We start from the raw sequence: 144,179 nt of genomic DNA, 5'->3' as shown, positions 1-144,179 counted from the left end.
GTAACTCTAACTTCTCTTGAATCTCTTTGCCTGCAACTTGCAAAAAGATCTCTGTCTTCTCTAGGTTTAGGGTAGCCTTCTTAGTCCTTGAAAGTTGATCATAGCGGCATTCAAATTCCCTTAGCAACTAGGTAGGCGAAAGTCCCTCTTTTGGCCGAACTACCCACTCTACAAAAGTCCTCTTTGTCACCCTTTCAGAGTCTTCCATGAAATAATCTTCTTTCAAGGCTAATTTGAATGCTTCACAAGTTGTCCCATGCTAATTTCTAATTCCCATTACATGCTCTCTGATCTCGGGAACCACAGCTAGTTCAAAACTTTGCACCATCTATGCTTCGGGCACTCAATGAAGCTCCATCTCCTTTTCATATCCACAAAGATACTTTGTTACATCTTTACCTTTAAATTGGTCCATTTTCTTCACCACATATTGAAGCACTTTAGTTGAGGAAATCTCCCTCCTTTCCGCAGCTTGCTGCTGCTGCATAAACACCGCAAAAGCTTGAAACATTTGCATTGTGTGACAGGATCAAACCGAACCCCCTGTTTCTCTTGTTGCTCCATAGATTTATATCTTTGTTTGGATACCTTCAATGAATCTTTTGAACCCTCACCCTAGCCTATTTCACTTTGGGTTCACCAAACATGTGTCAAGAAGTGCGGAGTGCGGCTAGGAAAGCGTCGGGCCTCTGACTGTAAGAGTTCGCAACAAAATCAAGCAAGGCATAAATGATTTGAAGCCAAAAACACACTAAAAAAGATCAAAAATACAGCCATGAAATATTCTCTTTGAAAAAGAATCAAGATCAACTCAAAACTCTTGTGTGTGTGATGATTTGGTGTAGCCTCACTGCCAATTACACAGTTGTAGTGCTCTTTCGCCCTAATGAAAACCCTACACAAACGCTTCAATTCTCCGTGTATCCATTTCATGGAAGCTTCAAGAACTTCATTATTCATTCCCAAATGGTTATTTGAAGAGGGGAAACCCTAATTGGTGGCCTCACAGCCTCGAATACAGGGTTGGAACACCACGGGACTGCACTTGCATACCTTAGGTGCAAACTTTGTATCCCTTCACAGAGGAGCTTATAGTGTTGATATTCCTCTTCTAAAATGCTCCCTTACTTCTCATAGTCATGGCACCGTGAGTGATGTGGCCTTTTGAGCCATTTTTGAGTCATTTTTTATCTTTTTTTGTCATTTTTAGCCCAAAAATGCCCTTTTTTACCCATAAAAATCCCAAACGAGCTAGAAAAAATCCCTAAAATTGTGGAAAAATCCCATTGGTCTTAAATTTCATCTTGAACCTCATTTTACCACTTGCCAAGCACTCTGAATGAATCTCTACTGCCTGCGCATGAAACCTGTTGTTTTTGGTCAAGATCGCCCGCCATGAACTTTCTAGGCAAAACGAGCGTGCCACTTCGATACACTTGAAATTTTCACATTTCTAAATCAAAATAGGCATATATTTATGTTAAAAAAAAAACATGCCATAGTGCCACGTCGAGGGCCTCACTGTCCCCGCAAGGTATATACAGAGCTGCAACCGTGGCATCTATTTTCGCATATATCACACTATGTACATCATAGCATTTGGTCCCACATAGCAAAATAATTGAGAGTGTGATAGATAATTTAGTTTCACATTATGCACGTGCCACGGCACGATACCATTGACGTTTCAAGATGAAATCTTATATCAGGTGGTAGGTCATGAGAGGTATTCTATCATGGATGGATTTTTAGGGTACTTTCAGGTAGGAATTGCTCTTGAAGACCAGTTTAATATGACTTTGTTAGCATGCAAACAACAAGGAAAACAAGCGCCTCTATAGCTATGCACGAGTCACACCGTTGGAAAGAAACCCTGTATGACGGCAGAAAACACCAAAGTCGAACACCTGCGAAGATGGGCGAGAAACCGCTCTAACTCAAGCCATGGCTAAAATTTTAGAAAAATGAGACCATGAAGATGAAGCTTGTGTTGTGAGGATATCCGTAGAGCATCCATACGCTTGATTCTGATAATCGACGAGAGAGTTACAAGCTTTTGAAGATGGAAGGTCTCTCAAAAGCACCAAAAAAAAAGTCTCTCTAAGCAAAAAAGGATGTGCAAAAAACGCGGGTAAAAAAATGGGGGCATTTTCCACTTTATTGAAGTGGATTCTTCTTCCTTTTCTCAGCCGTCATCTTTCTCTGTCATTTCCCCTTTTAATTGGGCTATTTTTGGCCTTTTTTGGGAAAGGAAAGCTCCATGTCGGTGATTTTGACCAAGGGGGAGGTGGGGAAAGTGTCCAAGGGACCAAAACTTAAGTCCAAGTGCCTGGCCAGGCTAGTGGGAACTCAACATGGCGCCCCTAGCTCCCCAAAATGCCCACGAGCCCTCCTTGCAAGGCCTTGAGTGCACTCCTTCACCATTTGGTACACCATAGACTAGTCCTCCTCTAGTATATATACCCTCCACTTTCCCCTCAACCCCCCACATGTGGGTTTAGTCCATTTCCACATGGCATGCTCTCCCCAACTTCCCCAACTTCCCCGTGTCCAAACCTGAAATTTATGTTTTGTCCCCAAACTGAGCCATTTTCTCGGAGGCGTAGCGAGTGACCCCGACCACCAAATATAGCATCGTAAAGCACGGCTTGGAGCTTATTACCCCGACTAACTCCAGAAATTTTTAAACATGCCATTGCTAAAAAAAACCATCAAGTTGTCCCACTTGCCGTCTTCCCACGTACATCCACCGCCACTTTTTAAGTGAAAAAAACGTCCACTTCGAGTGCGTGTAACTCATGATGTCGGAGTCCGATTTGCAAGCTATCAAGCATGGCTAGGAATGCTCATTAAAAACTATTTTTTGAAAGCTCAACCAACTCAAAACTCAACCAACAGATTGACCAAAACCAAGCCTTTGTATAGGGTCTTTTACACGAACACTTTCAAAGTTGAAAGCACTATGTACATATATATACATGAGGGTGGTCAGCAAGGTTTTTTGGCATCATTTATGTCCTTTGTACTCATCCAAAAAATGCCTAACATAACTTGTCAACCCCCCCTAGTCTGCTTAATCATTCATGACAAGCAGAGGTCCCCAGGGTGAACAATTGTTGCAGCTCATCCCCAGAAACCTCATCCACATTTTGTGGCGCATTCACACTCTTTATTTCCATTGCTAGCATCTCATCTGTCACAATAGTCATCAACCGTGCTAAATACTTGTTAAGTCTATAACCATTAACACGGTAGCTATGTAGTGTACCATCTAAATCAGCCAGCTGATATGTCCCATTATCAAACTTGTTTACAACGGTAAAAGGACCCTCCCACTTGATCTGAAACTTCTTTTGGAAAGTGTTGTCCAATTTACTATTGTATCGCAAAACAAGATCTCTTTTCTCAATTCCCTTATCTTTCATGCATTCATTAGCTCTTTTCTGGGCCTTTTTACATATTTCTTGATAGTAATCCAAGGCCAAAATCCTGTCTAGCTGCAGACATTGTAAATCCAACAACCTTTGTTGCCAAGCATCTTGTTGCTCTTCATCTTGCAATGACAAAAACTTGAGTGCAGGGATTTCCACTTCAATAGGCATCAAGGCTTCTTTGCCATAAACCAAGTGATATGGTGAGAATCCCATGCTAGTTTTTATTGTTGTTCTATATGCCCATAACGCACAAGGCAACTTTGAGTCCCAAGTTTTGGCATGTGTTAAAGTCATTTTTGTTAGAATCTTCACCAATTCTCCATTAAACCTCTCTAAGTCCATTGCACTGCGGATAATAAGGGGTTTTGTATTTATGCCAAGCTTCTTGCATAAGAAATCGAACATTTCACCTCTAAACCCTGGCCCTCTGTCAGACAGTAACTCCAATGGCACCCCGAACTTGCAGCATATGTTCTCATACACAAATTTTCCCATCTACTTGCTGGTAATTTGTTTGACAGCCTTGGCCTCTGCCCAACGTGATAAATAATCCACCGCTATCAAAATATACACATTCCTCTTTCTTGTAGTGGGTAATGGCCCAATAGCATCGAGGCCCCATTTTTCAAACACCTCATTAGCCAGGATTGCCTTTCGCAGCTCGGGTTTAAGAACCCTTTTTCCCATCTTTTGACAAGCCAAGCAAGATTTACACCAGTGATTGACATCCCATTGAATACTAGGCCAAACATAGCCTGCTTGCAAGATCTTGTGAAGAAAATCTTCATAGCAAAATGACCTCCGCAAGACCCTTCATGGTTTTCTTCTAAAATTTTGTAAATCTCCTCCTTCCAAGGCACATGACGCAACACCAGATCACTTCCTTTCATGTAAATCATATCACCGATCATTTTGTACTTCCTTGCTCTTCTCATAAAAGCATACTTTTTCGATGAAGGCAAATCTTCAGGCAAGAGACCGGTCAATAAGAAATCCACCTCTTTTGACAGTACCTCTCTTCCATGATACAAAGGGGCATCCGCTTTCAACACAAACACACAAGTAATCATTGCTTGCGCGGCCTCATGTGCTTCTTCATTTTGAGTCCTTTCAACATGCTACAAGCTCCATGCCTCGAACTTTTTGAGTAACGATTTCACTTTGAAGCATAGATTCTTCAATCTAGGATTCTTATTCTTCCATACTCCCAACACCTGCTTTACCACTTATAGCGCATCACCTTTGATTTGCAAACGTTTAATTCCCAATTGTAGACAAATGTGTAACCCGCCTTCAAGATCCATATACTCTGCTTCATTATTACTCTTTGCATTGAGTTTTAACCCTTGCTTCCTCACAAGATTTCCCTGCGCATCATAAATAACAACCCCACCAGAAGCACCATCATGACTTCTTTGATAAGAGCCATCAAAATGTAGCAGTGAAGCATTTGATATAGCAAGGGTTTCCATTTTTTTCCTTTGGACCACCTCCTCTTTAACCAAAACAGAAGTCTCTTTATAAGTGAGTAAGTCTGCCAAAGTAGCCAAAGTACTCTCTTCCACTAGAAAAGTGAATTGGAACTCTTGCAGCTCAATAACCCATTTCATCACTACCTTTGATATATTTGAGTTATTGAACAATTGAGGAAGCAATGAAAAACTGGTGAGAAAGGTGAACAATTTATGCAACAAGTAATGTCTAAACCGTCTACACGCATAGACCATGCTAATCATCACCAATTCAATCTCTGAGTACTCTCTTCCATGAGGGGTTTTCACCTTGCTAGCATAATAAACAAGCTTCATATACTGAGACTCTTTCCCTCTTTGCAACAACATAGCCCCACTAGAATCTTCTCCAACTGACGGTGTGAGCGGGATGAAAACACACATAGCGCCTCTATAACGACCCGACACACACTCTTGGAATGATACACACACATTATGGGGAACCACTCGGCTTACACAACCAGCCTGGCCGAGACAGGAAACACACAGACGGAGTGAGAAGAGAGAGATTTCCCACTTGCCCACTCAACACTGACACACACACACACACACACACAAAAAAAACTCGGCTCAAAAGAGGAGAATTTATGATGTTTAGATACAATAGAGCTTGGGCCAACACCAATGGGGCAAATAGCTCACACAATATGGATAAAATAAGCCAGATACAATCACAAACTAGAGCAGAAACTTCGCTCATAGGAGAAACTTACACAGAAAAACAACAGAAAAAGAGTGAGGAATTTGGCAAAATGGACAGTGCCATCGCGTCCGGAACGGCCCAAAACCCCAGTCTACAATGTCAAAGTGCTCAAATCCGACCTCGGATGAGCAGTTTATGGCCAAAACAGGCTCCAAAAACCCCAAAAACACACCTACGGCTGTTCCTCCTCTCTTCTCTATGTTTTTTCTGGTCTTCTCTCAGTTTTTTCAGTTCCCACACTTAGCTTTATTAGTTGGGCACCCATGGCCTTTTAGATGACCTCAAACGGACCCCGAACAGACCAAAAACTGACCTCGCAGTGCATAGTTGTCACCTTTTTGCATCATCCGCACACCTGGCACTCAGTTTTTCCAAATAATGCATCCCACAACCACGTGAAGTGGCCCAAAAAAGTGGTCCTCATGACAACCTTTCTGCATAAGTATCACAAGAAAACACCCACGCCGTGTCCATACTTCTCCGCGTGCAAGTATTGACCCCGTTCGACCTCCTGACGCCACTCGATGCTATCTGACGCACCTGCTTACCTCATGTCGTCGGCCCGCGGATAGCTTCCTCGAGAAGTTTTACGTGCTACCAACTCCTCCTTATTGTAGAAAAAACACACTGGTACTGATAATAGTGAAAATCGCTGCACTATGTACACCCTGTCCTACCTGTACACACGTGGGCCCCACGTAACCACCTGGCTATGGAAATTGGGCAATCCTTTATTTGATGCACCATGCATGTATATGTACATATGCGCAATCCCTTGCTCCAAAAAACTCCTGACATAATTTGCCCATCCCCTAGTCTGCTAGATCATTCATGATCAGCAGCAGGAAAGAGAGATATGAGACTCGCCGCATCACAGGTCTCCTCTTCTCTCACCAACACTTCTTGATCCACAGACAGCTCATCTTGCTCCACCATCATCAATCTAGCATGATACAATTTAAGACGCAATCCATTTACCCTTCACTTATGTAGAACACCATCCAGGTTAGCCAGCTGATATGTGCCATTTGGAAAACACTCCACTACCTTGAAAGGGCCTTCCCACTTAATTTGAAACTTCTTTTGGAAGGTGTTGTCCAGCTTACTGTTGTAGCGCAAAACCAAGTCATGTTTCTTGATACCCTTACTTTTGACCTTTTCATATATCTTTGCCAAAGCCTTATCCTGCATCTGCCCATAATGCTCCAATGCGCTCATCCTATCCAACTACACCTCTTGTAACTGCAAGAGCCTCTCTTTGAATGCATCACTAGGCGGCCCAAGCAACTTCTCTAACATCTTGACCGCAGGAAACTCTACCTCCACAGGCAATAGTGCTTCCTTTCCATACACCAAATGAAATGGAGTAAACCCTGTACCTGTCTTCACCGAAGTACGGTAAGCCCATAATGCACTAGGCAATTCCAAATCCCAATTCTTTCCTTGGTGCTCTGTCACTTTAGAAAGAATTTGTACCAACTCACCATTGAATCTTTCATTTAAGCAATTACAGTGCGGGTAATAAGGAGTGGTATGTTGGTGCCTAATCTTCATCTTTGCGCATAATAAGTCTAGTAGTTTAGCTCTAAATCCTGGCCCCTTATCTGAAAGTAGCTCTAATGGCACCCCAAACTTGCAACATATTTCATCATACACAAATTTTGCCACATCCTTTGCAGTGATCTGTTTTACTGTTATAGCCTCTGCCCATCTAGAGAGATAGTCCACTGCCGTCAAGATATAGCTTTTGCCCCTGCTTATGACAGGTAACGGGCCTATTGCATTAATCCCCCACTTTTCAAACACATCAAACGCCATAATGGTTTTTCGTAGCTCTGGCTTCAACACTCTCTTCCCAAATGCTTGACACCTATTGCAAGACCTACACCAATGGTGAACATCCTTGTGCAAACTAGGCCATACATACCCCTCTTGCAAAATCTTATGCAAGGTGATCTTTAGAGCAAAATGGCCACCACATGCGCCTTCATGATTCTCTTCCAACACTCTGTAAAGCTCCTCTCTCCAAGGTACACGTCTCAACACGAGATCAGCCCCTTTCATGTATAAGACATCACCAATCAATTTGTACCTGTATGCTCTACACACAAAACCATACTTCTTAGACTTCTGAATCTCCTTTGGAATGATTCCTGTTAGCAAAAACTCCTCTTCTTGAGCCAAACTTTCCCGGCCATGATAAAGAGGTAAAGTGGTCCTCAACACAAATAGCTCCCCAATCATGCCTTGAGCTGCTTCATGTGCCTCTCCATTTAGAGCACGTTCAATGTGTCTGATGATCCATGCTTCGAACTTTTTTAACAAGCCTTTAATTCCGAAGCACATTTCCTTCAATGAGGTGTTCTTGCTCTTCCACACACCCAGCACTTCCTTCACCACTAACAAGGCATCACCTTTTATGCTCAACCTTCGAACCCCATGCTTAATCCGGCTTCCAGAGTAGCATATTCAGCCTCATTGTTACTATGAGCATCCAATTTGAACCCTCTCTTGCATACTAGCCTCCCCTCTGGATCATTAAGTGCTATATCCCCTGAAGCTGCATCATGGCTCTTTCTGTATGAACCATCAAAGAACAACACATGTGCATTGCTGATCTGTGGTACTTCTTCAACTACCTTTCTCACCACCTCTTCCTTAACAATAAGGGGATTCTCCTTGTAGGTCAACAAATCAGCTAGGGTAGCCCTTGTACTATCCTCCACTAGAAAAGAGAACTCAAACTCTTGCAGCTCAATTACCCATTTCTTCACCACATTTGACATGTTAGTACCATTAATTAACTCTGGCAAAAAGGCATAACTCGTCAAGAAAACAAAAGGCCGTGGTAGCAAGTAGTGATGAAATCGTCGACAAGTAAATATTACACTGGCCATCACTAGCTCTACTTCCGAGAACTTTCTCTCCGCTACCAACTTCACTCAGCTTGCACAATACACTGGCCTCATATAATGGCTGCCCTTCCCCTTTTGCAATAGCATGGCTCCAATGGCATCATCCCCTACTGATGGATTTACATAAAACACTTTCTCCCAATCAGGAGCCTGCATGGCTGACAACCCCCCTAACACTTCTTTCACCTCTTGAAACACTTCTTCACACTTGTCATCCCATTGCAATGGATCATGCTTTGCCACTTGATGTAATGGATAAAGAAGCTGCGAAGACAATGGAATAAACCGTGCCATGTACTTCACTTTTTGTATAAAAGTTGCCAATTTCTTCGTACTTGTAGGTGATGGAAGAAGAATAATAGACTTAACCTTATCTGGATCAGCCTCAATGCCATTTTCTGACACTATATGGCCCAATAACTTCACCCTTGGTTGTGCTAGATGACATTTCTTTGGATTTAATTGTCCTCCACATTCATCATATCGAGCCAATACCATCTGCAGCTTCTCATGGTGTTCAGCCCTACTACTATAAACACTGAAGTCATCCATAAAAGCTTTAACACAACTACCAATGAATGGTTCCAACACCCAATTTGCTCTCTCTTGATAGAAGGAAGGCCCATTTGACAACCCAAATGGCAATATTGTGTAGCAATAGCAGCCCCATGGCGTAATAAAAGTGGTCTTTGTGCGGTCTTTAAGAGCAATCTTCAATTGAAAATAGCCTGAAAAACCATCACACACACTGTACCTCTCATAACCTGCCACTGAATCCAAGATCTGATCGATGAAGGGAAGAGGATATGGGTTCTTCTTAGTGGCTGCGTTTAAGGGTTTAAAATCTACACAAATTCTCCACTTCCCATCCTTCTTTGGACTGACTACAACTAGACTCACCCATTCTGTGGTCTCCACAGGGACTATGAACCCTGCCTTCAATAAGTTGTCCACCTCTTCTCCCAAGGCTTCCATTTGCTCTTGACCCATCCTTCTTAGCCTTTGCCGCACTGGCTTAACACCTTCTTTCAGCTCTATATGCATCTCTTCGCCCTTGAACCCTCTGATCTCTTCATATGAAGTAATGAACAAATCAGGAAACTTAGCCAGCATGTGCAAATATATATCCTTCTCCATAGCTGAGAGGTCTCCACTGATCATTTGTGTCATCAATTCCTGCTTCTTTGACAACTCAACCTTGGTTTGCATCAGCCCTTCAATCACTTCATAAGGCCCTTCACTTTCATCTTCAACCTCATTCGCAAATGCAACTAAACCAAACTCCTGGATTTCTTTGTCCATCAAAAGAAATGCAACATCAGCATCCTCATCACTGCTGGTAGTGCTATCACTATCCTCATCTGTCACCGTGGAAGAGTCTTCATCACTAGAATCATCCTCATCTTCATAAAGCTCCTCTAATCGTTTCCTTGTGTCCATATTATAAAGCTTCTTGGCACCTGTCTTTCCATAGAGGCTAATCGTACCATGTCGCCAATCTTGAACAGCTCCCACTGCACGTAACCATGGTCTGCCCAGTATAATAGGATATGCTCCCAACCCTGCTGGCATCACATGAAAATCAACCACTGCCTTTGTATCATATGCCTCCACTTCTAAGCTCTTTACAACACCCAAGCATTTTACTTTTTGATGGTTTGCCAATCTGATCCGAAAACTTGACACCCCAGCCACTGTGAGACCCATCTTCTCAACGCATGAGTGTGTTATGACGCATATTTGGGCTCCGCCATCCACATAACCTTGTCCCAAAGTTTTCCTTTTATGCCACACATCTACTATTGGACAAATGTCTGGTAGCTCATCCATTGCCAACACCTTTACTGAACCTCTCTCTGGCTCTTTCTCCATTGGGTTAACCATCCTCTTCCACTGTCGCTTTAGCTTAGGCACCATCTCTATGCTGCCCAAAAGTAACATCTGCCTTCCTGCTCGGCAGATCCTCCTTCAAGTCATAGCTTAATTGCCCATCCCCTAGTGGAAAATCTGAAACATGAAACTTTCAACGAGCTCTCCTTTTCCTCTTGGCCTTGACATCCTCGCCTTCATGGCTCTTTCCTTTCTTCTTACTAGGACATAGGGCACTTCTTCCTTCCTTATCCTCTGTGGTCCTCTTCCCAATAGGCATCACTAATGTATCCTCTAGCTTTGATGCCTTCTCCAAGGTGACTACACTTAGCACTTTTGTCTTTCCCTTTTCCTCCTGGGTCAGTCCACTATTTCCTTCGTCTCCCTTAATTTCGATGCCATAATCATTTGACCTAGTTAGCACCTGTCTTGGCAATGGATACATGTCTCCTCCCATCCTTGGTGGCTTATCACATTGCGGGCTGATGTGACCCAACTCTCCACAATTATAACATGTGGGCGTCTGCCTCCAAAACCTACCATTGCTTTGTCCAACACCATTCCTAGGCCTTTCTTCACCTCCTCGCTGATTTGCAAACCTCCCTCGACCTCGATTATTTCCCACTTGACCTTTCATGTTTAGGTTGAGATTCTTCATCAAATCTACCACTTGCCTCATGTCTTGCCTTAGCCCATCATCTCGCACCGATGTAGTGACCACTGCTTGCATAACCTGAGTAGTAACAGGAACCACTAGTTCATGATGAACCCCTGACATGCGACCTTGTAAAGACTCTATAGGCTGAAATTCAGACCTCATGGGCAAAGACTCCACCCCTAACTGGCTCATTTTCCTCAACTTCCACTCTTTGTTTCTTGCTACCTCTAGTGCATCTTCATATGTCCTAGGCTTCTTTAGCTCCACTCTCCAACGTATATTCTCCCAAAGACCAGCCAAGAACCTGTCCTTCTTCATCATGTCAGGCGAGGGTACCTCTGGTGCTAAGGCCTTGCACATCCGCTCCCATGCCAATGAGAACTTACGTATGTACGCATCTACTGGCTCACTCCTTTTGCACCAAACCTAGTACTTCTTGCCACACTTTGTCAGGATCTTCTATCTTCACAAACTCCACTTCCAACCCATGCCTTAGATTGTCCCAACTCAATCTTACAGGTGGATCCGTTGTACGCAACTCCTCTTCAAATGTTTTGGACTAGACTCGTGTATCACTCTTCAAACAAATTTGGAGAAGACGTAACATCTGCGCAGGGTCATGAATCTGGTTGCTAATGCAGGCAACCTCCATCTTTTCCAAAAAATCTTCCACATCTTCATCACTTCTTCCATGAAACTCCGGATAAGAGAAAGCCATGGCTACCCAAGTTATAATGCTTTGAGAACCCCTTCAAACACACGTGCAAGAACCCAAACCTTTTCACTACCCAATCCCCAGAAACTTCAATGGAGCTCAGCTTTCGATAAGGACAAACACATGCACATCAAATGAGTTTTCATAGTTAATCATCGGAATGACAACAGGCAAAGGACATTCCAGGATCTCTCTCAATCTTCTTGGCCCAAACATAAAGACTATGCGCTGCTGGAAAAAGATCTTCTTAGACACATGAACATTAATCTGGATTCTTTGAGTTAAATGAAAAGGAGTGAACTGAGGGCCATTTTGATCATCCATTAAAGCCAACCATGAAGCTCCCAAGAAGGCACACCTGACTTATCCTCTGATTTTTTGCCAAAATTTCAGCAGCATAACAGCATAAATGGCTCAAAAGACCAAAAAACCAGCCATCATAACTTGGAAAAATTTTGGCAGAGTTTCCCCAGAAATAGAGCAGTAGGAACCCAGAATATAGACTGTATATGTATGCATAAACTGTCAAAAATAGAACCCGAGCATCAAGTAGGACTCACTAGTACATAGCCTATGGCGAGGTCACAAAAAGGGTGCTCCAGCTACCTGTATCACCGAAAGGATCTCCACATTTGAGAATCCCCCAGCTCAATAAAAACCTCACGCTATCTACCCTCACACGAAGGCTAATGAAAATCGCGTATAGTCAAGTCTCACAAATGACTATCTTCTAGACCAAGTCTCAGAAATGGCTGGGACTGCCAAATACAACCAAGTATGGCTTCACAAATGCTTACAATGGCAGTTTCCACAAGTAACGTACAATCCAGCAGACAATGCGCTCAAATAGGCGCCAAGTGATGCATACCCACAACAACTGCAAGTGACATCACTGCTAGTATATCACTGTACTCCAGCTACTTGTACCTGTGTGAATCACCTGTACCTGTACCTGTCCCTGTAACCTGTAACCTGTAGCCCCGAATCTCGAATCTTGAAGCTCGAAGAAGAAGGTACTCGAAGAAGATCCTCCGTGGGGGCACCAAAAGAAATGTGAGCTAGATGAAAACACACACAGCGCCTCTATAACGACCCGATACACACTCTTGGAATGATACACACACACATTATGGGGCACCACTCGGCTTACACAACCAGCCTGGCCGAGACAGGAAACACACAGACGGAGTGAGAAGAGCGAGATTTCCCACTTGCCCACTCAACACTGACACACACACACACACACACACACACACACACACACACACACAAAAAACTCAGCTCAAAAGAGGAGATTTTCTGATGTTTAGATACAATAGAGCTTGGGCCAACACCAATGGGAAAAATAGCTCACACAATATGGGTAAAATAAGCCAGATACAATCACAAACTAGAGCAGAAACTTCGCTCATAGGAGAAACTTACACAGAAAAACAGCAGAAAAAGAGTGAGGAATTTGGAAAAATGTACAGCGCCATCATGTCCAGAACAGCCCAAAACCCCAGTCTACAATGTCAAAGTGCTCAAATCCGACCTCGGATGAGCAGTTTACGGCCAAAACAGGCTCCCAAAACCCCAAAAACACACATGCGTCTGTTCCTCCTCTCTTCTCCACGTTTTTTCTGGTCTTCTCTCAGTTTTTTCAGTTCCCACACTTAGCTTTATTAGTTGGGCACCCGTGGCCTTTTAGATGACCTCAAACGGACCCCGAACAGGCCAAAAACTGACCTCGCAGTGCATAGTTGTCACCTTTTTGCATCATCCGCACACCTGGCACTCAGTTTTTCCAAATAATGCATCCCGCAACCACGTGAAGTGGCCCAAAAAAGTGGTCCTCATGATGAACTTTCTGCATAAGTATCACAAGAAAACACCCACGCCGTGTCCATACTTCTCCGCGTGCAAGTATTGGCCCCGTTCGACCTCCTGACGCCACTCGATGCTATCTGACGCACCTGCTCACCTCATGTCGTCGGCCCGCGGATAGCCCGCGGATAGCTTCCTCGAGAAGTTTTACGTGCTACCAACTCCTCCTTATTGTAGAAAAAACACACTGGTACTGATAATAGTGAAAATCGTTGCACTATGTACACCCTGTCCTACCTGTAAACACGTGGGCCCCACGTAACCACCTGGCTATGGAAATTGGGCAATCCTTTATTTGATGCACCATGCATGTATATGTACATATGTGCAATCCCTTGCTCCAAAAAACTCCTGACAACGGGTTAACATAAAACTCCTTCTACAATCAGGGGCTTGCATAACAGGTAAGGTGCTCAACACTTCTTTAACTTTTTCAAAAACATCCTCACAGTCACGTGTCCACTCCAAAGGATCATTTTTGACCACTTGTTGCAAAGGATACAAGCTGTGATGCCAAAGGTATGAACGAGACAGATATTTGACCTTCTGAATGAAAGTAGTCAATTGTCTTGTATCCTTTGGGGATGATAGCAATAGCAAAGCTTCTACCTTCCCTGGATCTGCTTCAATTCCATTTTCAAAGATCATATTCCCAAGAAGCTTCACCCTTGGCTGTGCCAAATGACATTTTTTAGGGTTTAACTGACCCCCGCATTCATCATACCTTGCAAAAGTCATCTCAAGCTTTTGAGCATGCTCCTTGCGTGAGCTGTACACACAAAAATCATCTATGAACCCTTTGACAAACTTCCCAAGGAACGGGGTAAGAATCCAATCTACCTTTCTCCCAAAGGCCCCAGGCCCATTTTTCAACCCAAAGGGTAGGCAACAAAAGCAAAACAACCCCATGGCGTGATAAAAGTAGTCTTTTTCCTATCTTCAGGAGCAAGGATAAGCTGAAAGTATCCTGAATACCCATCACAGGCACTGTATCTCTCAAAACCAACCACTGTATCCAAGAGTTGATCAATGAAAGGCAACGGGTAAGGATCCTTCTTGGTCACTGCATTTAACGGCTTATAATCAACACAAACTCTCCAACGCCCATCCTTCTTGGGAGTGACCATTACAGGGCCTGACCCACTCAGCATTATCTACTAGAACAATAAAGCCTGCATTCAAAAGCTTATCCACTTCTTCTTTTAAAGCATTCGTTTGCTCCTTACCCATTCTTCTTAGTTTCTGTCTCACTGGCTTTGCTCCTTCTATCAACTCAATCTTCACTGGGTCCCCAACAAAAACCCCTTATTTCTTGATATGATGTAATGAAAACTTATCCAGCATCATCAGGTATTCTACCCTTTCTTTTTGTGACAAACCTGTACTTAGCATACTTTGAACAAGTCCTTTCTTCACTGATAGCTCCTGCTTGGGCTGCATTAACTCTTCAAGCTGCTCCAATCGACTTGACGCATTTATATCCTCTGAAATTTGCAGCACTTTACCATCTTCTTTTTCCTCTTCATTTAGTAATAAAAAAGACACCTCACCCTCATCACTGGAACTTGAAGTAGCGCTGCTATCTAAATCCTCTGAGCTTCCCTCACTGGTGATTTCAGATTCATCATCTTCAGACACCTCTTCTAATGCCAGAGGCTGTTTGGTAATCATATCAAACATCCTCTTCTCTCCCTTTTTGCTATGCACATCGATTGTTCCCTTGCCCCAATCTTGTACAGCACCAACAGCTCTTAACCAAGGTCATCCCAATATGAGAGGAAAAGCTCCCAAACCTGCCGGTATAACGTGAAAGTTCACCATAACTTTCACATTAAAAACTTCAATCTCCAAACCTTTGACTAGTCCCAAACACTTAAGTTTGGCATGATCTGCTTGTCAAATCCTGAACCCAGAGCTTTCAGACATGATCAAGCCAAGTCTCTCAACACATGACTATGTGATCACACAAACTTGCACACCTCCATCAATGTAGGCCTCTCCCATTCCCACACCTTTGTGCCAAGCGTTCACCACAGGACAGATGTCAGGTAACTCCTCCAGAGACAACACTCTGACATAACCACGCTTCGGCTCTTTTTCAATAGGATTCACTAACGACTTCCACTGCCTCTTAAATTTGGGTACCATGTTCATCAAGTGTCCAAAAGTACAATTTACTTTCCTCCCAATCAGATCCTCCTTGAGACTATAAGCTGTCTGACCTTCTCCCAATGGCAAATCCGCTACTTTAAACTTCCTATGAGGTCTCCTTTTCTTCTTGGTCTTTGCATCTTCACCCTCTTTCTCCTTCCCTTTCTTCTTGCTAGGGCCAGCACCATTTGGTGCCCTTTCCTGCTTCCCCAATGGCATCATATCTGCCTCTTTATACTCAACTTGCACAATACCCACGTGACCACCTGATGTTGAAGCTTGATTCTCTTATTCAGCACCACGATCCTCTCGTATATCCAAGGCATAATCATTAGACCTGTCACAAACCTGCTGGGGAAGTGGGTACATATCACCTCCCATCCTCTTTGGCTTTGTACAATGAGTGTTGATATGTCCCAGTTCACCACAATTATAACAAGTAGGGATAAACCTTTTTGCTGGCTGAGGAGCACCTTGTCCACGACCCGCATTAGCATTAGGTTGAGCTTCATATGGCTGGGCCACCCCTCTACCACCGCCACGACCACGACCACCTCCAAGGACATTGAGCGGTAACTCCTGCATCATGGTCATCATGTCCTGCATATTACATTACAATTGCTCAGTGTCTACAACCCTTCGCATAGGTTGAATTCCAGCCTCTACCTGGCTCTCCTCATTTTGGCCACCATTAACCTATCCATGGACCACTCTCCCATACTCGTTAAGTCTTTGAGCTTTCCATTCTTTCCCCCTGGCAATTACAATTGCTTCTTCAAAAGTGGTAGGCCGCTTCAACTCAACTTTAAACTTCAAACTTTCTTTCAAGGTTGCCACAAAACGATCCTTTTTTAACATGGTGGGAGGGGTTTCATTTCCCAATGCTCCGGCCCATTTATCCCAAAGGTGGGTAAAATGCATGACAAAATCATCCACACTCTGATTAGCCCTCTGAGTGTAGCCCAAAATCTCATGCCAAACTTCATTAGGTGCTTCGACATTCCTGTATTGTGCCAAAAACGCCAGCTTCACATGATTATAGTCCAACACAATCCCTAGTGTTTGTGCATGTGCCGCCTCTCCATAATTTTGTATCCAAGCTTTTGCTTCATCCTGTAAACTGTATTGCAGCAGGAGCCGTAACAGTATAGCCGGATCCTATATGCCCCGAAGCAAGCAAGTAACTTCCAATTTCTCAATAAAAGAGTGCGCATTTTCACTAGGCAATCCATGAAACTTAGGAAACTCGTCTGCCATGTTTGATTGCCACACAAACACTTACATGTGACGTGGAAACTGCAAGGGATGTCGATGGATCGCTCCAATACCTAATCCACCTCACACTGGGTAACCCAACCCCCAGTACTCGGCTTCACAAAACCTCACGACCCTCACAAAGGTTGCAATCCAAATTAAACAACCGCCTCACTTACTATCCAAAATAAGGACATACATAGGCGGTTGTCCAGGACCCACATCCCCTTTACACTCTCTGCCTGCATAAAGAACAAATTTTGCAAAAATTGGAGCACATGAGGATTTCTCCTTTGTGGGGGCACCAAAATGATGTTAGCATGCAAACAACAAGGAAAACAAGTGCCTCTATAGCTTTGCACGAGTCACATCGTTGGAAAGAAACCCTGTATGACGGCAGAAAACACCAAAGTTGAACACCTACAAAGATGGGCAAGAAACAGCTCTACCTCAAACCATGGCTAAAATTTTAGAAAATCCAGACCATGAAGACAAAGCTTGTGTTGTGAGGATCTCCGTAGAGCATCCATACACTTGACTCTGATAACCGAAGAGAGAGTTACAAGCTTTTGAAGATGGAAGGTCTCTCAAAAGCACCAAAAAACAAGTCTCTCTAAGCAAAAAAGGATGTGCAAGAAAATGAAGCTAAAACAATGAGGGCATTTTCAACTTTATTGAAGTGGAGTCTTCTTCCTTTTCTCAGCCGTCATCTTTCTCTCTCATTTCCCCTTTTAATTGGGCTATTTTTGGCCTTTTTTGGGAAAGGAAAGCTCCATGTCGGTGATTTTGACCAAGGGGGAGGTGGGGAAAGTGTCCAAGGGACCAAAACTTAAGTCCAAGTGCCTGGACAGGCTAGTGGGAACTCAACAGGGCGCCCCTAGCTCCCTAAAATGCCCACGAGCCCTCCTTGCAAGGCCTTGAGTGCACTCCTTCACCATTTGGTACACCATAGACTAGTCCTCCTCTAGTATATATACCCTCCACTTTCCCCTCAACCCCCCACATGTGGGTTTAGTCCATTTCCACATGGCATTGATGGGGGCTTTTCACAAGCCAAGCTCCCATATCCCTCTTCTCTCGTCCCCACCCAATGAAAACCCCCTCTTAGGGAGGGAGTGATAAAAGACATTGGAAAAAGTAAGAAAAAAATAAAGTATGATTATGTAAATATATGAGAAAGGTAAAATAGGCCACCTCATGCCTGCGGGGCAGCCCATCCCCACCTTGCCTCCTTTTTCTTCACTGTTGCCCCGCCGTGTGTCCCTTTTCCTCTCCTCCACTCAAAAGGTCAACCCCCTCTCTCTTCCCCTTGTCCTTTCTCCTTTCTCTCTCCCCTCAAGCTACCCCACCTCTCACCAATAATGCATTATAACTCACCAATAATGCACCCTAACTCACATGCAACTTACCCTATCTTCCAAAATAGTATACCCCACCCCCTCTTTCTCTCTCCTATCATATCCCATGACCCAAATACCCCCCTCTCTCTCTAAAGGGCGCCATGTCTCTTGTCTTGTAGCTACATAACCTCCCCCACACTCACACACACTCAGTTTCACTGAAAAAGGTGCCCACAGACCCATCCCCACCCGGTGGTTACTTGATTTTTCTTGTGTTCACACACATCTGCACACAGATTCACCTCTGAACACACCCCCCTCTCTCCCCTCTTGTAATTACTTTATTCTCCATGTCACCTCTCACTTTTTTTCATCAACCCATCTCTCTCTCTTAGTCTCTCTCTCATGAGACTGCTGTTCTAGCACATATACACACAGCCAGACAAGTGGGGCCCACAGTCACATGGCCTATGTAGATAATGATTTCTTCATTTTTAAATTCTAGAATTTCTGCCCCCCCTCCTCCCCTATATAAAGAGGGGTCACCATCACACAAAACACACACAACATCACCAAAGAACACACTATGCATTGTGTGTGCCTAGTGCACACACACACACCCACACCATCACCATCACCATCACCGCAATCACCATGCTTGTCTTGAGCATGACCTCTACACCCTTGGCTATGGAAGATGAAGGGCAACTAAATGAAGGATGATGGCCATAATCCTCGTGCCAGTCTTCGCCATCAACTCCCACCTATCCGCCATGTGCTCTACCACTCTCTCCCTTCTCATTCCCCCACCCTATGCTCCCCATTTCATCGCCTAATTCTCTAAATAAAGCTTGAGGTTTTGTGAGTATGTTTTCTTGCAATGTTTTTCCCATGTGAGGTGTGCGGAATCGCCACCTAGTCTTGTGTTTTGGAGTGAGCTTGTGTATGTGTGAAGGGTGTGCGGATTCGCCATCCTTTTGTGGTGCCTAAGTACTAAGCCGCTATACCCTCTCTCTCTCTCTCTCTCTCTCTCTCTCTCTCTCTCTCTCTCTCTCTCGATCTCATTCCCTTTCCTCTTCATCATTACTCCCAAGCATCCATCTCTCTTGGATGAAAACTTTGTTATGGTGGTGTGTTGTTTGCGTCCTAGCCGCTGAAGCTAGGTAGTGCCCCCTGTTTGCTTTACCATGACAGGCCCGAGGCGCGCCATTCGGTCCCCGGTGTTTTAGAGGCCGTCGGGGGTTCGGGGTTCGCTTTGCTCCCGTCATTTGGTGCCCCCACTGAGGATCTTTTCATGAAACCCTTCAGTTTACAAGACTGAAACCCTTCAACTATTGTGAATGGATGAATGGCTAGCAGGATTTGCTAATTGGACGACAGAAGAAGAAGAGCTCCAAGCACAACTAGACGAACTCCACATCTCCATCGAAGCTCGAGTGCCAGGCGTAACGGTAATCGATTTGCAGTGGGAGAGTCAACCAACACGCCAAACCCAGTGGATATACATAGGCCAAGTGCCAAGAAGAAGAAGGAGAAGGTCGAAACCATGTCCGCAACCTACAACCAACCCACAACAACAAAATGGAAGGAGCTCTACACAATAGAGAATCAACACTATTCTACTTTGAGAATCGGGTAACTCAAGTCACCGAGGTAATTATCACAGTCAGTTTTCAAGTCACACCTGATGCTGCAACACAGATAACGGAAGCATTGGCTCACACTCTCACTAGAGAAACTAGGGATATACTGAGTTTGTTTGAGGAAAGAACACCACCCTCTCCCACAAGCTTGGACAGTGACTAAGCACCTCTAAGCTTCACATGAATCAGTACAACCTACCTCAAGACAGATCACACATACCAACACGTGTATGCTCAATCAAGGTAATACTGGATTTGAAGGCTCACTACCAGCACATCATTGACACCATGCCGGGTGGGGAGCGGTTTTTGGAGGTTCTGGCATCAGATCAACCATTTGTCTTACCTTTGGTACAAGGCAATGTACCGTTTGAAGTTTTAATCTATGTCCTAGTATAAGAGGGTATACACGCCTCCTTGTAAAGAAGAAAAAAACTTTTGCAAGTTAAGCAGTGTGTCTTTCTAGCTCTCTCTCAGTAATCATGGCAAGTGTAGCATTTCCAACATTTAAAGGAAAGAAGGGGGAGGATTTGGTAATAGACTTCCTATATGACTTTGAAGTAGCATGTGTAGTGAGCAACAAAGATATGGATGAATCCCGGGTTAGAATCTTTAAGCATCTCATGAAGCTAGAAGCTAAATCATGGTACAATGCACTTCCACAAGCAACCAAGGATGACTGGGAACCCTTAAAAACCGCTTTTAAGAGGCGCTTTGGGGGAGGTACCACTTCAGAAAAGTTGTGGGACAAGTTGAGAGACTTGAAGCAGGAGGGTCTTTTAGAATATGCCACCTATGAGTCCAAATTTGTGGATTTATGGGAACGGTGGGTTGAGTCACTGGCTAGGGGGGAAGCTGCACCCGATTTCCTAAAAAAAGATCGGTTCACGCATGGCTTATGGCCGCTTCTCAAGGAGAAGGTGAAAGGTAGATTCTCGGCTACGTACGAGTTAGCCGTTGAGATTGCTCGCCTTAAAGACAAGAAGCTGCGAATGAAAGCCAAAGAAACCGAGTCAACAGAATCAGGAACATCGCGTCGACCAGCAACTACGACAACCACCATTCCACCACCACCACCGGCTCTTGGGGTAAGAGATGACCAACAAGATATGTTGGCCCATATTACTGACCAACTGCAGAATTTGTATGTCCACTTAATACAACAAGGGAGGAGTCAAGAAAGAGATCAAGACCCTGGAAGAGCACGACGACAAAACAAGGAGTATCATTGCTACGACTGCGGAGAAGACGGTCACGGTATGTACTACTGTCCCAAACCACGACAAAACTATAATAGAGGAGGTAGGAGGAACCAATTGTCACCCCCTAGAGAAAGAACACCCCCACCCCGAGCACCACCCCCACCAACACAAATTCTACGTCCACCCCAGACACCACTACAAGCATCCATCCCACCTCTTCCACCAGCCCCACCACCTGATCGCCCTGTAAACATCATAAGGCTAGAAGAGAAAGGAAAAGCCGTAGTAGTGGATCCACCCAGAGCAAACGAGAGGGACAAGGGTAAGGAGAAGGTAACCTTTTTAGAACCACTTGAAGCCATGACTGTGAAAAGAGCTAGGAGGGAGAAAGCTACACAATCAGATGATGAGAGAAGCATGAGAGGAGAAACTAGCAAGAGGCCATCCAGGCCACGACGGAAATTGGGCATCACCGACTTCCAGCTAGGGGAAAGTTCTAAGCCCTATGATCTAACATTGGATGTGGCAGAGCAAGGACCGAAGATTACATGGCCACAGCTGCTACATCTTGCACCTAAAGTAAGGCGACAATGGTCTAAAATGGTAAGTACAAGACGCTCCAAAACAAAGGTAGCCGGAGCAATTTCGGGATGCAACATGGATGACATCCTTCCAATTGTCGACGTAAACATAAAAGGAAAGAGGGTTGGAAACACCTACATTGATGGAGGTGCACAAATCTGTGTAATGAGCGAAGCTATGATGCTTCGATTAGGGCTCGAGGTTGACAGGCCTTCTCCATGCAAGGCAAAGATGGCAAACAACGCAAAAGTAAAGTGTGTGGGTGTGGTAAGTGCCGTGAAAATCAAAGCTTTCAACACTGAGGTAGAGGTAGATGTTTTTGTAATGCCTACTAAGGGGGAGGGCTATCCACTAATTTTGGGAAGGCCATGGTTGATGGCCATGAAGGCAAAACAAGACTGGGGTACTGGCCTTCTACGCATGACCGGTAAGAAAGAGGAGACAATCTACTACGACATGAGGATTGGCAAGCAGAAGCAAATGAATCTGGAAACATCGGCAGATGAAACCACTAGCGAATCTTCCAATTCTGAGGAGGATACCACATCCACCGACGAAAGTGACAGTTCCATTGATGTGATGGGTATCATTATGAAGAATCCACAAAGGGTAAGCACAACTGGTGATCCATCACCAAAAGGGCAACCCAATGAAGAGGAGAGCAAATCACCTGGCCTAGGAGGAAGTAGGTTGAAGGGTATATTGTCTACGGAATTAACACTTGAGAAGAAAGATAGTTTTTTGCAAATGTTGATGGGATTTCCTAACCTGTTCATTGACAACTAGGAAAGAATCACAGGCATTACAGTGGTGGAACATCATATTAAGCTGAAGGAAGTGGTAAAACCAGTTGTGCAAAAGCTACGACGACTGGGGGTCATACAAGAAAAGGCACTCTTGGCCGAGGTAAGGAAACTGTTGGAGGCGGGATTCATCTATCCTGTAGAAAACTCAGAATGGGTGTCACCCGTAGTGGTGACGCCTAAAAAGAATGGTAAGTGGAGGGTCTATGTTGACTACAAACCACTAAATCCAGCTACAAAGAGAGACCACTTTCCTCTCCCTTTCTTGGATGAAATTCTGAATGAAGTAGCGGGTTTTGAATGCTATACCGTCTGTGATGGTTATTCTGGATACTTTCAAATACGCATAGCCTTGGAAGATCAGCTAAAAACCACTTTTATCACGCCATGGGGTTGTTTTGCATACAGGGTTATGCCATTTGGTCTCACAAATGCACCTGCCACATTCCAAAGATATGTCACATATGTTTTTCAACCGTTCTTTGGAACATCCATAAGAGTGTTCATTGATGATTTTTGTATATATAGCTCCCGTATTTCACATTTAGAAAAGGTAACTGAAGGTTTGGCCAGGTTGCAAAGCCTAGGTGGGCAATTAAATGTGGATAAATGCCACATTGGGGAGAGTAAAGTCATTCTACTAGGCCATGAAATTTTAGCAAAAGGTATCAACGCAGACCCAAGTAAGGTGTCCGCACTCATAGCCCTACCTTCACCAACGACCGCACGTCAACTGGTCTCTTTTCTACAAAAGGTGAGGTACTTAAGTAGATTCATACATCTACTATCACAACTTGTTCTACCACTGCAACAACTCACTCAAAGATCAACTTTCACTTGGGACGAGGAAAGCGAACATCACTACAACAAGGTAAAGGAGGTCTTAGCCACTCTGCCAACTATCTCACCACCTAAGTGGGATGAAAAATTCTATGTCACCTCAAGTGTTGGTGATGACTCATTGAGGGCTGTGCTACTCCAAAAGGATACGACGACATCTTTCATGAGGCCAATCTACTTCTCTAGTCGAATGATGACAGCAGGAGAGAAAGCTTTCACCCATGTGGAACACTTAGTCCTAGCTCATAGATTTGCAACTACAAAGTTTAGGTCATATTTTCTGCCTAAGCAATTTGTGATTCTAACCACGGATGAAATATTTCCCTATGTTGTACAACACATGGATGTGTCTGCTAGAATTACTAAATGGCTAGTTCGTCTGCAAGAGTTTGACTACACGGTACAGGTAGAAAGCACGACAAGGGCAAGTTTGGGGGGACTCATGACCTACCAAGTCTTTGAAAGGAAGGAGAAGCAATCTAAGGAAGGAGAAGTCCGATTACCTCCAGTACCACTGATGGTAGAAGGAGCATACTCTCTCTACTTTGATGAAGCCTACAAGCGAGCGTCCGACAAAGCAGCTGCAGGCATAGTGGTCTTTGATGACAAAGGGACAAAGGTATTTTCATTGGGCCAATTGTTAGATTCACATTCTAACAATGAAGCTAAGTATGCAGCACTATCCAAGGGTCTACAATGGTGCGTCTCGCAAGGTGTACAACACCTTAATGTATTTGGGGATGCTCTACTTCTGGTAAGGCAAGTAAATGGAGCATGGACATGCAAGAATCCTAGTTTAAGGACTCACTTAAGTGGTGTAAAAACCTTGTTGGGTAAGTTTGAAGAAGTTCAAATACACCATATCCCAAGGGCTCAAAACCAAGAAGCAGATGCCCTAGCAAGTGAAAGACTACAGGAAGTGGTGGTTGGAGCAATAAAACTAAAGCTCCCTCTATTTCAAGGAAGTGATGCCTTGCCTGACATCATGCATTTTTTGAAAACAGGGGAATGCCCATCAAATTTAACAAAGGGACAGAAGCAATGGCTGACGCGGAAGGCCACAAGGTATCGACTCATCAATGACGGTTTGTACTGTAAGGGTAAGGACAAAATACTCAGGAAGGTCCCTCTCTCTCAGGAAATCACGGGAGTAATTGCTAGCTGTCACGACGGGGTTTGTGGTGGTCACTTTGCCCTAGACATAACAAGTAGGAAAATCTTGCAGGCAGGCTTCATATGGCCTAGCCTCAACCGTGATGTACACCACTGGTGCAAAACATGTAAGTTGTGTCAAAAGGCCGGCACTAGGTCACTTATGCCTGAACCACAGACACCTATTCTCTCATATGGCCCATTTGAAAAATGGGGTATCGATGCCATTGGGCCATTACCTAGGGCCAACTTAGGAAAATTCTACATTATCATGGGGGTCGACTACATGACTAGATGGGCAGAGGCTACAGCCACCACTAGAATCACAGCGGTAGAGGTAGCTAAATTTATCTACGAGCACATATGCTGTAGGTTTGGCACACCTTTAGAGATCATCTCTGATAGAGGGCCAGGTTTCAGAGCAGACTTGGTAGGAGAATTAATGCAAAAACTGGGCATTACAAGGAGGCACTCTTCACCATATTACCCTCAATGTAATGGCCTAGTTGAAAAGGTAAATGGAATGGTTTCTAAAATTATTACCAAGCAGGTAAACAATCATCTTGGAGACTGGGATAAGTATCTACTACCAGCTTTATGGGCCTACAGAACTTCATTTTGTACATCCTTAGGATTCACACCGTATCATCTAGTATTTGGTAAGGAAGCAATCTTGCCCATTGAAGTGCAACTACAAAGTCTCAGAGTAATGGCAAGCCAGCTTCAACAGCCCAACATGCATTTGAGAGATCACATCATCAACTTGGAAAGACTGCAGCTAGACAGAGAAGAAGAAATAAATTATTATGCAGCACAAGCAGAGCATAGACGGCTTAGCTTTAACGAGCATCTCCGGAAAAAAGAATTGAAGAAAGGAATGTTGGTGCTCCGCTACGACAATCGCTTCGACACGCGCAAGGATAAGAAACTCCTACTCCGATGGGAAGGTCCTTTCATCGTCAGGAAAAAGTATGCCAATGGAAGCTACCAGCTTATGGAGGCTGATGGAAAACTTCATAAAACCAGGGTAAATGGTTGGCGACTTAAACCTTATTTTCTTCGATTTGACCAGGCTCCACCTATTGACATTCCAGATGAGGACACACCATCAGCCGCCACCTCCGACGATAATGATCAAACAGATGAGCTAGAGACATGAATGCCTCTAGCCAAAAGGGGAGGGCTAATGATGGGGGCTTTTCACAAGCCAAGCTCCCATACCCCTCTTCTCTCATCCCCACCCCATGAAAACCCCCTCTTAGGGAGGGAGTGATAAAAGACATTGGAAAAAGTAAGAAAAAAATAAAGTATGATTATGTAAATATATGAGAAAGGTAAAATAGGCCACCTCATGCCTGCGGGGCAGCCCATCCCCACCTTGCCTCCTTTTTCTTCACTGTTGCCCCGCCGTGTGTCCCTTTTCCTCTCCTCCACTCAAAAGGTCAACCCCCTCTCTCTTCCCCTTGTCCTTTCTCCTTTCTCTCTCCCCTCAAGCTACCCCACCTCTCACCAATAATGCATTATAACTCACCAATAATGCACCCTAACTCACATGCAACTTACCCTATCTTCCAAAATAGTATACCCCACCCCCTCTTTCTCTCTCCTATCATATCCCATGACCCAAATACCCCCCCCTCTCTCTAAAGGGCGCCATGTCTCTTGTCTTGTAGCTAAATAACCTCCCCCACACTCACACACACTCAGTTTCACTGAAAAAGGTGCCCACAGACCCATCCCCACCCGGTGGTTACTTGATTTTTCTTGTGTTCACACACATCTGCACACAGATTCACCTCTGAACACACTCCCCTCTCTCCCCTCTTGTAATTACTTTATTCTCCATGTCACCTCTCACTTTTTTTCATCAACCCATCTCTCTCTCTTAGTCTCTCTCTCATGAGACTGCTGTTCTGGCACATATACACACAGCCAGACAAGTGGGGCCCACAGTCACATGGCCTATGTAGATAATGATTTCTTCATTTTTAAATTCTAGAATTTCTGCCCCCCCTCCTCCCCTATATAAAGAGGGGTCACCATCACACAAAACACACACAACATCACCAAAGAACACACTATGCATTGTGTGTGCCTAGTGCACACACACACACCCACACCATCACCATCACCATCACCGCAATCACCATGCTTGTCTTGAGCATGACCTCTACACCCTTGGCTATGAAAGATGAAGGGCAACTAAATGAAGGATGATGGCCATAATCCTCGTGCCAGTCTTCGCCATCAACTTCCACCTATCCGCCATGTGCTCTACCACTCTCTCCCTTCTCATTCCCCCACCCTATGCTCCCCATTTCATTGCCTAATTCTCTAAATAAAGCTTGAGGTTTTGTGAGTATGTTTTCTTGCAATGTTTTTCCCATGTGAGGTGTGCGGAATCGCCACCTAGTCTTGTGTTTTGGAGTGAGCTTGTGTATGTGTGAAGGGTGTGCGGATTCGCCATCCTTTTGTGGTGCCTAAGTACTAAGCCGCTATACCCTCTCTCTCTCTCTCTCTCTCTCACTTGATCTCATTCCCTTTCCTCTTCATCATTACTCCCAAGCATCCATCTCTCTTGGATGAAAACTTTGTTATGGTGGTGTGTTGTTTGCGTCCTAGCCGCTGAAGCTAGGTGGTGCCCCCTGTTTGCTTTACCATGACAGGCTCGAGGCGCGCCATTCGGTCCCCGGTGTTTTAGAGGCCGTCGGGGGTTCGGGGTTCGCTTTGCTCCCGTCAGCATGCTCTCCCCAACTTCCCCGTGTCCAAACCTGAAATTTATGTTTTGTCCCCAAACTGAGCCATTTTCTCGGAGGCGTAGCGAGTGACCCCGACCACCAAATATAGCGTCGTAAAGCATGGCTTGGAGCTTATTACCCCGGCTAACTCCAGAAATTTTTAAACATGCCATTTCTAAAAAAACCATCAAGTCGGTCCACTTGCCGTCTTCCCATGTGCATCCACCGCCACTTTTTAAGTGAAAAAAACATCCACTTCGAGTGTGTGTAACTCATGATGTCGGAGTCCGATTTGCAATCTATCAAGCACAGCTAGGAATGCTCATTAAAAACTATTCTTTAAAAGCTCGACCAACCCAAAACTCAACCAACAGCTTGACCAAAACCAAGGCTTTGTACAAGGTTTTTCATGTCAATTTGCAGGTTTACCAAGCGGGTTTTCTATCAAAGATTGAGTTGTTTCAATCATCTTTCTACACATTTCCAACCTCTGTTTTTCTATTTCAACATATGGATAAGTCATCCATCTTTGCTCTTGGGTTTGGTTCTTTTTTAGTCTGGCTTTGTAAGCTTTTAGTAGTGCATCTTACTGCTCATTTAACTTTTCTGTCAGTACTGATCCTCCTAATCCTGCACTTTTGGGTTCTGCTATTTCCTTGGGTGCTATGGTTGCCGCAATATGTGAGCTTAGGCTAGCTAGATCCTCTAACCGCTCTAATCTATCCTTTGTGTGTTTTAACTCCTCGGAAAGAGCCGTTTGCTCTCGTTCTTTCCTGGCTTTCATGCGCGCCTTTCTAGCTTTCCAAGTGCTTCTCTAATTTTTCATTTTTGAACTTGGGGCATCGGTTTTTGGCTCTTCAATTATGGGTTCATTCGTCATTCCTTGAGCCTAGGCTCGCGTCACTGCCTGAATAGGTATTCGTTTTCTGACCCTCCACTGGAAGGCACTACTTCCAGCATATTCAAGGTAGTTTTTGCTCCTTTGCTCGGGTTCTTAGGGCAATTAGGAATCAAATGAGTAACTCCACACTCGCTGCAATATGCGTTGACTCTAATGATTTCATCTCATGAGAACAGTCTCTTAGCCAATGGTCTCCACCACACTTGTAGCAGGGTCCTTTAGGCGGTTGAGGTGCTCCTTGAGCTTCGCTTTGTTGGTATGCATGTCTTTACCCGCCCATGCCTCCGTTGGCTATGAACAACAATGTTCGTTCATCCAAGCAATATCTTCCTTCTCCTGCTGCCTGCGCAGCTGTTGGTGGTCCTACACCTCCCATCATGCTCCAGGGTTCTGGTGTTGATGGTTCTTCCGGTGGTGGATAATAGGCAGGATTTGCAACATATCCATTGGGATCTTCATAATATGCATACATAGGCACCAAAGCCTTCTCCTCTGATTCTCGGGGGATTCACTATGGATTTTCGTATGGTATCACGTGAGTGTACAAGAGGGGAGTTTTTAGAGGTCAAACATAAGCGTATACAATAGGGGTAGCCCCCCATTATTTCATGCTCGTACCGTATGCATAAGGGAGGGGGAGTGTACCCCACGGGGAGGGGGGGGGGGGGGGGGGGGGATATTAAGTGCTTATGCCATAAGACATATGTCCTAACAAGCCAATTAAAGAATCTTTCACATGAGGGTGTTGTTCTTGGTATTTTAAAGGGTTAATTTACTCCACTAGCAAACTAAGATAGCTATACAAACGAGAAGATATGGTACCTCCATGTCCTCTCCCTTAGCTAACATCTTTAAGACTTGTTCAACAAGCTTCTAGATTTGTTGGGGTCGATGCTACCATAAACTTGACTAATCTTCTTTTATATAGCCACTAGACATCAATATCTTGGACATTCAGACCCTCATTAGCCTCTTCAACATCACCATCATCAAGACCACCTCCACATCTGCACCACGGGGAGGGGGGGGGGATATTAAGTGCTTATGCCATAATACATATGCCCTAACAAGCCAATTAAAGAATCTTTCACATGAGGGTGTTGTTCTTGGTATTTTAAAGGGTTAATTTACTCCACTAGCAAACTAAGATAGCTATACAAACGAGAAGATATGGTACCTCCATGTCCTCTCCCTTAGCTAACATCTTTAAGACTTGTTCAACAAGCTTCTAGATTTGTTGGGGTCGATGCTACCATAAACTTGACTAATCTTCTTTTATATAGCCACTAGACATCAATATCTTGGACATTCAGACCCTCATTAGTCTCTTCAACATCATCATCATCAATACCACCTCCACATCTGCACCACGGGGAGGGGGGGGCGTACCCCACGGGGAGGGGGGGGGGGGATATTAAGTGCTTATGCCATAAGACATATGCCCTAACAAGCCAATTAAAGAATCTTTCACATGAGGGTGTTGTTCTTGGTATTTTAAAGGGTTAATTTACTCCACTAGCAAACTAAGATAGCTATACAAATGAGAAGATATGGTACCTCCATGTCCTCTCCCTTAGCTAACATCTTTAAGACTTGTTCAACAAGCTTCTAGATTTTTTGGGGTCGATGCTACCATAAACTTGACTAATCTTCTTTTATATAGCCACTAGACATCAATATCTTGGACATTCAGACCCTCATTAGCCTCTTCAACATCATCATCATCAATACCACCATCTGCATAGCCTTTGTCTCCACATCTGCACCCTCATTTTATTTATTGTTGTCTTCTTGCACATCATCCAAGTCACTCTTCTCTTCTTCTTCTTCATATGCAAACTCAATAGCAACACCAATGGCATGATCAAGAGCTTCTCTTGCACCCACGATACCAGTCATTATAATCTATAATAAGTTTCCCAATCTTTGCATGTGCGTGCATTGTTTAGTATCTTTTCAAACTCTTTCTTCTCATCTAGATCCTTCTTTACACATATCATGTATTTACAATTGTACATTGATGTACATTACAACCTCAAGAGGCAACTGTGGGAACCACTGGTCCCAATAAAGGAAGAGAATACACCCAAGAGAACGCAACCCGTGAGCCTCGAACCCTCAACCTTGGGGTTACATCACAAAGGTTTCACAAAGTGAGGCCATTCTTTCAATATAGAGGGCTAGAGAGTCCCATCGATAGTTTTTGACGCCCTTCTGCCCTTCAAATGGCTGTCAACCTTGCGCAGGAAGGGTTGACTCGTGAAGAACCCTACATTTGAAGGGATCAAATTGACATTGCCCTTCAATTGCGAAGGAAGGAAATTTGTCTGATCCATCATTAGAAGGACCGGCCATCCAATTGTCCTTCAAAATGCGAATTCAAAGTTTACAAGACCTTTAGTTATGGTTTGTAGTTTCATGATAATTTTTAGAGAAAAATTACCAAAATACCCCTCTAATTTGTGAAAATTCCCAAAATACCCCTAATGCCCCTAGTATTTTGTCATAAATTCCTAAAATACCCTTCAAATTTCCCAAAATATCCTTGGTTGTGAGAGTAAATTTCTCCAAAGTTAAAATTTTCTTGAAGCTTTCCATAAGAAGACTAATTGTCTATCATACAAGATGCTAAAACTAGAATTTGAGTTGGTTATGTAGGCTTTGGAGATGAATTACTTCATTATTTTTAGACAATATAATTGCCTTTTTTGCGAGATAATTTGTGACAAATTACATTTCAAGCACTAAAAAACGGATCTCAATTGTAAAAAAGGAATAAAGATAAGATAATCTTGAACAATCCAACAAAATAGATACAAAGGTATTTTGGAATTTTTTGAAATTTGAGGAGTATTTTGGGAATTTCCACAAATTAGTGTCAAGTTTGAAGTTTGAGATTTGTCCAGACCCGATCGCCGTGTGAAAAGACACATCCCTAAAATTTGACTCCTTCGTTTTTGAAGTCTCAATGCTCACAGTGAGTCCACTTGCTGCCACTGCTATGACCTTGGACATGTCCATCGTCGAGTGCACTTGCGGCGTTGTCAACCTACTATGGTCCGAGTCTCCGGTGTCCAATTTCCTGCTTGCAGATCCTCTGATATGGTAAAAGACAGAGCCATATCACTCGAGAGCAAAGGTTTTCTCTCTCCCTCGGACTGTTGCCCTGACGCGTGCTCTAAGCTGCCCTCCAATTCTCATAGACAATCTACCCCTTCTACCACCATCCGCGCATACCTTGCAAAGTGGAGCAGGCTTTGGTGGGGCAGTATTCAATCTGGCTACAAGCATCATAGGTGCAGGAATCATGGCGCTTCCTGCAACCATGAAGTTGCTCGGCCTCCCTGTTGGTTTCTTTGCCATCGTGGTTATGGGCCTTATATCAGAAGCTAGCATTGAACCGCTCATCATTGAACAGGCAACTCCACTCTCTTAGCATCAGCCATGGTTTCAAGGCCCTTGCCCACGCCTTTGCCCATCTAGGGGACCCCGTCATTAGAGTATTTTCATCCTACGGAAGCCCGGAAGCTTGCCTCGTCTTTTCCAAAGTCGAAGAGCCCAGTGTCTACACATGGCAGCTATCATCGATGCCCATCTCCAGCAAGATGAGAATCATTTCTCTACCCATATCAAGGTTTGGACTTATGGGGACACGGTACAGGCTTACATTGAGGTGTTTCTATAGAAAAGGACCCCGGTGATGCGAGGGAACCATATGTTTTTGAGCACCGGCCTGGGGGAAAGCTCTCCATTTCGCACTTATATTGAAGATGCTACGCTGCAGTGGGATGTCAATGCGTTTTTCTTCTTCCTTTCCTTGCAGCAGATGTGGGCAGGGAAGAGGGGAGGCTGGCCCAAGTTTCTCACGATTTCCACAGATTTCTAAGGTATGATTAAGCCTCCCTCAGCCTCGTCTTTCCCATTAGATGTGAAAAAGTTTGTGGGGAGGTAATGTTGAATTCTTGTTAGCATTTTTAATCTCTTTTATAAAATTCAATGCATTTCTCAACTTCACAGAACCTTACTTGCTTTGAGAAATCTAGTTAATAAAACAAGCCTCGACTGGTATCTGTATATTACAGCTTTTAATATTGTGATATTTCTTTATGATCATGAGTTCACGCCTCGCGCCTCGCAATTTCTGGTGCCTGGACTTTGGAGCGGTCTACGCGTGTTGCTTCACGCTTGAGTCTTGACAGAGAGCAGTTCACGCAAGCCTTGGCCCTCAAATCATCGTGAGTGAGTCTTGCTCAATGCTCGATGCTCAGAATTTTTTACTTTTTTTTTTTAAAGCTTGTCTTGGGGAATCCAAGGGCCTAAAATTGACAAGCATATTAGATTGGTCTTTTTTACCAATTTTGTTGTCTTGATCACGACAATTTTGAATTATAAGATGTGCATGCCTTCATTAGACATTTGGGGTAGCCCTTCAAATCTTATCACTGCTAGAGATTGAGGGTGCCTTATATTGGCCCCTTTACCCTATGTCTTTAAGGGGCAAATATCCCGCACGCGGGCACTCTGGGCAGGCTAAAACAAAGAGCCTTAAACTTAAGGGCTATTCATACCACACGGTTGTCCTTGTTTGAGTTGTGCAGTTGCTGCGACTTCCTTGTCCCATCTTCACTGCTGCAGTGCTGTACTTGCAGCGTATTGCCATTCTGATGAGTGCAGCTTTGCGTCCAAGACACCTTGACTCCGACTCTGACTCCCTCAGCCTCTAGCTCTCTAGTATCTACATAGAAAGAATGGCTTTCCTATACCTGTGATTCTACTGTTTACCGTCGAGACTTCATCTCTTGCTGTACTTGCAGGGCATTGTCGTCGCCATTCTGAGTGTGTAGTTTTGCACCCAAGACACCCTACACCTCTAGCACTCTACATTGAAATAAAAGCTTATGATAACCACTAGTGTATCGGCGGTAAACCTCACATGCTGCAAGGAGCTCGAAGGCACCATAGTTGGTCGGGAAACGGGGTGTGGCTGACTTGAGCAAAGGGGATCAATGGCTGTTAGTGCCAACAAGCAAGAGTGGCGTACTATCTACCAAGCATTGCATTCTTTGGGAGGGTGATGAGCCATAGGCTATTGAATGGGCAGATGGGCATCTAGAGACTTTTAGGACGACGATGTAGAGAAGGTCCGCGTCCTACGACATTTTCTTTGCTTGGATCAGTGAGTTGGCTGACTTTCAGATCTCTTCTCCTCTACGAGCATCTTTCGCTCTTGGTTCTGACCCTATGAGCGTCTTCTACTTTTGAAAAGTAAGTGTTTATTTAGTGAAGGTAGGTATGCAGTTCTTAATGACTGTGTTTCTTTCATTTGGTGGTTCTGCAAAACTTATGCTGGCCCTTTGATGATGTGTAGCTTATGCACTCAAATCACAAGTGACGAGTAAATTTAATGAACAGATTCTCGTCACTCCTAGACTCTTTGAGATGTCGAAGAGTGGGTCTTGCTATCTCTTAACTCCATAAAGCTACCTGTTTAAAAATTCTCTTCTTCTTCTTCTCACCCCTTGTATATTAAGCCATGAGTGAGCGGTACTAGTTGTGTGATGCAGCTATGTGTGGTCACTTTTATCATCCAGATTGTGTGGCAGAGATGATTTTAAAAGACAAGGATACTAGTGACAAAGCTGTTTTGGCAGAGTTCATCAAGGAAGGGAAGGGGCTTACCTGTCCCGTGCAAAAATGTTGCAAATAAGGCAAAGGGGAAGTCAAAGAAAAATGGGATCTGCAGTTTGGTGTATGGCATGGATATCCGCGAGCCTGGCATTGTAAATGTTTGTCTTTGTAAGTCCTGTCAAAAATGTTGCTATCACAAAGAAAGAGGCTTGGTTACTTGTTTTTATTGGTGACATTAGTGCTACTTGTATTTGACAGTCCCCTTCCTCTGATGATGAGGAGGAAAATGATGAGCCTCAGAGAGCTTGGGACAATCTTCTACCCAATCATTGGTATTGCGATTCATTAGTTAGTGGTTCTTTTCATATGAAGTTGCTTTTGTTTCTCTTTTCTTGCTATTGGTCTTTAGACTCTGGTTCTTTTGTTAAACAAAAGTTATTTAGATCGTTTATTCAATTTTCTCTAGTTTTGGTTTTGGTCCTTTGAATTTTAATAACCCAACTTGAGTGCAAGCTTGCCTTAAAGTGAACCTAAAACTCTTTTAGCAAAAGCTCAAATTTTGACCTTAAAACCATGAGACTTTTAAGTTTGCCTTTATTTTATAGTTCTAATACTCTATTTCAGATTGTTTGCAAAAGTTAGAATGAATAGAAACTTTTGAGTTTGGTACATGATGTGTGTGTGTGTGTGTGTGTGTGTGTGAGAGAGAGAGAGAGAGAGAGAGAGAGAGAGATATTTTATTAAGAAAGAGATACATTTAGAAAAAAAAATAAGTTAATATCTTTTGTAATGTGTTTTGATTTAATAAGTGAAGTTTTCCATGGTTGTTTATGAGCATACCATTATTTGTTATTTAGAGAACAATCCATTTCATATGTATGCCTTAAATCCCATGTGGGAAGCCTACTGAGTAGGTGGCTAGTATTATTTGTTTTGAAATTGAGATTTGTATTAGTTTATAGGGGAAATGATGTCCGTCTTTTGATAAATTACATTGAATCGATTGGTTTATTTTAATTTAGTATTCATTACATTTGTTGCTTTTCATGGTTTGTTCTCTTAACATCTATTGCAAATGAAAACACACTAAAATATACACTTATGTTCATTTGCAGTTCAACATGTATTTTTGCAAAAGCATGTGCTTCTAAAATTGTTATGTTATTAGTATACATAAAATAGTAGGTCATTACATTGCGTACGAAATCCGTATGAGGGGGTATGGCTCATTGCGAGAACGTCCGTATCTTGTCCGTATGTAGGGGGGTAGGTTAGCATGTAAGATACCGTACATAGGGGGGTTTCTCTAATTTTGATGCACGCAGGTGGCATCCCCCCATTACTCATAGTGAATCCCCCGGTTTCTGATTCGGTTACGGTTGGTGTGTATCTTATGCCGACTGGTCGTAATCCTGGTAGGGGTGGTTGTTGTCCCAACACTGGTTGTGGTCTTTTTACACCTACAGGTCCTGGTAGGTTGCCTGCTTGATATATAGGCATCGGTGGAATTTGAGGAGATGCTACCTGAACTTGGGGAGCGTAAGGTCTCTCTCTTACATATCCCTTGTTATAATAACATTCCTCCGTCCCATGGTTTGTCCATTTTTATTCAATAGTACACCACTTGGGTTGTTTAGCTTGGGGTTTGGCGTACAAGTTAATCTTTTTTAGCACTTCCTCTACAAGATGCTCCTGGTTTACAACTACTTCTCCTTTCGGTGTTGTCTTAGAAGACTTGCTTCCACTTTGTTGTGAGGATGAATCATCGTCAAGATCCTTGAGCTCACCCTCTTTGTATACCGCACAATTGTCTACAAGGTAAAGAGCCTCCTTGGTTCACTCATTTAAAGTCGTGCTCCTCTTCATATGTAAGTCCTTCAGGAGATCTGCATTCCTTAGTCCTTGGATAAATATAAGCATAAGTTTGGACTGAGTTGGCAGTCCTTCCACAGGGCTTAACATATCTTTTTAGTCGTAAGGCTGCCTTTTGCATAGATTCTCCGTCTTTCTGTATGAATTTATGGACTTGTGAGACAGTATTATGAGCTATCCCCCTTTGGGAGAATTCCTCGATAAACTCGTCAAACACCTCCTCCATAGACTCAAAGTCTCTACGCTCCACAGAGTCAAACCAAGTAGCAGCGCCTTCTTCCAGGGTTAGTCCAAACCCTGCAAATTGGGTAGGGAAGTCTAACACCTCTTCCGCTCTAATTACACGCACAAAGGCTGCTACATGATCTCTCGGATCTCTATTTCTCGTGTATTTCTTGTTTACCCATTTTTGCACTTGAGAAGGTCTAATTCTACGATGGTTTACAAATCTCATCATTGGATCTCCTCGTCCCAATCTATATACCTCCTCTCGTCTTCTGTAGTAGGCTGGTTCCTCTCCCAATGGTGCTCCTAAGCCGTAATTTCTAACAGCTCTTGCAAGAGATGGTTCATCTCTTCGAACTCGTTCTATGGGTGGTCTTCCAGGCTCTGTTGACCCTTGAGTTTTTGGCTTACTCTCTCCTTGATACCGTGAATAGAGTGGTGGTTCTTGTAAATCCCTTATGTTGAGATGTCAAGCTCTACATCTTAATCTGGCATCCACTACGGGTCTTGGTCGCTTACGGAATTTACTCACTGGTGCGTTAGGTGACTGACACGGAGGATTTCTGCCACTGATTCTACAGCTAGACTACACTTATAGTACCAGCCTAGTACGCTTCTAGTGAGTTCACACTTAGTGACCGCATGTATATATGTGCTACTTTTCAGCTTTTGCACTTAGTCATTTTGTACTCTCTTTTCTTAGCGAAGAAGAAGAAGAAGCTTTCCATCTATGTGTTCTTTGTGCTTGTCTTGTGTAGCTCTTTTGCATCCTTATTCTTTACATGGTATCAGAGCTTGGTGCAGGCAAAAGAGGCTAAGAGAGCAAGAGCATCACAATCTCTTCGTTCGCAATCCATGACCAGATGTCAAAGGCGCTCCGCGCAGCGGAATTTTTTTTTGGGGTTTTTCATACAAGTTTCTAAACAGGTTTCCAAAGTGCAGTATACAAAGATTTACTATACAAGTACAGTGGTTGTATGTACGCTTGATTGTGGACACTCATTGAGTGTAGAAAGTGTTACACGTACCACGATAGCAGGTTCAGCAAATTTGCAGGTTTTTGCAGATTGCAGCTATTTTGTCTTAGTGCTTCAAGATGTCTGACGGTTTCAGTCAGATTGTCAATGAGAAGCTTGAGAAAAATAACTACCCTGCATGGAAGTTCAGAATAACTAATTTCCTAAAAGGATAAGGTTATTGGGACTATGTAGAAGGAGACAATGAAAAGGAACCAAAGATTCCTGAGGTAAATACTACGACAGAGCAAAGAAAAGCTTTGAGGGACTGGCAACAAGGCCAGAGCAAAGTGATGTATTGGCTTTCTATGAGCATCACAGATGGCATGATGGGCTATTTACAAGATGTTGAAACCCCCTCCATTGCATGGAAAAACTTAGGCAGAGTGTTCGAGGTGAACACTGTCACAAAACGGGAGCGTACACGAGCCTTAGAAAATCTGAAAATTATAATTCTTTGAAAACAAGAGAGAAGGGAGAAGATCGACACAGTATTGGGGACCAGAAGATGGGCTGGTCCCCCCCCCCCCCCCCCTGTTAAGAGTATTCTTTTATTCAGGGAGAATTCTTATACAAGCACGAGAACCCGAGGAAACCCCTCTATTCTATAATCTTAGACCCGAAGGTCGTGCTTTCCCGTAAGGGGCTTGGGCACAAGGCCATTCCTTCCCATAAGGGACGTAGGCGCGAAGCTGTACTTTCCCGTAAGGGACTTAGGCGTGAAGCCGTACTTCCCGTTAAGGGCCTTCCCATAAGACGGGAGATTCCTGCAAAACAAACCACACAAAGCAATAATTCTCAAAGCGTATCAACACCTTATACCTGTCGCTTCTTGCTCGGAGAATTGATCTCCGTACTCAGTCGTCACGCGAACACTTGCAAATTCTGTCGCCAGGCTCTACTCCAGAATCCCAGCGCTAGTACTTTCTGCTGCTCCCGACGTCTGCAAATGAAACGTTGGCTACCCTTTTATAGGGTCTGACACTCGACAGGAATAGGGGTCCAAAAGCAGAGCTTGGCGCTCCTAGAGAGAGGAGAGAGAAAATCACGTTTTCTAGAGAGAGAAGAGAGAGAGATCGCGATTCAGCCCCCATGCCTTGGTTTTAGCACTGGCTTTTTCTATAAGAGCCTTGCCTGCTTTATTTTATTAATAAAGGGGCCGGTCATTTAAAAGTGACCGGTCACTTTCTAAAATAAAGTGTGAACCTGTTCAAACTTTAAAAACTCACTCAGTTAGTGAAAACAATGCTACATGGACACATTCCAGGCATCCCCGGGTGCAAGACACGACACAGATGCAATGCAGACACAGACTCCTCGCGGGAAAACATCCGTCCTTCCGCGACCGTTTCTGCTTTTCATAAAAAGCGTCATTGAACCCATCTTTATTCTTGTGCTTGCGTTCTTACGCGTATTTTCTTACTCAGTTCGGATTTCCTCCTTAGCCTACGGGATGCCCCCTTACTGATGCACCCGTCACCCATCATGTGACGCATCAGAGGCACTCGTAACCCGGCCCTTTCCACCGAACTTACGGAAACTCCTTCGCGATGTTTACCGTCACCCATCAAATGACACATCAGAGTTGTCCGTTCCTGATGGCAGTTCCTGTAGCTACAATCTTTTTCACGGTTCTTAGTGCACATAATAAAATATCCTAAAAAAGAGATTTAATCATTAAAAATAAGAAAATAGTCCAATTAGCAACATCCCTCTGGCTTCTAAACAGTTGACCTCAACTGTAGTGCTTGGACATATACCTCCAGTATCTTGAGATAAGCTGCTAATTCCTCCTGCGTCATCCACTGAGCATCTAGATTCGAATAGTTCTTAAACTTAACCAAATACTTCCGTGTTATCTTTCCGGATCTGAGAGACCGCTTCTGATGACTTACTATTTGCTCCAGTTGGAGTATTTCTTCTGTTTCCTCAACCTCAGGAGGTTCTGGCTCGAAGGCGGTCCTACATACGGCCGGAGTAAATTGACATGGAAAGAATTATGGATCTTCCAATTAGGTAGTAGCTCTAATCGGAAAGCGACATCATTCACTCGCTCAGTGATCTTAAACGGCCCATAATAACGGGTAGAAAGTTTTACCACTTTCCCCTTATGAGACGCTTGTTTCTTAAGTCTTGCCTTCTCAAACTTGAGTAAGACTAACTGTCTGATTGTTAAGTCTAGATTCCTTCTACGCTTGTCTATAGCTTTCTTATGCTTTTCCTGAGAGCGTAGAATAGCTCTCCTAACTTGCCCGTAGGCGGTGTCCAAATCCCGAACAAATTCATCTGCTGCAAAGATCTTATCCTTAGTTAAAAGGATGGGTGGAAGCAAAGGCTTACCATAAAGAATCTCAAAAGGTGCTTTCCCCGTCAATGAGTGTATCGTATTGTTATACGCATACTCGACAAGAGGCAAATATTTCTCCCAGTCAGATTGCCAGTCTGACACATAAGCTTTTAACATATCCAATACTGTGGAATTGGCTATCTCACTTTGCCCGTCCGTTTGAGGATGGTAGGCGGATGAAAAATTCAGCTTTGTACCAAGATTATCCATCAAGGCACGCCAAAAATTTCTTGTCATGCGAGGATCTCGATCACTCACAATTGACTTATGCATTCCATGATGCTTAAAGATCTGTGCCAGGAAAACCCTAGCCATATGATCTGCTTTGATCGTTTTCTTGACTGGTATAAAGTGTGCTTGCTTGCTAAACCTGTCCACAATGGTCCAGATCGCGTCATTTCCAGTCTGAGTTCTAGGAAGGTCCATGATGAAGTCCATGGCAATACTTTCCCAAGGTTCATTAGGCACAGGCAAAGGTTGTAGCAACCCAAGCGTCTTATGCCGATCATACTTCACTTTTTGGCAAACCAAACATTCCTTGACATACTTATCAATGTTTGCTTTAAGGCTAGGCCAAAAGAAATATCTTTCCATTGCTAAGGTTGTAGGGAGAATACCCCGATGACCCGCATAAGGCGAAGCGTGTGCTTCATCCATGATCTTCTTTCTTAATGGTTCCACCACACATATGGCCTGATGGTGGTAGAGATAACCGTCCCGAATGGAATAGGGAAACTCATTCTCTCCACGATGTAGCTTTCCCCAGATGGTGGAGAAGTCTGGATCATTCGGATATAAATCCGGTAGTGCTTCTAATTCTTGGTGATACACCGAAGTGATAGCGTTCACCCTTGGCCGCCTAGACAGTGCGTCTGTGACTACATTCTTACTCCCAGCCGTGTGAAGGATCTGGAAGTGAAACATAGACAAAAAGTTTGCCCACCTCATCTGCTTCTCAGATAGTTTCCTTTGCGTAAGAAAATACCGTAAACTCTGGTGATCAGTCTTGATCACAAAATCCGCTCCTAGAAGATAGTGCTTCCAGTTGGATAAGGCGTGAATCACAGCTGTGAGTTCCTTTTCGTAGATTGATTCATGCAACTCTGCATCCTTAAGCCATCTGCTTTCATAAGCCACTGCATGGCCTTCTTGGTTTAACACTGCTCCGATGCAATGACCTGAAGTATCGCAGTGAACCTCAAATGGTTTCCTTAAGTCAGGCACTATCAAAATAGGTCCATGGCTTAGCAATTACTTGAGCTGATCAAAAGCTCCTTGTTGTCTCGATCCCCATCTGAAAGGAATCTTCTTCTTTGTCAAATCATGAAGTGGTCCTGCTACATGAGAAAATCCTCGGACAAACCTTCGATAATTTGAACATAATCCCAGAAAGCTACGTACATCATGTACCGTAGTGGGAATAGGCCAATCTTCTACCACTCGAATCTTGGCAGGATCCATACTCACTTGATTGTGAGAGACTATATGGCCGAGATGGTGTATCTCTGAGAGAAAGAACTCGCTCTTCTTTGCATTCACGTGCAACTCATGCTTTCGCAATTCTTGAAACACTAAGTCCAAGTGCTTCCGATGTTCCTCTTCTGACTTAGAGAAGATGAGTATGTCGTCAAAGAATACTCCCGTAAAAGCTCGATACGGGCTGAAAATGCGGTCCATCATTCGATTGAACGTCGCAGGAGCATTGGTCAAGCCAAAAGGCATTACCAAGAATTCATATAGTCCAAAGGTTGTGCAGAAAGCATTCTTATGGACATCCTCAGGGGCGATCCATATCTGATGATACCCACTCTTTAAGTCTATGCGACTAAAGACACTTGCACCCTGCAACTTATCAAATATATCATCAATCCGAGGGATCGGAAAGCGATTCTTGATTGTGATCTTGTTTAAAGACCGATAGTCTATGCACATTCGAAACGTGTCATCTTTCTTCTGCACCAGTAGAACTGGAGAGCACTAGGGTGAAGCACTTGGCCGTACTAACCCTTTCTCTAGAAGCTCGTTGACTTGCTTCAAAATTTCCTCTTGCTGAGAAAGACTCACCCGATAAGGGGGTTGATTGGGAGGCGAGCTACCCGGTATGAGGTCTATGCGGTGATCTTCCGGGCGTACCGGAGGGAGTTCATCAGGAAGTGTTTCCGTGAAACAATCCTTGTACTTTTCAATAAATTGAAGACGCTTAATTTCGAGACTAGAGAGAGAGTCCCTACTAGTTTTATCCTATACAAAAATCAAGTAAGCAAAAACACACTTCTTCATTTCTTTCTTAATGGAGATATGGCTTACAATTGGGAACTGCTAATCTCCTGCATCAGCTTGAATCTTTATTTTCTTACCCCCATGATCAAAAGTGAGGGTCTTTTCCACATAATCGGGAATAGGTGTCATGTGAAAGTGCCATGGCATACCCAAGATGATATCGCATCCCTCGATAGGTGCCATCAAAAATGATTCGCGGTCCTTGTACTCGCCAATCCGAAGATTGAGCTGTCCTTGCACGGGAGTTGCATTGGTTGTCAACCCCTCGAATGCCGATCCGGATGTAACTGGTGTGCCAATCTAAGATGGTGATGAGATTGAGATGTCCTTGCTCTCGTCTAGCAGAGAGAGTGCTTTTTCCTGGCCTTTCCTTGAAGTAGGCCGTTCATTCCGATCCGAAGATCCTTTGTGTACCCCGGCACGTTCTTCTTCTCTTGCCTCCTGTGGTCTCACGCCAACAGTGTTGTCTGGATGCTTGGCCGCATCAGTTCCATTCGTTTTCTTCATTCCGCCCAAGAGCTTTTGGACGTTTGGCAACAGTAAGATTTGTTGCAACTCCACAAGCTAAGCTTGCACTTGTTGAAGCTCCTCTTCAACGCTTCTCCCTTGGCTCGACATGGTTCTTCCCGGAATCGTCCTTCTTTGCAGAGAAAGAGAGGAGTCCGGGCTCTGATACCACTGTCACAAAACGGGAGCGTACACGAGCCTTAGTAAATCTGAAAATTGTAATTCTTTGAAAACATGAGAGAAGGAAGAAGATCGACACAGTATTGGGGACCAGAAGATGGGCTGGTCCCCCCCCGTTAAGAGTATTCTTTTATTCAGGGAGAATTCTTATACAAGCACGAGAACCCGAGGAAACCCCTCCGTTCTGTAATCTTAGACCCGAAGGTCGTGATTTCCCGTAAGGGGCTTGGGCACAAGGCCGTTCCTTCCCATAAGGGACGTAGGCGCGAAGCCGTACTTTCCCGTAAGGGACTTAGGCGTGAAGCCGTACTTCCCGTTAAGGGCCTTCCCGTAAGACGGGAGATTCCTGCAAAACAAACCACACAAAGCAATAATTCTCAAAGCGTATCAACACCTTATACCTGTCACTTCTTGCTCGGAGAATTAATCTCCGTACTCAGTTGTTACGCGAACACTTGCAAATTCTGTCGCCAAGCTCTACTCCAGAATCCCAGCGCTAGTACTTCCTGCTGCTCCCGGCGTCTGCAAACTGAAACGCTAGCTATCCTTTTATAGGGTCTGACACCCAGCAGGAATAGGGGTCCAAAAGCAGAGCTTGGCTCTCCTAGAGAGAGGAGAGAGAAAATTGCATTTTCTAGAGAGAGAGAGAGAGAGAGAGATCGCAATTCAGCCCCCCTCCCTTGGTTTTAGCGCTAGCTTTTTCTTTAAGAGCCTTGCCTGCTTTATTTTATTAAGAGCCTTGCCTGCTTTATTTTATTAATAAAGGGGCCGGTCACTTAAAAGTGATCGGTCACTTTATAAAATAAAGTGTGAACCTGTTCAAACTTTAAAAACTCACTCAGTTAGTGAAAACAATGCTACACGGACACATTCCAGGCGTCCCCGAGTGCAGGACACGACACAAATGCAATGCAGACATAGACTCCTCGCGGGAAAACATCTGTCCTCGCGCAACCGTTCATGCTTTTCGTAAAAAGCGTCATTGAACCCATCTTTATTCTTGTGCTTGTTGTCTTACGCGTATTTTCTTACTCAGTTCGGATTTCCTCCTTAGCCTACAGGATGCCCCCTTACTGATGCACCCGTCACCCATCATGTGACGCATCAGAGGCACTCGTAACCCGGCCCTTTCCACTGAAATTACGGAAACTCCTTCGCGATGTTTACCGTCACCCATCAGGCAGTTCCTGTAGCTACAATCTTTTTAACAGTTCTTAGTGCACATAATAAAATATCCTAAAAAAGAGATTTAATCATTAAAAATAAGAAAATAGTCCAATTAGCAACAAACACCAAGGTCAGGAAGCTTCAACTAAAGTCGGAGCTAAATCAGGTTAAGAGGAACAACCTCTCCATCAATGATTATGCCTTGAAGATCAAGAGTATCATTGAGGCTCTTGGATCTATTAAAGTCTCAGTGGAAGACAATGACATTGTCCGTGCATGCTTGGATGGTCTAGGAGATGAGTATGTACATTTCAGGTCTTCCATGAATACAAGAGACGACATCTCCGTGTTCCAAGATTTGATTTCTATGCTTATTCTTGAGAAGAAGAACCTTGGTCTTGACACATCTTCTTCTCGTGGCAGAAATAGGTCTGAACAGGCCTTCTATTCTAACTCCAACAGAGGTAGAGGTCGTGGTCGAGGCCCAAGTGGTTGCAGGGGCCAATTTCTAGAAGGTCAATCAAATCAAAACAATACAGGTGGCAGGGGAAACCAGTCTCAAGGCAGAGGGAGTCAAAGAGGTCGTGGTGCAGGATCAAGCAAGCAACAACATACTGCAGATAGCAGAGAATGTTGAACTTGTGGTGAAAAAGGTCACATGTCACGTGACTGTCCAAAGGGAAAAGCAAGTGGAAAGAGAGAACAGGGCAACTATGCATCTACTAGCAGAGATGCAGATGACAGCAGAAGCGAGCACATGTTTGTTATGCAGCATGTAATGAATACAATGACTACAGAGAATTCCACCCAAGATGATGTTTGGTATGTGGATTCAGGTGCCTCTAATCACATGACGTCTCGTGGAGAGTGGTTTAGAGATATGCGCAAACCAGATGTGTCAGGCTATGTGCAGACAAGAGACAACACAGCTCACCCCATTGCTCATGTAGGGGACATACCTCTAAATACAAAGAGTGGGAAATCAAAGTACTTAGCAGATGTACTTAATGTCCCAAACATTACAAAGAATCTTGTTTCTGTTGGACAAATGGTTGAGCAGGGTTTGCGGGTTCGCTTCAATCCGAATGGTTGTTATGTAGAAGATTTCCAAAATGGCTGTAAGCTGATGACAGAGGGCAAATGTGTGGGTAGAATGTTTACGTTGAATGTAGACAATGCCTGAGGTAAAAGATGCATTATTTGCACAGGGCACAGGTGTTGTGGCTGATGTTGACATTCGGCACAAACGCATTTGCCATGTCAATGAACAGAGATTGCGCAGCATGCAATCAAAACAGATTGTAAAAGGTTTGCCCAAATTCAAGGTGGATGCTATGCATAAAGTGTGTGCAGCATGCCAGTTTGGAAAACTGTCAAGGGGCTCATTTCCACATGAGCGCAATGTATGTAAAAATCCACTTGAGGTGGTGCACACAGATGTTTGGGGTCCAACCGATACTGCAAGTATACATGGTTGCAGGTATTATGTCTCTTTCATTGATGACCATACAAGGAAAGTATGGGTCTGCTTCATGCGTAACAAAAGTGAAGTGTTTGGTCACTTTCAGGACTTCAAAGTCATGATTGAGAAGGAGACAGATATGCAAATCAAGACATTGAGGTCAAATGGAGGGGGAGAGTACTTCTCCAATGATTTTTCAGATTTTCTCTGAATGCATGGTATACGCAGGCAATTTACATGCAGATATACTCCACAGCAGAATGGGGTTGCAGAAAGGAAAAACAGGCACATTGCAGAGGTTGCACGTGCATTGATGAATGAGAAGAACATGCCTCATCGTTTCTGGGCTGAAGCTGTAAATACAGCTGTGTACATTATGAACAGGACACCTACAGCTGTGGTGCATGATGTAACACCTGAGGAAAAGTTTACAGGTACAAAGCTTGATTTGGCACACTTGAAAGTGTTTGGCTGCATAGCTTACGTGCATGTACCACATGAGTTGCGTAGGAAATTGAATCCTAAAGCAGGGAAATGTATTCTTGTGGGATATTCCCTTGAACAAAAGGGGTACATGTGCTACAATCCTACTACACGAGAATTACGAGTGAGCAGAGATGTAGTCTTTGATGAGATGAGCAGTCGGTACAGTAATGCACATGGCACTATTGGGGCTGATGTAAAAGATGATGTGGTTGTACAAAATGTGAGGCCACAGTCATAGGTTTTGAGTGGACCACAAGAGTCCTCTTCTCGTGGCTTTGTTGAGAAGCCATGGAATGGTAGACTACGTACGTAGGTTACTCCACCAGCAGGTACATGGAATGTATCACGAAAAGGAAAGGAAAAGGTTGATGAACCTCCCTTTATGGCTGATGCATCATCAAGTTTTTCACATATAGAGATGGATTCAGATGGTTCTGAACAAAGTCTTGATGAAGAACTTGGAATTTCGGCTGTCAGGACACCTAGTATAAGGAAAGTACAAGAAGATGCTAGAGGGCAAAGGAGTGACTTAGGACCGCGCAGATCTAACAGAGTCAAAAATCCAGTTCAGAAATTGACTAATGATGGGTATCTAGCGCATCACCAAGCCTACATGGCTAAGGTGATACAGGATGTGGAGCCCACATGTTTTGAGGATGCAGTTGGAAATGTGCATTGGGATGATGCAATTAATGAAGAGATGGCTGCATTAGAAGCAAACGACACATGGGAGTTGGTGCCATTGCCAAGTGGCAAGAAAGCTATTGGTTGTAAATGGGTGTATAAAACCAAGCATAAGGCTAATGGTAACATTGAGCGTCACAAGGCAAGGTTGGTCGCAAAGGGTTATGCACAGACGTTGTTGGGCGCATTTCTGACACCCCGCTTTTTGTAAATTTGTACATACAGACATGATGCCTGATGTCAAAATTTTGTGTGGGCTTTCTTCTTGTGAGGTTTTTAACTTGCTTTAGCAAGAACATGTACATGCACTGCAAGTCGCTAGTTTAGTGACAGTTGTCAAGCTACTGTAAGTGCCCGTGAGTGAGTTTTTTTAAGTGAGCCTTGTATATAACTTAAACTCATGTACAAACTTAAAGAAGTTCAGCCAAACATCAAAAATTTGCAGGTTTTGGGTCGTTGTGGCTTCTTGATGCCTTTGGCTGCAATTTTTTGCCCCGACTAGCCTTCTCTACGTGTAGTCGTGCTGGGACAGCTTTCTGTTTGCGTCAATTTTGCTCATGGCGGCGTATGGAATCAATTTTGGTCATCTTCAGCTTTCTCGCCAGTCATTTTTCAAGCTTTCTCTCAAGCTTTACTGTGCCCCAATTGGAGTTGTGCTCATCAGGTTACGACTAGTTCTCTGCAGGGTTATGGCTATGGTAGCCTAGTGGCAAATTGTGTGTAGACAGATTCGGAGGGCATGTATCTATGAATTGTGGAATTGATGTTGAAGTTGTGGTTTTGTGATGTTCAATGGTGAAAGGGGAGGCCCTTGTCTTCATATGCATTGGTCGGCGTGTGCTGTAAATCTGTGCTTTGACAGGGTTTTGCTCCTATGTGACAAAGTCTCTTGGGTGGGCGACGGCTAGTAAATTCCCAAGGGTCTACTCCTAATGGACTTGTGGTGTTTCAAAGGGATTTTGCAAAGCTTTTGGTGTCTTGTAGTTCTCTTTCAACTCTCTTGGGTGACATCGCTATAGAGGTGTTTCAGTTTGCTTGTTTCCCAACAACGTATGGCATAGACTATGAGGAGATCTTTGCTCCAGTGGCAAAGATGACGACTGTGAGAGCTGTCATAACAGTGGTTGCATCTAGAGGATGGATTATGCATCAAATGGATGTAAAGAATGCCTTCTTGAATGGTGAGTTGTAAGAGGAAGTGTATATGGATCAGCCACCTGGTTATGTCAATCCAGGTTACCCAGATTATGTATGCAGGCTTCTCAAAGCTTTGTATGGTTTGAAGCAGAGCTGTAGAGCATGGTATGACAGGATTGCCAAGTATCTTGTCAGTATTGGTTTTAGGAGAGCTCATGTTGATCATTCACTCTATGTACGTGAGAGTGATATGGGGATTGTGGCCATTACCATATATGTAGATGACCTTATTATTGTGGGTGACAATGCTATGGAGATTGACCATGTGAGGGTCTTCTCAAACAGGAGTTTGAAATGAAAGATTTGGGCGAGTTATGCTACTTTCTTGGCATTGAGGTGATCAGGACTCCAGAGGGTGTATGGCTTTCACAGAGACAATATGCTTTGGACATGTTGTCAAAGTATGGTATGACTGATTGTAAGCCAATTTCTATTCCCTTGGTTGTGAATGCAAAGCTGAGTGCAGAAAAGGGTGATGTTGTTGAGGATGTCAAGATGTACAGGAAGATTGTGGGTAGTTTAATCTACTTAACTATCACGAAGCCAGACTTGAGCTACATAGTAGGCTTGGAGAGTTAGTTTATGCAGCTTCCGAGGAAGCCACATTTGGATGGATTACGACGCACACTTCGGTATGTGCAAGCGACTCTTGAGTACGCATTGTTCTATGCAGCAGATGCGCCATTAGCATTGTATGGGTATACAGATGGAGATTGGGTAGGTAGCATTGTTGATAGGAGATCTACGAGTGGCTTCATGTTCTCTTTTGGGAGTGCTGCTGTTACTTGGAGCAGCAAAAAGCAGCCTACGATTGCTTTATCGAGCACAAAGGCCGAGTACAGAGGTGCAGCAGTTGAGACGTGCGAGGTAGCTTGGCTACGCACATTACTTGAGGACTTGGGAGTGCAAGTGGACTAGCAGATTTTCATCCATTGTGACAACCTCAGCAACATGTAGTTGGCTAGGAACCCAGTGTTCCATGCCAGAACCAAGCACATAGAAGTCCATTACCACTACGTTCGAGAGCGAGTGTTGGCGGGCAACATCGACTTAATCTACGTCAGCACAGAGGAGCAGATAGCGGATATATTTACCAAGGCCCTCGGAGCTGAGAAGCTTCGACGTTTTCGGACTATGCTTGGACTCTGCGACATGCAGAGCTCGAGGGGGAGTGTTGAGATGTCGAGCTCTACATCTTAAATTGGCATCCACTACGGGTCTTGGCCGCTTACGGCATTTACTCACTGGCGCGTTAGGTGACCGACACGGAGGATCTCTGCCAGTGATTCTACAGTTGGACTACACTTATAGTACCAGCCTAGTACGCTTCTAGTGAGTTCACACTTAGTGACCGCATGTACATATGTGCTACTTTTCATCTTTAGCACTTAGTCATTTTGTACTCTTTTTTCTTAGCGAAGAAGAAGAAGAAGCTTTCCATCTCTATGTGCTTTGTGCTTGTCTTGTGTAGCTCTCTTGCATCCTTATTCTTTACACCTTAGCCCTTGTGCAGCTTGATAACCATCTCGGTTTCGGTCTTGCTCCAATGTTGCACTCTGTCAAAGCCATGCCTGCAATGATGGTGGCTGAGTTGTTGGTTGGTTTTGGTTGTTGAATGTCTCGGTCGGGTAGAATGTGAGGTCGCGTCATACTCCTCTGAAAAGGGATTTGTCGACTTGCTAGGGGTGTAGGTGGCTCTTGGCACTTCATCGGAGGCATATGTTGATGCTCCTGGAACTGTTGCCCTTTCTACCTCCTCTAGAGAATACATTGGTATTCTCGCCCGTACCTATCAACAAAAACGATATCCTTCCCCATAGCAATTTTATAAGAGAATAAGTAAAGAACCTTGTCTTTGCTTAACTCGTTTGGGTATGGTTATTTGCAACTAAAGTAAGAGACTATTCCCTCTCTCTCATGCTTGTAAATTCCCACATTCTCATTATAAGTTGAAACCCTGGTTGTTTTCTTATCATACATAAAAATCGCTCCAGGTCGATCAATGGTTGGAGGCGGTTCTTGAGTTTCTGAAACCATTTTCCCCTTTGCCACGTTATCTCCATATCTATTGTAATCCTCAGGGTTACTAACTATCACATAGTGGTTCCCCTTTTCGTCTCGGAATCTATCTCCATCATCATAGACTTGAATTATCTCCAGTCTCTAAGCCAGCCTTTCTTCAATACAAATACAGTTGCATCCTCAATAGTCAGAATAAACTAGGGCTCCCCTCGAGTTTGTTCCTTCTAAGAAAATCACAGTGAACTTGGAATCATTCAAAGGATTTAGGGAGGTGCTTCCTCCTGGCATTGGTCCGTGATAGGTGAAACCTCCTGGCTGTTGACTACCCATCATGAAGAAGGATTTTTCTGATGAAGTATCAGTATCACTACCCTCCTCGATAATCGATGCTAATGGATCTAGTCTTGCCTGAGTTACACTCTCATTGGTGGACACTAAGCTACGTTGGTCACCTGTCACCTTTTGGTCTCTAAAAATGTGTCTTCCTGATCTTAAATTCATCAAACTTAGCAATGCAATTTATTACAAATCCAACCACTCACCTAGCAAAGGATCAGTCTCCGCACAACTTCTTGCTTTGCAGGCTGAATATACATGTACACAAGCGTTTAATTTTGGCAATCGAATCAAAGCATCTAACCGCTAGAGGTAATTTTAGTAATGATTGGTATAACTAGAGAGTTAACCTCAACCCCTACTGTATTTTATACACTTCTAATGTTCTGGATTAGGTCTGCTAATCTGGAATTTTACTTCCCTCGGATGTTGGTCAAGTTATGTGAAAAGTCTGAATTCGGTCTTTGCTCCGTCAAAAGGTCAAACAAGGTCCAAATTCACTTCTGAAAGAAGTTCTGGAACCCTTAAGCCAAATGGAACCTTACTGTATAAGCTCAGTCAAATTTTCTCTTCACTAAGTCCCAGTAGACATCCTACGCGTAGGATGTCTCCTGCTCTGTTTTGCCTAGATTCTTGCACTATGGATTTCCCTTGATGTGTTGAGTCCACATCTGTTTTTACTTTTTGATTTGGACACCTATAAGCTGGTCAATGGATCAGAATTCTGTTCCGACAACCTGATGTTGGTCTTGATCAGTCTAATCAACTCCAATTTGGACCAAAATTGACTAGGAGGCTTGCCTCAGACTATACAACACCTTGTTATGCCTACAGTTAGTATCTGGCTTCAATTTCTTGCTTTAGACATTCTACGCGTAGCATGTCTTTTTGCTCTGAATGGCTTCAAATGCAAAGCACAGACTCTCCTTAAGGTGCTGATCACTTTAGTATGCTCAAAACTGAGTTTGGAGTGCAAAATCACACAGATGACATCCTATGCGTAGGATGTCTTTTTTGTCTGTTTGACCCCAGACTTGACCCACAGCTTCCCCTTGATGTCAGCAACCCAGTGGTATGCTTAGATTTTGGTTTGGATTTCAAAAGTCCCCAATTTTAGCTGTTCTAGCCTTTTTCAGTCAAAAGTGCTAAAGTCTGCTTAGAACCCCATTTTCTCACCCAAATGAGATGAAACCTCTCTCAGTCACTCAATATATCATGCAGATCATGCTCATGCAGTCATCCCATGGTTTTGGTCTTAAAATAATGCCTTGGCACAATTTGGGTAGGATGTCTGGCAATTTCAGTATATCTGGCTTATCCTATCAAGATATGGTCAAATTTCCACTTTCCAGGTGAAAATAGGGTAAAACCTACGTTCTGAACACACTAGTCAACTCAAAATTCCAAAATTCCCACCACATTAGCTTGTAGACATCCTACGCGTAGGATGTCTCCTAGCTTAAAATTAATTTTTTTCCTGACAGAATTGCTCTTGATGCTCTGCAGCTCTATCAGAAACACTCACAGTAACTTTTGGACTTCATTTTGGCTTTCAAACACACTTTTGCGTCTTTTACAACCTTGTGATGAATCTAACAAGCAAGTATACATGCATGAAGTGCTCTAGATCCTGAATCATAATGTCCTACTTACCCTACTCCTACTCCTCATGTGAAATGGTGATAATGGTGTTTTGCTTGCTTCCTGGCCTCTCTGGACTCTCAAGATCTCCTCTCACCGCTTCTACCACTCCAACTCCTACTCTTTACAACACAACTCAACTAAAAACTACCTAAGTCTACCTAAATCTACCTAAGTCGAAGGATCTAGGCCAGACACATGCTCCCTAGACTCCCTCTAAGACCTAGAGAGTCCTCCACCCTCTGATCCTATCTAAATGTAAAATGAGACTCTTGGCAAGCCAAAGAATCCCTATCCTCAAGGACTAGTCTTGGTCACCTACCTAAGGTTTTCGTCCCCGGCAGCGGCGCCGATGTTGGACGGATACGCCGCGACGGACGTCAGCACAGCGAGAATTCACCTAACAAGATTTGTCAGCTAAGGACGAAGCTCGACCCGCAGGCGCATGGAAGCAAGCATAGGGTGTCAACCTACACTCGACCGGCTCCTAACTAATTTCTACAGAGATCTCTACCCAATGTCTAAGCTACAGCTTTCAGGAGTGCATAAGAGGAAACTTCCTACAACGCTTTCTAGAGCCGAATACCCATCAAGCAATCTCGAAACACCACAGAACTTGAAGGAGACACTACTAACACCAATAGGTCGCTCTCCCTAAGGTCTATGAATCAAAATCCCAACCCAAAACACATGGTGCAAAATCACGTAGGATGTCTGGCTAAAATTTGCAGGTCGTCGTTTTTGAAAAGTAAAGTGCCTAATGTGTAGCTCTACTCAATGTGAACGCGTGGATATGCTGCAATGCAAAATCAGACAATGTATACTCACCGAATCACCAGATGAAGCTCGTAGATGGAGCTCGCAAAACTGAATTGTATGCGCGCAATGTAGGTATTGGTGCGTAGCTCTCATCGGGGGCAACACGTTGCACTTCTTCGCACTCGATTCAGACTACCAGTGCGCACGTAGCGTCAAGATGAAACTCTCACTCTCTCTCGTACACAGTACGCTCACTCACAGACTTCAAACTTTCTTAAAATGACAAAAGGTATTTCATTCAGATCAAAAAGTGGTACCATCTACTCAATCTAATGTCAAAACTGGGATACAATCTGGAAACTTCTGTAAGCCCCAATATTTACAAAGGTGAAATGTCGGGTTTTCTCAATAAATGAATAATTACAAAAAATAATAATCTGCCGAGCAGTCATTTTTCGTCGGGTGTGTCCTGCTTCTAACACTCTCCCACCATTGTAATGTGAGAATGCAGGGAGTTGCACTAGTGCCAATATTCCCCAATGCCTTTTCCTCGACATTGAGTTGTCTGCCACTAATCCTCTCACACTTTCTACTAAAAGTGCAAGCAACTAGCAGTGAAGCCACTAACTTTATTACTTGAGGATAACCATCATAAGCCACTTCGACGTTTACTCTTTACATTTCTTCGGCCTTTGCCATCTGCATCGCCAACAGCCTGATAGCATCATCAAAAAATGTGTTGAACGGGTTGCGAAGGCAATGAGTTTTGGTTATTTGATTCCAAATTAATTAGGCCAACTAATCATCAATTGAAATTTAATATCTTCTATTTCAATAACACTAGAACAGACCTCTGCCATGGGTTGATTGCACAAAATATTTGATCTTTGAGAGTGCTCACCACGTCGGAAAGCATCCAAAGTACCCTCCAGTTTGAGATGATTTGCAAAATATAACCACGGTTTGAAAGGTCTCCAGTAATGCTTTCGGGTTCTGCCCGGCGTGTTGCTACACGGGTAAATTAATGTGCGAAAAAGAATCTGTATGAACCTTGAGAATTAGGCATGGGGACCTACTGCATATCATGGTTTCCATGAACATTGAAGGATGGATGAGGGCACATGGTTGTTGAATCTGCATGAGCTATACTTGGAGCGGCATAATGCTGGCCATAACTAGTTGCGCCTGCTGCAGAAACAAGCTGAGTAAGGTAGTTGAAGCTAGACATACTGTTCAACTGGCCACTATGTCTTGTTGCACACACAGCTAGCTAGTTGTATTGGCACTGTATACCTATTCACATGAAAACGAAGAGCCATGAAGGAAAGCCTACCTTGTCGACATGACGAGAGCATTCTGTAGTCCAAGATCCTCCCTATTCATTCCAACAATACAAGGTCGACAATATCACTATTTGCCCCATCCGCATATTGGACTCAGCCTTCTTTTGTAGTAAAGTCTCAATACCTAATTATAAGCCTACTTGCGCTTTCCCTGCGTAGTGATCATAGCAGACGTTGCCACTTCCAACACCTTATAAGATGGGATTTGCCACTTCTAGCACCATAGATCAAAGGATAAGAAGGCAGTAGGGTCCATTTTTTATGGTTCCATTAAATTACATTAGTGTGTATTGCACAGAGAATGAGATGAGAGAGAAGGTAGAGAGATACACACAGAGATAGGTGGGTAGTCGGGCTTATTTCATTCCATTATTGTGGTTATAGACATAGGGGTGTGTGCATCGATACAAAAAGGTATTGGTGTCTCTTGATTTCTCGAGGCATGACACCTGGCATAATTTATTTTGTTCCAACATCTCTCTCTCTCTCTCTCTCTCTCTCTCTCTCTCTCCTCTCAAACTTGACGCTTCTCGATCATACCTAGCTCAAAGGCTTGTCGCAACCTTGAAGGCCCTAGAAGGTGACCTACGTTGCCTTTCACTCCATCGACGTTCGTTGCCTCTCTCTTACTGGATTTTGACTACAAGAGGTACTTCACATTAGCTGAAAATTCACGGCGTCGCTATGGGCGTCGCTATTTATTTGTAACATAGCGATCCTCATAGTGACACCCATAGCAACGCCGATAGGGGTAAAAAAATAAACCGAGAGCACCCAAAAACTCAGATCTTAGATCTGAGTTTTTGGCGCTCAAGCAAGCAAAGAGGTAACCCGCGCTCTCCCTCTCTCTCTCTCTCTTTCTTCTCCACACACACACACACACACACATACATGAGGAGAGGAAGGATGCTCCTTCCCTCTCCTCTCTCTCATGTTCCCTTCCCCTCTTTCTCTCTCTCTCTCTCTCTCTCTCTCTCACACACACACACACACACACACACACACACACACATTGTGTTTTTGAGAGAGAGAGAGAGAGAGAGAGAGAGAGAGAGAGAGAGAGAGAGAGAGAAAGATATAAAACAAAGAGAGAGAGAGAGAGAAAGATATAAAACAAAGAGAGAGAGAGAGAGAGAGAAGAGAGAAGAAAAAGAGAGTTATAACGTCGTAGGAAACTATCCCAAGAGACCTTAAAGATCTAGCCGACAAGGAGTTGAACCCAAGACCTATTATTCAAGAGGAAAATGGCATAACCAATCTACCACACTTGGGTGATAGAAAGGTTATACCATTTTTCTCTTTTTATTGGCACACACACACACACACACGCGCGCGAGAAGAAGAGAGTTTTGACGCGCACACACACACACACACACACGAGAAGAAGAGAGTTTTGACATTGTAGGAAACTATCCCAAGAGACCTTAAAGATTTAGCCAAGGAGGAGTTGAACTCAAGACCTGTTAAACAAAGAGAAAGAGAGAGAGAATAAAACACCAAAGAGAGAGAGAGGGGGGGAGAAGACGAAAGAGAGGTAAAGGGAGAAAACAAAGAGAGAAAGAGATTATGTTAAAAATTAAATTAGATTAGGTTAGATTACATTTAGATTTATGTTTATGTTGAGTTTAAGATTAGGTTAGATTTAGATTTATGTTAGATTAGATTTAGGTTTATTTAGGTTTATTTTGAGTTAGATTTACATTAGATTAGATTTAGGTTTATTTGCGTTAGATTTAGATTTACGTTAGATTAGATTAGATTTAGGTTTATTTTGAGTTTAAGATTAAATTAGATCTAGATTTATGTTCGATGGGCTAGCTTTTTTTGGATTTAGGTTAGATTTTAGTACATGTCAATGAAGGTGCGCTCATGATGTTAAGCATTGTATGAAAAACACTTGCTCACATGAAAAACACTAAAAAAGACTCTGTTTTCCTACATGAGAAAATTTTCTGCACTCACAGCCTCAACAGTCCATGCAAACCAGCAATTCCACCTGCATGTTTGACTACTGCTGCCATACAATAAGCCATCATGATCAGCCAATGGAAGAGCAAATGGAGCCTATACAGAAATTAGTGATGCAAGATAAGGATTCCAAGGGTCACACACACACGCGCACACACACACACACACTGCACAGCCCGTCAAATCTAGAGTAAGAATTAAGTTCTTTGAGCAGGCATCAACTACATTGCAAGAATGGCGTCCCTACATGCTACAGACAAGGATCTACTATGAAAAGATATTAAGATGCTGTGAAATGCTACAGCTAGAGAAGAGGCAAAGGGGTTTTGTTCACTACATGCACTATCATGTAGACGTGGGTGTGTAGATTTCTTGTACCCACAAATATAGGCATTGACCAATAAAGACAAGATTATAACCTGATGGTTCTGATCTCCGTGCACCTCTAGACCGAGGTGTGCGGGGATTGGACATGACTAGAGAATGTGAGGTAGTTTACAGTGTGAACAAAGAGAGAGAGAGAGAGAGAGAGAGAGAGAGAGAGAGAGAGAGAGAGAGAGAGAGAGAGATAAAAGACGGAGGATGCCAATAGAAGATTAAATTTATGTCCAGGTTATAAGGTTTTCACCCTCATTATGAGTAGTGAGGACGATGTGGGGCCGTACAACCAAAACACCCATCTCTCAACGAGGATCTTATTGTTAGGAAATAAGACGTAGCTAAATAGATAATTGAGTAGATTACTTAATGGAGAGAGACAGATTTATATACACGAGATTATAGAGTAGAGAGAGAGAGAGAGAGTACACACGATATACGTGGTTCACCCAATGTGGGCTACGTCCACGGGAAAGCAGCCACTCAATGGCTTTAGTACTTCAAAACAAGAAGTAGTTTACAAAGGGATTATATCCTTAATGGAGTTCCTGCCTTGCTTCACTCTCACCACCTCACACTCACCTTGTTGCATCAACTTCACGCTATGAAATGTGTGTAGAAATGGCCTTCTTTTATAGGCCAAAAGGGCTGCCCTCTCTTATGAGAGACAGCCATGTGTAGCCGCCCTTGTGCGAATAAGTCCAAATTGGACCCTCCAATCTACCCATGTGTGACCGCCCTTGAGAAGACAAGTCCGCTTTTAAATTCGGCCACCGGCCATTGAATTCGGCCACCGGCCATCGGCCATTGACTTCCGACCACCGGCCAACCGACCGGTTGTTTTCTGACCACTTTCCGGCCGTCGTCCGGCCATCATATTCCGGCGGAAAAAAAGTCTTGGGGGCCTCCGCCCCCAAGGCCTTTAAAGTTGCCCCTGATTCTTGTCCGTGAAAATTTTGGTTTCCGGTGAGTGATTTTCCTTCACGCACGATGGCTTCTCCTCATAATGGGGGCCTTACAAATGTGCGCTTTTACCACAGAAAATTACAAGGGTAAATCAAGCTCCATACTGAACACTTATGTCCTTGTAATCAATGCAAGCATGTTGTGCGACGGACAAGACGCTTTTCTTTGCAGTAGAGGCTGTTTACATAGAGAGAGAGAGAGAGAGAGAGAGAGAGAGAGAGAGAGAGAGAGTGTATGAAAGAAAGAGAGAGAGAGAGAGTATGTTACATGGCCCGCCGGTGGAAGGAAGACAAGAGGGGAGAGAGGGAGGGGAGAGTGAGGTCGAGGGAGTGTGGACGAGCGAGAGAGGTAAGAGAGAGAGATAGTGTGGAAAATAATGAAAGAGAGAGAGAGAGACTTTGTTAAAAAAAATGGCGTCCGGCCATGGAGAGGGGGAGGGGAGAGGGTGTATGCGCCCTGCGGGGTTTGTTGGAAGAGAGAGAGAGAGAGAGAGAGAGAGAGAGAGAGAGAGAGAAAATAAAAGATGAGAGGGAGTGTGTGGTGTCCAAAGGAGACGTGGCGGCCTACTTCACGCGCGCGAGTTGGTGGCAATACAAAAAAAATGTTTTTTTGTTGTTTTGTTTACCTCCGGTTCTCCGAATGGGTTGATTCGTGCGGCCTTGGTTTCGAAAACCGGCCAACTTCAGTTTCTTTGGCCGGGCTAGAGGGCGGTGTGGCTAAACCAGTATCACCACCAAGATGAAGCTGCAACTGGCTGATGGTTATATGGAGAGACCCATAGGGCTTTTGGAAGAAATAGTTGTTACATCTTGTAGAATCGAGTATGAGCATACCTTTGCAATCATGGATTTTCGCAAGAAAAATAACTATGACATAATACTTGGATGACCCTTCATGCGACAATTAAAGATGGTCCAAGATTGGAGCTACAATCACATAAACCTCAGACACATTGAGACTACTACAAGAATAAACCTTAAAGACCATAGCTACAAAGATTCCGACAGAACCCCGGTAGAGGAGTTTGATTCTGCTATGATAGTAGGGTCAGAACTCCCAGACTAGCTAGGTAAACCAAAGGAGTTATGGAGGTGTGGGGCATCCAATTGTGAAAGCCTAAAACAAGAAGAATGTATTCCAGACAGAGCGATTGAGGATACAGAATACATCTGAAACCTTTTCGAGAAGAGTCCTTAGAAACTTTAGAATAGACACATATTCTAGCAACCTTAGATGTGTGTGCTATTGCGGAGGGATCGAAGACTAAATTTTGTGACCAGGACGGTTATGATGTGGTTCCATACTAGATGGTTGAGTTAATAGAAGGTGATGATTACCAAGTCTCAGGTCAATCAAGAAAAGTCAACAATAAGTAAGAAATAGATGAGGAGTTGTTTCAAGATTCTACATATCATTTTGAACGAGATGATAATGCAGATAATGAATGTTCTAACAACCCCAGTGAGCTAGAGGAAATAATACCTGATGTACGGTTTTACGATTGTCCAAATCAAAAACCTAGATGTCAAACACCTTATAGAAAGAAGAAGGCGCACAAGGCAAGAGATAACTTAATGCCCAACATGAAAAACAAAACGGAATTTTTATCTTTGGTGAAGGCCAAAGATTGCATTAAAAACAAAATATCAGCCCAGTTCTCTCGAGATCGAGACCCTACGACAAAAGACAGTCCTAGGGATGTAAAAAAACAAACTCAAAAGTTGAAGGTGGAAACTAAACCCAAAAGAATGAAAACGGAATCAGAAAAATTAGTAGAACCAAAATTGACAAAACTTGAACATAAGGTACCAAGAGCTCAAGAAGACTTTGAGGGAAGTATGGACAACCGAAACTGACAACAGAAAGGATGAGAAAGACAATAGCAAAAACCATATGAGTATACCATCCCATCATAGAGAGTTCACTATTCAAGACTAGAAGATAGTGCTGACATAGCCCAAAAGAGAACGACGGGACAAAGAGTCTTATGATGGGCCGGAAGATGCAAAGAAAGTAGACCTAGCCGGACCTGGAGAGAAACCGCAACCCATCTATATAGCCACCGACTTGAGCCAAGAAGAGGAAGAGGAGCTTCTCGACCTTCTTCAGGAATATAAGGATGTGTTTGCATGGTCTTACAAGGATTTAAAGGGAGTGGATCCGACAATAATGTCAGCATACTATCCCTTTAAAACCTGATGTGAAACCTAGCAGACAAAGGCCATACATGTACAGTGATACCTTTGCTAAGCGTATCAAGAAAGAGATTGATAAACTGAAAGAAGCGGAGTTTATCTATTGAGGCGGTCCGGGGCGGGCAACAAGAAGAGCAACCTCTAGACACCCTTCAAGGCTCCCGTGCTGCTCAATGGGGCTGGGGCACAACACAACACAAACCAAAACAACAAACCCACAGCCAAATCCCAACTACACAAGGGGCACCACCTAGTTTAAGAGCGAACTAGGACGCAAAAGAGGAGAATCGTTAGAGCAACCCACAAACAAGCAAGGAATTTACACTAACCCTAACACCAATGGAACACTCACACACTAAAACACGAAAGAGAGAGAGAGAGAGAGAGAGAGAGAGAGAGAGAGAGAGAGAGAGAGAGAGAGAGAGATGGTGTACAACTTAGCTTCAACTTTATATTTTGCACAAAAAGGAACTTAGAGCTTGCGGAATCAAGTGACAAGATTTGGTTATAGCATCACTAGCACATTGTCTTAGGGTTATGGGAGCCCTCTCACCATCCACCCTCTTACAATGGTAGCCAAACAATAGCCAAATGAATCACAAGCAACAAAACAACAACCTTCAATGAAACAAGTCACCTTATGAAGCTGAATGAGTTTGCCAAGCCAAATTGGAGGAGAAGCGTGAGCCTTTGGACATGAATTGCACCCAAAATTACCAATTCATTGATGTTGGGGTAGATACAACAATGGTAGGAAGAATATCTTCTACTCGCACTCACTCAAACTAGCTCAAGCTTTTCTATGCACCAAGGTGATGGTGAATAGAAAGCTTACTCTCTCTTTACAACCAAGATAGAACTGGCGTGTGGTACGCTCAATCTAGTGTGCAATGGTATAGTGTTGTCTTTTACAAGGAGCAATGGGTTCTATTTATAGGTTTTAGAAGCTTTTATTAAGATTAAGTCTAATCAATTTTATTAGGAAAGATCAAGGATTATGAATTTTTATGAATTTCAAATGAGAATGGGGTCTCTCTTTTCTCTTGAGTCACATGGATGTGGGCTCAAGTAAGAGAATTATTGATGTGGTGAAAGGAGAGAAACTTCCATGGGAGTGAGTGAATTTGGTTTACTTGTGCGGTTGCCTACTCCATATGTTGATAGTGTGGGTGCATTTTTACAAGAGAAGTTAGTTGTTAGTGGTAATAATCACTAGAATTGTTAGTGATACATTTACAATGGGTAGGATGAGTTGATTTGATGAAGGAAGAGGGGTGAATTAAAAGAGAATCATTGAGATGGTGAAGCTTTGAAGAAGCTTGAACTCACCCTTGTGTAGATTGTGGAAAAAATGACCGCTGGTCTTCTTCTTCTTCTTCGCTTCTTTACGTCGCCGCCACGGTTGACCACCACGATGAAAAGAGGATTTGTTGATGAAAAATCCTCAATTTGCAGAAGTTATCATGGTTAAGATGTTGAATTTTAGATATTTTTAGGAGAGGTAAATGAAATTGTAACATAGAAGCAATAGAGAGAGACATGGAGAGGGTGTATGTATGTAGAGGTTCATAAAAGAACTATAGGGATGAGAGAGAAGGGTAATGGTGAAGAGGGTGGGAGAAGCCATGGAAATTACAGATTTGAGTGAGGGAAGGAGAGGGAGGGATGTGTAAGAGTGAGTAGGTGTGTGGAAGGGTGAGAGAAGACTAAGGACTACTTGTGAGAAAAGTGGGCAGACTGGGGTCCACTCAAAAAATCATAGCTCACCGCTGGTAGCTCCAAAAATCATGAGAAAATTTGAGGTGATTATTCAGAGCGTGGGCTACATTTTCTCTTTTGACCACCGCTCCAAATTCGGAGTGGAGATAGGTGCCAAAATTCTCACCAAAAAGCCTGTTTTTTATGCTTGCAAAAGTCTTTTAGTGGCCCCCTCCTTTGTTGAATTTGTACAATGCATCCAAGAGTGAGCCCCTCCTTTGTCATATTATAATACAAAGCATCCAAGTTTCCCTTGACCCATGCATGGAGGAGGATTATTGGTGAATAAAGAAATATATACACGGTGGGACTAGTGTATGGACTATTCATGGACTTTAGCTCAATGAGCACATGGTGTTAGAATAATGAGTAAAAATAATAATAAAAATATGGAGGAGTTATGGATATGGAAAGATATTGGAATCATATGATATGGTCCCTCCTTGAATTATTTTGGGTGAAAGAGGAAAAGGTATGCAGGTAAATAATATAATAAAAGTACCCAATGAGTAGAAATCAATTTTTTGTTTTCACGAGGGTGAGGGTGAAAATGTGGGAGTGATTTGTATAAAGGAAAAATATGAGGTTAGAGTATGTACATATTGGAAAAAAATATAATTATGGTGTAAGAGGATGAAAGAAGGTGTACATAGGTTTAATAAAACACACACCTAAGTAGAAATATTTAAATGAAATACCAAAATAATTATAAAAAATCCCTATATTTAGGCCATATATACAATGAAATATTTACACACAAAGAGGCCATAATATACTTTTATTTTTTTATTATTTTTATTTTTTTGTCTTAACTAGCCCAGTGACTAGCTAGTTGAGGGTTTTTAAGAAGATATGGGAAAAGCCCCCTAACTCACACACGCCTATGTACAGTGAAATGGTAGGGATAGCCATAGCGTTTGGGTGAATTTGGTAGAGTGGAGTAACTTACTATGGCAATTATCGAGAGCCGAAAAACGGCTATCACTATGAGATAGAGCACACTGATTGGGTATCTCTAATCTTTGTTGTACCCAAAAATAATGGTAAACTCCGAGTGTGTGTCAACCTCAAAAAAGTCAATGCAGCCACAATAAGGGATAACTATCCCTTACCAATTACGGACCACGTCCTTGAACGAGTGGTAAGAAAGCGTGCATAATCCTTCTTGGATGGATTCTTTGGTTACAATCAACTTTTGCAATCGCACCCGAGGACCAATATAATTGATGGCCCATGCCTTCAAGGAGTACCTTCTTCTACCCTTTGTAGATGCAATGATTTTGAGCTATAAATGCAGAAATCATCAATGAACACCCTAATTGACTTTCCAAAGAATGCTTGAAACACCATGTTCATGAAACGTTGGAATGTTGCAGGAGCATTTGTTAGACCAAATGGCATGACTCTAAAAGCATAACAACCCCAAGGAGTGATAAAGGTTGTTTTCAATTGATCTTCCGATGTGATACCTATTTGAAAGTAGCCTGAGTAGCCATCACACACAGTGTACTTCTCATGACCAGCTACCTCATTTAGTATCTCATCCAGAAATGGGAGGGGAAAGTGATCTCTTTTTGTTGCCTCATTGAGTGGACGGTAATCCACACACACCCTCCACTTTCCGTTTTTCTTAGGAGTGACAACAACGGGAGAGACCCACTCTGAATTCTCCACTGGATAAATGAAACCTGCTGCTAGAAGCTTTCTTACCTCTTTGAGTAAAGCCTGCTCCTTGATGACTCCTAGCCTTCGTAGCTTCTGAGCCTTAGGTGCGGCCTCTGGCTTCAACTCAATTTTGTGTTGAACAGCATCTACTCCATGCACATCGGTGTAGTCTTTAGCAAAAAGCCTAGAAAATTTTCTTAGCACACATTTGAACTCCTCTCTTTCATCCTTTGTAAGTGTTATAGATAGCATACCTTCTAGCATTCTTTCATCTTCCACTTTTTGGTTCTCTTGGGAACCTACCTCCTCCAAACCTTGACAAGAGGTCTCTTGGTTGGTTGGCTTAAACCTTACCCCCATGACTTTGATGGAAGACTCCTCTTCAGTAATGCTGCCGCTACTTTCTTCTTCTGAAGTGTTATCGGTCCAACCTTCTTCCGTCTCACTTTGAGATGATTCTTCATGGAGCTCCTCTTGGCGTTGCTCCTTCATGTCAAAGACAACCTTCTTATGATTGTCGTTCCTGCAAATTAGCTTTCCACTCTCCCAATCCTGCAAAGCTCGCATTTTCATTAGCCATGGTCTCCCTAGGATAAATGGGTAACCATTTCCTTTGGTAGACATGACATAGAAATCCACTGTCTTCTTAATGCCAAAGGCCTCCACAAAAACATTTTTACAAATGCCTACGCACCTAGCCTTGCTATTGTTTGCCATCTTGACCTTAATTTCAGGTGTCTCATGGATGTGCATGCCTAGTTTTTGCATGAGTCCCTTGTCATGATGCAAATTTCTGCACCCCCATCCACTAGACCTTTCCTAACCAATCTCCCTTCTATGTAACAATCTAGCACAGGTGTAATGTCCTCATTCATTTCAGCTTGTGCAATTTTTACAACAGGCACACTCTCTTTTACCTTTCTCCTAGTGCTAACTGTCCTTGTTAAATCCCTCCTAACTTGGACATAATGCAAGAAATTGAGGCCATGAGATATCAGGACCCTTACCTCTCATGTCTTCCAACAGATTGTATGGATCCATTCCATGTCCAAGAGGAAAGTCTTGGAGGTTGATACGACGTCGAGTCCTCTTAGCTTCCTTGGTCTCCTTTGCCTTCTTTTCTCGTCCATGGTCACCTTGTGATGTAACTCCTTCTTTCTCCTTACCTTTCCCTCGGCCACGCTTAATGCCATTTGCTTCCATGTCAACCTCTCTTGAATTTGTCACCTCTACCACATGCACGTTTGGGTATGGCAAAGGTGGAACTCCTTCCACTCCTTGTGGAGGTGGTCTTGCTCCATTTGGCCTTTGTATAAGCCGTGGTTGCTGACTAGTTCCTTCACCTGCATTCATCACTAGGTAATTCAAGTTAGGTCTCCCTGGCTCCCCACGGGGCCAAGGACAATTATACATCCCATGTCCAGACTCACCGCAATTCCAACATTGCAAGACTCTCCTAGGTCGTGGGTCTCGCTCTTCAGACTTCTTTGCTTGTCCCTTTGGACCTACGGCTTGTGCAAGGTGAATTGACAAGCTGCTTAAAGATTCATTTAACTTCTCAATCACTTCCGCCGTTACCTCAGGAAGCTCCTTAGATGTTGATGCTTGTGACTTACCTTTGGGTCTAAGACCTTCTATTGGAACCTCCCCCCTTAAGCACTTGAGTTTCCTATATTTCTCAGCAGCCCTAGTTTCAGCTGCATCAAAGGTAGCAGGTGCACCTGCCTCAACTTTTACCTTAAGGTCAGGAAAGAGTCCGGCTATGAACCTCTCCTTCTTTAGAAATTCTGCACCATCACCAGGGTTAGCAACATTTCGTATCCATAGAGCCCAAAGACGTAGGAACTCTTGCTTGTACAAGTAGTAGTCATCTAAGTCTTTTTGCTTATGAGAAACAATGTCTTGCCATAATTTCTGATTGTTTTGGGGATCAAAGAATTATTTCTTGAAACGATTCAAAACTTCCGTGTAATTTCCTTTAACTTCCTCAGGCAAAGAGTCAAACCAAGTGCTAGCATCTTTCCTAAGGACCCCCTCAAACATTTCTACACGTTCTTGATCAATTACTATCCTCTTGATACTGCAAGACATCTTGAAATTCGCTAGAAATAATTATGCATCCTCTCCGGGCTCTCCAAAGAAAAGAGGATATCCAGACATTTGGCGTTGGCTCTCCATTGAATTGATTTCAAAGTGACGTGTTTTTGTTTTTTCTTTCTTTAAAAGATTTACACAATAATATTTTCTAAATTGCAATCTATTCTACAACAAAATAAAAATATTCACATCAAATGACCTATGATAATAATTAAGAGGTAGAATGACAGGGTTTGGTGACGCGAGAATTTCTCCTACTCTTTGGGCACCAAACATGAATACCATACGTTGTTGAAAATGGATTTTTCTACTAATTGCAATGTTTACTCTAATGTGTGGAGTGAAATGAAAGGGAAAAACCTGTATTCCTGGGCCATTATCCATGGTCTATGCATGACCTAATTCTTAAAACAAAACAAAAATATAGACGTCCAAACTAAGGTCGTACCTAATGAGAGGCAAAATAAAAGGATTTACTGATGCGTTTATCTCTACCAACCTAAGAGGATCTAAAATTCTACGAATTACTTACTGAAATTGTAACTTAGTACTAACAATTATGTATACCTTTTGCCTTGCAATGGGAATGAAGGGATCATACAAATTCTCGTGATTCATGCAAGCTACTTGATTATGCTAAAGGTTGAGCCTTCACAAAACATACACAAGCCTGTCCTCAGTGGGGGCACCAAAATTGAGACGGTCCGGGGCGGGCAACAAGAAGAGAAACCTCTAGACACCCTTCAAAGCTCCCGTGCTGCTCAATGGGGTTGGGGCACAACACAACACAAACCAAAACAACAAACCCACAGCCAAATCCCAACTACACAAGGGGCACCACCTAGTTTAAGAGCGAACTAGGACGCAAAAGAGGAGAATCGTTAGAGCAACCCACAAACAAGCAAGGAATTTACACTAACCCTAACACCAATGGAACACTCTCACACACTAAAACACGAGAGAGAGAGAGAGAGAGAGAGAGAGAGAGAGAGAGAGAGAGAGATGGTGTACAACTTAGCTTCAACTTTATATTTTGCACAAAAAGAAACTTAGAGCTTGCGGAATCAAGTGACAAGATTTGGTTATAGCATCACTAGCACATTGTCTTAGGGTTATGGGAGCCCTCTCACCATCCACCCTCTTACAATGGTAGCCAAACAATAGCCAATGAATCACAAGCAACAAAACAACAACCTTCAATGAAACAAGTCACCTTATGAAGCTGAATGAGTTTGCCAAGCCAAATTGGAGGAGAAGCGTGAGCCTTTGGACATGAATTGCACCCAAAATTACCAATTCATTGATGTTGGGGTAGATACAACAATGGTAGAAAGAATATCTTCTACTCGCACTCACTCAAACTAGTTCTAGCTTTTCTATGCACCAAGGTGATGGTGAATAGAAAGCTTACTCTCTCTTTACAACCAAGATAGAACTGGCGTGTGGTACGCTCAATCTAGTGTGCAATGGTATAGTGTTGTCTTTTACAAGGAGCAATGGGTTCTATTTATAGGTTTTAGAAGCCTTTATTAAGATTAAGTCTAATCAATTTTATTAGGAAAGATCAAGGATTATGAATTTTTATGAATTTCAAATGAGAATGGGGTCTCTCTTTTCTCTTGAGTCACATGGATGTGGGCTCAAGTAAGAGAATTATTGATGTGGTGAAAGGAGAGAAACTTCCATGGGAGTGAGTGAATTTGGTTTACTTGTGCGGTTGCCTACTCCATATGTTGATAGTGTGGGTGCATTTTTACAAGAGAAGTTAGTTATTAATGGTAATAATCACTAGAATTGTTAGTGATACATTTACAATGGGTAGGATGAGTTGATTTGATGAAGAAAGAGGGGTGAATTAAAAGAGAATCATTGAGATGGTGAAGCTTTGAAGAAGCTTGAACTCACCCTTGTGTAGATTGTGGAAAAAATGACCGCTGGTCTTCTTCTTCTTCTTCGCTTCTTTACGCCGCCGCCACGGTTGACCACCACGATGAAAAGAGGATTTGTTGATGAAAAATCCTCAATTTGCAGAAGTTATCATGGTTAAGATGTTGAATTTTAGATATTTTTAGGAGAGGTAAATGAAATTGTAACATAGAAGCAATAGAGAGAGACAAAGAGAGGGTGTATGTATGTAGAGGTTCATAAAAGAACTATAGGGATGAGAGAGAAGGGTAATGGTGAAGAGGGTGGGAGAAGCCATGGAAATTGCAGATTTGAGTGAGGGAAGGAGAGGGAAGGATGTGTAAGAGTGAGTAGGTGTGTGGAAGGGTGAGAGAAGACTAAGGACTACTTGTGAGAAAAGTGGGCAGACTGGGGTTCACTCAAAAATCCATAGCTCACCGCTGGTAGCTCCAAAAATCATGAAAAAATTTGAGGTGATTATTCAGAGCGTGGGCTACATTTTCTCTTTTGACCACCGCTCCAAATTGGGAGTGGAGATAGGTGCCAAAATTCTCACCAAAAAGCCTGTTTTTTATGCTTGCAAAAGTCTTTTAGTAGCCCCCTCCTTTGTTGAATTTGTACAATGCATCCAAGAGTGAGCCCCTCCTTTGTCATATTATAATACAAAGCATCCAAGTTGCCCTTGACCCATGCATGGAGGAGGATTATTGGTGAATAAAGAAATATATACAGGGTGGGACTAGTGTATGGACTATTCATGGACTTTAGCTCAATGAGCACATGGTGTTAGAATAATGAGTAAAAATAATAATAAAAATATGGAGGAGTTATGGATATGGAAAGATATTGGAATCATATGATATGGTCCCTCCTTGAATTATTTTGGGTGAAAGAGGAAAAGGTATGCAAGTAAATAATATAATAAAAGTACACAATGAGTAGAAATCAATTTTTTGTTTTCACGAGGGTGAGGGTGAAAATGTGGGAGTGATTTGTATAAAGGAAAAATATGAGGTTAGAGTATGTACATATTGGAAAAAAATATAATTATGGTGTAAGAGGATGAAAGAAGGTGTACATAGGTTCAATAAAACACACACCTAAGTAGAAATATTTAAATAAAATACCAAAATAATTATACAAAATCCCTATATTTAGGCCATATATACAATGAAATATTTACACACAAAGAGGCCATAATATACTTTTTTTTTTTTTTTTTTTTTTTTTTTTGGCTTAACTAGCACAGTGACTAGCTAGTTGAGGGTTTTTAAGAAGATATGGGAAAAGCCCCCTAACTCACACACGCCTATGTACAGTGAAATGGTAGGGATAGCCATAGCGTTTGGGTGAATTTGGTACGGTGGAATAACTTACTATGGCAATTATGGAGAGCCGAAAAACGGCTATCACTATGAGATAGAGCACACTGATTGGGTATCTCTAATCTTTGTTGTACCCAAAAATAATGGTAAACTCCGAGTGTGTGTCAACCTCAAAAAAGTCAATGCAGCCACAATAAGGGATAACTATCCCTTACCAATTACGGACCACGTCCTTGAAGGAGTGGTAAGAAAGCATGCATAATCCTTCTTGGATGGATTCTTTGGTTACAATCAACTTTTGCAATCGCATCCGAGGACCAATATAAAATTGATGGCCCATGCCTTCAAGGAGTACTTGAGGAATTTCTTGGAAATTTATATGGATGATCTATGTGTACACTCTCTGCAAAGAGAGGAACATGTGGAACACCTCAAAAGGTTATTTGAGAAATGCAGGACATATAGGATTTGCCTTAATTCAATAAAATGCATTTTCATGGTAAGACAAGGATGAATCTTGGACATATCGTTTCGGAACATGGCATTTTCATAGTTTTGGATAAGATTATGGTTATTATCAAAATGCCTAAGCCAATCAATGCAAAGCGAGTAGAGTGCTTCATGGGACATTGTGGTTATTATAGGAGGTTCATACACATGTATGCAATTATTGCATAACCAGTGTATAGACTTATAGTGATCTTTGAATGGACAGATGAGTGTGAGGAATCATTTAAGAAATTAAAAGATGTCCTTGTATCTGCTCTAGTGCTACAAGCACCTAATTGGGAAAAAATCTTTCACGTCCATATAGATGCCTCTTTATTTGCTATCGGATATATTCTAGCTCAACCAGGAGAGGAAAACATGGATTTCCGAGTCAGCCATTCCACCCGACAACTAAATAGTGTTGAGAAGAATTACACAACCACTAAGAGAGAGGGGCTTGGAATGATTTATGCCATTAAGAAATTTTGGCATTATCTCCTCGCAAATAAGTTTGGGTTTTTTACAGACCATCAAGCCCTTTTATACCTGGTCAATAAACCATGCAACACCGGGCGAATCGTAAGATGGTTCATCATATTTCTTGAATTTGACGTTACAATAGTGGTTAAAAAGGCGAAGACACATCTTGGAGCATACCACATTTCTCAATTACCTAATAGAGACGATCCAGAGGGTATGGATGATGATCTCCCAAATGCATATCTCTTCAATATAGAAATGGTACCTAAGTGGTCCCAAGTGATCATCAAGCTACTATCATAGGGTGGGGAATTTGGCAAAATGGACCTAGACCTTAAATGAAGAACAATTTGCCAAGTTAAGAACCTTCAGGTGATTGGAGGACGTTTATATAATCTAGGCTCCGACGGCATCCTAAGAGTGTGCATAAAACCCTAAGGAATACGAAACATATTTGCTAGAAGAATATAATCAGGCGTTAACTTTTCATTTTTCAACCACAAAAACTTTCCAACGATTGCGACAATTAGGAGTGTATTGGCCGACTATGCGCATTGATGTTCATGATTATGTAACTAGTTGCACCAAATGCAGATCAAGCCCATCCATTGAACATGTGACATTGTTTCAACTAACACTTGCACTAGAATGGAGTCAATACATTATTGACTACTTGGGAAAATAGACGTTCTTGAAAATATCACTAAAGCACAACACAGAACGATAGAAATAGAAGCTCGTGATTTCTCTCTGATTGAAAATCAGCTCTATAAAAGGGAAAAGGATAACCATCTTAGGCTGTGTGTAACGGAGAACATGTACATTCCAATCTTGGAACAAGCACATGGAGGGATTAATGGGGGGCATTTTTTAGGGGAAAAGACAACAAAAATTGTCCTCACCTCGGGAATATGGTGGCCAACATTACATATGGACGCAAATGAATATGCAAAACGATGTGAGTCTTGTCAATGAACCAACGTACCAATAAAGCAGGATGAGATGCCCTTACGTCCAACGATGGGAGCCAGAGCTTTTTCCAAGTAGGGAATAGACTTTGTAGGACCAATCTCACCCCCTGCTTATAAAACACATGCCCACTACATCATAGTAGCCTATAGTCTGTGTAGAATCATTGTCCAAGAGGAAGATTCTTTGAGATCCTTCTTTTTTTGTATCCTCTTGAGAATTGTGGTAGAATTTAGCATCTTTTGATGATGTTCTTTTGTATACCTGTTACTTAGGTATCCTAGGATATTGTCAAGGTTGATACCTAGTGGGCCTTCATTTTTGGGAGGGGCTTGAAGTTACTTCATATGCCCTAACCTGCAGTTTTGGCACCCGTATCTGTTTGTTACCTCCATAGTACTCTTGTTCCTTTAAGCTCCATTGTGATGCTATCCATTCCATATGTTTGTCTTTCTGTGTTGACTTCCCGTCTCTAATCCAAATTTGATCATTGAATTTGACTAAACTACTCGAAACAGACACTTGCTTAACTTTCCTTTGCTTTCTTGAGTACTTTGGCTGATATACCTTTGATTTGTTGGGTGGCTCCTTAGAGGTTTTAGTCGGGTGAGAAATTGACTTGAAATTTTGAAATCCTGACTTGCTTGAAGAAGCTAATCCATGAGGGTCCTTTGATGTAGAGGCATATGATATCACACCTTTTGTGCTAATCGGTGGAGGGTCCACTTTAGCTTTACCTTTGTCTACAAGATTTGTCCTTGATTCTTGTGGCTTCTACAACTCTGAATCTAGCATTAACGGTACCTATGAATGTTTCTTGCTACCTCTTGGAAAAGAGAGTAGTAACATTTTATCTTCTTTGTAGGCCTTGTGTTGGTCTAACCATTGATGTCCAAGGATGACATCTACAAGCATTTCCTTTAAAGGCTTCACTTGAAATTTTACTTGCTCTTTATGTTACTGGATGCTAAGAATAGCAACCATTTCTTTTTTACTTGTAGCCTTACCCATGATTTCTCTGTTACCTAGCTTGTCCTGAGTAATCTCTAGAATGCTTTGGATGTTGTCGAATTGAGCTATGATGATCTGTGAACTTACTTCAATGGTAGTCTAGCATTCTGCTTGTTTGTCTCCAAATATGCTCACAAATTCAGGAGCATCTTCCAATTGTGGTTGGCCACATCTTTTCCAAGTGCGAAAAGACATGAGGTTCTTGTTTAACTAAAAATCTAGCTTTACTTCTCTTGACAGCTTTTCTTTGTTTTCATCAACAATGTTGCACTTGATCGCCTCATGATTTCTTTCTGTATTGACTGCTTTTGCTGTGGTAGCGTCCTTTGGTTGAGCTTTATCTGTATTTTCTTTGCTTTGACCACCTGCTTCAATTGATGTTGGCTCCATTGGTTGTAATATTGCACCTTTTTGCAATTGTTGAGCATTGTCCACCTGCATCTGGGTAACCCTTGATCTTAATAGATCCATTGTACTTTCTGGAAAAATATATCTCTTTGAAGGAGATTTCGGTGGTGACCTTTGTGTAGCTTTTTGGACTTTAGCTCCCATTGACTTTGACTTTTCTATCACCTATTCTGGCAGCTTAATGCTTTGCATCATCTTCAGATAGTCTTTGACTTCAGTTGAGCCATCCATAGGCTTTGTACAAGGTCGTGATCTTGCTGACATTCGTTACCACGTGCATCTCGATATGCATATGTGAGCTTGATCACATGTAACTGTTTGAACACTATTGGATTGTTGGCTTTTGACTTTGACTTGTGGAGATTAGTTGAAAGTTCTGTCCTTGATGATCTTCATATAAGAATTTGTCTGCAGATTCTAAGGGAACGTGGGTCAATTGAAAACTTCCAACAGCCATATGATCTTTCAATGGTTTCTGCTTTGAAGAGATCTGTTGGCTAGAAGTTCTAGGGCTTTTAACTGCTATTGCGATTCCTAGTACATGAGCTGATTTTGATGGATTTATAGATCTCCCTTTCCTAGGGTGATCACTATAGCCTGCTTCATTGTAAGAGTTCAAAATTGTTTGGCTTTGGTTTAGTCTCACCTTTTGGGACTATGAAGGTACACTTTGGGGAGCACTGTTGATGTTTGGCATCTATAAACCTTCTGCATAGTTTCCTATGTATCTTCATGAAACATCACAAATTATGCCCCAAGTCAAGCTATAGATAGCATTATCTTTGCCTTAATATTGTCTATCCCATGGGTCTCCTATGATATGAGCTTCTGTGGTTTCAAGACCCAAGGCATCATAGATGCTAGACTCTCGTCTATATCTACGACTGTTTTGGTCAAAGTATATACTCGTTTGGTTACAACATCGAATCTTGATTTCCGATGGAGTGTTTGGATCTGAACAGATTTCTGGGTTTACTTGGGTAATATCCTTCAACTGTAGAGAGGATGGGCTATAATAGATTCTTTCCTCTGAAATAAATCATCCTTTCTTATCTATCACTAGACGTACTTCTATGAGCTGGTATGTGGGTCGTTCAAACACAGGTTGATCCTTTTTGTACAGTTTTCTTTTTGGTCTACATTGTGTGCATATGAATTATGGGTGCCATACAAAGCTAACAGCATTCTGCTTGATGTGTCCCTTAGACTCGTGAATGATTGCACAGATGCAGAATCATTTGCAAACCTAACATTCTTTTCAACCTTCGCTAATATCTTGACACCTTGACCAAATTCATGCAAGAAAGTGTTGTTCAAAGAATCAATTTTAAGCTTTTCAGGTGCATGTGCATCTTTATGGTGATTTTGAACTTGCAGTGTTTTTACTGGTGCTTCTAACGGTAATGCAAAATCATTCGATTGCATTAAAAGTGACGAGTTAAATGCACTTACATCGAGATTTGTATTTCCAATTTGCTATGTACCTTGCTTGGCAGTTGATGTGTCCTTGTTGTTTGGATTTCTTGGACAATCTTCAAAAAAAGGTCCACCTTTTCTTCCACAATCTGAGCATTACACCATGACTGGTGGTATTTCATTTGGTTATGTCATGTCAAGCTCTAGCTAAGAAGTTTTTGCTTTTGTGCTTGCCAAGTTGTTGGCATCTTGGCATCTTCTTTCAGAACACTAAGCTGTAGTCTGCTCCATCTTGACCTTTGTACTGTCTTTGATTTGGTTTTCCAATTACACTGGCTTCTATTGGTTGATTTGTTGGATCTTGCAATTCTGGTTCTCGACTATAGATCTGACCATTGTAATCCATATACAATGACCCTGATTGCATATGCACCAACTGTATGTTTTGCTGGCTTGTGCAGATTTCTAGATAACATTTGGGTTGACTTTTTGAACTTCTATCTCTACGTCATCTTTGAGCTTGCAATATTTGGCTTTACTCTTATCAATAGGATCTTGGCTCCTGTGTTGCTTTTATTGCTCATCAAGTATCTATGGCCTTTTGAATCTGCATACAAAATTTATCCCCATCGTAGCCATATAGCTGTAAAATCTCGTCTGTTTGCAGTTGAATTCTCAGCTCGATTTGATCCATGTTTGCTGATTCTGTCAAAACTGTCTCTTAGCAGATTCTGATATTGATTAGCAAAATTTATGTTTTTTGGTTCTGATTAAACTGCTTTAGCCAAAGCACTTTTGCAGTTGACTGTTCGTATACTCACAAGAGTTGATTAACTCTAGCTCAACATTGTCAAAATTGATAGTAGCCTTTTGAAACGATGAAATTATGGACTATGAATAGCCTAATCTGCAATCCACCGTGATTTGTGCTTTGTTCGTCCCACTGGAAGCTAATTTTCCATGCAATTGCTTGCTCTTGCCAATTTCTAGCGTGCCAAATTTTAAAATTTGCCTACCCCTCAAACGGCTTTGAGTTGGTTGTTTTCAGCTTTTCCCGACTATCATTCTAGTATTTTTGGCTTTTCCACTGTTTGCTTGGTGTATGACTCTCGGCTTTGCTTTTTTGTCTCTTTCTCGTTTTTCGAAAACTTTTTTTTTTGTGAAATTTTGAATTTATCTAAAAATTTGAGTATTTTTATGATTTTTTAAATTTTTAGGGAAAGTTTTGATTTTGAATTTTTTAAATTTTAGAATTTTTATGGAATTTTTGAAGGTTTTATCATTTTTTATGATTTATTGGGATTTCTTTCGAGCAATTTATGACTTTTTAATGAACTTTTTGCAATTTTAAGGATTTTATCTGTGTATTTTTTATTTTTTATGAATTTTCTTTGAGGTTTCTACTTTTTATAAGTTTTATGGTGATTTATTTGTGTCATTTTTTATTTTTTATGGATTTTCTTTTAGGTTTTTGATTTTTTTATAAATTTAGGACGAGATTTTTTTTTGTAATTTTCTAAATCCTTTTTTTGTTTTTTTGAAAATTTTTATTCTTTTTTGTGATTCTTTTTTTAAATTTGTATGTGAGTAATTATTTAATCCTTTTTTCTCTTTTTATTTTTTTATTTTTCAATGGGTTTTTTAAATGGATTTTTTATATGAGTTTTGTGAGTTTTATATGTTTTTTTTTAATGTGATTTTTAAATGGATTATTTAATTTAAAAAACAAAAGGTTTACCTTAACTTACCTGTAAGTAACGCGCTGGTCGGCAAGATGGCATTGACTGTCGGTGTTGACAGTGGGATTCGGATCTTGGCGTGCAGTAGAAGACAGAGAAGGAAGCCGACGGTGGCCTGGCGCGCACAGTGGACGGAGAGAGAGTGATTGTTGACAGTGCGGCAATTGGGCGCTGATAGCGGGGCAGAGTCCTTGTCCGTGTGTTCTGGAGAGAGAGCAGAGAGAGAGTGCTGGCTGCGGGGCAGCTGGGCGCTGACAGCGGGGCACGAGGAGAGAGAGAGAGTGAGAGAAAATGACAAAGCGTGCCGGTTTCGGGCTGGCAGCATGCGAGGCACGAGGAGAGAGAGAGAGAGTCTGGGAGTGTGTGTGTGTGTGTGTGCACGCGCAAAAAAAAAAAACAAAGCGAAAGGGGCGCATGATAGCCGGCAGAGGAGGGAGAGAGAGAGTGAGAGGGGGAGGTGAGAGATTGTTAATAAGCGTTATTTGTCGGGGGGGAGTGAGAGTGGGAGCGTGTGTGTGAATAGGACAAGGAGGTGTGGGTCACGCGGGGGGGAGAGAGAGAGAGAGAGGGGGGGGGGGGGGGGGGGGGATCAGAGGGAGTGTTGATTAGCGCGATTGAGAGAATGAGGAAGAAGAGTATTTTAATGTCGAAGGAAACTATCCCAACAGGCCGTAAAGATCCATCCACCGACGAGGAAAGTTTATGCGCCGCAAGACAAGGCAATCGAGCTCGAAAATCGGTTTTTTTATTTATTTATTTTCAAACGTCCAAAAATACCAAAAATAGGTTGAAATTAACCCGAGAACACAAAAAATAATCCGAAAGTGCCATAAATTGTCAAAATTTCTCAAAAATTTCTAAAAATAATCAACAATTACAATCAAACACTTTCGACATACATAAGCACACCAAAAATAACAGTTTTTTTTTTTAATACCAAATCCAATAAAATCATCAACCCGGCCCCCTGAAATAGTAAAACGTTCAAAATTTGGCAAATGAATGCCCAAACACGCTCAAAATCAAGCCGTAAACACGCACACAAAACAATCGTAAAGATTGTAAGATATCAATTTTTTATGGAATTAATACAAAAAGTAGCAAAAAATTATCCAAAAAATATTTTGAAAATTCTCCACGCATAGGGGATTAGTGCAGCCAAATAAAATCACAAAAAGCACATCAATTCAATTGCCAAATAATTTAATCAATAAAACCCAAACTACGCAATTAAATCGACAAAATTAGCAGTAAATTTATGTCAAAATTTGACGCATTTGGAGTGTGTAAATCCCTGTTTTGAGCTCAAAAACGCAGCAATTAACCATTACACACACAACATGCAATCAAAAATGGAATTAATCATGCACATTAAGCACTTTTTAAGCGCGCACACACTAACAATTGGCATTTTTTACCAATCTTTAGGTGCACATACAAAATGGTAAATCTTGTCGAAATTGCAATGTGATCTCACAAATATCTCTAGTTGGGCATGACCACAATACAAATCAATCATCACAATGGAAAAATCATTAAACACACATTGATTTTTAAGTGCACAAACAAAAGAAAAAGAGTGTACACACACCTAAAATTAAGCATACACACACTGAATTAGAATGCACACACACTTGATTTTAGTGCAAACACACTTGCAATTGACCATTCAATCATGCAATTAGATCAATTAGGCACACAATTAGCAACGCATATTCACCAATTAGCAATTGAAACTTGTCAATTTCATGCGCCACCAAATCTGAAAAATTTTGGCATTACAAAGGCATGGAAACAAACAATCCAAAAAATTTCATAGCATCAACATTGGAGTGGCATCAACATTACATTGCATCATGGTGAAGTCTCTACACAATTCTACACATGTTTAGATTCTAGGGAGGTTGAGAATACCACCTTGATTACCTTTCCAATGAAGATCAATTGAACGGTTGAAAGCTACAATCCCTCCTAACAAATTAGTGTGTAAGTTAGCAAAATTAGTGAAATTAGTAAGGGGTTAGTGTGAAATTAGAGTGTGTAAATACACAACAAGATACGGTGACAAATTAGGGAAAAATGAACACATTGCACATTCAAAATCCACAAAAACATAAACACACAAGTGAAATTAGTGAGGAAACACATTCGATTATGCCACAATTACAAAAGCGTAGGCCATCGTCTGCCGGCAACGGGGCCAAATGTTGGGGGTGCCATCATTCCATAGCTCCAATGATCAACAAAATTATCAATCCGGAGGGATGAGCTACCCGGATGGGGCATGGAAACACTCACACGATTAGTGAGTTAATCGTGGCAACACGAATGGTGACTCTATGAGGGGATCTTCTCAGCCTATGGAGGAGCTAATCCACAACGATTGGCAATCTCCACATCCACTTCTCTTTATCTCTAATCAACCCAATCACACACACACTAACAATTGCAAGACGTACACAACACTAATCCTATCGTGCAACACACAAATTGCAAGCACACACACATAGATCTATTGAGAACCACACTCCAATCAAACCTACATGCACACACAAGAAAAAGAGGGCAATCACACAAGATTAGAGAGGGATTAACCACTAATTAGTTAAGATCTAGCTAATCAAAGCATCATTAGCAATCACAAGAAGCATGAGAGAGGCATAGTGAAAGAGATTTAAGCATTGATTAGTGTTAACCAAGTCACATGAGCAAGGAGAAACTCAAGAACTCCATAGCCACACACCTCAAGAGCTCTCACCAAAGAGTGCTCTCAACCAATGAGCTTGAGAACTCTAATTTCTTTTACACACTATCTTATATACCTAGGGTAAAGATATGCAATGTCCGGGCATCCAAGGCCTTTAGGGCTCCACCACTTACTAAATCTACAACCTACGCACACTAACTGACCTGTTCTTTACAGCTTGGAACTCCCATTGAGCCCGTAACACATTAAAATATTACAATGGCTTGAAATAAATCAGAAATTTACAATACATGACCATTTTGGAAAAATGTGTACCTCCAATCTTTATTACTTCTTTGTATTCATACTCGATGTGCATTCGTACGTCTTTGGTCTCTAACAGCTTCTATTAACTGACATTGACTCAGTTAACACAACACAGTGGATATCCCAATGAATCCATGACAGATGTTAGAATTGACAAACCAAGAAGAAACCCTCAACTAGCTGGAAAGAGCAGACCTCCATAACTTCTTCACAGTACCAGCACCAGCGCAGGTGTTAATGTTCAGAGAGTCTATGAGCTAGTTATCTTGATTCAAAAGACGGCAAGGCAGTGATCACGGCCTTGGATGTCCAGGCGACAGAAACTTTTATCACACCTGTAAGGACATGGGTCCTACGGGTAAGGCCATCGGCACGGTCGGACAGTGTGTACGCTAGGGGGAGGCTATAAGATAGCACGATTGGGTGGAGACTAGCACACGCATTACCACCGCCCTTTCACTGGTACAGAGCTATTTTTGGGAGGATCCGAAAAGCGGATTACATGTGTATGCGACACGCTGCTTCTCTCCCACGTTCCGTAGACAGCGACGTCTCCGTCGTGCAGAAAAAAGAAGACGGCACAAGAAATGTGTGCATCACGCATGGACAGACTGCAACAACCGATTGTGGCACCCCTCCACTACGACCTCCACAGCGGATGACTAAGGAAAACTTGATCGGCAAATCTACGGCACTGAGGCTCCAAAGGCTTCCGTTGGCTGCATGCGTAAGAAGGTCCGCTTAACCCTTGCATGAAGGAGGGTTGAACCCACCCCATGAGGGTAAGAGGCCAACACTTTACCATGAAGCTATTGACCCTTGTTGTGTATAACAAGGAAAGATAGCATACTTGTGTTGAAAGGAAAACTAGAAGGAAAGGGAAAGCTTCAAACTTCAAGGAAGTAGCTTCACCCTTCCTTTTCACTTCTTGGAGGCACCTGCAAGTTTTCCTCCAAAAATTCTTTTTTCCTCGAGGAGGTAGCTTCAAAGTGAGCAAAAGCCTTCACAAAAATGACGAGTTTTTGTGAAGAGGCAACAAAGGTGTTCTTACAACGAACGACACGTGAGCGCTACAATTCTCGCAAGGCGAGGTTCACATGCAATGCAAATCGCGGAGCATAAAAAACACAACGACTTGAATTTCACAAGGTACAAGTTGACTTTTTTTCTCTCTTTACATTAGTGTGTGTTTACCATGGCTAGTGAGGATATCCCACCTACACACACTTTTGATTTTGAGCACGTAGATCAAAATCAGGGCACCCCTGGTATTGCTGATACTAATATGCATGATGATGATAATCTAGGAGATCATGGTCTTGTAGATATGGCTTCTTTCAAGACTTTGGAACATCGTCAAAGCGTACTTGAAAGCAACCTCTCTGCACTCAATGCAAATGTTACCAATCTTAGAGAGTTACTTGTGAAATTTATGAATTCACAGACGGCTCAAGGAGCCACAAGTGGCACAGTTCAAGGGAACCAAGCTCTCACGACTCAAGGAGTCCAAGAGACAAGTGCTACAGAAGATGCAGAAGGTAGCAATGCATTACTTAAGAATATCACCATTCCTGAGTTTCATGGAGAAGAGTGTGATCACAACAAGGATGCAGTCAATACGTTCTTACACAAATGGAGTGATATTCATAGATTGACACACACCCCAATTATAAAGACGGCTATGGAAACAAGTCTATCTCTTAAAGGCAAGGCCTATAAGTGGTGGATGACATTTCCAATAGATGCTCGTCCTCCGTCTTGGACTGCGTTTCAAGCTTCTTTCTCCAAAGAGTTTTTGGACTCTAATGAAGAAGATAAGAATTGGTTAGCATGGGATGCATGCCACATGTCTGGCCTCTCTCTCACACAGTACCTTTCGAAGTATCAGGAAATCATATTAAAACTAGAAGGTATAGATTAATTCCAAAAGATACGAGGTTTTAATAAGGGTCTTGACAAAGACCCAACATCCAAAAACTTTGGAAGAAGCCATCAATCATGCCCAAAGACATGATGATGACCAAGAGAGGAAGGGAAATGTTCCCCACTCTAAGAATACTTTTGCTAAGAGCAATGTGGCTAAGAGCCAATGGTGAGGTAGATCTCCCATACGTTCCAAGAGGAATAAGAGACAATCCACCTCTCCACGCCCACAAGAGGCTAAGAAGCCTAAGCACTCACAAGATACTCCACGTGGAGCTCTCAGCACGGCTGATTTTGAGCATGCAAAGAAACACAACTTGTGTTTTAGATGTCTTTTGGACCAACATAACAAGAAAGATTGTCCTCTTTGGCAAGGCAAAGAAAAGGCCATGCACATGTTACAACGCCTCACATTAAATTCATCTCCTAAATATTGTGCTATAAAGGTTCTTCATATGGAAGAAAAGCACAAGTGTTGTGTGTCTGCTTCAATGTGGCAGCCTACCTTTGGTCCCCATGATTTGATTTGCGTGCATGGCACTATTAATGGACAACGTGTTCGTATTTTAGTGGATAATGGTGCAACTCATAACTTCTTGAACTATAAGCTAGTCAAGAAATTGAAGCTTACACAGACTCTCTGCTCTCACAAGTATGTGGTGGAGCAGATGTGTGGGAATGATAAAGAAGTATGGGACACCGTAGTTCAAGGGATTGAGATTATTGTTCAAGATCATACGATGACCCTTGACTTCCAAGTTATGAACAAGGACCGTGCTGATGTAGTTTTAGAACGGGAGTGGTTGCATGGTTTAGGAAACACATTGCACACTAGTTATGAACACAACTCCTTATCCTTTATGGCCAATGTAAACATGTGCTTTTGCTTGGTGAGAAAAATATACCATTTGCACCTCTTATATGTATAGTCGAGCTTTTTATTTTGCAAAAAGCAGATTTAATAGATGAAGTCTTTTTGTGTTACTGCTTGTCTCCAAGTCTTGTGAATTCTCAAGAGCAAAGTGCGGTGAATTCTAGTAATGGTATGCAAAGTGCAATGAATTCTACTAATAAACAAAGTGTTAACAAATCTAACAAGCAAAGTGCTCTCAATTTTAATTTTATAGAGAAACTTGCAACTGTTGTAAAACAAACATTACATGAATTACAAGATTCTCCATCCCAACATAACTCTAGTTTACTTTCTCCTTTTGCACGGCAAAAGCTAACTCACTTACTCATGGAGTATAGTGATGTGTTCTCAAGTGATTTACCACCGGGTTTACCCCCTACACGTGATGTGCAGCATGCCATAGATGTCTTGCCAGGCACTAAACCGGTGAGTAAACCACCTTAGCATATGAGTGCTAAAGAAGCCAAGGAGGTTGAGAGTCAGTTGACTGACTACCTTGCTCGTGGTTTCATTAGACCTAACACTTTGCCTTGGGCATCATCAATTCTATTGGTAAAAAAGAAAGATGGCACTATGCGCATGTGCATAGATTATTGCATATTAAATGTGATAACCATCAAGAACAAGTATCCTCTGTCTCGAGTGGATGCGTTGTTTGATCAACTCCATGGGGCAAGATACTATACAAAGATAGATCTTCATTCAAGATGCCACTAAGTGTGTATCCTATAGCAAGATATCTCCAACACTGCCCTTAGATCACAGTTCGGGAATTTTGAATTTTGGTTATGCCTTTTGGTCTAACCAATGCTCCAGCTATATTTATGGTACTCATGGATAGTGTCTTACGTTCCTATCTTAGAAAATTTATTGTGGTTTTCCTTGATGACATTCTCAATTAGTGTTCGAACAACTACGAGCTCACATGTTGTATGTTAAGCAAAGTAGGTGTGATTTCTTTAAAACAGAGATACATTACCTCGGTCATGTGATCTCTTATTCTGGCATCAAAATGGACACTGACAAGGTCGCTCCCATTCTTCGATGGCCACATCCCAACATGGTTGAGGAGCTTCGAATATTTTTAGGCATAGTTGGATTTTATTGACTGTATATTCGTGATTATGCCAAAAATTTTGTTCCTATGACGGATCAACTTAAAGCAAAAGGTAAGACCTTTTCTTGGGAAGAAGCCCAAAAACGCAGTTTTGAACAGCTCAAGGTAGCTATTGCCACTGCTCTCATCCTAGCAATCATCGACCCACTTAAGCCGTTTGTGGTAGAGACTGATGCTAGTGATAAAGCAATTGGTGCGGTGCTTCTCCAAGAGGGAAGACTATAGCCTTTGAAAGTAAAAAGTTAGATAGAGCTCAACAGAATTATTATGTCTATGAGAGAGAGCTCTATGCCATAATTCACGCTTTACGAAAGTGGCAACACTATTTATATGGTGCCGATTTTGAAGTAGTTTTTTTACCATGAGAGTATCAAATGGTTTACTACTCAAACAGACTTGAAGGGCTGTAAAGCTAGATGGGCAAAAATCCTTCAAGATTATGATTGTAAGCTACAATATCGCAAGGGGCGATATAATGTGGTAGCGGATGCACTAAGTCGGATGCCTCATATTAATTCACTTGCTTTCACGGAAATAAAGAGTGGATTTTTAGAGTCATTACGTAGCAAGTGTGCACAAGATCAATCATATGCTAAAGTGTGGAGTGCAGTTTTAAAAAGGGATCCCTCACACTCACACATCTTTGTACAGCCAAATCAACTTGTCTCTGCATGCGCAGATAAAAACTCCAACACACAGAGCTCCACCCCTACTCAGGAAGAGCTTAAGCGATGGAAGAATTTTTCCATTGATGATGGCTACTTACTCCACAAAGGTAGAGCATGTGTGCCAAAGGACTCAGACACTAGGTGCCAAATCTTATTTGAGTGTCACGAGTCCAAGTGTTGGTCATCCAGGTATTCGTAAGATGTATGCCTTAGTTCGACGACAATTTTATTGGTCGGGCTTACATCATAATGTTCAAGAGTACGTACTCAGCTGCCAACAGTGCCAAGTTAATAAGGCAGAGCACCTCAAGGTAGGTGGCCTTTTACATCCTTTAGAGATTCCACAAGGTAAGTGGGAGAGTATCTCTATGGATTTTGTAGCAGGACTATCTACTACAAATCGTGGCCATGATGCCATATGGGTAATTGTAGACCGTCTCACCAAGATGGGTCAATTCATTCCCACTAAGACAATGGTTAAGACACCCAAATTAGCACGGCTATTTGTAGAGAATATATATAAACTCTACAATCTACTAGCTAGTATCATTAGTGACAAAGATCAAAAGTTCGGTAATCACTTCTGGAGAGCTATGTTCCAAAATTTGAAAACTAAAATTAATATAAGTACGGCTGATCATCCAGAAATGGATGGTCAAACAGAAAGAGTTAATCAAGTTCTAGAGGATATGCTACGAGCGTATGTTAGCAAGAAGCAAACCAATTGGGAAGACTACTTACCTATATTGGAATTTGCTTATAACAGTTCAAAGCATATGACTACAAGGTTTAGTCCAATTATGCTTTTGTATGGATTTCAACTTAGATCATTTGTTACGGTGGGGTTGGCTAAGGAGAAGATACAACAAGCAAAGAATTTTCTCCAAGACCATTTTGACATGCTTCAAGTTGCTCGACAGAATGTTAAGCAAGCTCAAGATCGATATAAGAAGTATGCAGATGAACATCGTCGTCTTGCTACTTTTGAAGAAGGAGACAAGTTTTCCTCAAAGTTCTGGAGAATTCAAAAAGTTTGAAGACGGGAAAAGTTGCTAAACTTTCACCACGCTATTGTGGACCGTTTACCATTCTCAAACGTATAGGTCAAGTGGCCTATAAATTCGCTCTTCGAGAGCACTCACAAGTTAATCCTATTTTTCATGTTAGCTGTTTACGAAAACAGTTGGGACAGAATGATAATGTCATTGACACAGGTGTGTTAGTTGACCTTATCGAACCGCCAAGCATCGGATGCCTCATGAACCTGAGAAGATTTTGGATTCTCATGAGCTTCACACCAGACATCATGTCAGACGATAGGTGTTGGTAAAATGGCTAGATAGACCTGAAGAAGGTTCTACATGGGAGAATGTCTCCGCACTCAGGAAACATTTTCCTACGTTCGTTTTCGAGAACGAAAATGATTCTTCAAGGGGGGAGTAATGTAAGGACATGGGTCCTATGGGCAAGGCCACAGGCACGGTTGGATAGTGTGTACGCTAGGGGGAGGCTATAAGATAGCGCGGTTGGGTGGAGACTAGCACACGCATTACCACCGCCCTTTCAACACCTCAAACCATAGCAGATGCACTTGGGCTCCACAATAAGGAAGCTCAATTCAAGAAAGAAGAGACAAAGTAAAGGTCTACACCCAAAAGAAGCCTAATCTAACATTTGAAGACCTGGTAGATCCAAGAGCTACAAAGATATGCAAGCTCTATAACCAATACTTCCACGTTTGGAGCAGGAGGCCCCAAAAATACACCACTCCTCCCCATACAGTGGCAACAACTATAACCTGGGCATTGAAAAGTAGCATACCCAAAGAAGTGAACTACACCCAATATCTGCATGAGCAAGTGGTTGGCATGGGCATGGAAAATCCTATGTACATTGGAGGAGGGGAAACTATCAGGCCAAGGGCTAGAGGGCAGGGTCCCACCTAGGGGAGTTAAGGACTTAGGCCAAGGACCGGACTGAAGGTGTGGACAGGGGATCTAGTTAGGGCAAAGGGCCATGGGCTCTCCTATAATAGGTTGGTTGGGAGGAGGATCCGGCATTCAGTCTCCCCTAGGCCTTTCACTGGTATCAGAGCTCAGGAAAGGGAGAATTGTGGAGGAGGGCAAACCTGCTTTGCATGGTGTTTGCATGTGCTCTCTCTCTCTCTCTCTCTCTCTCTGTGGTCGTGGACAAGCCGCCCTTGCAAGATATGGAATAAAGCAACGGTACATGACGTGTGCAACTTGTTAGGAAATATGACGTAGCTAAGTAGATAATCGAGTAGAATACTTAATGGAGAGAGATAATTTTCACACACAAGAGAGTATAGAGTAGAGAGAGAGAGACTACACACGATATACGTGGTTCACCCGATGTGGGATACATCCACGGGAAAGCAACCACTTAATGGCTTTAGTACTTCAAACAAGAAGTAGGTTACAAGGGGAAGTTCATCTAAACGAATAGAGGGCCAGTTTGATCATTACATTCGGGCTTATGAAGAGATGGAAAGAGTGCTTGAGCAGCAAAACTTAGAGCCTTTCACTATGGAGGAAGTGCAAGACATCAAGAAAAAGCTGAAGGAAACACCGGAACCTCCAGTGAAGAAGGATCGGGAGGGAGACAGGACAAAAGCTCAAACACCACCACCTCACCACCGGGCTCTTCCACCCCTCCTCCAAGTCCAAAACCCTCTACACCCAAACCACAATCATCACCAAGAGCAACAGAAGAGGCCACACCTGCACCTGGGGTTATGAAAGAAACACATATGAAGACCTCATTCAAGCTGGATGCACAATGGGGACACAATGGCAGAGGCTTCAACAATCATTTACGAAACTCCTAATCCGCCATGGGCTGCAAAAGATAAACAAGAGAGACAAGAGCTCCCCACGGGCTAGGACAGAGCTGATAAATCTCAAGAGAGAAAGGCAAACCAAGAGTCACAAAGAGTAGCTCCATAGAGATATTCCCCACAGCCTAGAGTGCCAGGGTTGGTTCACGTCCCTCAAGCGCCTCAATGGAGACCATTGGCTAACCCATGGCTAGCACCACCTACAAGAGTAATGATCAGTATAGGTCATTAGGTTCCATTGGCTGGCCCTATCAATAGGCCAACAACTAGAAACCTGGTAGCAACAAATGAAGATGACATAAGAGCCGCCTATCAGATACTAGACAGAGTCAAGACGCGGTCTCTTACCATTGCTGAAAATAACAATACACTGCGTACCAGGGATGATAACATGAAAATGGAACATGATAACCTCTCAAACTTGGTACAGGATACCCACCTAAAGGCCAAGGAAGCAAAGAAGAAGCTCAAAACTCTGACTGCTACACTAAGGGAGGCTGAGAGCAACTGAGACACTCTCACACTAGAGATGGCGGAGGTCTCAAGAGTAGTCAAGACTCTCCAAGATCAAAAAGATAAGGTCGAAGATGAGTTAGAAGCAACAAAAGATGAAGTGCTAGAGCTGAAAGAAAAATTAGAGCTCCAAGACTTGACAATCAAAAGATTGAGGGCAACACCAAGGGCGGTGCAGGCAAGTACAAGGGCAGATACTCAAGTTATACAAGCCTTGGAAGCACAAATCACCACCCTGCAGAAGGAATTGCGGCTAGAGCAAAGACACTGAATGGTAGAAGGGCCTCTAGCCGCTGAAGAAAGAATGAAAGACAAACACCAAGCTCTCTAGAAAGAACATGAAGAACTCCAAAAGAATTTGGCAACATTGCAAGAGGTGATGGTTGACGTGGCAGAGGAGTCTACTAAATGAGATACACAGGTGCAACGACAAATCACAGACCATTACAAAAGGAGATAGCAGACTCAAGGACACAGGAACCAAAACCAAGGCCCAGTGAAATGGAGACAAACGCCAGAGATGAACCCATGGAAATTTCTGAGGGTGCCGAAGATATGCAACACCAGGAAGAACAAGTGGAGACAGTGGTAGAAGAAACACAATCATTGAGCGTAGAGGAGGAGACACACCTCCAACTTTTGATAGCAAAGACCACAGTAGAAGACCACAAGGCAGCCTTGGAATGGGAATCAAGAATGCTACATTCCGTAGGAGTCAAAGGGCTGGCCGCAAATGTTCTTAGGAAGGAATGGATGTAATCTACACTCCCATATCCTCTCCTAAAGTATGAGGTGATAATAGTAAAGAAGAGAGCTGAAGCAAAAGCTACAGAGCCAATCTATGAAGGAGATGTCAAGAATACAGAAGCTGCAATTAAAGCGGTGGACTCTCAACCAAGCTGGAGAAAAGCCTGGCTCCTAAAGTACCCAGGATTTTTGAAATACTTGGTGGAGGCTCCAAAGGTCATAAGATATGACCTCTTATTTTGCCCAGTCCCTTGTGTCCTCACTTGGGCAAATCATTTCAGAATCATAAAGCGACATCCAAACTGGCTTAACTACCCTTCTATGCCACCACCCAAGGAAGAGAGAGAATATGTGTCTCTTATATGGTGAAAACCCTAAGGGCACCATTAAGATTTTCATTGTCTCTCCAGACTTGACGTGCACCATGATCAAAAAATCTACAAAACTTTGTTGGCTTGCATTGAAGTGTTCGCGCCTTCCAAAGCCACAGATTCTACACTCCTATCAACAGGTGACATTGTCACTGCAATGACATATGATTTGTCAGAACAGCCATCTCCATAGGTTTTACATTTACAGTATCAGAGAATCATGTTTCTTCCCAGTTATCACAGGCAAGCTTTTGAGGAAGCTTTCTACATGGGTTTCTTTACATATGATAGAAAAATATTCGGCCCAACAATCACTTTGGGGAATATAAGGTACAAATCGTACCTAAAGCTGCTAAAACCACCAGGCTTCCACTGACACCAGGACAGCTTTCACTGAAACAAAAGAGCAAGACCATTCATGTCAGGGATGACATGGACGCGGAAGGGGGGGAGTTTTGATGGCGGAACACAGAAGAAGTTTCCCCAATACGTTGTAATATTTGAGCAGCCATTAGATTTTGTGGGAACAAGCCTCTAAGGAGGAATGTATATGAGTCAATTTTTGTAACCCTAAACCCAACTTTTGAATCAATCAATCGGGTTTTCACTATGTGTCAATTTTTGTAACCCTAAACCCAACTTCTGAATTAATCAATCGGGTTTTCACTATGCGTTGTGTCTGAGAGAGAGAGAGAGAGAGAGAGAGAGAGAGAGAGAGAGAGAGAGAGAGAGAGAGAGAGAGAGAGAGAGAGAGAGAGAGAGAGAGACTTCTTCTCTTCCCTACGTGCGCTACGGAAGGTCCATTGCTAAAGCAACCACCATTGTATCAGCAACGGCGACGGTTTCTATTCTACGCCAAGAGTGTGTGATTCCGACTACGACGCGAAGTGAGCTCCTACAAGCTTCTGGGTGAGTTTTCTTGCAAACCAGATGTCCGTTTGGTGAGTTCTTTGCACCTATGGATTCATGGAGAGTAGGACTATGCACTAGGACCAAGTGCAACAAAAAACAGTATAATTTGTTGCCTATCTTTATACGCGATTGTTGCAAGAGGTAGTTGGAGGTCGGATATCGAGTCACAGTCCATAGGGTATTGATCTCGTTTGATAAGGAGAATCTTGTGAGTTTTGCGATCTTTTGAATGCATTTGGCCTAGATTCGGATAGCATGAGCATCGTAGGTTGGATTGCTTTCACTAGTGCATAAGATTTGATCTCCTGGATTAGAGATTGTCTTAGAAGGTCGAGAAGGTGGTTGACACCCATCTTCCTATTTCCATGCGCCTATGGGTTAAGCTTCACCCTCGGCCGACATAGAGTTGTTGGTTTTGTTCTCCTTATGCTAGCATCCGCTCACAACGTACCGCCAACAACAATGGGAATGAGTTCAAAGATTTCAGCTTTTATAAACTTCTCTTGCCTACGTGCCTTGGGGGGTCTGCAAGGTGTATTTTTATGTGGGGAGGCATTGGACGATGAATATTTTTTTTGTTTTGCGTTCTTGCTTCTTTATCCTTTCAATTTGGACATTATACTTGTGTTAGAATTTGCACTATTTTGCTTTCAATGACATGGTAATCCAATTTTATTGTTGCGCTTATTTAGTTTTGGTGGATTTAAAATGTTGATACCTAAGAGATAACCCCCATTACTCATTTCCACCTATCGGGCCTCATGATTTTATCACTTGCTAGATGTTTCATGTAGTTACACACAACAGTTTCGATTTCTGCCTTGGAGTTTCGATTGGATGGTAACCGAAGGGAAAACCTGTTGCCAAATAGGGTAGGCACATCGTAAGTTACTGCTTGTCAGTAGGAATCTCTTAAGGCTCTCCGCTTTGACTTACTGATTTAACTGGGAGGAAATTGTCACTTGCTATTGTTTTCAAAATAGTAAAAGTTTTTCTTGCTATTTTCAAAATAGCAAGAAGTTGAATTTTGGAAAACTCTCTCTCTCTCTCTCTCTCTCTCTCTCTCTCTCTCTCTCGTCCACGCGCTAAGTTGTATTTTGGTCCGACTGACAATGAGCGATGTGCCGTGCATTACTAGGAGAAAAAAGTGCCATGTTAGTGGCACTTTTTTAATATATTAGACTTTACATAAGTCTAACCTCATGGTCTGCAACTGTTAGTAATTTACAAACAAGAAAATTATCAAAATACTCCTCTAATTTGTGGAAATTCCTAAAATACCCTCAAAGCTATACCCACAATATTTTGTCATAAATTCCCTAAATGCCGTTCAAATTTTTTAAAGTTCCCAAAATACCCTTGGTTGTGGGATTAAATATCTCTAAAGATAAGAATTTTTGTAGCTTTTCATTAAAAAATTGATTGTCTATCAAGACAAGATGCTAAAACTAGAATTTGAGTTGGCTATGTAGGCTTTGAAGATGAATTGCTTCGTTATTTCTAGACATGATTGCCTTTTTTGAGACGTAATTTGTGACAAATTACATGCTAAGCACTCAAAAATGGCTCTCAATTGTTAAAAAGGAATAGAATTAAAAAATCTTGAAAAATCCAACCAAAATAGCAAGGGCATTTTGGGAATTATTGAAATTTGAGGGGAATTTTGGGAATTTTCACAAACTAGAGGGGTATTTTGATAATATTCCCTAAAAACAAGGTGAGGAGGCATGAAGGACTGTTAAGTTAAAGGTGGATGTGATTTATGGAGATTAAGTTTAAATGAGTGCTTACAAGCACATGAAGTTTTTTAAATGAGTGCTTACAATCACATGAAATTTTTGTTTTGTTTTAATATAAAATTATATTATCCATTATACATTATACATACATGATCACAAACGATTTATATTTTAGGAAAGCCCCCACTTAAATAATAAGATGAAAGGTGCACATTGCACATTATCAATTGAAAACAAAATAAAATGAAAAGGAATTAAAATAAAAACATACATTATATTATCCATTATACATACATAATTAGGAATGGTTTATATATTAAGAAAGGCTACATTTAAACAATAAGGCAAAATGTGTACATTGCACATTATCATTTGAATACAAAGAAAAATGAAAAGAAAAAAGCAATAAAATAAAAAGACACATTGAAAAATTAAATAAAAGAATAATTTGATATATTTATAACAAAGATAGATCTAATACATACATAAAATAAATGAAATAGTTTAATGAAATGAATCTTTGTTCTTAAATAATGGATTCTTTACAAATCAAAACATTTAAAAAAATGAAAATCATTACTTCACGTCATGGATCAAACTCTACGAATACACTCTTTAATCTTTTGTTCTCTAAAGCTTTTCTTAGCATACCAAAACAAGGTGAGGAGTAGCGTTGGCCTATTGAAGGTGGGGTGAGGGAGGGGGTGGATTTATGGAAAGTAGGTCTTAATTAGTGCTGCAATTGTATTGTTTTAACATAAAATTGCATTGTCCATATACACACATAATTACAAACTAGCGATAACAAACTGACCTACCGGTCTCGATCTGGTCCCCACCACTACCTTTGACGACATATTATGGATATGGAAAATGCACTTTCCCTTCGTCCCTAGTCCCCCACACACAAATGCACACATATCTACATAGAGATAAAATGGTCAACAAATAAGGAGGATATAATTTGTGTAAATGTAGAAAGAAAAGGGGAGTTTCTTAATGACCTTGAAAATGAAAAAGGATGGAGTCACCCTTAAGCTGACACTTATTTTTTCCAAGCTCCATAAAGAAGTAGGAGAGATGCCTTATCTGTTACGACAGGTTCACTTAAACAACAAGGTGAAAAGATCACATTGGTATTCCAAAAGAAAACAAAATAAAAAAGGTAAAATAAAAACAATAAAATAAAAAGATCCCATTACAAATTAAACAGTAGATAAGCATAGATAATAACGTCTTTAAGAGGTCCTTAAATAAAAATATTATTTCACAATTGAGATATTGGGATATCTCACATCATGGGATCAAACTTATATGAATGCCTCCCTAATGTCTTGTTCTTTCAAGGATTTTTTTTTAATGCCTTCATAAGAAAAGGTAGGTATAAGCATAAGAAATAAGAAAACAATTTCATGAAATGTTCTTTTAAAAGGTCCTTAAACAAAAAGATTCTTTCACAAATCAAAATATTACAATATTTCACATAATGGATCAAACTTCTACGAATGCACTTCCAATACTTTGTTCTTTAAGGATCTTTTAAGCAATCTAAATAAACAAAGACAAAAAAGAAGAAAAATTCAAGATAGCTTTAAATGAAGGGGTCACATTACAATGACAAAAAAAATTTAAAGAAAGATATAATCTTTTTAAAAAATTCCATTTTAACCCAAGAGGACATGTGTTCACCATCGACAACTTCTACATCAACGGCTAAAAAATTACATCATTTCTCTACCACTCCCCTATGGCCTTCTTCAGGCAAAAAATTGAATGCAACTTTGAAAAATAACATTTGAATGGACATGATTTCTTTCTCTTCAAGACTTTTAAGGGTCTCTTGAGAAACGCGTGAAACAATTAGAATTGAACGACCTTCATCCATATGGATACTAAGGCTAGGTTCAAACAAGGCCGGAGGAAGAACAGCTTGTTGTAGGTCTATCGCTGCCTTATCTGAACAGTGTTGGGGAGGAAGAGCGAAAAAGAGAGCATGGTTGAGAGAGGCCAGCAACTGTTCCAAGGGGGCCTTGAAGGAAGAGAAGCTGCACCTGCAGTGAACCAACTCCCGCCACACAATTTCAACGTCCCTATGCACAAGGTTTCCACTAGAGTGTGTGAATCGAGCCTAAGGCCTTTAGGAGGTAAAAAATGAGAATCCACCATTAGCCAATACAGACCGTGAGGTTAGACTTATGCAAAAGTGTAGACTCATCTATACTATAGATGAAGGAGATAGGAATTCAGGCGGCCAAGTGGTTGCAAATGGTTTCTACTGGCCATACTCAGATGAGTGATAGGAACGGTGATACCAACAATAAAACCATGTTCTTCCCAGGCCACATGGTAGAAGCTAAATCAACAAGTGAGTGTTCTCTGAGTCTCACAAGTCAACCCGACGAGACAGCGAACGTGACACACACGACGCACACAGTGTGTGCCACTGAACGTGATGTCCTTATCCTCTACAATGAATGCTTTAAAGTGAACTTCACTCAAGAGAGTACAAAGGCGCATGAGAGAGAGAGAGAGAGAGAGGGAATCCCCCGTCTCTGTGTGCACGCATAAGAAAGAAGAGTGTGTGTGTGTGTGTGTGTGTGTGTGTGTGTGAGAGAGAGAGAGAGAGAGAGAGAGAGAGAGAGTGCGCTCCTTGCCGCACTGTCGAAGCAAGGGACTTGCCAATACACCGTGTGCGAGCCACAAACGGCTCCAAGCACACAACAAGCCTAAACTAGCAAGCTCAAGGAAACAAAGGGTGTGTCACTCACCGCTCTACGCTCGCCTTCGTGGTGGATTCCTCGCCGCGATGAAGAAGAAGCTGCAGTCGTGCCGCGCTCAACCGCTTCGCCGCCGTCGTGCCTTCGTAATGCTCGATCGCACACACACTCTCCCTCTCTCTCTCTCACACACACACACACACACAAGGAGGTGAAGAAGAAGAAGATGGAGATGGAGATGGAGCAAGAGCACTCTTCTATTGCACAAATGAGAGAATGAGTAAAAATTAGGTTTAGTTGGCTTTTATAGGAGCTCACCCCATTCACACTTGGGCACCCATGCTTAGCCAACTAACCCCTTGAATGTCCAAGTTAAAGTGCGCCTCTCATCAGCGATCACTCTACCTTTCCCTATTGGTCCGACAAGCCCGGTACCTGACTCTAAATAATACAACGTTTATAGATCATAGGGTGTCCGTGTGCCGTGAGGGTTAACATGCCCCCCTTCCTGATGTAGATTCCGTCCTCGGAAGCTATTAAGTTGAAGCTGGGTCGTCGAGGTGGAAGAGCATTTGAGATGAATGTCCTTAGCCTTCTTCAGTCACTGCAAAATCAAACAACATTGGCACAGTAATTGCATTCTCTTAAAAAGCATATGCAGTTTTAGGTAGACACATTGATTGGTCAAAGAATTTCAAACAATTTGATAGCAATGAACATTAAATTGCAATGTAATCAAATGCATAAACAGATGTAAAGGTAAAAAATTAAACAAGTCTGGGGTCGCTAATTTGACGGTCGAAAGGCACTAGAGATCGAATATTAATACCATGGGTAAGCTTCTTAATTTTCTGTGGTCAATTAAGTTGTTTAATCGCGAGAGCCAAGTATTCATGTTCGAGGGCTGACTAGAGGCTATACCTAGAAGACTTTGTAGTTAAGCTACCATAAAAGGAATTTCTCATGAAATCATCGCCTGACTGATTACTTTTTCTTTGACCCCCCAAAGTCTTTTCACAGTGATTCAATTTGATGTGTGTGCTTATTTTGTATGCCTTGGGTTTTTTGCTTTTCAAGGAAAAGCGCCCACACTGGGAACCTCTAGGGCTCTAGTACCATAGGCGATACATGTGAGTGAAGTACCAATTCAAGCTGAGATTTATCTTCCAGCTTAAGATTTTACATTGTGGCACTTTGATTTTTTGCTTGTTCATTTTCAGCATTTTAATTTTGTAACCTTGGGGGGTCATATAACACTGTTACCCTCCCCAGGCTCATCACATTAGTAAACTCCCTTTATAATACTTAAGCTAAAGGTCAATAGGGTTAAGCCCACTAGAAAGCCCTAGTACATTTCATACAATGCTGCGTAAATCGGATTAAGAACCTAAGTAACCATTGTTTATTAGGAAGGCATTCCCCATGGTATTGAGAGAAGATTTCTAATACCTAGCTTGGTCAAACTAGCTTAGTCGAACTGCTTGATTTTTAAACCTAGACAAGTGATTATGACAAAACATTACATTGAATTAAATGTTTGATACTAAGCCAATGCGCTGAATATTATGCTACCAATCACAATCAAAGCAGACAATCATAGATGCAAAAAGATAACGGCAATGCTAATGGACAAGAAACACCTGTTTGTGTTGATGGTCGTGCTTGATTTGAAGGTTCCATGAAGGTCCAAATCCTATCAATAGCAACACGCTCCTGTACACACTAGGAAACAAAAGGAATACCTCTAGGAGGCACATCAGTGGGAAAAATTAAAACTCCTAAAAAATAAACTCAAAACACAATCTAGACCCCTAACCTACCTATCTGTCACCCGGGTGGCCACCCTAAGGCTAGGCCTCTATCCTCATCATCTAGATAAATAAAATCATTGTCCGTGAGGCCATAGTCTTCCTCGGTCTCTATTAGTTCCTCTTCATCATCCTCTTGTGCAAGCATGCTAATCAAGAACCTCGTGATGCGTGGATACTCATCTTGTGTAAAAGAATAAGCATGTGCCATTGGAGACACATTCGCTACTGGGTAGGGATCACTAGTTAGCCATAGACGTATCAGCCATTCTAACTCCTCAAAATTTCTCTCACATGCAAGGCTCTCTATCAAATCCCATTCGCAAGAAAGTATAGGGTAGCATACGTAGAACACTTGTTGAAAAGACAAGGGGTACCTTTCATCAAAAATAGAAGTGCATGCCTCTGGTGAAGTAGCCATTTCTGACAAGACAGATAGATTTGGTTAGGCCTTTAAAACATAAGAGTTGTTTTTGTGTGTTGCTTGAATTGACACGGTGAATTTGGACTTATATGTAAGATCTGATAGGGTGCTCTCTCATTGCTAGGCGCTCTTGCTCTTTACTATTTTTGTTTTTTTGTGAGTATAAGGCTATATATATACACTCCCTAAGATCGGAGATTGAGAGGTCAGGGAAAAAGGTTGAGAGGGAAACAAATGAATGATGACTGTCAGCAAACACTCCCCCCTTCCTTGGGTAGATCATACCGTTTGAAATGAGCTTGTCACCCTTTGAAACCAATTGTTCCAGTTGGTAATAGGTGTGGATTTTAACCAATAGTTTTCGACTGCCCTATGCGTTTCATCTAGTTGCAAGGGTGGTAAGGTACTCTCCCATGATTTTATTTGCAACGTTGTTGTAGGTGGTGAACTTACCCCGGAAGGTGCAAACTCTTTCGTGCTTGGATGGATATGTACAGTGGTAGGTGGAGGTTGTGTCGAAGCTTCTATTTGCGTATAGGAACTACATGAAGAGCAAGAAGCTTCATTTGATTTCCCTGTTCCTGAGCTAGGTGGAACAAATCGTTCTTTCTTTGGTACCCAAACTAGCTCTAGAACGGGTGTGTAACATTCCATGATTTTTTCCTTTCCGCGATTTTCAATTTGTTTTGGAGCCACAGGATTGGGTTTACATGGGCCAGGTGACAGGTAAGAGTACACTTTACGTTTGGGCACCCAGATTTGATCATTTCCTTCATAGTATCCTTGGGATTCCAATAGTCGTTTAGGAATCCAACGCAGCGTTTCTTTACATTTCTTGGAGTGAGTGGTACGGTTCTTACTAGGTTTCTGTTTTTTTGCATCAACCATGCTCACTACAGAGGTTTTAGGGACCCACTTGTATGTTTTCTCTGTTATATTAGGATGGTTCTTGTGTGTCTCAAGCTTTCTTTCAACTACATCAGTTGAAGCTCTAGAGAGTTGGGCTATGGGGACGTATGGTTCAACGTCCTGGACATGCAATGTCTTGGGTTTTATTTCCTTGGGCAATATCTCAGGGACTATGGCTTGAGTGGTAGGGCTAAGAGTTGGTTTTTGCGTTGTAACACCCCCAGTCCCCCAATCAATAGTGCATTTGGTGGCTATCATCCACGTACAGCCTAGGTTTATATTACCCTCCATAGTTCCAGTAGGCATGACCAAAAAGTCTTGAGCTACAACCCCATGGTCATAACTGACAGAAGTGTGCCAGATTCCAAAAACCGTAGTTTTTTTCTTGTTGACACCCTTGACTTGGATAATACTCTCAGATAGAGGTGGCTTCCCTAACTGACACCACACCCCATAGGATAGCAGATTGTATTTAGCACCCGTGTCCAATAAGGCGTTATATAGCACTTTTCCATAGGCACTATTTAACTCAATGGGGTATCGTAGAGGTGTGTCAGAGTCCCCCAACCCATCCTCTTCGATTTCCACGTGGAATGCATTTGTGACCCCAAGGTTAGCCTCTCGTTTTTGTCTTATACGTTGTTGTCGCTCCTTAGCCTCAGCTTGAGCTTGTATCTTGTTTAACTCGGTTTGTGCTTTGGCGGCCTTTTTTTGATGAATGGCCCGTAGTTCTTCTTGGCTTAAAGGATCATAATATCTTTTGAATTTACTCCCATTGAGGAATCCAATGGTTTCAACTCCATCAAGAGTTTCCACACGAAGGGTACCTTGTGGGGTAATTTCACATACTCTATATGGTCCTTTACCAGCATATTTCAACTTTTTCTTCTCTTTACGTACTCCATACATAAGGACTTTATCACCAACTTTGATGTCCTTGTCCTTCACATGGCGATCAAACCACTTCTTTCTCCTATCCTTTTCCACAAGAGCATTTTGCACAGCCAACTGTCTCTCTTCGTCTAGTTTTTCTAAGATAAACAAACGCTCGGTTAAGGGGTTACCATTCCATCCTTCTTGCGAAGCTACCCTAAGACTAGGAATGACAAACTCCCAAGGCATAACCGCTTCTTGGCCGTATACCATTTTGAATGGCGTAAAATTAATAGCCACTTTATAAGCAGTACGATAAGCCCATAGAGCAGATGTCAACTTCAAATCCCAATCAGTGCGATGAGCTTCTACCGTCTTGGTTAAAATAGAGATTAGAGTCTTGTTGGTGCTCTCGGCTTGTCCATTAGCTTGCGGGTAATAAGGTATAGACTTATGGTGGGATATCATAAAGGTCGTGGTAAGCTCTCTTATCACCTCATTTATAAAATGGGTACCATTATCACTAACAATTTCAAAAGGGCAACCAAATCTTGTGATAATGTTCTCAAAAAGAAACTTAGCTGTTGTCCTTGCGTCAGCTTTTTGTGAAGCCTTAGCTTCAGCCCACTTTGTTACATAGTCCGTAGCAACTAGAATATATCGAGATTGAGTGTTGCGAGCTGCGGGACTAATTGGACCTACAAAGTCTAAGCCCCATTTTTCAAATGGTTGGGTTAATTTAATAGGATGTAAGGGCATTCTGTCCTTGCACTGTGTGGTCTTGTAACGTTGGCACTCATCACACCCTTTTGTAAAAAGTGATGCATCCTTAAATAAAGTTGGCCACCAATAGCCTGATTGCAGCACCTTTCTAGCAGTCAGGTCCCCTGAAAAATGTCCTCCTGCTATGCCCATATGTGCTTCTTGCAAGATATACAAATATTCATCCTCGCGGGCACAACGCCTAAGAATATCGTCCTTGCCTAATCTATACAGGGTTCCGGCAATCAAACAATAGGGTTCACATTCTTTTACTAGCCTTCGAGCGATATCCTTACGAAGTTCCTTGGGTGGAAAACCATTAACTAAAAAGTTAACAATGTTCTCACTCCATTCAGGCATAGTCTCAACTATGAATAGGGAAGTATCGGGTAATTCATCATCAACTCCTGTAGGGGCTTCACCATTGGGTATGCGAGACAAATGATTAGCCATGACGTGCCTTTTACCGGGTCTCACTACAATCGTGAAATCAAACTCCAGAAGAATTAACAACCATCGTGTGATTCTTCCTGTGGAGCATGGCTTGTTTACCAGATACAGCAACGCTTGATGATCCACATAAAATACAAACTTGTTTGCCAGAAGGTAGTAGCGAAATTTCTTTACTGCATAAACCATTGCCAAACCTTCTCGCTCTGTAGTGGTGTAGTTCCTTTCAGCATCGTTCAATTGACGGCTTGCAAAGCTAATGGGATAGTCCAATTTATGTTCTCCTGGTTGAGTGAGAACACACCCAATAGCAAAGTTTGATGCATCAATATGCACATGGAAAATGACATCCCAGTTAGGTGTCCTTAAAATCGGAGCACTTGCTAGTGTTTTCTTCAATTGTTCATAGGCTTGGTCACACTCTTCAGTCCATTTAAATTCAATGAGAAGCTTGTACAAAGGACGTGCTATCTCAGCGAAAAATAAAATAAACCGTCGATAATAACCCACGTGTCCCATGAACCTTTGAACTCCCTTGTAATTGGCTGGTGGTGGTAACTCTAGAATCACTTTAATTTTGCTCTCATCGGTTGAGATACCATTCTTGGATACTATATGCCCTAAAATAACTCCATGCTTGACCCAAAATTGGCATTTGAACGGGTTCAATGAGATACGATATAACCTACATTTTTCAAACACCTTCCGCAAACATGATAGATGTTCTTTCCAAGAAGAGTAAACACAAAGGTCGTCTAAGAAAGCTTCACAAAACTCTCTCAAATATTCTTTAAAAGCAGTGTTTATTAATCGTTGGAATGTAGCAGGGGCATTTGTTAAGCCAAAAGCCATCACACGAAATGCAAACACGCCAAATTCTGTGATGAAGGCAGTTTTAGCTTGGTCCTCTAGCGCTATCGTGATTTGGTTGTAGTCTGAGTACCCATCTAGAAAGCTATAAGCTTCCTTGCCTGCAACTCTTTCGAGTACATGTGCGGAATATGGTAGGGGGTAATGGTCTCTTCTAGTAGCTGCATTAACTTTTTTGAGGTCCACGCACACCCTGAGTTTCCCATTCTTTTTTGGCACGATAACTATTGGCGACACCCATTCAGAGTGTTCAATAGGATATATGAACCCACATTTGATAAGCTTTTCTAGTTCTTCTTGAATGATCTTTGCGTACTTAGGATTCATCGGGTAGGGTCTTTGTTGTACGGGCTTCGCAGTGCTAATCATAGGGATTGTATGTTGGACCACAGAAGGCGGAACACCTTTCATATCATGGTATGTCCAAGCGAATACGTCCTTGAATTCCTGAAGAAGCTCTTTGAGGACCGCCTCTTCAACTTCTGTGAGGTCTTGGGCAATAAAAACAGGTTTTGATTCTTCACCGGGGTCAGCTAATTCTATTTCTTTAACTATTGCCGGACCATCATAGATTCCATTATTCCCATCGATAGGTATTCTTTGGGCTTTTGTGTACACAACCTTTGCTTCCCCTGTGGTGTAAGATTTGAAATGTTCTGGTGCAGGATGCAAGTCTGTGGATTCTGGTTGTGCGTTGGTTTGTGCTTCCATTTCTGCTTTCTTGTGTTGTCGAGCTAACTCTTGGTTTTGACGCCTCCTTGCAGTGCGGCTCAACTTTGGCTTGTCTATGATCTCTAATTGGGCTATGTCATGGGGTCGTGGTCTACACCACATAACATTTTGGAGATATTCACCCCAATTGTCTACCAATTTTCGATGAGCATCACATGCTCCTATATAACTGAGCCATTCTGCTGAGGATCTCTTCTTGTTTATCCTAGCACGTACATTGGCTCGATATCGACGCCTCTTAAGGTTTTTCTTTTTCTTATTTGAGACCTGCTTTTGATTTGCATTTAGATCTGGCTCACTAAAGGAGTCCTCGTTGGTGTCCTCTTCACTCTCGGAGGAGCTATCATCGGTTGATGTGCTCGGTCCTTCCGAATGTTTTGACTCTGAACTTGCTCCACTCTCTAATTCATGAGATTCAGAATCCGTTTCACGCTGGGAGTCAGTGTCCAAGTCGTGTTGGTCAAAGTCTTCTATTGAGCTATCGGTGTCACTGTCAGATTGGTCCACAATTGCCTTGCCCTTAGAAGATGCATGTATGGCACTTATCATGTTCAGAGGTGCAATTTGTGGTACCTCTTCCCCCTCTGGTGTGACCCAAGTGGTTCCTCTATTTCCCCAGGTATCTATGGTTGCAGCTAGGTGTACCCAATCCACATTGTCCGACTCAGTCATCCCAGGTAGGATATCCATATAAGGAGAATCTTGGCCAATGTCTGTATCCTTCTTACAAGTGTAACAATATTGTAGTGGGGCCGAGTGAACTGTGGTGTCAGAGCGATGATCAATAATGGTTTTACTCCCTAAGGGGTGTACCTTACCAGTCACCAAATCCACTCTAAGGACAAAGTCTTGGAATTGCAAATAGACATGATTTTTAGACCAATCGTGAACCATTTGTGCTTCCCTCATGAATGGTCGTCCTAAAATCATTTCATATGACATAAGGTGTTTAGAGAAATCCATTACAATGAACGTATGTCGTACCTTGTGTCCTAGAACTTTGATCTTAAGATCCTTGAGCATCCCCATAGGTTTGGCTATGGTACCATTTGCCATCTTTACCACAATGTTAGTAACACTGAGGCGGGGTTTTCCCATGGATTCCCAACAATATTTTGTAACGATGCTAACTCCCGCACCACCATCAAGAATTCCCTTTATAGTTAATCCCTTGGTAGTGATGGGTAGGGTCGCATTAGACTCGTCGCCTTCAAAATACTGCCCTAATTCGTTAATGGGTACCTCGATCACAGACTCGTGTCCATCTAAGTCAAGTGATTGCACATGATTTTCCTCATCAATCATAATCGAGTCAGGCCTATTTGGTTGCGCAAACTGCGGTAATCCCGTTCGTAGCTCTCCGTTAAGGAATGCTCGAAGTGCAAGGAATAACTCAGGATCTCCATACAGCTTTGCTATGATCGTGGTTCGGACCTCAGAAGACATGAAGTCCACTAGTTTGGCAACATTCATTGGTGTTTTGCAGGGTGTAGGTCCTTGACTAGGAACTGGTGAGGATGGAATCTCATATTCCTCAATGGGATCAGGTATACCTTCGTTAAACATCCTTTCCAACAAGAAGGGTGTATGCTCACTTTCTGATGTCCCGTCCTCACTCCCTTCTTGGATGATACTAGATATGGCTAACGGTCTATGGTTCATGTGGGGTGGATGAACTTGCGTGGGAAACACTGTGTCATGAATTTTGACCTGCATGGGTTCTGGTTCTAGTTTCCTTTGAGTCTCCTCCACTAAACCTCTTAGATGTTTCACCTACTCAATCTCGTCTACTGGGTTTGGGTACGTCCCAATCTTCTTTTTACGATTTTTCCCTTTTTGCCCCTGCGGTTTATCTTGGGGGTCTTGGATTGGATTTGGAAACACTTGTGGTGTTTTCAGAGGCTCTTTATGATTTTCTCTTATTCGGTTTTCATTTGGTTCCATGTTACGGTTTTCTTTGTCGGTCTTTCCCTTTGTGGTATTGGTTCTAGTCTCCATTGTCTCGACTGAATCTGAATCATCCTCGAGGTCATTCATATACACGGGGTCATCTCTTGTTCCTATGTTTGTTTTGGAACTTGGCTTTGAATTTTCCGTATTCTGCGACTTCTTCCTTCGTGTCTTCTTTTTCTTTGCTTGGATAACTGACGCGGTATCTCTCTCTTCGAGGATATGTCCTGGCCCTTGAAGCATGGACCGTGTAATCGCATAAGCGGGTGCAACGGGTGGTATTGGCGATGTCACACTAGCAATTTTGACCAAATTTAGGGGTGTGATTTTAGGCGCATTTGGGTTATAGGGGCATTGGGCAATCAAGTGATCTATGCCACAACGATTACATGTGAGTATTGGCATTGCAGACGTGCTCCCCTTGATTCATTTGCATCTGTGCAGCATTCTTTTGCAGCCTAATAGGGCACTCCGCTGCTCGATGTGGTCCACCACACTCGTAGCATTGAAGAGGTGGCCTCCTAGCCTGGGTGTTGATATTTTGACCTCTGGATGCGAGATAAACTGGCTTGACTTGCCCCCAACAATCTTCCATGTAGTATATAGGACACTCTTCCAATGTATCAAGTCCGTAGGCAATACTAGTGTCTATTTCCTCCTCACAGCCATCTGCATAAGCATTTGATGGCTCGCAACCCACTTGGTTCATAGGGGCGACTCTTGGATGCGGGGGCTGCGGTCCTAGCACAGGAGGTGGTAGCGGTGTAGCTTGTACAACATTTTGAGATCTAGGGACCATGTGTTGCGGTAGTTGCTCAACAGGTGGAGTAGGTATCAATACAGGAGCTCGAGGCGCATCCGTCCAGGCTACAGGTGGTCTATTTGCCATCATACGTTTGATCATTAAACAATCCTTAGCTTGGTGACCATACCTACCACATGCGTTGCAAGTTCCATTAAATTTTACTCTAAACGTAGGGCACTCACTAGTGCTATGTGGACCTAAGCAAATGGAACACCATTGTTGCTCCCTTCTTGGATACATGTGACTATTTTGAGGGGGTCGATTATCCTTAAGAGACTCTTGGATTGCCTTGGTGAGGTCTGTCAAGAATGTCTCAAATACCTTTGGCTCATTGGCAATGGGCTTTGCAGTCATGGGTTCATACTCAATGGCTTGTGAGCTAGTGGATCTCGTGTCAGTAGACACCCTCATGCCTGCTATCATCAAGTTGTCCTCTAATTGGATTGCATTGGCAGTGACATCTTCCCAGGTTGTGATACCTCTAATCACTAGTCCATTATAGATTCCTTCATTCCTCAACCCTCGAATGAATCGATCAAGCAGTTGGTTATTGTTAAAGCGCTCATTTACAGGGCAGCGAGAGTTTAAGTGCTTTAGACGACTAATGAAGTCCCTTACTGACTCTCCTTCCTTACGTTCGGCCTTCTGTAGCTGAGATGCTACACCCCAAAGCACACCTTCTCGTATGTACTCCTTTAGAAACAACCTTCGAAGGGTAGGGTAGATTGTTTTCTCGTCCACCCTTAGGGGCCTATACCAATCTCCAGCCTTCCCACTTAATGTCAAGCTTAAGGCATTGCACTTATGTAGTTCATTGCGTTCCCCTAAGGAATCACATACTTGTTCAAACACTTCAATGTGTTTCCTAGCATCTTCGTCCCCATTGAATTTTTGCGTGAGTTTGGCAATTTGTACTGCCTTACTTCTAGGCTCTCTATCAGATGCATGACGCATATTTCCGCGATAGATCGACCTATGGTTTGAGCAAACGCTACCAAGTCACCTATGTAAAGAGGCAGGGCCGGTGGAGGTACTCTTGGAATCATATGTGGGAGAGGGACGGGTGCCGGTCTTGGCATATGTGTGGATGATGCAGGATATGGAACATAACCGGGCATAGGTCCACTCGGATAAGGGCTAGGGAGCGGCACTCGAGGAGCATAAGCAAGTGGTACAATTGGAGGTGTGGGGGCCATGTGTGCATAAGGGGCTAGAGGCACATATGGTCGAGGCCCCATATTAGGTACTACGACACTAGGTAGTGGCACTGCGCTAACCGTAGATGTCATCGGTACATTCTCTGTCAGGCTTATCCCTGGAGTGAGCACTGGGTTTTCCTTAATAGAGGGTTGAGCCAAGTTAGGGAAGCTAAAGTTGTCGCTCGGAGGCTCAGATTGCATAGAGACCCCAGGTGAAATGACGTAAGATGGGTCCATGGGACTCATTAGAGGAGTCTCCATTTGTGATAGAGTAGGCTGTTGAGCCTTGCTCATATCCAGAAATCTCATGGGGCCAGTTGAGAGTATATTTACCCCTCGGTTTTGCCTTTCTGATTGAATAATGCCATGGATAACATTACAGATCATTTTCTGTTGATCTTCGATGCTCGTGGCACTAGAGGTGGATTGTACAATCTCTATCCATCCTACATGGTAGGCGTGGCCAGAGTGTAAATCCGTCAACACCTCAGTGTGGAGGTCGTATGTCCAATGATCATTAATGAACAATCCTTCTAGAGTCGACGTGTTAATGGTTTCTTGTGAGGTAGAAGCAATGCTGCTCCCCGTCGTTTTACTTGTCAGCAACGGTACTCTAGAGGGAACTTCTGAAGGAGGCAGCTCAACAGGGCCTTCTTGGTAAGAAGTTGGCAGGATATCCACATGGACACTCTTTGGGGGTGTGGGGTCCACGTGCGATGTGAAAGGAGAGTCCACTTCCCCACCCCCTTCGTGTGCTTCATTTGCATCAGGTTCCAAGCGAGTAGCTCTACCTAATGTTTCCATGAAACGGCTAAACATACTAGTACTAGGTTGTGGAGCTTCGGGAGGTGCATGGCCTTCTCTCTCAGTGTTTTGGGTAGGGTATGCTTCCATGATTTCTGAGTCGGAGGAGGAATCACTAGCGGCTATTTTAGGGTCTTGGGTGGTGCTACCTTGTGTCCCCGCTGAGGGTCTAGAGCTTATCGTGGATGGGTAATGGGTGTCCGTATGAACAGAGGCACTCTCAATATGCTCGTGTTCTAGCACCCGCCCAGAGCGTAAGTGCATGTGCTTTTGATACCCTAAGGTGTCAAAAGGCTGCTCTAGGAGGCCTTGTGACTAGTTTTTAGCGTGTTTTTTGTTTGTTTTTTTGCTAGATTTTTTAGAGCGTGTCGTGGAATGGGCCGTGTGATAGCTCGAAACGAGCGTATCGGTCAGAGGGTCGTGCCGTGCTTTACAGCCCTCCGTTTGGTCACTCTATGCCCTCGGAATCCCTAAAACTGTCAATTTCCAGTAGGGAACTAGGCCCAAACTAGAAAGTCTAAGGGTGCAAGTGGGAAGAGAAAGGAGGAGAGTGGAGGACTTGTCCCACATGCTCTCATTCTGTCTTGAGGGAGTAGGGTATATATATAAGAGTGAATCTAGTATATATCATAGGACTGAGGACTGAGGCCTGGGCCTGGGCTTGGGCTTGGGCTTGGGCTTGGGCTTGGGCTTGATCCCGATCTACCTTTTATACAAACCAACCCGTCCGTTTTAAGAGTCACGTTTTTTATTTTCGAAAAATTTAGCCGCCCGCTCGCTCGCGTTTTTATTTTTCGATTTTTATTTATTTTTTTGTTTTTTTTTAAAATAAAATTTTTTTTCCAGAATTTTTTTTTTAAACCTTTTTTTTTTAATAAATTTTTTTTTTCTAGATTTTTTTTTCCAAAAAAACTTTTTTTTTTTTATGCAGAAAATACAGAAATTGAAAAACGCAGAAATTGAAAATGCAGAAATGCAGAAAATTGCAGAAATTGAAAACGCAGAAATTGAAAATACAGAAATACAAAAAATTGAAAAAACGCAGAAATGCAGAAAATTGCAGAAATTGAAAACGCCGAACTTGAAAATGCAGAAATTGCAGAAAATTGAAAAAACGCAGAAATGCAGAAAATCGCAGAAATTGAAAACGCCGAACTTGAAAATGCAGAAATTGCAGAAATTGAAAAAACGCAGACAATAGCAGAAATTGAAACTTGACAGCAAATGCAGAAAACGCAAAAAACAGAATTCTCCACACACTCCTTCCCTGCCTTTCCTATGATAGAAATTGCACCACAAGGAAGCGTAAAGTGCTAACCGAGCTTAGTGTAGGGCATATCCCCGGCAGTGGCGCCAAAAATGTGCGCTCCTTGCCGCACTGTCAAAGCAAGGGACTTGCCAATACACCGTGTGCGAGCCACAAACGGCTCCAAGCACACAACAAGCCTAAACTAGCAAGCTCAAGGAAACAAAGGGTGTGTCACTCACCGCTCTACGCTCGCCTTCGTGGTGGATTCCTCGTCGCGATGAAGAAGAAGCTGCAGTCGTGCCGCGCTCAACCGCTTCGCCGCCGTCGTGCCTTCGTAATGCTTGATCGCACACACACTCTCCCTCTCTCTCTCTCTCTCACACACACACAGACAAGGAGGTGAAGAAGAAGAAGATGGAGATGGAGATGGAGCAAGAGCACTCTTCTATTGCACAAATGAGAGAATGAGTAAAAATTAGGTTTAGTTGGCTTTTATAGGAGCTCACCCCATTCACACTTGGGCGCCCATGCTTAGCCAACTAACCCCTTGAATGTCCAAGTTAAAGTGCGCCTCTCATCGGCGATCACTCTACCTTTCCCTATTGGTCCGACAAGCCCGGTACCTGACTCTAAATAATACAACGTTTATAGATCATAGGGTGTCCGTGTGCCGTGAGGGTTAACAGAGAGAGATCTGATCCTTAGAATTTTGAAGTTGATGGCTATGGGAAAGAGATGAAATGATATCTTAACTTCAAGATTGAGGCCAAAATGATATATTAACTTCAAGATCAAGGCCAAAATAATATAGCAAAAATTACAAAAATACCTGTCTACTTTCTAGAGATTTTCAAAATGTTGGGATAAAGCCCCTTGTGGCCGGTTAGGTCAGGTGCCTGCCCACTATACTTATTCATTATGTACATAATAGAATAAGGGGGCTCACATGTAGAGAGTGAGTTTTAACCCCTGCAAAGACAAGGTGAAATGGCAGTGGTAATGCATGTGCTAGTCTCCACCCAATCGTGCTATCTTATAGCCTCCCCCTAGCGTACACATTGTCTGGCTGTGCCGGTGGCCTTGCCCATAGGACCCATGTCCTTACATTACCCCCCCTTGGAGAATCGTTTTCTCCTCGAGAACAAACGTAGGAAAACGTTTCTTAAGTGCGGAGACATTCTTCCATGTAAAACCTTCTTCAGGTCTATCTAGCCATTTTACCAACACCTGTCGTCCGACATGATGTCTGGTGTGAAGCTCATGAGAATCCAAAATCTTTTCAGGCTCATGAGGAATGCTTGGCTGTGTGATAAGGTCAACCAACACACCTATGTCAATGACATTATCATTCTGTTATAGCTGTTTTTGTAAACGGCTAACATGAAAAATAGGATGAACTCATGAGTGCTTTGGAAGAGCTAACTTATAGGCCACTTGACCTATACGTTTGAGAATGGTAAACGGTCCAAAATATTATGGTGAAAGTTTAGCAACTTTTCTCATCTTCAGACTTTCTGAATGCTCCGAAACTTTGAGAAAAACCTTGTCTCTTTCTTCGAAAGTAGCAAGATTTCTTATATTGATCTTGAGCTTGCTTAACATTTTGTCGAGCAACTCGAAGCATGTCAAAAAGGTCTTGGAGAAAATCCTTCGCTTGTTGTATCTTCTCCTTAGCCAACCCCACCGTAACGGATGATCTAGGTTGAAATCCATATAGAAGCGTAAATGGACTAAACCCTGTAGTCACATGCTTTGAAATATTATAAGCAAATTCCAATATAGGTAAGTAGTCTTCCCAATTGGTTTGCTTCTTGCTAACATATGCTCGTAGCATATCCTCTAGCACTTGATTAACTCTTTTTGTTTGACCATCCGTTTTTGGATGATCATCTGTACTTAGATTAAGTTTAGTTTCCAACTTTTGGAACACAGCTCTCCAAAAGTGATTATTGAACTTTCGATCTCTGTCACTAATGATACTAGCTGGAAGACCGTAGAAGTTATATATGCTCTACAAATAGCCATGCTAATTTCGATGTATTAACCGTAGTCTTAATGGGAATGAATCGACCCATCTTTGTGAGACGGTCTACAATTACCCAAATGGCATCATGGCCACGATTTGTAGTAGGTAGTCCTACTACAAAATCCATAGAGATACTCTCCCACTTACCTTGTGAAATCTCTAAAGGATGTAAAAGGCCACCTACCTTTAGGTGCTCTGCCTTATTAACTTGGCACTGTTGGCAGTTTAGTACGTACTCTTGAACATCATGATGTAAGCCCGGCCAATAAAATTACCGTCGAACTAAGGCATACGTCTTACGAATACCTGGATGACTAGCACTTGGACTATCGTGACACTCAAATAAGATTTGGTGCCTAGTGTCTAAGTCCTTTGGCACACATTCTCTACCTTTGTAGAGTAAGTAGCCATCATCAATGGAAAATTTCTTCCATCGCTTAAGGTCTTTCGGAGTAGGGGTGGAGCTCTGTGTGTTGGATTTTTTATTTGCGCGTGCAAAGACATGTTGATCTGGCTATTCAAAGACATGTGAGTGTAAGGGATTCCTTTTTAAAACTACACTCCACACTTTAGCATATGATTGATCTTGTGCACACTTTCTACGTAATGACGCCAAAAATCCACTCTTTAGTTCCGTGAAAGCAAGTGAATTAATCTGAGGCATCCGACTTAGTGCATCCGCTACTACATTATATCGCCCCTTGCAATATCGTAGCTTACAATCATAATCTTGAAGGATTTCTGCCCATCTAGCTTTATGGCCCTTCAAGTCTGTTTGAGTAGTAAACCATTTGATACTCTCATGGTCAAAAACTACTACAAACTCTGCATATAAATAGTGTCGCCACTTTCGTAAAGCGTGAATTATGGCATATATCTCTCTCATAAACAGAATAATTATGTTGAGCTCTATCTAACTTTTTACTTTCAAAGGCTATAGGTCTTCCCTCCTGGAGAAGTACCGCACCAATGGCTTTATCACTAGCATCAGTCTCTACCACAAACGGCTTAAGTGGGTCGACAATTGCTAGGATGGGAGCAGTGGCTATCGCTACCTTGAGTTGTTCGAAACTACATTTTTGGGCTTCTTTCCAAGAAAAGGTCTTACCTTTTGCTTTAGGTTGATCCGTCATAGGAACAGTGATTTTGGCATAGTCATGGATATACTATCGATAAAATCCAGCCATGCCTAAAGATATATGAAGCTCCTCAACCGTGTTGGGATGTGGCCATCCAAGAATGGCAGCGACCTTGTCAGTGTCCATCTTGATGCCAGAATCAGAGATCACATGACCGAAGTAATGTATCTCTGTTTTAAAGAAATCGTACTTGCTTTGCTTAGCATACAACGCGTGAGCTCATTGCTGTTCAAACACTAATCGTAAGTGTTCTATGTGTTCATCTTCATTCTTACTGTAAATGAGAATGTCATCAAGGAAAAGCACAACACATTTTCCAAGATAGGGATGTAAGACACTATCCATGAGTGTCATAAATGTAGCTAGAGCATTGGTTAGACCAAAAGGCATAACCAAAAATTCAAAATGCCCGAACCGTGTTCTAAAGGCAGTTTTGGAGATATCTTGTAGTAGGATACGCACCTCGTGGTATCCTGAACGAATATCTATCTTTGTATAGTATCTTGCCCCTTGGAGTTGATCAAACAACTCATCCACTCGAGGTAGAGGATACTTGTTCTTGATGGTTATCACATTCAATCCGCGATAATCTACGCACATGCGCATAGTACCATCTTTCTTTTTTACCAATAGAATTGGTGATGCCCAAGGCGAAGTGCTAGGTCTAATGAAACCATGAGCGAGGTAGTCAGCCAACTGACTCTCAACCTCCTTGGATTCTTTAGCACTCATACGATAAGGTGGTTTACTCATCGATTTAGTGCCTGGCAAGACATCTATGCTTATGTTGCACATCACGTGTAGGGGGTAAACCCGGTGGTAAATCACTTGAGAACACATCACTATACTCCGTGAGTAAGTGAGTTAGCTTTTGTTGTGCAAAAGGAGAAAGTAAACTAGAGTTATGCTAGGATGGAGAATCTTGTAATTTTTGTAATGTTTGTTTTACAACATTTGCACATTGCGCTATAGAATTAAAATTGAGAGCACTTTGCTCGTTAGATTTGTTAACACTTTGTTTATCAATAGAATTCATTGCACTTTGCTCTTGAGAATTCACAAGACCTGAAGACAAGCAGTAACACAAAAAGACTTCATCTATTAAATCTGCTTTCTGCAAAATAGAAAGCTCGGATGTACATATAAGAGGTGCACATGGTATATTTTTCTCACCAAGCAAAAGCACATGTTTACCATTGGCCAGAAAGGATAAGAAGTTGTGTTCATAACTAGTGTGCAATGTGTTTCCTAAACCATGTAGCCACTCCCATCCTAAAACTACATCCGCACGGTCCATGTTCATAACTTGGAAGTCAAGGGTCATCGTATGATCTTGAACCATAAGCTCAACCCATTGAACTACCGTGTCCCATACTTCTTTATAATTCACGGACATTTGCTCCACCACATACTTGTGAGAGCAGGGAGTCTGTGTAAGGTTCAATTTATTGACTAGCTTATAGTTCAAGAAGTTATGAGTTGCACCATCATCCAGTAAAATACGAACACATTGTCCGTTAATAGTGCCATGCATGCGAATCAAATCATGGGGGCCAAAGGTGGGCTGCCACATTGAAGCAGACACGCAACACTTGTGCTTTTCTTCCATTGAAGAACCTCTATAGCACAATATTTAAGAGATGAATCTAATGTGAGGCATTGCACCGTGTGCATGGCCTTTTCTTTGCCTTGCAAAACAGGACAATCTTTCTTGTTATGTTGGTCCGAAAGACATCTAAAACACAAATTTTGTTTCTTTGCACGCTCAAAATCAGCAGTGCTGAGAGACCCACATGGAATATCTCGTGATTGCTTAGGCTTCTTAGCCTCTTGTGGGCGTGGAGAGGTAGATTGTCTCTTATTCCTCTTGGAAAGCGTGGGAGATCTACCTCGCCATTGGCTCTTAATAGCATTGCTCTTAGCAAAAGTATTCTTAGAGTAGGGAACATTTTCTTTCCTCTCTTGGTCATCATCATATCTTTGTGCATGACTGATGGCTTCTTCCAAAGTTTTTGGATGTTGGGTCTTGACATGAAGACGATAGTTTTTGTCAAGACCCGTATTAAAACCCTGTATCGTTCGGAATTCATCTAGACCTTCTAGTTTTAATATGATTTCTCTATACTTCGAAAGGTACTATGTGAGAGAGAGGCCAGACATGTGACATGCATCCCATGCTAACCGATTCTTATCTTCTTCACTAGAGTCCAACAACTCTTTGGAGAAAGAAGCTTGAAACGCAGCCCAAGACGGAGAACGAACATCTATTGGAAATGTCATCCACCACTTATAGGCCTTGCCTTTAAGAGATAGACTTGTTTCCACAGGCGTATTTATATCCGGGGTGTGTCTCAATCTATGAATTTCACTCCATTTGTGTAAGAACGTATTGACCGCATCCTTGTTGTGATCACGCTCTTTCCCATGAAACTCAAGAATGGTGATATTCTTAAGTAATGCATTGCTACCTTCTGCATCTTCTACAGCACTTGTCTCTTGGACTCCTTGAGTCGTGCGAGTTTCGTTCCCTTGAACCGTGCCACTTGTGGCTCCTTGAGTCGTCTGTGAATTCATAAATTTCACAAGTAACTCCGTAAGATTAGTAACATTTGCATTGAGTGCAGAGAGGTTGCTTTCAAGTAGGCTTTGACGATGTTCCAAAGTCTTGAAAGAAACCACATCTACAAGCCCATGATCTCCTAGATCATCATCATCATCATGCATATCAGTGTCAGCACCACCCGTGGTGCCCTAATTTTGATCTACGTGCTCAAAATCAAACATGTGTGTAGGTGGGATATCCTCACTGGCCATGGTAAACACACACTAATGCAAAGAGAGATAAAAAAACAAAAACTTGTACCTTGAGAAATTGAAGTCTTTGTGTTTTGTATGCTCCGCAATTTGCGTTGCATGCGAACCTCGCCTTGCGAGAATTTGAGCGCTTCACTTGTCGTTCGTTGTAAGAACACCTTTGATGATTCTTCACAAAAACCCGTCATTTTTGTGAAGGCTTTTGTTCACTTTGAAGCTACCTCCTTAAGGAAAAAAGAATTTTTTGAAGAAAACTTGCCTTCCTCCAAGAAATGAAAAGGAAGGGTGAACTTGAAGTTTGAAGCTTTCCCTTTCCTTCTAGTTTTCCTTTCAACACAAGTAGGCTATCTTTCCTTGTTATACACAACAAGGGTCGTCAGTAGCTTGGTAAAGTGTTGGCCTCTTAGCCTCATGGGGTGGGTTCAACCCTCCTTCATGCAAGGGTTAAGCGGGCCTTCCTACGCGCATAGCCAACAACGTCAACGGAAGCCTTGGGAGCCTCGGTGCCGTCGAGTTGTCGGTTGAGTTTGCCTTAGTCATGCGTTGTGGAGGGCGTAGATGGGGCGGTCGCGGTTGGTTGTCGATGTCTGTCCACGCATTGCGCACAGGAAAGCGTGCATGTCTTCTTCTGTTGCACAGTAGAGACGTCGCTGTCTGCGAAACGTGGGAGAGAATCAGAGTGTCGCACGCACATGCAACCTGCTTTTAGCCTCCTCCCATAAATAACTCGGATACAGTGAAAGGACGGTGGTAATGCGTGTGCTAGTCTCCACCCAACCGTGGATCTTATAGCCTCCCCCTAGCGTACACACTGTCCGGCCGTGCCGGTGGCCTTGCCCATAGGACCCATGTCCTTACATAAGGTCTCCTCTTCTTCTCTCTTCTCCATTGCTGTACACACTCACACACGCTCCCGCTCGCGCACTTCAACTGGTATCAGAGCACAGGGATTGGGAACACCATTAGAGCTGAGCGGGGAGGCAGTCAGAGAAGCAACAAAAATTGCAACACGTTTTTGTAGATCTGTTTTGACCGGTTTTTTGTCATCTTCAACTTTGTAGAAGAAATTTTTCTCAAAATCTTCACCAATTTTGAGATGTGTCACTCAGACTGCCTGCACGTCTAGGGTACACGGGTTCAGATGTTTACAAATCTGTTTCGACCTGTAAAAACAACACGTTTCAGGTCCATTTCCACAACTCCCAATCGTTTTCGTGTGGTCTACAACTTTGCAGAATGAAGTTTCTGCAAATTCTGAACGGTTTGGAAGATATGGACTGACAGGCTGCAGAGTATTCGGAAAGTTGAAGATTATGTATGCCTATTGTGGTGATTTGTTACATTTGAAGAGCTTGGATTGAGCTTTTTCATTCTCTTGTTACATTTGTTACATTCGAAGAGCTTGGATTGAGATTTTTCATTCTCTTGTTACATTTGTTACATTCGAAGAGCTTGGATTGAGCTTTTTCATTCTCTTGTTTTACGCATTGATATTTATCTCTTAGAGAAGAGAGTGTGGGTTGAGATTTTCAACAAATTTATGCATATACGTTGAGAACACTTTGTGGATGTATGCATTCTTGTGGACTCTAAGGATTTGAGTGTCGGATCCATCACAGGTTATGTGCATTGACTTATGCGATTGAGCAGATTTCGGAAAGTGTAGTGCACGGATTTCCAGAGAGTGTTGCAAGCATTTTTTAGCATGATTGTGAGCTGAATTTTAGCTGTTTTGGATACTCATTTGCTACACATTTGGTACATTCTTGATGCTAGTTTACATTGCCATGTGGATGCACATGATGTGCGCTTTTCAGTGGATGATATTCTTCACCTTGCAATGGCATATGTGTCAGTTGTTTTGAGCATCATTTTGTGTCATATTTTGACTGGTTTGCATCCAAGTTTATGCTAGTATATGCCTCGCTTGTAGAGTGCGGTTGATGCACTTTGTGTTTCGGATTACAGGATTGTTTTCCAAGTTTAGGGAGTTGAGACTTTGGGGCAGCTCATGTATGCTTGAGTGCGGCTTTTGCACATGATTTGCTCATGGTTTTGAGCATGTTTATGGCATGTATGGTTATTACGGTTAGACAGCCAAATACTACCAAAACTTTGCCGGATTTTTCTTACGAGTTTATTTGTTTATGCACATGGTTTGCAACCGTGTTTTGATTGCATTTGGCACTTAGTGGTTGCTTTGCCATAGTGTTTTGGCATCGCATTGTCAGAGTGTTTGCTCACCAGATTACGTCATTTGACATATATGTGGTAATCTCTTCAGGAGGGAGATTATTGATGATAGTTTCATTGATTACCACATAGTGCTCTTGGATTAGAGCGGGTGTTTTGGCATCATTTGAGCAGTTTTTCTCACTTGTTCGTTACATTGATCGCCATATTTGCTGATACTTCTCTTAGACAACTTATGCAAACTTATGTTGTATTTTGATAGTACTTGGTGAGGCTTTGGCTATTGTCAGTTGATCGATTTGTGCTTGGTCTTATCACAGGTTATTGCCATGGATTTGGCATGTACATCATTGTCAGGGTTTGTGCTTTTCCATACAAAGTTTGATGGTTCAAACTTTGAGCATTGGAAAGCAGGTATGCATAATGCATTGACTCAGCTGGGCTAAGTGTTGCCACTACAGGGCATGGATGCTAGGCTAGAGTCTATGACTGATGATGAATGGGAGGAGTTGGATGAGCTTGCACGTTTGACGATCATGTTACACCTTGGTGAGTCTATCTATCGCATTGGTTTGGATGCATGTACAACTAGAGAGTTATGGCAAAGATTGTGCAATGCTTTTGGCACAAATGAGTCTAGAGAGACGCCTATAGTCAAAGGACGATCTTGCAAACATAGAGATGTTGTGTGTAGGCAATTTGGTCATACAGGGCATGTATGTAGGCGTTGTTTTCGACGAATGATACAACGCAGGAGACAACACAAGAGGGATGCTATCACTTTGGATGATGTAGCGTATGTGGCTACACATGACAGAGATGTCGCCTTTGCTTCCATGTTTCCTCTTGACTTTCTTATGTCAGTTTTTGACGACACATTACCTTCGCATTGGATACTAAATGTGAGTGCTAGATTTCATGTCACGTCAAGTCATGAGTGGTTTAGCACATATGCTAGTGGTATGCTTGGACATGTGTCTCTAGCTGATGGTTCAATGCATGACATAGTTGGTGCAGGTGATGTCAGACTATTGTTGCTAAGTGGTGCATCATGCGTGTTGCGAGATGTACGCCATGTGCCAGGTTTGACGTAGAGCTTGATCTCTGTGAGTCAGTTACGAAACAGTGGATGCCAAGTAGTGTTGGACGAGCACAGTTTCAGATTGCATCGTGGACATCTAGTCATAGCTAGAGGTGCTAGTGTTGGCATGATTCATGCGATGCGAGTACGTCAGGTACGAGACAACACAATCTTTGTAAGTACGCAGCCATGCAGAGAGATGAGGCATATATCCTTTGCGGATAGGTTGCATGATGCTCCAGTTTGTGAGCATGTTGAGCTAGTTGTGCAGCAAGGCATGTCATTCATGGATATGATGACATATATGGATGACTTGAGTGCTGAGGATTCAACGTGATTCAGTCATTCATGGATATGCTTAGGCCAGAGGCTGATGTGTGTGAGTTAGAGTTAGGCATTTCTCTTACCACACAGGGTTCAGGACAGACAGATGCTCTTGGTGAGCATGTGACATGTAATGGACACAAGGATGGATTTCAGGGATCAGAGTTCGAGTGTCGGGGTGATTTCCATGAGTGAAGTTTCGAGCTAGATTTGACTGAGATGGTCAAATTGGCAGATTTTGCTAGGATTGCATCAGCATTCGGGAGTCTCATGTACGAGATACTCGTCTCGAGACCCGAGATTGCATTTGCGATAGGTGCATTTGCAGTGGGAGAAGTTTGTCGTGCAATGACTGACATTGGCATTGAGCATAGGGGCACTTTGCAGCGTATGGTGAGATACCTGCATGATAATTGCCGCTTTGGTGAGGAGTATGGTGTCGATAGCTCTATACTTTCTCTACGATTGAGCTGGATGCACACAGATTCAGTGAGCCAGTGGGCATTGGCTGAGGTCATACTTGTGATGGCCTTGTATAGGTTTTGTACGGGTCTCTTTTCTCTCTCACGGCCACATTGGCCTTTACGTGGGAGGTTGTTTGGGTAAAGCCCCATGTCCCCGGTTAGGCCAAGTGCCCACCCACTATACTTATTCATTATGTACACAATAGAATAAGGGGGCTCACATGTAGAGAGTGAGTTTGAGACCCTACAAACACAAGGTCTCCCCTTCTCCTCTCTTCTCCATTGTTGCACACACTCACACACGCTCCTGCTCGCGTACTTCACAAAATACCCCTGAAATTTTAAAAATTCCCAACGTACCCCCCCTATTTTGTCATAAATTCCCAAAATGCCCTTCAAATTTTCCAAATTTTCCAGAAAAAACCCTGGTTGTGAGATTAAATTTCTCCAAAGATTAAAAAATTGTGGCTTTTCTTAAGAAGATTGATTGTCTATCAATACAAGATGCTATAACAAGAATTTGAGTTCGTTATGTAGGCATTGGAGATGAATTGCTTCATTATTTTTGAACATAATTGCCATTTTTGCAGGATAATTTGTGACAAATTACATGCTAAGCACTCAAAAAGGGATCTCAATTGTCAAAAGAGAATAATGATTAGAAAATCTTGATCAATCCAACCAAAATAGATACAAGGGTGTTTTAGGGATTTTGGAAGTTTGAGGGGTATTTTGGTAATTTTTCCAATAATATATAAAGTCTTCAAGAGGCCAAAATGACCTATGAGACACAAACTGGTGAATTTGATACCATGTTTGGGTACAAAAGAAATATAAAATTAAACTAGAAGTGCTACTAGCTAGAAGAGAGAGAGAGAGAGAGAGAGAGAGAGAGAGAGAGAGAGAGAGAGAGAGAGAGAGAGAGAGAGAGAGAGAGAGGCAAAGAGCAGCAAGACAGAGCACACGAGACAAGAGACATACTGCACTAAGAGAGAGAGAGAGAGATAGAGAGAGAGAGAGAAAGCTAGATCATCATCACCCATAGGTTTACTCTCTCGTTCTCTCTATTTTTAACGTTCTAAAAAATGTAATGGTTTTAGAAAAAAATAATGTTTTTAGTAGATTTGTGATCTTTTGTGGTGAGTTTAGAGAGAGAGAGAGAGAGAGAGAGAGAGAGAGAGAGAGAGAGAGAGAGAGAGAGAGAGAGAGAGAGAGAGAGAGAGAGAAGCGGATATATATATATCTATACTATAGATAATAGGGGGGGCACCCTCCCAGGCCACGTGGAAGAAACTAAATCAAACCGCGAGTGTGCTTTGAGTTTGACAAGTTAGCCCAACGAGATAGCCAGCGCGACACACACACACACACACACACACACACACACACACACACACACACACACACACACACACACACACACACACACACACACACACACACACACACACAGTGAGTTCCACTGAACGCAACAAGTCGTGACTACAGACACGTGTGCACATTTACAGGGTCCATGTGAAGTAAGTTGTGAACTGGGTTGCTACTGGAGGATATCGAGTTTGGACTTTGTAGAAGCTGTACACATGTTCCGGATTGTTATGTACATAGTTACCTTGACATCTTTTTGTTCTTCTGGTTGTGGACTACAACAACTCCCTTTTTTTAAAGTGAACAATGGTTAGGGTAGTACTACATGTAGTGGAAAATGCACACCTTTTCCACTAAAATGCTATGCTAAGTGTTTCCACAAGATCTGTCACACATATGTAATTCATGCTTTTTTGATGTAGAGATCTCTTTGGGTCATTCCATGTTTTGTTCAATTGCAAACTTGGGACTGTAGTGGAATTTCATCTACTGCACTTAGTAATTTGTCGGTTTGTTTGAACGGTGAAAGGTATAGGCAGGTCACTTTGTGCCAAAGGTGGTCTTTTCAAGAACATTATATGTAGTCCGTATGCTTGGTTTTCCATTTTAAGACCAACGCCCCTTCAGAGTTAGTTAAAGCAAAAGGTTTTGTTTGTAAAGGAGCCAATGGTATATGTTCTTCGTTTATGAAATCTTCCCGTAAAGAGCAAACACTGCAGCAACCTGGAAGGCATGTGGCATTACACAAGATGTTGATATGAGCAAAAGCATTCACGATGATATTTTTAGAATGGGGTTGTTAAAAGAATACGTCGTGCTTGGCACTACTTTGCGGCATGTATGCTAAATGTAGTGCACTTCATAAAGCACAAAAAGTGCTTGAGGAGCTTCCTAATATCCTGGATGTCGTCTCTTGGAATGGGGGGAGAGAAAAGTGCCTTGAAGGCATGCGGCATTATACAAGATGTTCATATGGGCAAAATAATTCTCGATGCCATTTTGTGAACACAGGGCATCGCCAAGGAAGCAACAATATCTGCTACACAGATCATGACCACATGCAAAGCAACAATATCCGCTACACAAGAAAACATGGAGGGGAAGAGAATAAGAAGAACCAAGGCAATATGATACATGTTGATATTTGTGACAGTGGGGTTGCTAGAAAATAACACATACTTAGGCATCACATTAGTCAGTATGTATGTCAAGTGCAGTGGACTTGAAAGAATGCAACAGGTCCTCGACGAGTTTCCTATATGCAATTTTGTCACATGGAGTGCATTGGTTGCAGGATATGACCAACAGTGCTAGGGTCACGAAGCTCTGAGCTATTTTCAACAAATGTAGAGAGAGGGCATCTCTCCAAATGCAAACACATACACTTGCACCTGGAAGGCATGAGGCATTACACAAGATGCTTATATGGGCAAAAGAATTCACCATGATATTGTTAGACTGGGGTTGTTAAAAGAAAACGTCGTGCTTGGCATTGCTTTGCTAACATGTATGCTAAATGTGGTGCACTTCATAAAGCACAAAAAGTGCTTGAGGAGATTCCTGTCCAAGATGTCATCTCTTGGAATACACTGATTGAGAAGCTCTGGGCTGTTTTCGATGGATGTCAAGGGAGGGTGTCTCTCTAGATGCAATCACATACGCTTGCATCGTGAAGGTGAAAATGTTGCTAATGGTGTTGGTGTTAATTACAAGTACATGGCAGTAGGATGGTTTCCCACTATGTTTGTGTCAACAAAAGTTTGTGAGGTTGTTAAAACTTTAATCCCTTTCTCCTCAAGTTTCATCGCATAGCTTGATGAGATAGTTATGTGTATTTATTTATCTTATTCAGTGGCATGAAGTAATTAGGGGTGAAGAGACACACATATGAAGAATATAGCTGGTAGAGAGCTCTTTACACGAGTGGGGTGCTTCAGGAGTCTGCTTGCACTGCACTCAGCCTTCTTATGTTACCTCTTTGCTTATATCTATTGCATGACATAATACTTCTCCTTTTCGAGAGACAGAGGTGTGTCATCCCCAAGTGTGGGTAATGGCCACGATCTGCACTGTCTCCCTTTGTTGTTAGAACAAAAGCATAAGGTATGGTCATCAATCAATGCAGGGCGAGGAAGCACTAGGTTCTTTGCACATAATCTAGACCTTGGAGTGAGGGTCTCTCTCTGAATGTAGTGCCTCAACACCTTGAGGGGGTGGGCAAGTGATATCATGTTATAGGAAGTAGGAGTTGAAAAACTTCAACAAGCCCTCTATCATGAGTGGTAACTATGAAAACAAGTGATTATGCACAACTTAATTAAATACCATGTGTGTAATAGTAAGAGCGAGCGTGAGCTAGTGGTCTGTAATGTGCGCAGCGTAACCAAAAGTTGCTTAAATGGCGCATAGTCACTGTGTAATCTGTGAAACGTACATTTCTTACGTGCTGCCTGTCAATTGGCAGTGGTGGAGCCCATTGTAACCAGCTTTTATCTCACAATCTTTTGCGTGGGAAAAGAGGGGCGGAGCATGGATGCAGTGAGCCATCACTATGTACGTACAAATGGTATTGACATGCACGTTTCTGAGCTCGGCTCAGGTAAGCAGATATACTCTGAGAGAGAGAGAGAGAGAGAGAGAGAGAGAGTGAGTTTTGGACAGGCCCAGCAGTAGTTCTGGTACACGGATTTCCAGAGATATGGTACTCATGGAGGCACCAGATGGTGGGCTTAGCAGAGGCAGGATTTCGTGCCATTGCCATTGATTTCCGAGGTTATGGATTGATGCGCAACACGGATCCTCCAAAGAACGACTATCTAGACTGTGTCGATGACATTGTGGGCCTCTTAGATGCCCTCCATCTTGACAAGGTATGCTGCTCCTGTAAATAGAGGACCTGCCTGCCTGATGTCCTTGATAAATTTTCAGGGAATCTGACCCAAAGACGGTTGATTGTAACAAGAAGACCCACCTCAGCCTCAAGAGTTTTGAATGCAGGCTTATTTTGTTGCCAAAGATTGGGGAGCCTTTGTTCCGTATGCGCTTGGATTTATGCACCCAGACCGCGTCCAAGGCCTTGTTGTGCTTGGAATGCCTTTTTACAAGCGAGCTGCTGGTAGGGACCTTCCAGACGGCCATTATGTGAAGCGTTGGTCGGTAAGATCTTAATCTTACCAGAATATTTTGTCTAGGCTGTGGGAACATCTCAATGTGGGTGTGAGATATTAGGATCTCAATTTGGGTATATGATGATTGAAAGCTTACTCCTCTTGTGTCCAATTGTCCATTAGGTTAGTGTGCATCTTGCTTAAATGTTGCGTTTGTGGTGTGTGCACACACACGTGTGTGTGTCTGTCTGTATGATAGATATATATGTATATGTATGTACCTATCTATCTATCTATATCTATATCTACATATATATATGTGTGTGTGTGTCTCTGTCTGTGTATGTGTATATCTATATATGTATATGTTGATCAAAATTCGCAAACTGCTGAGCTTGGAATATATGCTATTGGTGATGTTACCGGCGCGAGAGAGAGAGAGAGAGAGAGAGAGAGAGAGAGAGAGAGAGAGAGAGAGAGAGAGAGAGAGAGAGAGAGAGATTGGTGATGTTACCGGCGCTCGAGAGAGAGAGAGAGAGAGAGAGAGAGAGAGAGAGAGAGAGAGAGAGAGAGAGAGAGAGAGAGAGAGAGACCACAAACACAAGATATGGTGAAGAGAGGGCGATCAGGCCCCCATGACTACCATGAGCAGAAGAACCCAATACATAATGACCAGATGATAGAAGTGGGTACCCCCCAACCCCTTAAATAGGTGCCCAAGGGGAGGTAGGGCAATGCCAAATAAAATCCTCCACGCCCCAACAAGAAAATAAATATATATATGAGAGCGCCCAGACAATGGTGGGTGTCCGGATAGTGCAAAGAAAATCCATATGCAAAGGGTGGCTAGCCCGGAGGCACACTAGCCGTATATGTATGTCCTAGACCTGTGAAGCAGCAGAATGGTGTAAGTCCAACACCCCCTCCAGCACCTGATGGTGAACAAACCGCATGAAGCCGAAGATGTGAGGCAAATGACGAAGATGTTTGCAGCCGTCCTGGGTGTCCCAACTGCCAGGAAATCTCTGTGGAAAGATGCCGTCACGAGCAGTGTAGCAAACTGTTGTACTCTGCCGATACAGGGTGAAGATACTGTGTGAAAAACCCGAACTGAGTGTGAAAACAGCTCCTTGTCGTAAAAGAAGTGCCAATAGGCCGCAAGTGTCCCGCCCAATAGGATCTGTGGTGTCTGTAGTCAAACTGTCTCGAGAAAATGGGGAAGCCCAAGAACAGTCATGAGAATGACCGGAAGCCTGTCAATGCATGAACCTCTAACCCAGTGTCGCGAGGTGGCTAAGCTGTGAAATAATTCTAAGAAGGCTAGATGTAGCAATTTGCACCCGTAAACGTCCTATGGATCAAGGAAAGCCAAACTAAACAGTTTGCAGTCACCGATAGACCACACGGACGACCATCGGATGGTACCTGTCAATAGGTAGGGTAATCCAAGATGAGGGGAAAGCCAAACTCAACAGTCAGCGCTGTGAACGACCAAGACCAAGTTGTTTGCACCGTGATCATCTTGTATGAAGTAGGAAAGCCAGACTGAGAAGTCTGCGCTGTGAAGATCCTTTGAGAGGAGGAAAGGCTAGATCAATCTGTCTGCGCCGTCTTGTCTATATCTCTTGCCTCCAATTCTCCAGTGTCAACCACAACAGAATCCGCGCCAACAACGCCACCAAACCGCATCTCGGTGTGGCTCTAAATGTGAATGAGCTGGGAGTGGGCTACTACCCAGGGTCGGGGAATAAATTTGTTGTAAGGTTACCGAGGGTGAGTGTAAGAAACTTTGAAGGTAGCAATCCGAATGATTAGGAGTGTAGAAGAGCAACTGCACTACCATCCAAGCCAAGCTCCGGGTGACTCCGAATGTAGTCGCGTGATGATGCCTGATTGCCTGCATCTCGCGCGTAAACTCTCCAAGAGAGTCCAAAGCACTGAAGTCCCACTCCAGTTTGTAGATCCAAGCAATGAACCCGTCCAAGAGGAGATCCAAGATCATCTCCCTAAGTCCATGTAGATGCTCGAGGTCTGTCCACCCAAGATGGAAAGATGCCGTCACGGGCAGTGTGCAAATTGCTGTACTCCGCTGATACAGGGTGAAGATACTGCGTGAAGGTCCGGAGCTGAGTGTGAAAACAACTCCTTGTCGTGAAAGAAGTGCCAAGTGGCGTGCAAGTGTCGTGCCCAATAGGATCTGTGGTATCTGTAGTCAAACTGTCTGGAGAAAATGGAGAAGCCTAGGAATCGTCATGAGAATGGTCAGAAGCCTGTCAATGCATGAACCTGTAACCCAATGTGGCCAGGTGGCTAAGCTATGAAAAAACTCTAGGAAGGCAAGATGTAGCTATCTGCGTCGTAAACGTCCTACAAATCAAGGAAAGCCAGACTAAACAGTCTACGCTTTAGAAGCTACTGTAAGCTGCAGCAGCCACCGATAGACCGCACGGACCACCACCGGATGGTGTCCTGTCAGTAGGTAGGGTAATCCAAGATGAGAGGAAAGTCAGACTCACAGTTTGCGCTGCTAACGACCTCTGAGAAGAGATGTGGTCAGACCAAGCTGTCTGCACCATGATCATCCTATATGAAGTAGGAAAGCCAAACTAAGAAGTCTACGCTGTGAAGTTCTTCTGAGAAGAGGAAAGGCCAGACCAATCTTTCTGCGCCGTCTTGCTTGTATCTTCTGCCTCCAATTTATCGGTGCCAACCAAAACAGAATCCGCACCACCAACGCCACCAAACCGCATCTCGGTGTGGCCTTTCAAAGGCATGATGTAAAAGTCCTTGTGCCGTACATACCCCTGACAATGCAACCAAAGTTTGCCTATGACAGGTGTAATGGCAACATCCCGTCCTGGTGCTGCTAGAACTGCCTCGGTCGGTGGTCCCATCTCTTCGGGTGTAATTCCAAAGTCGAGCCGCCAATTCAGTCGAGATAAAGTTGGCGGCTTCTTTGCCAAAGAAGATAAGGGCTTCTTGATCTCGTACTTTGCCCCACACTCCATAAAGCTCCGTACTTCCATCCATTTGTTCTCGGTTGGTCTCCACAAAATCTGGTACGAGTCCTGCCTTGTTCTTTTCTTTCTTTGCTCGCTCCTCTGCCACTTTGGAACTCTTTGGCTTGTCCTCGGCCTGATCATTGGACGCTTTGTCACGTGACACATCCCAACCCTATGTGTCCGTGGACAAGCTACACCACAGCAGGGTTCAGTCAGTCCAGTCAAGTTTAGATTAGCAATGATCTGGCACTTTTGTGAGTCTATTCGTAGACCGTGCATGCCCAGTCACTTAGCATAGATGCATATCCTCCTGTTGCACACCTCATGATCATCGAAATTCCCATCAGAATCCATTAGCATCAATTAGGGGAATTTTCCAGTGCATTTAGCCTATTTTCCTATTTATTGGTATTTTCACTTATTATCTTTAAGTGACTTTCCTACAAAAGTAGGTAGGGCAATTTTGCTAAGTTAATATATAAGCAAACCCAAGTTAGCACTAAATGGCAGAAGAGGCAGCAGGAGCACCTTGCTCAACAGGCAACTTCTCAGCAAGACCAACCTCCGCGACTACTCTGGCGTTTTCTCCACAGAAGACCTAGCGTTTTTGCATCAGATCGGCCTTGGCGATTTGTGCACAGCAGATCAGCCCCGGTGTCATCACGACACAGCAGATCAGCCTAGCGTTTTTGCATTTGCAGAACCCTGGCGACAGAAGGACCAATTTCAGCCCTTGGCGTTTTTGGATTTCAGCAGCAAATTAAGACCGGCATCATTCACCTAAAGTGTAGCAGATTCAGCCCGTAAAGACCATCAGTTTTCAGCCCTAAGAAACCTCATTTTTCAGCCAAGAAAACGCAGCCAAAACAGTCATTTTCAGCCACCGAAACAGTCCCAAAATTCAGCAATTAGAAGATCTCAGATTTCAGCCATCGTCGTCGTCGTCGTTGTCATCGTCATTGTCGTCGTCGTTACCGTCGTCGTCATCGGCATAGACCAAGTTGCATAATCCATTGCATACGCATTGTACACCTTTGTGCAATCAAAGAATAGACCATTCTCGCCGACGAGAGTGGGGCCTTCGGAGGAGGGTTTTACAACCTCTTGGGTGTCGTATCTCTTCTCTCTCCTTCTCTCAGTCTCATTCACTTGCATGCACAATATCCACTCACTTTGTTCGTGACCACAACACTCTACAGACGGAAAGCTCTCTCTTTCCCTAAGAACTAAAAGGAACCTTGAGCAATAAGGATCACTAATCTTGAGAAAATACAACATTCATTCCGCTGCACCTAACACGCTTTGTTAGGGCACTTGGCAAGAACATGCCCCTGCTCTCCGCATCCATAATATTTTACCCTCTTTGTAGTACTCAATGCACTCCTCTGCCGACAATCAAGGGCATGATGGTTTCGGAATGGATACTTCGCATACAGGTGATGAGTATGAGAGAGGTGAAGAATCATGAGGTTTTTCCAACGCTCCCCCTTTCCCATCTACGTCAAGGATTGCACTAACTCGTATGGAGGAGTTGCCGCAGTTGTTTATGGACAAGAAGTTAGACCGAAAAGCAGAAATAGAGCGTGAACAGGAAGAAAAGATGGCAACCATAGAGCGTCAATACACAGAAAGAGTGGCAGCCATACATCGCGAGAACAAAGCAAGACAAGCAGAATATGATCGCGAGAACAAAGAAAGTCAAGCCAAAATTGATCGCAAGAACAAAGCCATCAAAGAAAAGAGCGACCAACACATGAAAGAATTCTTGCGATTCTTTTCTCAAGTTCAGGCACAGATGCAAGAGATTCGGGAAAAGGAGACTCTCTCAGTCTCTTCTTCTCCCAAGCATGACACACAGGATTTGCATGATTATGAGAAGCATGATGAATTGAATGATAATGATGAGCGTGATGATTTGAATGCCAATGATTGCATGATGATTTGGATGACACTGACAAGCATGATGATTTGCATGATCAAGATGTGATTTCTCACAAGCATGATGAGTTGCATGAAGATGACGTGATTGTTCACAAGGATGATGTGTTAGTTGATGCTTTTTCTAGCGAAGCTAACCTCGTTGCAAATTCGATCAATCACGAAGGATTGATCTTGGCCCTCGAGCCTAGGTCCAAAGAATCCTCACAGGAAGTATTATGTGTTCGCATGATTGATACGCACGCATTGTTCGAGTGTTTCATTCGTGATCGTTTCTTGAATTTTAGTCAGCGTCTTTATGCGATCCCTTTTCCTAGGCATAACATATTGTACGTTGGTATGTTTCACTCATGAATGAGCACGAATGTATGTGGATTGTTCATGAAAAGCTGAAAAGTATGCATTCAAGGACGTCACATTCCATGTCTCTTCCTTGGCATGACACATTTGTAGAAAGAGCACAAGACAGTATGAGCACCAAGCATGGGCATTTCCGTTGTGTCTTGCCACAGTTGATTGCTTTAGATCATAAGAGACAGATTCGATCTCATTGTTTGCGTGTGTATGGTGAACGGTTTGGCACTTCGTCTCTTTGTTCATCTACATTGCATGCACAGTCTTCTAGGAAAATTAGATTTTTCCCACTCACTTTACATGGAATAGGTATGTTCATGTTTTTGTGTTGGAAGTGGTTTCAGGAATTTTCAGCCGTGGAGATTCTTGAAGAAGAAAGAAGCATGACACTCGACGAAGTTGAAGCATTGAAGGAGCTACAGAAGACTTTGTGTCGCTTTCGGCGCGGCCCAAAGAAGCAAGCATTGCAGACCTTTATGAAGTTCAAGTACCGCACGACCCACACATCAGAGTGGGCCGGCGAAGAGTCCCTTCCAGGATTCCGGATGCTATTGGCGATCTCCCTCGACGCTATACAGTTCGGTACCAGTACCTCACTTTGAAAAGGAGGGGATGTCACGTGACACATCCAACCCTATGTGTCCGTGGACAAGCTACAACATAACAAGGGTTCCATAAGTCCACTCAGTTTAGATTAGAAGTGATCTGGCACTTTTGTGAGTCTATTCGTAGACCGTGCATGCCCAATCACGTAGTGTAGATGCATATCCTCCGGTTGCACACAACATGATCATAAGCATTCCCATCAGTATCCATCAGAATCCTTCAGGGGAATTTTCCAGTGCATTTAGCCTATTTTACCTATTTTTGACATTCTTCACTTATTATTTTTAAGTGACTTTTGTTGAAAAGTAGGTAGGGCAAATTGAGTAAGTTTGTATATAAGGAAAACAAAGCTAGCACTAAATGGCAGAAGAGGCAGTAGGAGCACACGCTCAACAGGCAACTTCTTAGCAGAAGCCCCAAGAGGCCTAGCGTTTTTGCTCCACAGCATCAACCTAGCGTTTTGGACCAGATCAGCCAACTTTTTTGGATCTTGCAGATTTCTGGCGATAGCAAGAAGCAGATCAACCCTAGCGTTATGAAAGCGCGAAGCAGAAGGTACCAGTAGGTGCGCATCGTGATGTAGTGCAGGATTGGGTCAAGAAGTAGGAGGCGGAGTGCAGCAGAGAGGAAGCGCTAGGGATCGAAGCAGGGAGAGAGAGAGAGCTCACGTTTTTGGGGAAAACTCAATAAGTGAGTTTTGGGTTTTCCCACTTTTATTATAAGCGACTTTAAAAAAATGTGTCGAGGTTCAATATGAACCTGGACAAAGTATAAAAGTGTACAAAAAGGGGTTATTTAGGCCTTTAACCCAACAACCTCCCACTTAAAGGCATAAATGATGCCTTAAAGTTAACCAACTCCCACCAGCTGTATGCAATGCTCATGTTGAGTCTTAGCACGACTCTTGGTGAGAACATCTGCAGGGTTATCTTGTGTATGGATCTTAGTCAAGGTGACTAGACCATCCTCCAATCTGTCGTATGAAGTGGTACCGCACATATATGTGTTTGGTACGCGCATGAAACATGGCATTTTTGGTTAAATAGACAACACTCTGGCTATCACAACTGAACACGTGTGTATGAGCAGGCATGCCAAGTTCTTTTGGAAGTCTGCTTAACCAAATGGCCTCTTTTGAAGCCTCTGTGGCTGAAATATATTCAGCCTCAGTAGTACTCAATGCCACAATTTTCTGTAACTTAGAACACCAAGAGACTGCACCACCAACAATGGCAAATACATATCCACTGGTAGATTTCGTGGTACCCATGTCACCTGCCATTTTGCATCACAATTTCCCTACAACTTTAAGTCACTTTTGCCATAACGAATACACTTTGATTGTGTACCTTTCAAATATCTGAGAATGCATTTGACAGCTTCCCAATGCGCTTTGCCAGGATTCAACATGTATCGACTAACAACTCCCATTGTGTAAGCAATGTCGAGACGAGTGGCAACCATAGCATACATAAGAGAACCACAAGCTGATGCATAAGGGATTCCCTTCGTTGCTTTCAATGCCACCTCATCCTTTGGGCAATCTGCTTTGCTAAGCTTAGTGTATGGAGGTAAAGGTACCCAAAGAGACTTAGCATCAGCTATATTAAATCTGTCAAGTACTTTTGCAATGTACCTTTCTTGAGATAAAAACAGCAATTTCAGCTTTCTATCTCTTTTAATACGCATGCCCAAAATATGCTCTGCATCACCCAAATCCTTCATAGCAAATGCTGAATTTAGCTTACGTTTCAGAGCATCAAGACTAGTCTTATGTTTCCCGGCAAGCAGTATGTCATCAACATAGAGAATAAGTATGATGGGACTACCATCTTCATCCCTTTTCGTATACAAACAATGATCTGCATGGCTGCGTTTAAAGCCTTGAGACAGCATAAAAGTGTCAAACTTCTTATACCATTGTTGTGATGATTGTCTCAAACCATACAGAGACCTTTTCAGTTTGCATACAAGTTCCTCGCGTGTAGGAACTACAAAACCTTCAGGCTGTTTCATGTATATGGCCTCTTCAATGTCACCATGCAAAAACACTGTCTTTACATCCATTTGATTCAATTCCAAATCAAGCACCACAACGAGAGCAAAAAGGACACGTAAAGTTGTAAGATTTACAACAGGAGAAGATTTCTTGAAAATCAATTCTTTCTTTCTATGCATGTCCTTTTGCAACCAATCTTGCCTTGTACTTGGGTTTTCATCCACTATCTTAATCTTGTATACCCATTTGTTAGGAAGAGCCTTTCTCCCTTTAGGCAATGGCACAAGATCCCAAGTATCATTTGCATACAAGGATCTCATTTCCTCTTGCATCGCAAGCTCCCACTTACTGCTTGACTCACATGATTTGGCCTCTATATATGTAAGAGGTTCACCCTCATCTGTCAACATTACATGATCCAAAGAGGGGTTAAATCTCTGCGGTTGCTTTCTCAAACGAGTTGACCTGCGTACCCAATGATCTACATTCTCAGGCAACGGTTCTACATCATAAGGCGACTCATTTTCAGCTCTGTCATGCTGTTGAAAATCATTTTCAGCCAATTCAGGTGGCTGTCCATCCTCATTAGGAGCATCAAAATCATGTCCTATCTCTTTTGGCTCTAAGGTTAACCGGCTGATTATCAATTTCAGCTTGCGGTAATGCATCATGAGGCTCTTTTTCAACTTCAATAGGTGGCACGGAAGGCTGAAATCTGACTATTTTCTTGTCAGCATCAAATTTTGTAGCATTCTTAAGCAATTTTGCCTCATTGAACACTACATCTCCACTGCGTATTACCTTTCTAAACTGTGGTAATCACACTCTATAGCCCATTTCACATTCTTCCCCATAACCTAGGAAGACTCCTGTAATGGACTCCATATCAAGCTTTGTTCTCAAGTCATTGCGTACATGAACAAAAGCTTCGTAGCCAAATACTCTCAAATGATCATAAGAGATAGGTTTGCCAGACCAAACCTCCTCTGGAATGTCATTTTTCAGCGTACTATTAGGAGAGCGATTGCAAATATGAACTGGACTTTTCAATGCCTCCCCCCAAAACTCTTGGGAAAGATTAGGGGTGGACAACATGCAACGCACTCTCTCGCATAAAGTGCGATTATACCTCTCAGCCACACCATTAGAAGACGGATTATAAGGGCCTGTCAACTCCCTTTTAATCCCATTTTCATCACAAAAACGCTGAAATTCAGCAGATACATACTCTCCTCCATTATCAGATCTGAGACATTTAAGCTTCGTACTCTTTTGCGTAGTGACAAAAGCATGAAACTTCTTAAAAGCATTAAAAGTCTCACTCTTACTTTTCAACAAATGGACCCATCCTTTCCTAGTACAGTCATCAATGAATGCAACTTTGGTGGTTGCTTCGTCTTTCATATTTGTGGTGTGACGGTTGCTCTTCCCAGTGCATTGGAGTAGTAGTTCCTATGTTTTTTCTTCCAGATTGATACCTGGAGATTGTACTATTCAAGACACACCTACTTCCTTTATCCTTAGACTGACATGTTGCTTCGAACAACTGGATAGTGGTCCTTCTTTGACTAGGAGCTAGTTACAATGAGCTGGAGCATTCTTCTTAGTAGGGAGATAGTCTTCTCGATTCTCCTAGATTTGGCTCCAGGTTCTACAAATATCTTTCCCTTTGGATTCATCTACCTCTGGTGATCCAATTACAGAGGTCGAGATTGTTGGAGAGTTATAACAATTATCCATGGTTCGGGTGTTCTCCCTTTAGAAAGGGATGTGGCGCCTGCTTGGGAGTTAGTTTTTGGGACTATTTCCTTATAGTTTTAGTGGTTCCATGTGCAGTAGACATGATTGAGAGTCTATTTGGTTGCTCAACACCTTGTTCTTCATTTGTAGAGCTTGGGTGGAGGGTCTCTCGATCTTACCATGTTAGTTGCAGTCTCAATATTGATGTGTGTTCCTTTGTGTTGGATGTTTGTTCCCGATTCACTCTGAGAGTGGGGTGATATTCTCTCGGGCGGTGTTCCAGACAATTGAAGATTGGTAGCAGTTTTCACTCTCAGTTCTCGATGAAGTTCTCTCAGATATGTATATGGTGGTTGGTGCAGTTCGTTTGTTCTTCGTCTTCGGACAGTTGATTTTCCAGTAGCTTTGGTTGTCCCATTCTTTGACTTCCCATAGCAGCTTGGAGATTCTGGCATGTGGTATATATGATTGGAGGTATAGGTTTCCGACTCTTTCCTCGAGGGTAAAGCACTCCAGCAGTTTGTGCCTTTACCCTAGTTTTGATGCATTCTCTTGGAGCGGTCAGCAGCTAGCAGCTGTACCTTACAGTTTATGATCGATCTCATCTATGCTTCACAGACAGCTTTTGTGTAGGACCGTTGGTTTTTTTTTTGATAACATCTTCACTTTTTATGAGGCAATTAAATGGGCTCGTCAGACAGATCACCCTATAGTGTTCACGCTTCATGATTTTGGGCTTGTGATAGAGTAGTATAGGGTTTCTTGGAAGGCACTATTTAGAGGATGGGTTTTCCCTTGCAATCAATCAGAGGTGGATCTGCATTATACCTTATTGCTCTGGGTGATAGGCCATTGAGCATCTCTTGAGGTCTCTTATGTACATAGAATACAACCCCTTTTCTAGCAAAGAATCCAACCCCTTTTCTAGAGAGAGAGAGAGAGAGAGAGAGAGAGAGAGAGAGAGAGAGAGAGAGAGAGAGAGAGAGAGAGAGAGAGAGAGAGAGAGAGAGAGTGATGTGTCTGAACACACTTAGACCGCCGGGGCATTTTTTCCCTCACTAGGAGGTTTTTTCCCTCGTGCATTGTACATACGCCTATCACTCAATCTTATCTTTCCATTACACACTAAGTAATACACTCTCTGTTGTGTGTCTTGAGCTTCCTTCGTCTTCTCGAAGTTGTGTATGTTTTCCTGCAACCTTAATTCCAACAATTGGTATCAGAGTAGGTTGTGTCCTCCTGAGCTTACTCGCTAGCAGCTCTAGCATACGCCTGCTCACTTTCTCCGATATTTGTGAGCTTAAGCAAGCGTCAGCAGGTCGACAAATACTTTGAAAAAGCTCGTAGAGCTTAGTCTACTCAGATTTATGATTCGGTCTCATTTCGGCCTCCGTTACCACTACAAGTAGTACTGCGCAAGCTATTTCGTCATTTTATGCAGAATTTCTGTCAGTGCCGTTTTCTGCATAACAGGTCCCTTACAATCTTCTACGGTTTGTGCTATATAGTACGCATTGTTCCCACTTCATTTCTCCTCTTTTCAGGCAGTTTTCACGTTAGGTGCAGGCATTTGCAATGGCCGACAACAACACAGATGTGTTCAAGATGTTTGCTGCTGAGGACAGATTGGATGGGGACAATTACTCTATGTGGGCTTACATTATGCAACATGTCCTTGTGTCAAAGGATGTTTTGGAACATTGTGCAGGGCATTGATGTACGGTCTGGTTCTGAGGATGCAGACGATGTTGAGGATGTTGCAGGTTTTAGTGGCAGAATTGTTGCTGCCAGAGCGGTTTTGCCTACGACTGAGCAAGCTCGTTGGGATGTAAAAGATGCGCAAGCTCATGCATTGATTGCGTTGTCTGTGAAGCGCACTATTACTCCTTACATTCGTTCAACGAAATCTGCAAAACAGGCTTGGGATATTCTGGCTGGTCTTTATGCAAATGACGTCTTGGACATCTGAATTTTACCAGTTTGCTGCATTTGCAGGAATCTGATATGGTTGCTTCTTTGCCACCTCTTGAAGCACTTGTCAAACATGTTTGTGAAGGCTGTATATTGGGTAAGATGTAGCGTTCGAAGTTTCCAAAGGATGGTTCAGTTAGGGCCACATGCAGGTTGCAGCTTGTGCATAGTGATGTTTGTGGGTCCATGCAAATTCCGTTTTTGGGCAATTACCTTTACTTCGTGACTTTCATTGACGATTACTCCAAGCATGCATGGGTGTATCCGCTTAAAGCGAAGTCCGAAGTATTTATGTGCTTTAAACAATTTCTGGCTATGGCTAAAAATGTCTCGAAATGTACTACGGGCACCCTCCATTCCGATCGAGGGAGGGAATTTATGTCTCATGAATTTAATGTATTTTTGGCTAGTCGTGGGATAAAACACTAGTGTACAATGCCTTATATGCCTCAGCAAAATGGTGTTGCTGAGAGGAAAAACAGGTCACTTGCGGAAATGGCACGATGTATGGTCAAAAGTCAAGCTTTGCCGCATTTGTTTTGGCTTGAGGCTATCATGTGTGCTACTTATGTACTTAATATGTGTCCTACGAAAGCTTTGTAGTCTATGACTCCATATGAAGCATGGCATGATAGAAAGCCTTCTATTGAGCACATGCGTGTTTTTGACTGTTTGGCATATGCTTTGGTGCCACAAATGCAGCGCAAAAAATTGGATGATAAGGCCGTCAAATATATTTTTGTCGGTTATAGTGCTGAAAGCAAAGGTTACAGGTTGTATCATCCGCAAACAAAGCGTATCTTGGTCTCACGTGATATTGTATTTTGTGAAAGATTTTGTTCAGCCTTGCTGTCATGTACTAGAGACAATAATGTAAGGTAGGACATTTATGACACTTTATTGCCTCTTTTCAGTGGTAGAAGCTCAAATGCAAATTCCAATGAGGCAAATGTACAGCCTAGGGGGTTTCTGAAAATGTTACAGATCAGCCTATTACTGATGGAGATGTACATGATGTACTTGATGAGGAAAGGGCTGAGAATGAGCAGGCTAGAGGAATGCCAAAGTGGCTGGTGCATACTTTGCATGACAGTGAATTGGATGCACCTTTGTCTAGTCGTACTCGTTCAGGTTCTCGCCATGTATCTTGTGCATGAGATTATTATGCTTTGACTGTGTCTTGCTTATGTGATGTTGAGGAACCTCTGTCTTTTGATGAAGCAGAGAATTCAGAAAATTGGATGGCTGCCATGCAATCTGAATATGACGCACTTATAGAAAATGACACATGAACTTTATGTGGTTTGCGTCTTGGCAAAAAGACCATTGGTACAAAGTGGTTTTACAAGTTGAAACGCAAGCCGGATGGTGAGATTGATCACTACAAGGCTCGACTTGCTACAAAGGGTTATGCACAACAAAAAGGCATAGATTACGAAGAGACTTTTGCTCCCACTTGTCGTATGACTACTGTGCGTTTTCTATGTGCATTGGCAGCTCATTTTGGTTGGGATGTACATCAGTTAGACATTGTTACAACTTCTTGAATGGTGACATATTTGAGGAAGTTTATGTAATGTAGCCTCGCGGTTTTGTCATGAAAGGGCGGGAAGATATAGTGTGCAAATGTAAGAAAGCTTTGTATGGGTTGAAGCAATCTCCTCATGCTTGGTATGAGAAGGCTGACACTCATTTGGTCAAACGAGGCTTTCGTAACAATCCAACAGAAAGCACATTGTATGTGTAGCATGAGGGTGATGTACTTCTCATTGTCGTTCTCTATGGGGATGATTTGATGATCACTGGACCAAATGAGAGACATATTGCTGAATTTAAAGCTGATTTGAATGCTACTTTCAAGATGAAAGATTTGGGAATGTTGCATTATTACTTGGGTATACAGTTTAAGCAGTGTGATGGTGGTATTGCCTTGTGTTAGACAAGTTACATAGAGACATTGCTATGTAAGTTTGGACTTGAGGATTGCAAACCTATTGCCACTCCCATGGAAACAGGTTTGAACTTGAGTCTTCATCAATGTCACTCTTTACCAAACTGTTGTTGGATGCCTCATTTATGTATGCAACACGAGGCCGGATATTCAGTTTGTAGTCTCACAATTTAGCAGATTGCATAGCCCAAGGTCTAAGCATTGGCAGGCTATCAAGAGGATGTTTTGCTACTTGAGTGGCACTTCATCTTGGCTTGTTTTATTCCAAGGGGGGATCATTGCGCTGGATTTACATGCTTTTTCGGACTCAGATTGGCTGGTTGTTTTGACACGCGAGTGTCCACAAGTGGTTTTTGTTTCATGCTTGGCAGTTCATGTATCTACCTACTATGGCCACTTCCAGTTGTGAGGCTGAGTACAGGGCAATCTTCACAGCTCCGGTTGATTGTGTATGGCTCAGACGCTTTATGAATGATTTGGGTGTTGGACAAGACATTGCCAACACTATCTACACTGACAGTAAGCGCATTGGGAGTTGCGAGGAACCCAATTTTTTATGCTTGCACAAATCACATTGAGGTGCATTACCACTATGTCAGGGAGAGGCTCTCAATAGGAGAGATCAGCTTGGCTTATGTGCCAACACAGGACAACCTTGCAGATCTTTTTCACAAAGGCATTGTCTCGTGAGAAGTTCAAAGCTTTTTGCAAAGCTTTCCGCTTACTCCCCTTTGTGGACTGATCATGTCCTCAGGGCATGGCACTTCCCTATACTATATGTGCCAGCTCTCGTTCACTGCTTCACTCCCAGTGGGAATTTGTTACCATATACATGTGGTAGTGCTGTGTGTGAACACACTTAGGACTGCCGCGGCCTATTTTTCCTCACTAGGAGTTTTTTTCCCCGTGCATTGTACATACGCCGATCCTCTAGGGCAATCTTATCTTTCCATTGCACTCTAAGTAATACACTCTCTGTTGTGTGCCTTGAGCTTCCTTCGTCTTCTCCAAGCCGTGTGTTTTCCTGCAACCCTAATTTCAACGAGAGAGAGAGAGAGAGAGAGAGAGAGAGAGAGAGAGAGAGAGAGAGAGAGAGAGAGATTTGACCTCACATTGTTTGACACACATTCATTTGAAGTTTCTGGTTAACATGCATAAGAGGATTATATGGCAGATGCCGGGCATCCCAGAAGCAGATTTTGGCCGGTTCGATGTGACTACGGTCATCAAGAGAATCTACATCTTGTTCTGCAATAGTGAGATGCCAATTGCCTCAGGTACTGAGCAGACATTGGACCTTGTAAAAGCTTCGGATCCCTTGCCTGAGTGGATGACAGAAGAAGACCTGCAGGTGTATGCTGAGCTCTACAAGAATTCAGGATTTGAGTATCCCATGGAGGTCCCTTACAGGTGTTGGGCAAGGTGAGTCAGGGGAGGCGTTTAACTGTTTAGAAAGAAGGCATTTTCTTGCAAACCTTAACTCATGTGGATGCTTGCATGTGAGAGTCACGTTTGTGCATATACATGTTTTCTAGTGAATTGCCTGCCTATTTTGACATGGTATCAGATCTCCAATGATTCACACAATCAAGGAAACTGCTGCTCAAACTGACGTGGTACTTTCTTTTCTACTATTCAAAGGAGTGTGTGAATTTTTTGCTGATCCTAAAGTGGTTGCTGATAGGGTGCTAGAGTTGCTAAATGGAGAACAGTTATCTGATTCTTTAGGACACTTGCAGGTTTGAGGTGCCATGTTTTCTATTTTTTGCATTATATTCCGATCATCTTAATGTGTGCGGAATACTCAGAATATGCATGATGTGCTAGTATCTCTCAATATCTTGGGGGCATTAGTCTCTTGGGATATTTTGCTTATGTGAGTGCTACTTGGTTTTTGATTGTCCTATGTAGGGTGGCTGCAAAGCTTGCAGATCGCCAGGACTACACAATTTCAGCACCTGTTCTGCTAATCATGGGTGACAAAGACTATGTGTACCGGATGAGCGGGATCCGTGAAGCAGTGGAGGCACAGCAAAGCTTGCTTCCCAAGGTGAAGGTGGTTCACATAGAAGAGGGCTCGCATTTTGTGCAGGAGCAATTCCCCAAGCAAGTAAATGAGCTGATAATCAATTTCCTCACCTCACCAAGTACAACATGAGTAGTACAGTATTTTTCCATCCAGGTCCTCTCTCTCTTACATAAAATGAAGCACTCATGATGAGGAGCCAGGATTAGTTAGCCTTTGGAGGGTTCTCTGGCAAAGATATCTCATGCACTTGATCTATTGTCTAATTATCTGATAACAAAGGTTCCATCGACAATGCATGTTAAGGTGGTTGTGACAATTAGTATGAATGTAAGGTGCCTCCACACGTGAGGGGGTAAGAGGTAAGAAGTGAGTGATTTGATGTGCGATGTGATTGTAGCTCATGCTCACACATGCGTGGGGCGCGCGGGGGGGGGGGGGGGGGGGGGGGGGGGGGGGGGGGGGTTAACTTTTGAAAATGCATCTACCTCTTTGAGATGCAGTAAGTAGATAGAAATTGTTACTCTTCCTCATGCGGGTCCCTCCTAACTTACCACATTTAGTATGGATAATGAAGTACTATGAGTCATGACTTTTTAACATGTGATGCTAAAATGCTAAACATTTGAGATTATACGCTGTGCTCACGCTTAGCAGTGTCTCATAAAAATTTGGAACTTGTATCATTCGATACGTGTGCGCGCGCGCACACACGAGGTGTGTCGTGCATGTACCCATGTAGACACTCGAACACATGCACACGCGCGCGCGCACACACACACACACACTTACTTTATTAATTTCTCTAGTCTCAAAAAGGCATATATTATATGAAAATAGACCTTGTGTGGACCTCCCATAGTACTGGCAAGGTTGATCTCCACTCACTACTGTGTCATGGTTCACCTCTCACGTATTGAGAGCTCTTTAACACTAAGTGCCCCTTTTCTGCAAATTTATATTAAATGCTATTTGCATCAAACAATGTATTTAAGAAAACCCTCTTGATATGCTTAAATATGTTAGTTAAAGGGTCTTTTAAAAATATAACCTTGCATTTTAAAAGCTATCATGATCAAGAGATATATTCATCTAGTGGGATCCCATAACACTGCGATTGATGCTTTGAAGAAATCGACTTTATAAGCTCAACAAAAAATGAAGAGACCTTGTAGAAAATTGTACACAACTTTTTTACAATTGTGCTATAGGTAATTGTAAGTTTCATGTAAAAAAAATATACTTGAGTATATATAATAATGGGAAGTTCTACGTGTTTCATATGGCCATTTCAAGCATATTGTTGTATACATAAAAGAAATATGTTTTTGATGTGTTTGTGAGTTTTAGAAAGTGATACATTGCTTATCCTCTTCACCGAGGACTCGAGGTGGCGAGTAGTAGTGCTTTGGTAACCAACAATTATTGGATCATTTCAAAATTCAAAACTCTACATAAAAAAACTTTAGTATTTGAATTTTTGAGACAAAAGTATTCAAAACTTCAAATAACTTCAAACTTTCTATACATATCAACTAAACGATCAAAGTGCATGGTATGGATACATTTGGGGTACCTAAAACCTTAATTTCAATGTCATTGTGGAGGACTCAAAATTTTCAAAAGTTTTTGCACAATCAAAATTTCAAGATAAGCTAGAAGTGATAAGTTTTAAGTAAGTTAGGGAGCCTAAAAAATACGTAGTTTCTTAGTTTTAACATTTAAAGTCATTTGATGTTATCAAATTGCACTAAAATAGCTCCAATTCTATAAGAGGACCTTTGAAAGGCCAAAATTATGCTCTTAGTCAAAATGTGCTAAAGTATAAAATTATGTTTATAACTTGCAATTGACTTTGAAACTATTCCTTGAAGATCATTACATTGTTTTGTAACATTGAGTACTAACACTTAGTTTTTAGAAACATAAAAAAACTCATCTGTACAAAAAGATACAAAAATTTTATGATATTTTTGGTAAAATAGCTTGAAATTTTACTAAAATTTATGGCTTAGAAATTATCACAATTCTCTTCATATGGATTGTATTTTGACATGGAAAAAGATTCAATGTTTTCTTTCCCTCATAACCAACCTATGGTAGAAGTAAGGTGTAAAAACTTCTTTCTAACTTGACAAATAAATTCTCAAAACTTGGTAGGAAAAGAGGACATTTTAGTGTCCAATTATAGAAGTTAAGATTTGTTCCTCCTTGTTAAAAGTTGATGTTCTCTTGGACATCTTTTGGGTGTACTTGCTTGTGCAAAAGTACATGTGATTGGGTGGTATCTCAAGAGTGTCTAATGCTAGTCATTAAACGCAAATGAAGTTTTCCATGTGGTGGCATCAATTTAATGTGGCTACATACAAAATTTTGAAGGAGTATAATCGGAAGATTTGTAAAGTAGTAACTTCCTACATATTTATCCCATCGACATAATAGATTGAGAAGTATTTTTGTGGGCTGCCTAAAGGGCTCAAGAATTACTCAACTTATGGAGGCTGTCAATACTGGTCATGCCTTATTGAAAAGAGAAGATAGTGGATTCCAAGGCTTGTGAAAGGGAGTTAGTCAAAGAAAAATTTAGCAAAGAAGCCCTTTGTAAAAGAAACCCTTGAAGCTTCCCAAGGGTAAGGAAGAGCAAAGAAAACTAAGGACTCAGCCGAGACGTGTTAAGGACAAATTAAGAAACAGAAGAAGCCTTTGGTGCACAAGTCTTTTGAGAAAAACAAGACTTTAATGGTTGAGGGTAAATGCTTTATTTTCAAGTAGCTTGGTCACTTTGTTGTGGATTGTCCAAATAAGGAGAGGCCGACTGACTCAGATGATAAAGAGGACAAGAAGGAAAAGAAGCCCAAACCTATGGCCGGTTTAGTGCTAGATATGGTGAGTGATAAGCCAAACTCTGATGTCAATGAGCTATGTAGAGCGTGGAGTAAAGTGAGGGATCCGACAAGGCTTATTTTCTTTGATCCAAGTGTAAAGGCAAACTTCATCTCACCAGAGTTGGCTATCAAGTTGGACATTAAAGCTGAAGAGATGGGGTATGCAACTAAAGCAATTTTGGCATGTCTTGGACATTCAAAGTGTGTAACTCCCATCATTGGAAGCTTGTGTCTGTATATTCATTCATATGTGGATACATATAAAATTTATATTATACCTTTGGAAGGGTGTCATACTCTATTGGGAATTCCATATAAATGGAGTGCTAGATGTCTTCAAAAAAATGATCACCCTATAGCTAGGGGAAAAACTCATATCTTGGATGTAATGTTAAAAGGAGAGTTTGTCCCTATTATATCAGCTTTGGCTACAAGGTTGTTGCTGTACGTACATAAAATCCGATTTGTACTATATGGCCATATAGTGAAGGAATGGATCGTAGGCGTGCGTGTGTGCAGTGAAGATGGAAAGAGAGAGAGAGAGAGAGAGAGAGAGAGAGAGAGAGAGAGAGAGAGAGAGAGCATGAAACAGGGATGTGAGGTGGAGCTCCCAAATCTCACCGTATGAGCACAATGTGTGAGAGCTCCTTCTTCTTTGTATGTATAAAGAATAAGGAGATAAATGTGGGCGGTCGAACACTGATCGACGGACACGGGGAAAGCACGGAGAGGCACACCGCCTTTACCTAACATTCTTTCACTAAAGGATGTGTGCCGATAAGTGTCAACAAGACTAACCTACAACTAGTATATACAAGAGGTGAGAGAAGATGATTCTCAACCTATGTCCACTAGCTCACTCCAAACACGCGAGTGCATCTGTAAGCGCTCTAGTGGAAATGCAACATGCATACCACTAGGGCTAGAGCCACAATGACACTCCGGATGTAGGTATCCAGTGACCACCTGCATGGCTCCACAATGCACAATGTCAGTGTTAGTCATCGCACAACTGACAACTCTCACTGCAAATGCACCAATCGCATAAGCAAGATCAGGTCTCGAGACCAAAAGGTTAGACATGAGAGACCCAAAAGCCGATGAAACATGCACTATGTGTGCCAACCTATCCCTGTTAGCAACCTCAGTGCCATATGCATCCTCATCGGGAACCACTTGAGTATGCATCACCATGTTAGCATCGTCCGGCAAAGACATATCTGTTGAGAATGACTGCAAAACCAAAAAATCAGAACCAGTGCAATCACACACAGCTCTCCGAAGGACATTGTCACCCTCAAATGTATTAGACGCATCATAGAACAATGAATCGGTCTCTGGCTCAACTGATGTCACCTCAACTGATGACTGACCAAGCTGTGCATCCCAAGAGATACCACCGTCTGTTGAACGTCACCACAAGACAAAGGCATAACTTGCTCTCCATGCAACACATCCGCAAAAGAGACACGTGTCGTCTCTCGCTCCAAACATGGCTGCAAATTCACAGACACTACACCGCCTCGTATGTTAGAAATATGGAAAGGGTATACCAGACCACTCCTAGCACCTCTGGCTATCACCAATAATCTCCTATGCATCTGAAATGACCGCTCTCCAAGCAGTACACAATGTACACTACTCTGCACAATTAACACACTGAAATGAGACTCTGGCCGAGAGTCTTGGTACATAATGTACATCTCCTAGCGTAAGCAATGCATCGCTAGGTAAAGACATACATACATATCCAGCACCCTCTATGTCATATGCTGAACCATCAACAAACTGCACACAACCAAGTTTCCCACTAGAGAAAGAGCAAAACAAATCACGATGTGGCGTCACGTGAAAAACTACATGCTCGTCTAATAGAAAATGCGTAGACAATGTGCTATCCCAAGACACAAAGTAGTATGAAGGCAAGCTAGACTCAAAAGTGACATGCCCATCACATGCATACTCTCTAGCATCTGTCCTCATAGTAGCACCATGCATCTGCCTCTTCCATTGCCTCATACGCCTGAAGCAACGGTGCCTAATATGTCCATCGTGGTCGCAGTACCAACATGTCAGTCGCGATCGTGAGTGAAAACCGCCTCTAACCTGAAGCTTCTCCATATCCATGCCAAAACTATGGCAAAGAATGCTCCAGATCACAAGACTCTTCCACCCGAGAGCAAACCATTGTCTCAAGCAAAGAAGGTGAGCAAACGGTCAAGCTTACTAGCCTCTCTAATAGGCTTACATATCTGGCAAAATTTCGGCAAAGTCTTCTTTGTAACTGGAGCAAGAAACTCAACAATAAATTGCAATGGAGACAACAACAAATGCCCAAATGGCCAATTCGAGAATGTACTCGTCCGAAAACACCACACTAAGTCATACACCGAGTCAAACCGCTCTAGTCACTCAAGGGCGCCACAAACAACATATATATGTGAGTGAAAAGCTGTTGCCAAAATGTGTCAATAATGAACAATGTGCCAAAAAATCGTAGCATACACAACCTGTGTAAAAGTGGAAGTCAAAACTCAACCACTATCAATAGTAATAAGAACTGTACTTATAGAGTAACACAAGCTCGTGTATGGCTGAAAAATATGACTGCAAATCAATCCCAAAACAACCCCAAATTCATCTCTCAGATAGCTGAAAAAATAGGTCACAATTGTGCCGCAAATTAGCTTACAATTGAGCCATACATAGACACCTGCAAAGAGGGAACGATGGCTGAAAAATTCAGCTCACAAATGATCCTCAAACCTGCTTGTAAACCTGTCACTATGTGAGCTAAGATCGATCACAAATTATGGCGAGTAAACTCCAGCTACTATCCCACAAAAGCATACACAAAGCAAAAGCTCAAGACACCTGCTATGTCGAAAACGGTATGCAAGACAAAACACTGCAGAAGATGTCCTCAACTGTAAATGGCAACACCTGTGGGAGTACTAAACCTGTAGTAGCTGGGAGTCAAAATTGGAAGCTCCAAATGGTCGAGCACTCACAGCTCAAGAAAAAAAAAAGAACGAAACACGCCCGCAATGCACCACCCAAAAGGAAAAACACTGCACGCAAATCCTAAGTGCTACAAGCAATCACAATCTTGATCGCATCCGCTCAAAACCATGAGCAACCAAAGCGCATCAAACCGCACTCCAAATGCATGCATTAATCTCCACATTTTGCATACATCATTGTAAACACCTGCAAATCTAGTACACAAATACATGCTCTACTTGTGACTGTCAAAAAACATGTCCAAGACATACATTGCCGAGCTCAACAAACTACAATCACATAGATCTCTCTGAGTATCAAATCACATAATCCATACATTGTATCCTCCTACCTGTGCCACTCTCACATCCGAAAGCAAACCATGTGTGGAATCCTCGACACACAATAAACAACTGCTGTTGCAAAAAATTTAGAGGTCAAAATCAATTCAAATGGACATCACCATTGTGTCTGGAGCGGGCCAAAACCTCAGTTTACACCCTAACCTTTCATAAATCGCATTCCATATGCAAAAGATACACAAAAAACACTATTTTGGAGCTCGAAAAATGAAAATGAAAATCTACATTCTTCCTGCAAGTATGGCTGCAAAAAAGCATACACACTTGCAATACATTCTCCTCTCAAACTTAGGAATGTCCCTCAAGCTTCCATGAGCGCTCACCAATCTCAAGCTTCCACCGAAAGCGATCTCACCATAGCCGAAAGCTCAATTCTATGTAGCACTCCATATGTCGCAAAGCCAAAGCTCTGATACCAATTGTGAAGGAATGCGTTGTAGGCATGTGTGCGTGCAGCGAAGAGGGAGAGAGTGCGAGCGAGAGAGAGAGAGAGAGAGAGAGAGAGAGAGAGAGAGAGAGAGAGAGAGAGAGAGGGAGAGAACACGACACAGGGATGTGGAATGGAGCTTCCAAGTCTCACTGTATGAACACAATGTGAGAATAAGTGAGAGCTCCTTATTCTTTGTATGTATAAAGAATAAGCAGATAAATGTGGGCGGCTGGTGGACATTGGTCGGCGGACACAGACAAAGCACGGTGAAGCACACCGCCTTTACCTAATACGTACTATATGGATCCGCACGGTATGAATCGATCTGTTCATATCAAAATTTGTTAATTTTATTTTTTGGGGAGGTAAGGCCATCGAGGAGATATGCATGTTCAGTGTTCAATGTTCAATGGCATCTTAAATCTCTTACAATAGTTACACAATATGACAATATATAGATCTCTTGTAAAACATCTCTTTAAATGTCTCTAAAAGTTGATACATGTAATCTTGTGTTGAAATTGAAATGTCTTAGAAAGTTCGGTAAACTAAGGTATTTTTACAAGCGTATGTATTTTTACTTACATAAGAATATTTTTTGTATAAACAACGTACAGATTGGCCACATATAGTACGTTTGGAACCACCTTGTTTGGCTATCACTTTTGTATTTAAAAATCATCCTTTTGCATACTTAATTTTTTCACGTGGTGTTTCAAATAATTGTCAATCAAATTTATCTTTGTTAGATAAAGAAAGGTTAGCAATTTGCAAGAGTTTAGCGACCGTTCTTTAAGTCATTATCGTCTTAGTTGCCATCAGAGAGGCCCGAGCATCATGCAAAAAATTTGGTGCCAAGTTGTCGTTCACCAAATAGACCTCCCATAGGGTTAGTGCGGCCCAACAGAAAAAGATTATGAGCCAAGTAGAGGAGTTGTAAGAAAAAGGACCGATTGAACCTAGTTCTTTACCCTTTTTCTCCCTAGTGCTTCTAGTGCAGAAGAAAGATGGCTCTTGGTGCATGTGTATTGATTACTGTGCGTTGAATAAAGATACCATTGAGAACAAGTTTCCTATTTCAAGGATTGATGATATTCTTGATCGTTTAGAGGGTGTGGTAATTTTTAGCGGGATAGATTTTAAGAGTGGATACTATCAGATTCATATCAAGCAAGAGGATTTGCACAAGACTTATGAGTTTCTAGTGATGCCATTTGGTCTTACAAATGGTCTTGCTACGTTCAATAGGATGATGGATCGGATTTTCCACTCACATTTGCACATTCTTTGATGACATGATATTCTATTCGAAGAATGAAGAGTAGCATAGGCGCTACTTGACCATTGTGTTCAAAGAGTTGCACAGTCACAAGTTGCTCATCAACCCCAAGAAAAGTGATTTTTTCTTAGAAGAGATCCATTTTCTAGGCCACATAATATTAAAGGATGGTGTTCGAATGGATCTTGCCAAGGTCAAAGCAATCAAGTCATGGCTAGCTTTGAAGACAGTGCATGATGTCTGTAGATTCTTGGGATTGTGTTCCTACTACAAAAGATTAATCCAAAATTTTGCTGAGATTGTTTCACTCCTACATGATTTGCAAAAGAAAGAGGGCACTTTCAATTGGACACAAAGGGATATTTCAGATTTTAACCGTCCATGTGGCACTCAAAAGATACTTATTCTCCTTCTCTGGTCATTCTAGCTCTAGTCAAGATATATACATATTCTAGTATTCATGCTTTTTCCAATGAACTATTGCATGAGAATGCTTGACATCTTGACAGTTGACTTTTTACACAACCATTTTGGCATGACCATCAACACTCCAGAACTTTTGAAAGGATTTAAATTGGCTCGAGGTGAGACTTGAGGTTTTGTACTTTGTCATTTGACCATCTATGACCATTGAACCCTACTCAACTGAGTGCAAGTTTGAAGGATTTGTTATGCATAAGAGAAAAATGTAAGCAAGTCTATTTTCATAATGATCAAGTTACATGGGTGAACAATGACCGTTGTTCATAATGCTTGCATTGACCTATTTTTGGATTTGAAAACGTATCCATATAATAGCTCTTGAGGATGATGAAATCCATTTTTTGTAAATGCCATCACCTCCATTTACCAAGCCATCATTACTGTCTAGGTTGCCTTCAACAAAAATTCCTCACTTCAACTTTAGCTGTGTGTGAAATTTTGTAGTTAATTTTGGGTGCTCAACTAGGAATTGAACTACGTTGCTACAAGAGTTCTTCCTTTTATTAATTGCATTGAAGGTTTCCTTAATCTAGGTGTTTCATTTTGTTATATTAATCCTTGTCTTTATTTGATTAAACCTGTTGGAACAAAACGTTAGTAAATTGTTTATCATATTGAGGTTGCGTTCCAAAGTTAATGGTATTTAGGATCTCTCTGGATGTGGAGCCCTCTTGATGCATAGTCAAAGTGAGTTCGTTGTAGTTTGGGTACTTGTGCTAGTAATGAAGGTGACATAGTTTCTAGAAGTCATCACAATGGACCAAGTCCAAGCCTGCTAAGGATTTATCTTGTAACCAATTTTATGGCTCTTAATCATGCCAACAAGCATAAAGTCATTGTTAAGTTGGAGCTCTTTCTAAAGTATGGAAAGAGAATTCAACTTATTCGGGTGCATGCTTATGTTGGATATTGTGAAAAGAGGGAAGTATAATGATGAGTGTATTGTGGTGCCTCCAATGGTGAAAGCGGCTTCCCTGTGCGCATCATGAGTGGTGCCTTAGGTGGGTAAAAATATTGTAGGGGTCATTATACTTGAGCATAATGAAAGGATGTAGTCCTCAAATGGCGTAAAGCTTTTAACCATACATTGAATGTTAATGAGGCTTGAAGT

General features: G+C 42.4%; 1 protein-coding gene across 14 annotated transcripts; it reads left to right on the top strand.

Moving 5' to 3' along the window:
- The first annotated feature begins 31,247 nt into the window (after positions 1–31,247).
- LOC147420962 (epoxide hydrolase 2-like) lies at positions 31,248–135,015 on the top strand. Of its 14 annotated transcripts, none has more exons than XM_086505113.1 (11): positions 32,036–32,164; positions 32,395–32,512; positions 33,929–34,073; positions 34,164–34,237; positions 118,397–118,531; positions 118,594–118,802; positions 118,930–119,088; positions 133,775–134,022; positions 134,168–134,216; positions 134,285–134,346; positions 134,512–134,649. In XM_086505113.1, the coding sequence occupies exons 4-10, from the start codon at positions 34,177–34,179 to the stop codon at positions 134,318–134,320; spliced, it is 897 nt and encodes a 298-aa protein (XP_086361239.1). In that variant the 5' UTR covers positions 32,036–32,164; positions 32,395–32,512; positions 33,929–34,073; positions 34,164–34,176; the 3' UTR covers positions 134,321–134,346; positions 134,512–134,649. The 14 variants fall into 14 exon arrangements, with proteins under 14 accessions (XP_086361236.1, XP_086361229.1, XP_086361234.1 ...); XM_086505112.1 differs by having other exon boundaries at positions 32,037–32,164; positions 134,285–134,339; XM_086505108.1 differs by having other exon boundaries at positions 32,028–32,164; positions 134,168–134,346.
- Positions 135,016–144,179: the final 9,164 nt, after the last annotated feature.

This window comes from Adiantum capillus-veneris, chromosome 28, assembly GCF_014529385.1.
Source record: "Adiantum capillus-veneris isolate H3 chromosome 28, ASM1452938v2, whole genome shotgun sequence".
NCBI lineage: Eukaryota > Viridiplantae > Streptophyta > Polypodiopsida > Polypodiales > Pteridaceae > Adiantum > Adiantum capillus-veneris.
Note: the sequence above shows the minus strand (reverse complement) of the source record. Positions and strands in the feature narration are given on the sequence as shown.

Coding starts and splice junctions, on each gene's coding strand:
- LOC147420962 (XM_086505103.1), top strand. CDS start 34,177: ATGATGAGGAGGAAAATGATGAGCCTCAGAGAGCTTGGGACAATCTTC. Junction 118,532..118,593: donor CGTTTCTGAGCTCGGCTCAG/GTAAGCAGATAT, acceptor AGTTTTGGACAG/GCCCAGCAGTAGTTCTGGTA. Junction 134,023..134,511: donor CCTTACAGGTGTTGGGCAAG/GTGAGTCAGGGG, acceptor TGTCCTATGTAG/GGTGGCTGCAAAGCTTGCAG.